Source organism: Acinonyx jubatus, chromosome B4, assembly GCF_027475565.1.
Source record: "Acinonyx jubatus isolate Ajub_Pintada_27869175 chromosome B4, VMU_Ajub_asm_v1.0, whole genome shotgun sequence".
NCBI lineage: Eukaryota > Metazoa > Chordata > Mammalia > Carnivora > Felidae > Acinonyx > Acinonyx jubatus.
Window position 1 is genome coordinate 115,149,818 of NC_069387.1, and position 108,168 is coordinate 115,257,985.

At 35.6% G+C, this 108,168-nt stretch overlaps 1 protein-coding gene across 5 annotated transcripts; it reads right to left on the reverse strand.

Moving 5' to 3' along the window:
• Positions 1–967: 967 nt before the first annotated feature.
• On the reverse strand, positions 968–107,949 carry CDK17 (cyclin dependent kinase 17). 5 transcript variants are annotated; one of them, XM_027071045.2, is made up of 17 exons: positions 107,818–107,949; positions 38,605–38,751; positions 33,795–33,959; positions 29,484–29,617; positions 26,654–26,779; positions 18,176–18,232; positions 17,022–17,136; positions 15,954–16,048; positions 15,646–15,708; positions 14,538–14,661; positions 9,765–9,885; positions 9,069–9,166; positions 8,303–8,408; positions 5,639–5,681; positions 4,563–4,653; positions 3,178–3,255; positions 968–2,651 (listed from the first exon to the last, which is right to left on the reverse strand). In XM_027071045.2, the coding sequence occupies exons 2-17, from the start codon at positions 38,720–38,722 to the stop codon at positions 2,614–2,616; spliced, it is 1,572 nt and encodes a 523-aa protein (XP_026926846.1). In that variant the 5' UTR covers positions 38,723–38,751; positions 107,818–107,949; the 3' UTR covers positions 968–2,613. The 5 variants fall into 5 exon arrangements, with proteins under 5 accessions (XP_026926846.1, XP_026926847.1, XP_014925977.2 ...); XM_027071046.2 differs by lacking the exon at positions 107,818–107,949 and adding an exon at positions 59,322–60,641; XM_015070491.3 differs by lacking the exon at positions 107,818–107,949 and adding an exon at positions 59,322–60,632 and having other exon boundaries at positions 968–3,005.
• Between the last annotated feature and the right edge of the window lie 219 nt (positions 107,950–108,168).

Below are 108,168 nucleotides of genomic sequence, written 5' to 3' on the forward strand. Positions count from 1 at the left end.
ACAGTATCTGCAAAGCACAATAAAGTGCAGTGCAGTAAAATGAGTTATGCCTACACATTAAAGGTTACGGGGGGCTGTGGGGAGGGGGAAATGGGGTGGTTGCTCTTAATGGGTATAGAATTTCTATTTGGAGAGATGAAAAATTATGGAAAAAGACAGTGTAAATGCTGTACAATATTCTAATCAATGCCACCAAATTGTATACTTACAATGGGTAAAAAAATGGCAAGATAAACCAGCCTCAACCTCACGAACTGTCCTGGGCCCAAATGACAAATTATTATAACATGTTAACAAGTAGTCTTTCAAATATAATAAAGCACCAGATAGAATGGAACGACTTCTACACACCTAGAGTGACATATTCAATGTGTGTTAATAGCATCATTTGGAAGGAAAACAAAAACGCATCCTCTCTTACCTTTAAAACCATGTCAGTTTAAGATGAATCATAAGTGTTCAAGGTTCAAAATCTCTACATTTCAATTCTCTTCATTGCAAAGTTTTCAGGATCTGAATGGTGGCGCTCAAGTATCAAAAAAAAAATACCAAATACCTTAATAAAATGAAGAAACATCCCTAGGACTTCCTAGGAAGAAGAATTTTATATAACTACTGGATATATTTTTTCATGTTTTATCTGCAAGAATATCAAACTTATGGATAAATATATAAAATTTGCAAAACATTTTTGTAACCTATAAAATGAAAAATGTGACAACTTTATAATTGAAGAGTGCTATCCTATAAAATTATGGTAGAGATTACTAAATGAACGGCCAACACAAATATAAATTAAATATCATTACTGACACAGTGAGACTTCATTCACTTAAAAATGAAACCTATAAAGGAAAACGATCCCGTTCTGCACAGCCTTCTTCCCCCAGAAAGAACGGTGACTCAACAAAACCACATTTTAACAACATGAAGATCTTGTTATTATAAATTTCAAAACAAAATGGAGGAATTTCCACATAATATTTATAACCTTCAAAGTACAATATTAATACATGTCTGTCAGTTAGAAATAACAGCAGTTTGTTAGGCTACAGGGTTTAACATAAAACCAATTTACAAATGTGAAAAGCAGTAGTGGTCCAATATTCACCATTACACATGAATCTGTTTCTTCCAGAAAATTTTTTTTAAAAATTAAAATTTCTGTCTCATGAAATATTAAAATAACACCCAAACATGCCACAATCACTATTCACAAATAAAGTTAAAATGAAATATACAAAAATTCACTTAATACTGTTAAATAACAATAAACTACAAGATTTCCTGAACAGAAATGGTAGGACCCCTGAATGTTTTACAGTGAATATCAGGAAAAAATTTAAGTTATGATTATTTTCATGATATATAAGCCAAAAATTTACATGACCATTTCAAAATATACCAATTAAGATTTGTAGTTTGTAAGATGCACTAAACAAATAGTCCTTAAAAGTTAACACAAATGCTTAAAACACTTACCAACACCAAGGCGTGTTTATGATGTTCAAAGAGATGCATAATTGAAACTGTAATATTTACTATCTCTGATAAACACATTAATACCTACAATGCTTTAAAACAATCCTCAGTTCTCCTTTCTGTCATTTGTATTTATCATGGCTCATTTCAAAGACATATTACAGCTTTTAGCTGATTCCAAGTGAATGGTATTGAAACACACGCATATAGACAGCCCCCAAATGAAATAAATGGCTCCCCCCAAAAGTATCATCCTTTCTAATAAAAGAACTATATTTAAAATGAAAACAAGACCTCACATATTTCACTGGACTTGTATGGTTTAGTTTTAACTAAATTAAAGCACAATGTAAAATAGGTAAGTGTATTAGTATACACATATCCAATAATATGCAGTAAATATTTCTAAAATGAGGCAAGGTAAAAATAAATAATTTTGGTGCTTTAAATTACTGGTATCTAATGTGAGATCCCCATGTCAGGTATTCACTTGCTTGAATCAACCTCTGCATCACATGCTTTCCTAAACATGATGTACTCATCAATTTTTTAGCTACTCTATTTGCTGATGTTCAATGAAAGATTATACAGCATGAACTTAGAGTGTTCAAGATGGCTCACTTATTTTACTGTTAAGCAAAGCTAAACTTACATTCCAGGAAACACTGCAGTTTAATTTTAAAAACAAACAAGAAATGCAGCAGTAAAACAATTCATGGGGAGAAACAGATGCATTCACATCTAATAAAGCCACTGCAACTTCTTCAGGCATTTAACTGTTGTGTTAAATAAACAGACAGTAGTTATTTAGCAGCAATGATTCCGCAATAAATAATGCACTGTGTTTCTCAGTCCTGCACAAAAATTGCAGCTACAGTTACATCAATAGCTGTAACCTACTGGCTCTAATGGCAGAGAAGACCTTAAAACCAACTGTACAAAAAAATTGTCACACTGTGACAACAAATATAAAAACAATCTGTAGGTCTGAAATAAAAAGACTCCACTGTGAAGAGGACAGTGTAGACAAACGGAGATTCCAAGTCCACCAAAAGAAATAATTGCCTTCAGATCTGAGTCCTTGATTGATAAGAAAGGCTGGGGGCTGGGCTTGAAACCATGTTATCAGACTTAAAAGAGCATGCTCTGTCTTCTGTTCTTCCCATGTCCTAAAATATAAAGTCATTTTATGAGGCAGTTCAAGGTTCAGTTTTATCCCACATACAGTATTTGGTGACTCTAGGAAGCTAATGTTCCCACCAGCAAAAACTAATCTTCCACGTAAGAGTGATCAGCACTGTCTGAAATGACCCTTTTGTTGATGGGGTCAGTCTACAGCTTCTATGCTTCGAAGTGATGAACCTGATGACTAGGGAAGCATAAGATGTGTCTTCTGCCTCAGGTACCAGGAATGGCGTGTGCAGTGATCAAGCCAGGCCACTTGTAAAAGGTCTTTGTGCCATCTGCAGCTTTCAGGATCCCTGACTTGACTGAGTCAGATTTCTCTCTGAAGAATTACTGAGCTGCCCACATCATACAGAAAAGTGAGTACGTGCAATGCTAAACATACAGTTGTGGAATGCACTGTACATTGGTTTTTACATCAATAATTTTACTGATCAATTTATAAACCAAAAACTTAGTTCCACGCAAAATTTCATGATCGACACGTGAAATGGTTTATGACAAACACACCTGTCTCTGGATAAGAAGAATTTCGAAAACCCGGGTCCTTTTGCAACTGAATCTCTTTCAAACTGAATATTGATACACCTAAAATGCACAGACAAAAACTATCAGGTAAAGGTCTGACATTATTAAAACAAATATAATCCAACTATCGACAGAATTGTTTAAAAATGTATACTGATTCAACATGAAACATTTATGCTACATTCACAAGGTTACAGCCTTGAACTATTTTTCCCCTTCGTCCCAATATTTTGAGTAGAAAACCAAACAAAATAATCTCCCCTCAGAACTTTTCCCCCACAATTCTGCTCTGAGTCACACTTCCACTATATGTTTCTCTTCGAGTATGTACATACAGAGAATATACACTGTCTATTTCTAGGACCTACTGGGGTTGGGGAGACCTAATCAAAAGGCATTACTTGGTTTTTATTCTCTCTGCCTTTACCTGTCTTCTTATGATGGCATGAAGGTATCAGGGCCTCAGACTATCTTCAGATTTTCAGAGAAAAATAAGAAATAGGTTTGTATAACCATAATTGCCTATCTCAAATTGCCAACCATAATTGCCTGATATTAACAATGAAATGTAAATATCATCTTAAAAACACTTGTAATTCTCTTTTCATTTCCAATCTTTCTTTTTCCAATCTCTTTCTCATTTCCAATCTCTGCCAGAGAGGTAGTCTTTCATTAAAAAATATCCAGTAAGCTCTAAGTTAAAAGTCTTAAGGATTCTTGATTCTGAACAGCAAATCTCAGTTCCTAAATATTCTAATTCTCCATTCACCTTACTCAGTTTTAAAGCAAAATGTTGAGGTAATTTTTAAAAAGGATCTTATAAGTAAGATGAAGCAGTCACCTCAGGCATGAGAAGTCAGCTCTTTTAGTGACTCACAATATGCACCACTGTCACAAGGATAGTAAAGTTAGAGTGACCACAGCAAAGAAAAATCATCTTTATATCCTGAAAACGAAATCTACTTTCACAAGGAAACAATCGTATGTTTTGGTTGTGCTCCATTACTCTTTGCCTGAAATCCATTTTTAGAAACTCTGAATCAAAGAAATCTAGATTGGGCCTAATGACAATGTCTATCATCAGATGGCATTTTCCAATTTAAGTCCAGTAAGATTAATAACCCATGTCTAAGTACTATTGATTTCTTACAAAGCAGTGGCAATGTGCTCAGTGTTAAAAGAAATAAATTAAAACATAGGCAAAGAGGACATACACCTCCCTTCAAGGAATTCTGATGTACTTACAAGAAGAGTTACAATTTTAGGCTTAAAAACCAACAATCTCTTCCCAAACCCCTAATTTACCACCCAGTCTCCTACCCTGGACAAATGAAAATGGGAGGAGGGGACTTCAGAATTTCTCTTACTTTCAGGTAAAGTATGTATTCTTGGTCCCAGACTTCGAAAGTACACATGCTTCATGGCCTCTTCTGCTGAAACCCGTTTCTTAGATTCGTACTGTGAAAAAGCGAAGAACTGCTTCATTAACTTTTTCTCTAAACATCATGAGGGGAGGCAGATTAGCATGTAGAGCTGATAAGATGATTTAATACAATGACTGTTTTTTAAGAACCTACTTGGATTACACCAGATATACTCTAATGTGAGTACTATTGCGATTATGTAGTAATGACTTTATCTAGTTCCAAATTTCCAAGATGAAGTTAAATCTTCACTTTTACAAAAACTTAGACTTCCCGTATTTTCTTAAGTGATGAAAAATTAAAATACCTGACCTTTGGTGTTACTTTTCCTCATGAACACGAAAGTATCACTGGAAATATACCCAATACTTTTATGAAAGATATTATTAAATTACCTACTGGATACCCATTTCCCTTTGTTCCTTGATGAGATAACCTAAATTTGTATAAGGTGTCCATGCTTCCAAGTCCAACAGACCAACATGAACCATGACTATTCTAAGTTTAGGCTAATTATGATAATCTTGCTCCCCAATTCCCACCCTGTCTTACAATTAATGTTCTGGCCAACGAGACTTATGAAGAAGCCTTGAAGGGGTTTCTGGAAAAGCCTTTGCTTTCCAGATACAAGAGGACTATTATGGCTGACACCCTTATCCTCTCTCTTCTTCCTGCTTTGAATAGAAGATATGAATGGTATTTGCAGGTGCAGCAGCCTGTAAGGCAGTAAGTATAAGGAAAAGAAAGAGAACAAAAATTACAGACAACATGCCCTTGACATAGTTTTGGTGCCAGAAGGTGACAACCTCAGACCATTCTAGGGCACAAGAGACCCAGACACATTAAGTGAAACCATTATTTATTATTATTATTTTATCTAAGCATATGATTTAAGCATGCCAGATACTACCATAAGTAATCTTATTTAATGGTCATGACAGATATTTAAGGGAGGTATTCCTGATCCCATTCTACAGATGAAGAAACTGAGGCTTAACAATTACAAAGATGTAACTTACCTGAAGAAATTTTGTTATCAACTCGATTCCTTCAGAGTCTAACCTAAAACAACAAAAAAGTGGCAATTTATTCTTTTATCTTAGCTGACAGTAACTTTTCAAATAAAACTATTTTCGAAGTGTTTTAATCTACAAACATTAAGTGCTCTACAATAACCACTCTTTTTGCTTTCAAAAGACTCAAAAGTGCTACACTTAAGACTTATCTTGCCACTTGTTCAAGAAGAAAACAGAAAAAACTAGGTTCCAATTCAAATTTTCCATAATGAAGAACAAATCAGATTACTAAAGATTTTTTTTAAAAAGCACTATTCTGTCTCAAAGTAATCTCTATTATCAGGATAGCTTAAGTAAAGTGTATCATTTTCATAGTGTTCTACGAAAGGCAAGCTACAAAAGCATCATTTTCTTATTATATAGGTTAAAAAAGAAACAAGTGACCCCAAAATGTGTCACTGTGGTTCACAATAAACACAGATGACTCATTCAACATATTTTTACACAACAGTCTACTAAGAACTAGGTACTAGAAGCTATGAAGTTCAATTTATTTTTTTGAGACAGGGAGAGTGCGAGGCAGAAAACACCTGTAAATCAGGGAGAGACAGAGAGAGAATCCCAAGCAGGCACCATTCTGTCAGGGTAGAGCCCAATGTGGGACTTGAACTCAAGAATCATGAGATGGTGACCTGAGCTGAAATCCAGAGTTGGGACGCTGAACCAACTAAGCCACCGAGGCACGCCTATAAAGTTCAACTGCCTCAATAACATCATAAAACTTAATTAAAAGTTAGAGCTACACATGTAGAATTTAAGAAACAAAACAGGTGAACATAGGTGAAGAGAAAAAAAACTAAGGGAGGCAAACCCTAAGAGACTCTTAACTATAGAGAACAAACTGAGGGTTGCTGGTGGGGAGGTAGTTGGGGAATGGACTAAATAGGTGATGGGCATTAAGGAGGGCACCTGTTGTCATGAGCACTGGGTGTTGTATGTACATGATGAATCACTAAATTCTATGCTTGAAACCAGTATTACCCTATATTTTTACTGGAATTTAAATAAAAACTTAAATAAATCAATACGTGAAAAATAAAAAAAAAATTAGAGCTACAAAACCAATGAAGTTGTCGATAAAGACAGATAATTATAGTGATGATATTCATATAATGAGCAGTAGAGGGTTTGGGGACTATCTTAATGGGATAATCTCTTGATCAGAAACCATAGGTTCTATTTTGCACTGCCTTTCACTGGCAATATATTTTCCCCAAGTGCTCTTAATGGGTTCCATGGATGCTATGGCCTAGACATTTTCCAGACTCTTCTAATCCTTTGTAGTTTGCCATTCTGACAGATATCCAGAGCTCCTTGGGCACAAACTAGGGGTTAAGGTCATGGAGAACCTGCTTTAAAGAAGAGCTTCAACTTTCTGCACTGGACATTACAATAGAAGCAACGTATAAATTACAAAAACAGGATTTATGCTACTCAGAAGGAAGAGACACACAAAAAAAGCCCCGCACATATTATTCTTCCTAAGAAAGTCTACTTAGAATGGTATTAGTTGCTATAGTAACAATAAGAACATCAATTCACATAAGTACTTTAAAAATATTTTTGGTATCTGAATTTGTTTTTCTACTCTCTCTAGCTTGAGAACAAATGGAATTAGAGCAAGTATGTTGTACTGTCAGCAATGAGAATGGCTTTGATTAAAATAGACATTGACCTTATTTGGTACCTGGGTGTACTCTTTGATTTTTCTAAGGAAAGATGAAAAAATATAGTCAAAGGGGTTATTCTCTCCTACATACTGAAAATTTAATAATTCCATAAATAAAAATTTCTGACTGACATTTTAATGGGGGTTTTAAATGGATCTGGGGATAGATCTGAGAAGAAATTTTAATGAAATGGCCAAAATTTAGGATATAAGGGTCAGAAAGAGTTTACATTCCTCAAATACAAGTTAGGTCATTAACACTGGCCAAATACTGACAGGTCATCTTGTGTCCGAGTCAAGATTTTACTTATAACACTTCCTTAGGTTTTTTTAAGTAAATATAGAATAATCCCATACAAAGCAAAACAGAAGTTTCATCATGGTCTTCATGGTATTGAAAAAGATATTAACCAATGTCTTCTTTCTAAGAAACGAAATAACCTACATAAACTATAGAATTCTAATACAGTTGCTTTTATATTCATTTTATTTATAGCTCAATTCTGTGATTTACATATCTTGATCTCTGAATTATAAAATTAATCTGACACAAGGGAGGAAGAAATTCAATTAAATTAGATTCTAAAATATTTAAGAACTGTATGTATTATATGTATTTTTTCCTAAACCCATCTGTGGCTAATGCTTTAAGAGAAGGGAAAGAATCAAGTGGGTTTTCCACCCTTTAACGTAAAGAAAAAGAGGGGCGCCTAGGTGGCTCAGTCGGTTACACGTCTGACTTCGGCTCAGGTCATGATCTCACTGCTCCTGAGTTCGAGCCCTGTGTGGGGCTCTGTGCTGACAGCTCAGAGCCTGGAGCCTGCTTCGGATTCTGTGTCTCCCTCTCTCTCTGCCCCTCCTCTACTCAACGCCTGGTCTCTCTCTCTCTCTCTAAAATAAACACTAAAAACAAAAGAAAAAAGAAAAAGAAAAAATACCTGGGTGCATGGTTAATGAGAGGCTGTGGTTTGTATTTTGGAAAGTTGTAGTTCTTGAACTCATCATTTGAAGAAACACCCGGCCAAGTTTCCTGAGATGGTGTTCCTGAATTAAAAAAAAAAAGTATTTATAAATATATAAAAATGTGTGTGTGTGTGTATATATATATATATATATGTGTATATATATGCAAATATATATAAATAAGGACAAATGAGAAAGTGTCTTAAAGAACACTTTATATTTAGTAGATGATTTGACTATTTCAACTGAAAGCAAAATGACAGAAACAGTAAACACATATGGACCTTTTTTTGGACTATGCAATGATGCCATAAAAATGATGCCACCTAAATGACATCTAACCTACAGATATTTCCTAATAATACGCCAAAGGTCAATTTTCAGTAATATTTTTCTCTGTTCTTCCACAAAATTTTTATTGCAAAGGCAGAACTCAGTAAATGAAAAGAAGTTACCTAGAAGGCTCTATCTTTATAATTACGCTAATTATAATTCTTTTTTTATTTTAATCAGTAGTGGTTTTCTTAAACTTTTAAGTAACCTCTACACTCATTGTGGGGCTCCAACTCCTTACCTGGATATCAAGGGTCACAAATCCTACACTGAGACAGCCAGGCACCCCAACTAATTATAATTTTTGTAACAGCTCTTTGTTAGTCTCAGTACCACATTTTAAAATATGTAGTCTTATCCAGCTAGTCAATTGCAGGTAACAAATTACTGGGAAAATATTTCTATTACCTAGCAGTCGGAAAATTAAGTGCAGTTCATCTTCCACAGTTGATCCTGGAAATAGAGGTCTTCCAGAAGCCATTTCAAAGAAAATGCAACCAACACCCCTTTAAAATATATCATAAAAAAATGAGCAATCAATCCATTTACATATTAAGAAGCACAATTATCTTTTCCTTAAGATTGCCTTTCTGGAGAATTTTGTATTAGCCTGATGGAAAACCTCCTGCACATATTTTTTTCAGCTCCAACTGATTTGTTAACATTTATCTTATTTGTCTCAACTTCCATCTTGCCGTATCCATTGCTCCATGACCCTTAAAATGTCCAACTCTCCTCTGCACGTCCCTTGAAGAATAACACTAACAATAGCTAATAGTGATTGAATGCTTATTATGTCTTAGGTAGCAGGTAGCAGAGATAGGGAGAAACAAATGATCAGAGATGGGTTTTTTGTTGTTGTTTTTTTATCTGAGAGACAGATAAAACCATGAGATCATGACCTGAGCCAAAATCAAGAGTCAGGTGCTTAACTGACTGAGCCACCCAGGCACCCCTCATGTGTTAGAACTCTTTAATTGTTGCTTATATTGTGGCTCTTTAAAATAATATCCTCTTATAAGTCAGATATCTATCAGTATGCCCTGTACCAATGGCTATATTCTTTCAAAATTATAAATGGCAATAACATGTGCATATATTTACCACATGTCAATCTGTGTTGAGTACTCTGAGGAACCAAGAAGCACATCAGGCGGCCGGTACCACAGTGTGACGACTTCATTTGAGTAGGTCTTTGTGGGAACTGACTTGGCTCTGGCTAGCCCTTCACGGGGAAAAGAAAACAATTAAGAAATGGCTGTAACAGATTCCCCAGCCCATAGCCTCACCATGACTCCAGTCACAAGGATGTCCAAGATAGCTGCTACTCTGTAGTTTCTCGAAATTTAACAAAATCAGTTTTAAGAATTTTTCTTGAGTGTGAATAGTCTTGGGTCAGCAAATCCTTATGTAATTAATAACAATTCCACAATCAGAGCCTATGCTTGCTTTTATGAATGTGAAGGCATCTGATAATCTGATGGGTTAATCTAAACTTAAGATACTTTTCTTCTATGAATCATGATGCCAAAATTATTTCCAAGCCGAACTTAAAATTAACACAAAACAGGTCAATGACACAGAGATAAACAGTTTTACCTTTTAGGCTTTTGTTACTTTTTTAAACCCAAGTCCAATTTTCATTTGCTATACCAACCTTCGTTTTCTTGGAATAAATTACACTGCTGCTGTGTACCTTAAGTTATATATAAGGACAGTTTTAAGTAAGATGGACCACGCTGCCTTTGGATATTATTAATTAATGTATTAGATTATTAACTAATGTAAATGTCATTCCTTTCCAATTTAAAGTGGAATTCACTGATTATTGAGAAACAAAGGCAAGAGTTCACAACTTTATCCCTTGAGCCACTGGCACGAGAGTTGTTTTTACTTCTCTAAGCCTCCAAATTCTAATAATTTTAAGAAGCAACTTTAAAAGATAGCTGAAGAAATATAAACTCATTCTAACATATAGTTTATTTCAAATAACTCATTTATGTATAACTTTATATATTCGATTAAAACATTAAATAAGAAAAATGGAATTCAAACAAAAGGAATTCAACACTTTAGTAAACTAGATAAAGTCACTCAAATAAAAGTAGAAATTTTAATAATTAGGCAGCACTCATACTATTTTTGTTTAGTACAACAGCTAAAGGGTGTAATTGGAACAATGTTGACACTATCTTATTTAATTACCAGTCTTATTCTACCAATCCAGCTTTGTAAAGTAAGTTCAACAAATAATTTTCCTACCAACTTTGTAATTAGCAAGATGGGGGCAACTTTCTAATTTCTCTTCCTGATATTCATAGTGGGTTATTTAGGGGCAAAGGACAGGGCTACAAGTTTGTTTATTCTATATCCTGTATGTATAGCATCAAAGCAACTGCAAGTTATAGTTTCCTCAATACCTTACTCTCCTGCTCCTGAGAGAATTCTGAACTGGGGTGCTTGTTCAAATAGTCTCCTGGTTCACAATTAGAATTTCAGTAATGGCATGAAATGAAATCATCTCTTCCAAACCAAGTTAACTGTGATATGATATAATTATACAAGCCATTTTCTACTACTAATGAAATGTTTGTCTGTATTAGTACATTCTACACCTGAATTTCATCCATCACAGGAAAAGGGATAGAATTTTCATAGAGATCACAAACAATTTACAAAAAAATACAAATACTCGGGGTGCCTGGGTGGCTCAGTCAGCTAAGCATCTGACTTTGGCTCAGGTCATGATATCGCCATTCCTGAGTTCAAGCCGTGTCAGGCTCTGTGCTGACAGCTCAGAGCCTGGAGCCTGTTTCAGATTCTGTGTCTCCTTTTCATTCTCTGCCCCTCCTCCACTCACACTCTGTCTCTCTCTCAAAAATAATAAACATTAAATAAATTAAAAAAAACAAAAACAAAACAATACTCAAAGTTGTATGACCCTCCTTCACTTGCAGTCCTGAAGGATATTTACTACTTGACCAACAAAAAATAAGTAACTAAAAGCAGAGACAAAATTGACTGTACTACCTCATGGAATAATCAGAATTTCTTACTGACCTGCGAAAAGATATAATTTACTTGGTCTGCTTTGTTAGAAGCAAGATTTAAAGCACTCTCCCCAAAAAGTAAGTTTTTGATGGCCTTTGCCATTTTTTTTTTTTTTTTTTTTTTTGCATTTATAATAGCCAAACAGGGTTTCTCTATCACTGCTATTCGTTTTGGGATGAAGGAACAAGGAGCAGTAAATGCACTTTGGCCAAAAAAAGAATGAAAGAGAGAGAAAATAACAATTATAAGGAAAGCAACAACAAAACTGTGCCCGAGACTATATAATCTATGTGAGCATATACGAATAATTTGTAATTTCTTATTTAAACACATGTGACCTACCCATTTCCTTTTTAAGGAAGTAAAAACAAATACCAATCTACTTTCAAACAAACAACAAAGTGTTAAATGAGTAAAAGCATAGGAATTTCCTGAACAAACTCACCACTTAGTGAATTTTTAATCTTTTGTTAACAAAGCAATACTTGAGAGACTTAAAATTGTCAAATTTAATGCAATACTCCAAAAGTAAAACTACTATAATCACTTACAAAAAATGATAAATGCTAATTATGAAAACTGCACTGGCTTTTTATTACTTTTTTTTTTAATTTTTTTAATGTTTATTTATTTTTGAGAGAGAGACAGAGCACAAGCAGGGGAGGGGCAGAGAGAGAGGGACAAGGAATCTGAAGCAGACTCCAGGCTCTGAGCTGTCAGCACAGAGCCTCACATGGGGCTCGAACTCACAAACTGTGAGATCATGACCTGAGCTGAAGTCAGATGCCTAACTGAGCCACCCCTGCACCCTTGCACAGGATTTTTAAAACCAAATTCTATTAGAGTACTGAAACTCTCAAAATGTAGAATATTAAAAAAAAAAAATCAAAAATCAAAACAAGAAAGCTATTATACAAAGTTTCTCTAATATAACAAAGTTTACTTCCTAGAAGCATAAAGCGTATGTAATTTCATTAAAACTGATTAGCTAAACAGAGAGAGATAAACAGCTATTATTTAAGCAATAATTAATTAGTTAATAAGCATATAAATAAGTACAAAGTCATGGTGACAGGCATATTAAAGAACCCTTTTTCAGAAGTGGCATTTAAACTCTTTAGTCTCAGGACTCTTTTTATTATACTTTAAAATTATTGAAGACCCAAAGAGCTTTTATTTATATAGATTATATTTATTGATATTTGCCATGTTAGAAAAACTGAGAAAATTTAAAACGTATTCATTTAAAAACACCATTCATTATATATTAAACATGAATTTTTATGAAAAAGATCTTTTTCTACAGGAAAATAAAAATTAGTACAAATGGCCTTGTTTTATATTTTTGTAGTCTATTTTAAATTTTTTAAATGTTTATTTTTGAGACAGAATGTGAGTAGGGAAGGGGCAGAGAGAGAGGGAGACACAGAATCTGAAGTAGGCTCCAGGCTCTGAGCTGTCAGCACAGAATCTGACGCTGGCCTCGAACCCATGAGCTGTGAGATCATGACCTGAGCCGAAGTTGGATGTTTAACCAACTGAGCCACCCAGGAGCCCCTGTAGTCTATTTTAAAAGAAGACTCTTAGATGCTCACATCTGCTTTTATATTCAATCTGTTGTGATATGTTGCTTTGTTTGAAGTATATGAAGAGAACCAGATCTCACACAGAAATGAAGTTGAAAAGAGGAAGAACATTTAAAAAGCCTTTCTGAAAACTGCATATTCTTCTTTGATACTGAATCAGATTTAGTTTCTTAAAGATTAGATGGTAACTGAAATCATATTAGTAAACTTCTCATACTCGTTACATTAAAATTCATTGGTCTGTCTTCCACTATAAGTGGATCTTTTTACCCATGCATGATTTTATAATATCATGTAAGTATTAGTCAGCTGGAATATATTGATTCCCTAAGTTATACAGATATTCCAAATATTTACATATTTCTTTAGCATATCAAAAAATATTTCTTAATGTCACCACTGATCTCTCATCAGCAATAAAGTCTTTAAGTATCAGAAAAATATCAAGCTCAATGTGGCAGGTCCAAATTTCCAACATCTAATTTTTGCTTTAAAACTCAAACCTTCCCATTGGCAAGAAATACGATAGGCTCACTTCATTTCAAAAGAAACACCTGCCAAATATGTAAGTCTGAGTGCCCATACTTTGTCAGTCATTTTTCTCAAGTAAAAATGGTGTTCCTTGAAAAAAAGGGTTAGTTCAGTTTGCATTCAAATAGTCACACAAGCACTATTCCTTGAGATACAGTATTTCCACATACAACAAACATGTTTTATGTATACTTATCATTTCATCACATAAAATACTACAAGACATGTAAAGTTGGAGATTTAATAAAGTTAATACATTTTACTGCTTCATCAAACACCTTTTTATATAGAATTGACACTTTTTTCCTACAAGCGTATACTGGTGAAGAACACAATGACTAGTAAGTACAATCAGGTGCCACTGCCTTGATTTAAACTAAGGCATTAGCAGCTCTACTCCTTACTGCTTTTAGATTATCACTGCAAATACTGACACAGTGGAAAAGGCAAGTAACAATATGATTTTGATGACAGATACTTTTGGAGATGCCCTGGAAGGGTGTCAAGATGGGTCCACACCTGAGAACCCAGGCCTTTTAGCATTCGTGAACATAACTCACCCACCTAAGTTTTGTCAAATATCTTACTCCGTGGGCTACAGAGAAAATTTCCAAACTCACATAAAAGCAATCACACAGTGTCAACAGTTGTTCTTATCAATTTAACCACCTGGATAGAACTATTTATAAATATCTCATATATTCCATACCAAAATCTGCTAGCTTTAATTCTCCTTTTTCATTAATGAGTAGGTTCTGTGGTTTCAAGTCTCGGTGCAATACCTTTCTTCTGTGGCAATATGCCAAACCACGTAGAATTTGGTACAAAAACAGCTACAGAAACAAATAAACAGAAATTAGTCTTACAAATAATAAGATATACTTTGGTAAGCATGCTGTGGTAAACAAAAAACAGGCTTAGGATAGTCAAAGAAAAAAAATGCATCCTTAAGTACAAAGCCTTTCCTTATGTAGTTTTCTGAATTTTATAATTTATTATTCTATTTGAAGCATCTATTTTCCAGTCTGACAATTTCTATGAAAATAAATATTACAAATAAAGTGAAATGAAGCTTTGTCCCCATAGTAATCATCCATTTGTTATAGAAAATGATTTAAAATAAAAAATATATATAAAATATATCCTCATTAGCTTACAGGCCTACTAAGCCTTATAGGTTGATTATGATATTCTGGCAAAACAACTAACCAACCTCTACCCATCCACCAAAAATACCTGATCTGGGACAGTGTCTTTAAAATAAGGCAATGGAATTGGTGGTTTTATAAAAATTCTGAGGTGTCAGAGAGAATGGTGCTGCATAGCCCTGGCAAATTACGTGCTATAAAAATAACCTAAACCAGCTTCTATCACCCACCCTCTGGGTACTTTACTTTCTGCACCTCCTACTCAGCCTTCAAAATCTGCTATGATTCAGAAAAGGGAATTAGCACAGTAGAGCTCTGAATGATTGTCTGAAAAAAGCAATTCCTAGATTTTGGTGGAAAAAAGGATGTGGAACACAGAAGGTCTTCAATTCTCTGGAGTTGACAAAGAAGAGTCTCAAGTTCAGAGGATCTAAGAATATACCCTTGGTTTACTTGTAGGTAGAAAACACAGCATTAGAACATCAAGAATAAGTCAGTGCAGGAGGGGAAAAACAGCCCAAAGAAATTCCAAGCAGCAGTCTCCACACACTACATATTTATGTTTTGAAAACTCTAAAATTATGATTTCTATATATTCCTGTTACTTTCTATGTTTGGAAAATCTAAGGGCTATTTAAACAAAACTTAAAATGACACACTAAAGCATACCTTTACATTGTGCATACTCATGATGTTTCCACAGTCATCCATGTACTGTTTTAGATCTTTATCCTAAAAAAATATAGTGCTTTACTATGTGACACATACTTCCCAGAAGGCATGAATGATTTACTTAATAGTATTTAATTTTTAAAAGTGTTTTTTTTTTTTTTGAGTAAAGATATTATTGAATGTACAACACATAATTTAATTAAATACTGATAATTAAACAATAATGCCCTGGAACTGTTAAAACACTCAATTTCCTATGTTTTATTACAGCAAAAGTAAATACTGAATTTTTGTTAAATGCTTACCAGATATTCAAATACCAGAGTCAAAGATTTATCTGTGTGAACAATGTCATGTAAGGTTACTATATTTGCATGTTTTAGATCCTTTAACAGTGAAACTGGAAAACAGAAAAGAAAGTCAATTATTCAGTCTGCAGTAGCCAGACTATAAAAACCTGAAGTATAACACATGAACTGATTGAGTTTAAGATTCTCTTAAGTGTAGAACAATAATTCACCAAGAGGACCTGTAGTACAAACTTTAATAGAATTCAGTTTTTTCTTTTCTTTTATGGTTTTGAGTGTGATATTTTTAATATTTAAAATTGTCCTCCATATTACAATAATATTCTCCATAACTGTTTTTTTCTCAAATACTAACTTACTGAGACTTCTAAGATCTAGATATAGTTGAAGGTACCAGTTGTTTTCCTTCCAAATTGCTAATCGGTTTCTTCAAGCCATTTTCTGGATTATCTTTTTAAAGATACAGAACTTTTTTTACTTTTTTTTCTTTTAATGTTTATTGATATAGAGAGAGAGAGAGCATGAGAGCAAGACCATGCACACGAGCAAGGGAGGGGCAGAGAGAATCCCAAGCAGGCTCCATGCTGTCAGTGCAGAGCCCAACGCAGGGTTCGACCTCACAAACCATGACATTGTGACCCGAGCTGAAACCAAGAGTTGGAAGCTTAACCGACCCACCCAGGCCCCCCTAGATAATTAACCTTTTTAAAAAAAATGGTATCATACTATTTACATTCGGTATATACTAATTTATAGTTGCTTTTTCCCATAGATAGTATATAACATTTCCCAATGTCAAATATTTACCTATGACCATAATTTTTAGTGACTTCATAGTATTTCACCATAAGCTATACAATAATATAATTATGTTAAATAATTTGCCTTTATTAAAGTATCAGCTTTTTTAAGGTCTAAATATATCTCCCAGTCATCTACTATTTCTATATCTGAGCTCTTTTTACTTATAAAAAATGAACTCTTAGTATGCAGCTTTGGTTTTAAACCTATATAAATTCTATGTAAACTCCCTTATACATTTTGTTCACAAAGATCAAATTTTACCTTCTCTTATAGCTGTGCAGGGTGCACCTTCTTCATGTTCCAACCGGATCTCTTTTAACGCCACCAAATTCTCTGTCAATTTACTTCTTCCTTTATATACTGTTGCATATGTACCCTATAAAATATATTTTGGAAAGACACATCAAAATATCATTAAGAGTCTATCTATAGAATCTATACAATAAAGAGACCTAATTAAATTCCTAATTTGTAAGCGTATGTTAAAGTCCATTTTGTAGGGAAAACTCTACAATGATTAGTATTGGTTGTTTTTTTTATAGCTAAGAGGACTTTCACTACTATCTGCAGAGCCTCCATATTCTTATAACCCTATGGAGTGCCTCAAAATATGAAAACATACGGAGAATATTTAATTTACTTTTTGTACTTTGTATAGATTAACAACTGGATCAGTAGCTTCAGAATCCAAGGCACTCTATGTGTAATGGTATGTGGACTGGAGGCAATTAACTGAGCATATTAACTGAAAATTGAAAATGTACTAACACATTGTTAAATTAGAAAAATTTTATTGGTTCTCAGACTTACCAGAATTTTTATACATTCACTCTCCCTTAAAGAACAAATATATTCTATGGATTTCTTCTATCATAGCCCTCAAACTCTCTTAAGGCTTCCTGATTAGCTAATTCCATTATTTCTGGCTTGCCCTTTCTCACCCTGGGAGGAAGACCACTTCAAACTTAGTCAACACTAGTACCAAGTTCAAGAAAATCAAAGTCTTATTAGCCCCAAATTTCCTTAACCTTCAATGACATGTGTCTTCATCTTTAGAGATAATATTTTGATTCTTTGCAGGTCTGAACTCATGCAATTTTCCCACATCACAGTTCAGACAGCAGACTGCTAACAAATAGATGCCTATTTTGTTACCAAGAGAGCACAACATCTTATGCTGCAATAAAAAATTACAAGCTATAAAAAATACTCATTTCCTCTCAAACTGATGGCATAATTTCAAGAATGGAAGGTTTTTTTTCCTTCTAACATTCTGTTGCCTTTTCAGTACAACATATAATCTTTTAGACATCGGTGCTGACATCTTTTTTTTCTAGGTTGGTAAAAACTGTGGACTAATTGTGGAGTTTAGATAATGAACATGTCTTATATTTTTGAGATAAGTATGTACTTACCTCTCCAAGTTTTTCCAATTTGATATAGGTTTCCATTTTTCCAAACCCAATTTCTGACTGAAAGCAAACAATTACAAATTTAGTATTCCTGAAATTTCAATTCATTTCTTCCTCAGTATTTTTTTAAATGTTATTCTTTTTTTTGAGGTGCACTTTATTTTTATTTCTATTTTTTAAGGTAAGCTCCACGCCCAACATGGGGCTTCAACTCATGACCCCAAGATCAAGAGTCACATGCTCTACCACTGAAACAACCAGGCGCCCCCTTCCTCAATTTCTGAAACTTTCCTGCTTTAAAGAGTGTCTTAAAATAGAAAAATCTGACTATAAGTAAATTGTTGAACATCTGTCAAGTTTTAAAATATACCTGATGTTGGAATATTCAAAGGTTCAAAAACATCAAAGTTCACAATTAAAACTGCCAAACCATCTTTTTATATAGATGGTTAACATTCTGCTGTAAAAAGTTTTGTTTTATTTTAAGACCCTGAGATTTTAAGATACCACAGGCATTTTAAGATACTAAGATTTTTATAAAAGACAACTACATGATTTTTTTTTAAACAAAATTGCAAAGTAAGTAATTTTCTGACACATTTTCATTCATCAAACTTCAAGTTCCCTAGGAAGGCCTGCAAACAACAAAATTCTATTTGTTTCAGGTTTTCTAACCAAATGTAATGAAAAAGGCAAACTGCAAGTCACACTCCGTTATAGATCAGGAAACTAATCCAGAAGCAGTAAGTCTAAATCTGACACCCTGCACTACATCAAAAGTCTTTAAAAGTGAGTTCTTTTAAACCATTGCTTTTAAACCCTGAACTTGTTTGCCTCACTTTTGTACGGAGTCAATAAATGAGGTAGATGGAATACACCCAAATATGTAAAGGAAACTAAATATTTAAAAACTAAAAACAAAACAAAATAAACGATTTAAGAAAAAAGGAAAAATATACAGAGATGAAAACTTAGGGATTGACAGAGCAAAAACAGAAAAAGTTAATAAGAGAGAATAAGAATTTTCTTAAAATTGCTTTCTAGTACCCTTTCTAGTTAGTGAAAAAGGCAATAATCTAAAGGTTTGCTTCTCACCTAGAATGGTGTTAATGCCCTTAAATGAGTAGCCAGTGAAAGGAAATATTTAGTCCAATTCTGGAGGTTCAAATATGCAATTTCTCCAGAGGTGCTGAATAAAGCAAAAATGATACTTGATGGTCTGACTTAACATCACTTACCATTCTGAACAGTAGGGGTAAACTGCCCAAAGCTGAAAGGCCAAAAATAGCAAGAGGTCCCTCAAAGAGATTTTTATCTTTTTAAAAAATTTTATTGTTTTTAAAACAATAAACATTAACACTGATTTTGTCCTTTTGTTATGATTTATATAAAGTTAAAAGACTAGAAAAACTTTATGTCCAAAGTACTTAATTCAATTTTGCTAAACTAATTAAAACTTTGGTCACAGGTGGTATTAATGGATGACTGCAAAACTTCTTTTTGCACTCTTTAAGACTTTTTATGTGGTATTTTCAAAATATTTTAGTTAAAAAATGAGATTCTGGAACCATCATACACCATCCATGCCTGTATTGTCTTCCATATGACTCAAAGATATTAAGTCCTTGCTTCCTATTATCAATAACTTGCAGAATAAAACAGTAAAACTGTAACACTTTCTGAATACAAATACAGTTTTTAGCTTTAATAGGGAGAATGTGGCAAAGAGCCCACTACCTGGTACATGTGAACCTGATCCTGAATACTCTTTTAGCATATGTTATGTTTTATTTATAGCCTATTTATGATCTTAACACCTCTGAAAAAATGCTAACTGCCAACGTCACATAAACTATGGTGGAATGTATTTATTTTCTTACACCTATCTCTAGAATTCATTAAACTCACAAATAGGAACTACTGCACTTTTGCCATGAATTTTAAGTCTTGTGTCATATCTTTAACGAAGGGGAAAAAACCATATTGATGATAAATGGAAAACAGCAAAAACAAAACAATCAATGTCTCTGAGAAAAATAAAAATACCATCTATAATAATGAGAACCACAAAGAAAAATATGACTGCAAGGCAGAAAGTTTTTCTTATTAGGAGTTGGGAAATTTTTTTATTCATTCTTTTATATTAAAATACTAGCATTCTCTAAAAACATCAGATATACAATGGTCCAGTGGCTATGACAAAAATGTGGACATTTGCTTTAAAAATTATGTAAGTGGACTACAAATTCAAGACTATAAAAATAAAAATGTTACTGAGATTACTATATCCTATAAAGTATATAAGAAATAAACTAAGAGATGATCAAATGTTAATAATAGCAAAGTCATTTGTCAGAGAATGACATTCAGTGAGATCATTAACATATGCTGAAAGTCTACTTTTTAAAAAGGAGGTAAATACTAGACTATAATTATGCTATGAAGTTTGAATTTAAATTTGAATAATCAATCTATAAGATAAAGAGCATTACTGAATTTCATCATGCAGGCTGGCAGAGAATTCAGACAAAAGGCACAGTTACACTAGTGAATTATATGCCGGAGTAAAGTGTTTTTACCTCATTGCCCATTTTAATAATTTCCAACCCAGGCTTTACTAATTACATTTAAATATTAGTTACTGAATCTTTAAATGGAATTTTTAGAAAATTTTGCTTGCATTTTTATCTGCTGAACATGACAAGATTAACAATAGATATAATGACTAGCTTGTTGACATGCTCTCCTACAGAAATTATTCAGAGGACAAAGGACAAAGCTCATTTATTCAACATTTACCAAGTACAATGCTAGGTACTGGGGATATAGTGAAGACGACAGAAATTATTCCTGCTTTCATGAGTTCACAATCTAGACTGAGTTCCATCATTAGATTATTTTCCAAGTTTTATAAAGAAAAAAAATAGCTAAAGAAATGGAACAGTAAGTTTCATATTTTAATAACATATAAAAACCTCCTTAATTCTACTTTCCAAACAAATATATTTTTTTCTGTTACTTCATTGTTTCAAGGGAATACCTGGCTTTTTGGCAGCCCCAAATTCCTGTTCAGATGACTCTTAGAGCATAAGCACATGAAAAAGTTTTTTAAATCCAAGATGAACTATAAGTTGCAAAAGCCTTCCTATAATTCACTGTAACCTGGAAGTGGTATTTGAGCATTATGGGAAATTTCTGGATTACTCTGGGTCTGCCAACATAATCACTGTATCACAGTTGTAAAGATGTCTTTTTTTCTTCAATTTCAATTTTTAATTTAAATTTAGTTAGTTAATTAATATTGATTTCAGGTGTAGAATTCAGTGACTCATCACTTACATATAACACCTAGTACTCATTACAAGTGCTGTCCTTAAGATGTCTTAACACGCTAGCAATATAGTCTGAACTTAAAAACAAGTGAAGTATATGCAAAAGTTTTATAGATGTCATCCTAAAAGTGAACATATATAAGAAACACTGGGGACAAAGGGAGGTTTTTTCAAACACCCATTTCCTTCCTTGTAACAATTATGGAGTTGATGTTACTGATAGAAATATGGGGGGCAGAAAAGGGATTGTGAACCTCTATTCTATTTGGTAGTTTTCTTACAAAAATTGCTGTTACCATCAGTATGGATAGTATCTTAATTGTGTATATAATATGCCAATGGTAAGTTAAATTTTGAGTGGATTTTGAGCCTAACTTTCACACTCCATAATATACTTATTATTTCTGAGAGACATCAGGACTTGATACCCTATTTCCTCACCTATTATTAGAAATAAAAAAGAAAGGACTACATAAGCTACATATTGCTAAAGCCATGAATGAGGAATCCAACTCATTGTTAGGCACAAGCAGATTCTGTAAATGTGTAAAACCTACTATTTCAATATAATGAGGCAAATTTTCATATACAGACTTTCAATCTACTAAAACTGCACATAACAGTCTCACAAATTTCCACTGGGCATGCCATCATTCTAAGTACATCAATGCTCTAATGCATCATGACTATTGGCATATGGGATTTCCACTAATCTAATGTTTAACAAAATATGTTGAGTTAGAACATCCATTTCTAATCATCCATAAATGAGTATTAAGTAACACTTCACCAATCCAATAACCAATACCCTTAATATGAGATATGACAACTAAATGTAATGTGGTGTCCTAGATAGGAAACGGGGACAAAGAAAGGACATTAGCTGAAAACTGGGGAAATATGAAAAAAGTGTGGAGTTAATAGTAATGTACCAAATGTTGGTTTCCTTGGTTGTGACAAATATACTACAGTAATGTAAAATGTTAATAATAGTGGTAACTAGGTATGTGGTATATGGGAACTCTTTAGATTACCTTTTAAATTTTTCTATAAGTCTAAAACCACTCTAAAATAAAAATAGAAAGAATTCAGTTAAGAGAGGGAGACTGAATATATGTGTATAGAGATGATAATTTTATTTTTTTGAGAAAGAGAGGACGAGCAGTGGGGAGGGCAGGGAGAGAGAGATAGGGAGAGAGGGAGGGAGACAAAGAGAGAGAGAGACAGAGAGACAGAGAGAGACAGAGAGAGAGAGATTGAGAAAAAATATCAAGCCGACTCCATGCTCCACACAGACCCCGACACAGGGCTCAATCTCACAACCCTTGGGATCATGACCTGAGCCAAAATCAGTAGTCATATATATGCTCAACCAAGTGAGCCACCCAGGGGCCTCAGCAATTACAAATATTTTAAAGCATCCCGAGCAGATGAGATAGGAAGGAAAACTCCTCTATATTAAAAGAAGGAAAGAATAGAATGAGTAGAGGTGCAGACAGATTTGCACACTTGTTATTCAAAAAATGAGGAGGTTTCTGATAAACAGCTTCTCTCTTCTTTGAAATCATCTGCGTAGAGTGATAGGGGAAGAGTGAACCAGAGAAAGGCAGTATAGAGCAGCCAAGCAATACTGAGGGTTCATTTGAGACTGATGATCATGAATTTAAAGAAGAACCAATTAGCCCTATTGTATGTCTTTCTTCAGAAATGAATTGTGATTTGCTCCTTAATTCCTACTCAAACAAGGATTTATGTTATGTTTACTACTCTATTTGTTATACATTGCTATTGAATATGAGAAAAAGTTTTATACTTTTAGAAAGATAAGGTTAAAATTTTATATTTTACCTTGAAAATATATTTTTTAACGAGTATATTATCCATGGAAACATGAGCTCTAACACATGTGAAGAATAGCTTCTTTTCCCATCTCCTTTCCATCCATTCCCTAACCCTTCCCTTTCATACATAAACCTAGGGTACTGAAGAATAATTTTCTAATATACTTCAAAATAAATCATGCTTTAGCAAAGTAGATGAATAATGAAAAGGCTGCATTAGTAGAAACCAAATAGAGCTGGCATGATTTACTGAAATCTATAAGCCATTTAAATCAAAAACCAAGGAAGATGAGTAGGAACACTCAACCATAATAAAAATTCCATCACTTAACATTCATTAGAGGGCACTGTTTTCTTTAATTTCACGTATACTGAAAAAGATAGCTCTTAAAGAACAGCTTTAAGAATTACGTTGTGATTAGATCATATCTTTAGTCTAAATGTGAATATTCAATAACTCCAAAATGTATCCTAAGTACTAATCTTTGATAAAAATTGATAGCCAAAGAACATTTTCAACTAGGCAACTAAATGGCAAAGGTATTTAAATAAAAACGTCTTAGGCAGTGATACAAAACTATGATCATAAACCTATACCAAAATCAAGTTGGCACTATACTTTTATTACGCATCGATGAATGAATGTCAAATAACAATACGTTCATATTATATATAGTCTAATTTTATTCTTTAGAATATGCAACCAAAAGAGAAATTTTTGGTATATAAAAAAAATTCCATGATATAAAATATAAAAAGGAGAACTATTAGTACCTAGGAATCTTCAACTGCCCCTTCTTCAAACACAAAGTTCAACTGAGTACCAGAGCTCCTATTTTATCTCTCTACGTGGTCCCTAGGATCTGGGTTCTATTTCCCATTTCCACAGGACTGCCACATCATCCCTAATTTTGAATAAATTCCTAATTCATCATCCTGCCTCTAGTCTTTCTCTTCTTCCACTTCGTTTACACTTTTCCTGAAGCCACTTTAAGAAACAAAAATGTGATCATGTCAGCCCTTATTTAAATCACTACCACTGAGGTCCATCACATGAGATGAATGAAGTTCAGACTCCTTATTTGGCCTGATAGCCAAAGCTTTTTACAGTCTGGATTTATCCTATCCTTTCAAGCCCTATTCTTTAATATTATTCCACATATACCCTTCATATTAGTTATAACTTCCCAACATACCTACATTCATATTTGTGGGTTTTAGTACATCAAGTTTCCTCTGCTTAAAACACCCTTCTACCGGGGTGCTTGGGTGGCCCAGTCTGTTAAGCGTCCGACTCTTGATTTTAGCTCAGTTCATGATCTCACACACACTACATGAAATCGAGCCCTGCATCAGGCTCTGCACTGATGATGCAGAGCCTGCTTGGGATTCTCTCTCTCTCTGACCCTCCCCCCGCCTCACTGTCTTTTTTTTCAAAATAAACAACCCCCCCCCCAAAAAAAAAACCAAAAATATCCTTCTACCAACCAAGTCAACCTGACAAATTCCTACCCATCCTTTTGAAGCCGCTCAAGTATGATCTCCTTTTAAGCTTATAAAATGCAAAGTCATTTTACTATCTCTTCTTTTTATCCCATAGCACTTTATACATACCTCTACTATAGGACTATAACTATTCAAAAGAGGTCCTTACATATACAATCACCTAAACTGTCAAAGGTGACACTGCAACAGGGAAAGCTGAACTGTCAATGAGCAGTGGCTATTGCAAGGGTCAACTGCTACATGCTGGAAGATATTTGCAAGACATATAACTCATAAAGGTTCTTGATAAAGAATGCCTAAAGAATTTATATAAATCAATTTTTAAAAAGGCAGAAAACCCAACAGAAAGGGATGACAGACTTCAGCAGTCAAATCACAAAGGAAGGCATATATCATATATAAATGGCCAATAAACATTAAAAAGGTGTTCAGCTTAGTCATCAGAGAAATGCAAAATAAAATCACAAGAGGGTAACACTACACAATGACCAGAAAAGTAAACATTTTTTTAAAAAGAGTATCAAAACTTGGCTAAAGTGAACAAACAAAACTATCAAATACTGATGGGAGTGTAAATTGGTACAAACACTTTGGGAAAGCCTTTTGACAGTATTTAGGAAAGCTGAAGGGGTGCCTGGGTGGCTCAGTCGGTTGAGCATCCGACTCTTGATTTCAGCTTGGGTTGTGACCTTATAAGGTTTGTGGGATCGAGCCCTGCGTCAGGCTCCACACTGTCCGTGCAGAGCCTGCTTGGGATTCTCCCTCTCCCCCCACCCCCTCTCTGCCCTCCCTTGCTTGTGTTCTCTCTCAAAAATAAGTAAACTTAAAAAAAAAAATAGCTAAACATATGCATACAATCAGTTCCAAAAGTTCCACTCCTAAGTATGTACCCAACAGAAATGACTACATGTATTAACCAAAATACAGGTACAAGAGTGATAACAGAACCACTATTTGGTAATAACCTAGAACTAAAAAACAACCCAAATGTTTAAATGTCTATCAACAGGAGACTAAAGTATAGTATACAGTGGAATGCCGTGAAACAAAAAGAACAAATGAACTATGCACACAAACTAGATAAATACACGAGAACATTGAGCATAAGAGCCCAATCAAAAAACAAATACATACTGTATACTTCCATGTGGATTGTAAAATACACGTAAACTTGCATACATTTTTATACATTTGTATAAAACGTAATTTAATATGAATAACCAGAACTAAAAGCATTTTAAAAGTAAGAATGTGTACATAAATGAGGATTTAAAAAAAGTCTTTTGAGATATTAAAACATACTATGAGCATAATATGGGGAAACATGGGTAAACCTAATCTTTGGCATTGGAAGGCAGGGATGTGGCTACAGTTGAGGAAGTAGGAGTAGAAAGTGAACAGAGAAGTGGCAGGATAGGGTTTCTGTGATTTTTGGAATTTTATTGATCTAGGTACTGGTTACATAGGTATGTTAACTTTGCAAAATACATTGAGCTATATAATTACGGTTTATGTACTTTTCTGTATATCTAGTATATATTAATATATATTTCTATAATACATATTCTGTACATCTAGCATATATCAAAAAAATTTATAAAAATAAAACAGAATATAGCTTAAATTGTATTCCAATATGCATCTTTAAGCCCTTAAAGAATTGGAAAAAGATAAAATCCAAAAGGCAATGTAATAAAATTTAGTTATTCAAAAAGCAATATAAAAATTAATATAAAGTGTTTACACCCAGAAAATCAAACAAGGAGACTGGATGGCATAGGTATAGGAGACTGAAAACTTACTAAAGAAGCTCTACGAGACCTTCGGCTCATTGGTTGATCAAATGGTGGACTGTTTATCTGCAACTTTTCAAGATACCCATCAGGTATTCTGATATCTGCAGGCAATGATAACCGTTTATTTAAATCCTTTAAAAAGAAAAAAAAGGGAAAAAAGGTATTTGTAATCACAAATAGAAGAGACAAGGGCATTTTACTTTTGAATTCATAGGCTCTACTGTACTGTTTATTAATAAGTAATTGTCAAGTTTTATTATAGTTTCAAAGTTACCCATGCTGATTATATATAATATCTGAATGCAAATATATTTACTGTAAGCAGAAGTATACAACAGAGTTCTACAGAAATGGTACTCTGCAACTCCGTTATTTCTGAGTCCTTTTGTTGGTATATTTCACATGGAATTTTCTTAGACATGATTTGTACTTTGTAGGAAGAGGAAAAAACTACCACAAAATGTGACTGGTTTAAATAACAACCAAGTAGATAAAGTTTTGTGCACAAGCACAGCGAGACAACTGAAATCTTTTATTAATGCTATGTCAATGGAAATAAATAAAAAGCAAGAAAAATCTCAAATAAACAACTTAACTTTATATACCTAAAGAAGCTAGAAAAAGAAAAACAATGTCCAAACCTAGTAGAAGGCAGGAAATAATAAAGATTAGAGTAGCAAAATATATATATATATATATATATATATATATATATATATATATATATATATGTAAAACTCACCACAGTTAGGTGGGATAAAGGGTGGGTTTTAAAAAAAGGCACTTCTATTCCTTTTTTGTTGTTGTTAATTTTTTGCTGTTTATTTTTTATTTCTGAGAGAGACAGAGCTTGAGTGGGTGAGGAGCAGAGAGAGAGGAGACACAGAATCTGAAGCAGGCTCCAGCTGTTAGCACAGAGCCTGACACAGGGCTTTAACCCATGAACCGTGAGATCGTGACCTGAGCCAAAGTTGGACACTTAACAGACTGAGCCACCCAGGCACCATCTATTCCATTTAATTACAAAATGTGAACTGAGAAATCAAAAGGGAATCTTTCCTACGTTATCATACCAAAAAACATAAATCCTATAAAAAATAAATCCCTGGGGTGCCTGGGTGGCTCAGCCAGTTAAGTGTCCAACTTCAGCTTAGGTCATGATCTCACAGCTCTTGAGTCCGAGCCCTGCATCGGCTCTCCACTCTCAGCACAGAGCCCACTGCTCTGTCTCCCTCTCTCTCTGCCCCTCCCCTGCTCTCTTTCAATAATAAACAAACATGTAAAAAAATCTCTACTATTCATGATAGTAACCAAACCAAAAAACAAAAGTGAGATGTATAAGAACTATGTAAATATTTACTGAGAGATATCAAGTATTGAAATATATACCATGTTACCAAACGGTAATACTAAATAATTAAAAGATAATGGTTTGTTAGTTTTACATAATCCCAAACAAATCACAATAACATTATTATTAGAACACGATATTTACGGGGGCCCTGGGTGGCTTAGTCACTAAGCATCTGACTCTTGATTTTGGCTCAGGTCATGCATGATCTCAAAGTCGTGGGATCAAGCCCCGCATCAGGCTCTGGGCTGACAGTTTGGAGCCTATTTGGGATTCTCTCTCCCTCTCTTTCTGCCCCTCACTCCTGCTCATGCACATGTGTGCATTCTCGCTTTCAAAATAAACATTAAAAAAATATATTTAAAATTTATATAGAAGAATACACAGAAAGTAACATCCAAAAACATCCTGAATAATAATATATAATGATGTGCAAGATGTGGAGGATGTTAAGAAAGAAGTCTTTCTTCAGCTATTAAAATATATGAAAGTAAGAATATCATCAAGAGTGGGTCACCTTTGGGGGGGAAATAAACACAGCTCAATAAAAGAGTTAGAAAGTCCAGACGATAGATCTTAATAGTAAATAAACTTTAAACATATGATAAAACCATATATATGATGAAGAAAATATTTTCATTATTATTGTGATATAATTTATACAGTGATATGAACAGATATCAAGGTGATCTCAAGAGTTAAAAATATTAATTTATCATTTAGAAAACTGATACTGTTTTACTTAACTGCTTTAGAAACAACCTTTTATCAATGAAAATGCAATCAACCAATGGGACAGAGACCCTAAGCATTGTAATGTCAACTCAAAAGCACCAAAAACCCCAATATTCTTAATTCAAAATATGTTCAATTTTTTTGGAGAAAATTATCTTAATCTATAGTATATACCAAAATAAGAACATTCACAATCAGCTTCCAATCTCAAGGTTATATATAAACTATTAATTCTTTTACATGGGGAAATAACTTATATGTTCTACAATAGTAGGTATAATAAGCCATAAAGGAAATGATAACCATATTTACAATATAAAGCAAAAACAAAAACAAAACAAAAAAAGCTGATGCTTATTTTATGTATACATTTTGAAATCTGAAATAAAATATAAAGTATTAAGTATCCAGATGAACCTCAAAAATATAATTAAAATCCTATTTTCTAAAAAGAAAACTTTGCTAAAGTATCATTCTGAATTTCCAGTATTTTTGAAAATTCACATTTCCACTACAACAGACCCTTACATATGTTTTGCAGAATGTTAAATATAATTAATGTATACTTGCCGTGGCATAGTAGATAATTGGAAAAAAGGAAATATTCACAAGACGATACTAAATTTTCTTACAATGTCATTTGCCTTCATGAAAATTTTCAAATGGGCATTTACTCTGTTTGATATATATGTGTATTTATATACACAAACACACATATGCAGGTACATTTTAATTTTTTTAAATGGTTACCTCCATTGAGATCCGTCTATGTATACGATTTCTAAGACAAACACCCGTAGGTGACTGTACTTCATCAGATGATGTCCCAGAAGCTTGGTCACTCTCACCATCTGATCCCATTTTTAGATTTTCATGAACAATATCTGTATCAGAAAATGAAACATCACTTATGTTGGGAGAGATGTATTATACCCTACTATGTATCACATAATTTATTATCACTACAACTAAGATACAGACAGCCAAGATGATAAAGACAGCTATGATAAAAATCATAGCATAAGAAGTCTTACATTCTGGGTGTTCTAGGTATATAGCTAACAGATCAAAATATAATTCAGATGTCTTGAAACAGTAGTGAGAAATGCTTTCACACTCTGAGATTATGAAAAACTATGGAAAAAATTAACATTCAAGTTATTATCAAGAGCTGAATAATAAAATTATAGGCTGGAAATAACACTTGAGGATTTCTTAGTTCTCTGATTTTCCAGATCTGGAAACTGAGACTTTGAAAGGTTAAATGATTTTCAAAGGTTACACAGCTTAGAGGCAGAGCTAAAATAGAAACCTAGTCTTTTGCCTTTTTAGTTTAGTACTTTTCCATTAGATAATGTGTCATTGGGTCTACAGACAAATAACTTCTTTGAATATTCTTAAAAAGAAAAAGTTTTCAAAGCCACTAATGCAGCTTTCCCTCTCTAGTGTTAAAAAATAAAAGAACAATTCAAAAATTATTCACTGAGTATCTATTTAACTGCAGAAATAAGTCTGTGACCACCAAAAATCTGTTTGAAGTAAAAAACATTTAAATTACCATACAAGTGGGTTATGGTTTTGTTTTTTTGTCTTTTTTTTTAAGGATAAAAGTTAAATGAGAGAGGAGGAAGATTAATTCTATCTGGGTATACTGAAAACAAATTTGTATACTTATATACTTGCTCTATATTTGCATTTGTCAATCATTCTGTAATTCATATAGCAAGAGTTGCCCACCAGAAACACATACTAGATCTCAAACAGATCTCTTACCACTGGTTCTCTTTACAGAATTAGTCATTGCCCCCACAAGTAGGTTGTTTCATGCTAGAGTGCTTTAACATACTCCCCACCCCACTGTTGTATCCATAAGAGATGGCTTTCCCCAATTTACCAATTTGGTGAGCTCATTCTTCAAAACTATGCTCATTTGTCATTACTCAGTGAAATCTCTTCTACTCTCAGACACAGATGACTACTGTACCCACACCTACTGCTCCCATTGCACTGAAAAGCATTTTTTTGTTTCATGGGATTTTACACCAACTTATGAGATCATTGGAGGCATGATTTAGCTTATTCACTTTAGTATTCCCCAACTTAAAAAAGTGTCTGATATTTAGAAAGTACTTAACAGGAGCACCTGGGTGGCACAGTTGGTTAAGCCTCCAACTCTTGGTTTCGGCTCAGGTCATGATCCCACGGTTTGTGAGATTGAGCCCCATGTCGAGCTAGTGCTACAGCCAGAGCCTGCTTGGGATTCTCTCTCTCCTCCTCTTTCTGCCCCTCCCCTGTTCATGTTCTCTCTCTCTCTCAAAATAAATATGTAAAAACATTAAAAAAAAAAGTAGTCAACAAATAATCTAAAATTGATTATTAACTAAAAATCAAGGAATGGACTAGATAACTGCACCTCTTCTTTCAAATGAAAGATTATATGAAATACCAACATGTAAAAAAAATAGTATTTAATAGCTATAAATTTTTATTTTTAATGAATATTTGCTTGTGAAAATGAGAACTATTTAACAAAAAACTGAAGTCAAGGATCTTATCAAATCAGTCTCAGAATTCCTGTATTTTTGTTTTTTGTCCTGATAACACATTATTGAGAAAATTCTTACACTGGTAAGTAGTTACAAATATAATGATTTTTAATAGATATGTAATTTAAGAACACACTTTTATTACACAAAGATTTCTGGAGAAATTTCATACTAAGATTTAAACAAAAAATTAACTTGGCAATAAAAGTCAGTGCACTGGGAACTGATTCCTAATCTGATGGTATCCGACACATCTGAGGCCAAGTATTCTTTTCTGTCACACTTTTAAAATGCTAAAGATGATTTAATCATGCCTTCAACTTACAGCAAAATCTGAACATCTACCTCCTTCAAGAAAATGTTGATTAAAATGCAATAATATTTTTAAATGTATAGCTGAGTTTACAAGAATATAGGCACAACACTGAGGAAGTGAAGACAGAGAAGTAAGAGCCAAAAGCTGTTATGCGTAATGGACTCTGTCACTCTCCTGAGGAAGGGTTGCTGATCTTGGTAAGAAGGTGCATGGGTTTAGCCACCACACTAGGATAAAAGATGAAGTGCTGGCTGTCCAAGGTGCAAGTGAGAGCCTCCCAAAGAAAGGCACAAGACTCTCAAAGTAGTACATCTTCAGTAAAGGACAGACTTAAATAAATCTGTTCTCCTGTACAAGGACCACAAAGGAGCATATTAATCTCAGACTATGAATAAATACTTGAGTACCATCTGACTCAACCAAGAAATTACTCATGTCATTAACGAACAAATGTAGTTCCAACATGATTATCATGTTCATTTTCATTTCCGTTAATAAGACAAAAGTGAAATAATTAAGGATTATGTCAAAGTTTCATTCATTTGTCACGTGTATGAGCACTTCTTTGCTGAATCAGGTAATGGTTTTCAAGTACTAAAAGAATAAATGGCTCAATTTTGTGCCACTTACAACTGTAACAGCTACAGATACAATACACTTTTAAGTTTAATCTGCATTACTAACATTTTCAATACCATTTTCTTAAATTCAGACCAAAGATCAGCAAATGTGACATGTTTTTATATGGCTCCTAAACTAAAAATACTTTCTGCGTCTTTAAAGAGTTATTTTAAAAGAAAAAGAATATGCAATGGAGACAACATGTGGCCCATAAAACCCAAAAAATTTACAATCTGGCCCTTTACAGAAAAGTTTGCCAATCCCTGGACTAGACAGCGAAACTATAAATCAAATCCTGATCTGAAGTGTTCTCCAATTTCTGTGGGGTAAACACTCCCTCCACGGCCAACTTCAAGTTACAATATGACCATCACTGAGCACGTAGTTGGGAAGAAATGTACATGCCATTACATAAAATTTTGATTATACAGCTATAACAGAAATAACCCCCAAAGCAGAGGTAATAGTAAAGTGTAGTAAAATAATTAGGAAATAATGAGTTTTAAGTATTCATTACCTTTGTTTTTAATTAGCTTACTTACAGATTTATATAACTTAAATTTTAATAATGGCTATATTTAACAACCAGCTTGCAAAATTCCTGAAAATTTAACAATCATCTCTCATGAACCCCAGTGTGAGCCTACTCCAGTACACCATTCTGTAGGGTTACACCTATGAGGATAAAACCTTCATACATTTCTCCCCTAGATAAAACCCCACAAGAGATAAGCTCATACTCCCCAAATGAACAAAACAAATGAAGAAATAATCTACCATGACAAAGGAAGGAGATAAAGCAAGCAGCAAAATAAAACCCTCAGAAACTTCAGTTAATATAATTATGCCATGAGACTATAAAATTATTTTACTTAAAAAAAATCAAAGCATGATAGTAAGATGCCATCAAAAGAGACCAGAGATGGGATGCCTGGGTGACTCAGTCGGTTAAGCTTCCGACTTTGGCTCAGGTCACGATCTCACAGTTTGTGAGTTTAAGCCCCACATCAGGCTCTGTGCTGATGGCTCAGAGCCTGGAGTCTGCTTCAGATTCTGAGTCTCCCTCTCTCTCTGCCCTCCCCTGCTCACGCTCACTCGCTCGCTCTCTCTCAAATGTTAAAAAAAAAAAAAAAAAATACCAGAGAGATAAAAAGAAACTTGTAGATATGTATTTTTCCTGAATACTTACAATGACACAGTGACCTAAGAATGAGAACTCAGGGGATAATCATGGATACTAATTACCACACCGGGCTATTGCATGGTGACAATCTGGAGTTACTGTGGTATGACCCTAAATTAAGCAAACTGCTGTTCACCTTGAAATCTTGCATCCATCTCTTAAGGGTTTTGTTTTCTTTCTGGTGGACAGGTTTTCAAATGTTACTGCTCTGTAGTGTCAGTGCTATCACCTCTCTAGAGCCTTCCATCTTCCTGCTACCTCTGTTATTTTCAACTTGATTTTTATCTTACAAGAAAAATCAGATAATAAAAGCTGATTTCCATACAACTATAATCTAGCTATGTACATGACCTCTAGGGGGAAAAAAAAAAAAAAAAAAAAGACCGTTAAATTACCTAGTCGGCTTCCATTTCTGGGCATTGCCATGAAGGATCCAAGGCTTCCTCCAATAACACTATGTGGTCTCCGCAACGGGGGCTTCTTGAAGGATCCTGTGTACTGGTGGAGGAAGGAATGCATACTGTGAGAGGTTGGAGGCCTGCCATTCTTCACAATAGGCTCTGTGGTTCACAGTATCCAAAATCATTCCATTACAAGCCCAAGATTCAGGATCACATGAGAAGGATTGAGAAAGCAAAACAGAAAACAAAAGGTTTATGAGATCAGTAACATTTAAGAATTCTTTGGCTATCTAAACAAAGTACCAGAATTAAAATAATTTCTATGAAAAATACTTATAGAAAATACTTTACTATTTGAAATTGGTTGAATAACTTCAGTATCCATTTCTTATGTAACCAAATTGGTTAGCAATCACAGAACTACTATTATAGCCCAGAGATTTTTTTTAACCATTTGCTTATTTTAATATATCCCAAGCTTGTTTCCAAACTGGTCCTACATTTACTAACTTCATATATGTCTTATGGTTACAAATGCTACATATATATGTATATATACATATATATATATATGTGCGCGCACACGCGCACACGTGTGTGTGTGTGTGTGTGTGTAAAAAATACATGGTCCTGGCCTGAGGGAATTTATATCTCTATTTGCTAGACATTCAAAAGGTTTGTTAGTTAATGAATAAAACAGAAGTACTTAAAACAAAGATCAAATCAGTGGCTCTGAAATTTACCCAAAATTTGGGATTTTTAATATAAAGAGTTTTTTTTAAGAAATCACACTTGTAAATAAGCAGAAACATTTAAAATATATAATACTTAAAAAGTTATTTAATTGTAAATGGGAGAAATCCTGTTTTGTAATGTTTACAAGGAATCTCATGATTCCTTTCCACCTCTAAAGAAGAGCTCTAAAACAGGTTAAGGACACGATGAAGTCTTCTGTGACACATAAGTAGTCTTTTGTATTAGAATTATGTTTTTACTGGTAGTAGTCAAGGAATTTTAAAAGGAAGGGGGCTTCTCTGAGTATCTTCTCTAAAATGGAGCCAGATCTTCTTTCGTAGCTGCTAATCAGGAGTAAGAATATCTCCCGATGTGAGTATTTCTCCTACCTGTAAAGGTTTATCAGACACCAAGAACAAAAGCCCACATGGCCTGCACTTCTACTGATAATGGTTGCATATAAGATGGGAGAGGGAGGATGGGGCCAAAGCATCCTCGGGACTCAGACAAAGCCCAAGTTATCTAATTTGGCTAGAATACCAGACTGGAAAAAGGAAAAGTACCTAACTAGTAATAGATAACATCTGTCCAAAGTGTCCCATGGCCTGTACATTCCTTGGCAGTAGCTGGCTGATCAAGGATTTGGGGGATCTTAACTTAAACCTAGTATAATAATGAATGATTTCATAATGAATAGGGAGGGGTATCTGATACAAATGCAAAAATTAAATAGTCAAACAGTGTAGGATACAAGCTAGAACACATAAGAAAACTTTTCTCTTCCAAGGTTGTCATGTTTCTTATCTAGAATCATAATAAAATACATTGATAATCTGCCTATAGAAAAGTTGCTGTGGGGAATAGAACTTTTTACAGTCTTGAGGAATAATACAACTTAAAAAAAAAGAGATCATAAAATATTCAATTATTCAGGGGACTTTTATTGTGTGCCTACCATTCCAGGTCCTGGGCATCAACAGGTGAACAAAATAAACAAGGTACTACTCTCTAAGATTATAAGATCTTATGGAGGGGAAACAAGAAACTAATGAATAAGAAAAATATTAGATGATAGGCAATATGCAAAAGATTAAAAAAGAACAGAAAATAAAGGCGTGGCTATTTTACACTAGACACTGAGTAAAGTTCTCTCTATAGAAGTCTTTTTGACACAGATATAAATGGAAAAATGAGCCAATCCTGAGAAGATAGGTGATGGTGAGTTAAAAGATATTCCAGACAAAGGGTAAAGCCACTGCAAAAGTCAACATGTGGCAGGAATCTGACTTGCTAGAACAGTGGTCCTCAAACTTTAGCATGTTTCAGAATCACCTTCAGAGACTTGTTAAAATAGAAGATTGCTAACTCCTAGCCCCTGACTTCCCGACTCAGTAGGTCTGATGTGGAATCCAAAAATTTTCATCTCTAACAAATTCTCAGGTGATGCTGATTGTTGCTGACCCAGAGATCAAACTTCAGAAACACTCTGTTAGAAGAACACAAAGAAGGCAAGTGTAGCTGTAGTACATAATTGTTATTTAGTGAGGGCAGAGAGATAAGCAGGTTTGTATGTAACTACAAAAGTTCAAATTTTATTCTGACATTGAAATCGGTTATGGTAGCTTTGAAGCAGGTAGTAATATGATCTCACTCACGTTTTAAAGATACCACTCTGAGAGATCAGAGATGGTGGGAGGTAAGGAAGTGGAATAACTGTAAAGTAGCATGAGAGGGATCTCCTTGTGGTACTGAAATACCTCTTTATCCTGATTGCAGCAGTGGTTACATGAATCTACATGTGATAAAATGACACAAAACTATACTCACACTTTATTCCCGTGTTAATTTCCTAGGTTTGATAAAGTTCAATAGTTAAGGAAGATGTAACCAAAGGAGGGAACTGAGAGAAGGGCACAAGAGACATAATACCAGTCTACCATTTCTTATTCAGTCCGCATATTCAGATGCGGACTGTGTGTGCCACCTATCTTAGGAGCTTTTTATATTCTAAGATAAATTCCATAAAGAATATATTGGAACCAGCTCACAGGCACTGATAAATAACCAAAAAGGTGCAGAATGTTTGTCAAAGCTATTGGTGAAATCCATGTGCCAATACACATAAGCATGTAAGCAACAGCAGATTGTAACTCACAAACAGCCTACGCTCCTAACAATCTCTGCATCCCCAGAGAAATCCATGTCTATTATAACATCTTGAAGTATTATTTCAAGTAACTGAAGAGAAAACTCAGTAAGAGATCCTATTTCCTCTTCTTTACTCCTTGTTAAAGTCACTATTATAATAAAATTTTAATAAAGTAAATAATATATACCACTTGAAAAAATTTTTTCACCATTTCACCACTCATTATAAATTAAGCATGTTTTAGGACAATACTAAAATATTCCAGAAAATATGCAAATAATCTAAAATATTAATTAGCTCTCCAAGAAGGATGTCCATTTCTTTGATCCAAATTCTTCTTCTTTTTTTTTTTTTTAAAGTTTATTGACTTTGAGAGAGAAAGCACAAGTGGGAGAAGGGCAAAGAAAGAGGGAGAGAGAGGATCCCAAGCAGACTCCACGCTGTCAGCGCAGAACCCGACACAGAGTTCAGTCTCACGCACTGTGGGATCATGACCTGAGCTGAAATCAAGAGTCAGATGCTCAACCAACTGAGCCACCCAGGTGCCTTCTTTTTTTTAAGGAGAGGTTTGTCTTATAGTCAAATACCCATTAAGAACCTGACCCAGAACCTATCAAGATGTACAGTGTGCTTGCAAGACTATTTAATCATAAGAACAAATACTCAGGGCTTAATTAAAACACCAAAAATTCAAAGAGGGTCTGAGGGAATTAAGGATTTTGCTTTTGGCAAGAAGAAAAAAAGTAAGACATTATAAAATTGTCTTTGAGTTTTGACCCAAATGCAAGATGTGTCCCCCTCCTACACAGAAGTTATATTTAAATTATGACTTAAAAATGTATTTTCTACTGAATTCATCTATGTCTTCTCTCTCATATTACAATCAGCCAGATAAACTTGAGTAAATAATGACCCTGATCAACTAAAGCCTGAGTAGGATCAATTAGTTACTCAGAGTCATATTAACTAGTAAGTAAGTGTTAGTGTATCCCAAATTCCAATCTATGACTTTTAACTTAAAGTCCGGAGCCCTTTCCCTTATACTTTTCCCTCTCTCACAACAAGGACACTTGCATTTAGGGGGCAGAGGTATTCATGCATTCACCCACTGCCACAAATCTCTAACAGAAGAATTTTAGGCACAGGAAAGAAAGGCTTGTCATAGAATGTGTGCATCATGATATACTGGCAGCCATTCCAGTAACCCCTTCCTGGATATTATTATGACATCCCTAGGGCTGTTTCACTTTGGAATATGTAACCTTGCTCTGTAAATTTCATCAGGATTTTACATTTTAATCTGCTCAATTTAACAAGCTCTTTTCATTTTATGTCACCATATGTGAACTACTGCTTTACATTGTAAAAAGAACTACCAAATATGAAATGTTACATGCCTATCAAGTGCTCTCAGTACTATGAACAGATTCTGCAGTAAATATAAGTATAATTCACTCACGTGATGAACCGTGTCATCTAGTCAATATGCATATATAATGTTCTAAAACTATGATGAAGCCCCAAACAGGAATTTCACAAACTTACTATATACTTTTAAGCTGTATTAACTTAGGTTAACTTAAAAATAGTTATTTAACAACTAGGACAATATTATATAAGGTATTCTTATTTAAGAGCCAATGAAAAATGGAAAGATAAATGGGACAGAAGAATCCACAAGGGCTAGAGACCAGGAGGAGGTTTCAAGTAGTACTAGTGGAGTAAGTAACACTGCTCCAGTAAGTAAGCAAGAAAAAGTTATGTTGTCTTCCGTTTCCTAAGAACCAGAGAACAAGACAAAGAAATAAACACAAGGAAGCTAACAGGAACTTATCAGAAAAGAAAGCTTACACTTTGCAAAGTAATTAAAAGGGGGAAGCATCTCTCCTTCCCTCTCCTCCCCAGCCCCCAAATATTTACCATTATCCTTGCTGCTATTTTCTTCAATAGTCATTTGTTCCGCCAATTCAGACAATGATTCATCAATAGTTTGGCTTCCTCGAAGAGTGAGGGATAGCCTTCTCTTGAATTTTTTCATCCTATCAACTGAATGTGACTTGAAAATTCCTGAAAGAACAGAAGAGAATGAACACAAAATTAAGGCTATAAAATATTTTAAAGCTCAAGGAAAATGTCATTCAGAATTTACTGGCAATCTTCAAACTAGGAATATAATAAGGAATTTTCATGTCCACCAAACATCACAAAGTCCAACCCCTTATTTTTTTATATATATAATTTATTGCCAAATTGGTTTCCATACAATACCCAGTGCTCATCCCAAAAGGTGCCTCAATGCCTATCACCCACTTTCCCCTCTCCCCCAACCCCCATCAACCCTCAGTTTGTTCTCAGTATTTAAGAGTCTCTTATGGTTTGCTTCCTTCCCTCTCTGTCACTTTTTTTCCCCCTTCCCCTCCCCCCTGGTCTTCTGTTAAGTTTCCCAGGATCCACATATGAGTAAAAACATATGGTATCTGTCTTTCTCTGCCTGACTTATTTCACTTAGCATAATACTCTCCAGTTCCATCCATGTTGTTACAAATGGCCAGATTTCATTCTTTCTCATTGCCATGTAGTATTCCATTGTATATACAAACCACATCTTCTTTATCCAACCCCTTCTTTAAAAGGATTCATTCACTCTGGGGCACCTGGGTGGCTCAGTCAATTAAGCGTCTGACTCTCGACTTCCGCTCAGGTCATATCACCATTTGTGAGTTGAAGCCCTGCATTGGGCTCTGTGTTGGCAGCATGGGGCCTGCTTGGGATTCTCTCTGCCCCTCACCTGCTCTTGCGCCCGCTCTCTCTCCAAATAAACGTTAAAAAAAAAATAAATAAATAAAAATAAAAAACAAAAAGATCCACTCATTCTGATTAACGCTATATTTATGCAGCACCATCAGAAGAGCAGGAATTCTACAAAACTAAATAAAGATAGAGGTTTTAAGCATAACAAATGAATTTAGGAGGATCAGAAATTTTCCTAAAATGTGCTTTTTAAAAACCAATATAATAAAATTATCAATTCAGAGTCTGTGTCTCCCTCTCTCCCCACCTGCCATGCTCTCGCTCTCTCTCAAAAATGAATAAATGTTAAAAAAAATTAAAAATAAATAAAAATATCAGAATGATTTTGATGCATAGGTACCATTATTATAAATATCAATCACCACATTGAAAACAGTCAGTGATATCTTTATATATAAATGGGGGATGCCAGGGGCGCCTGGGTGGCATAGTTGGTTAAGCATCTGACTTTTGACCTCAGCTCAGGTCTTGATCTCAGGGTCATGAGCGCAAGCCCCACACTGGACTCCATACTGGGTGTGGAGCCTACATACATACATACATATGTACGTATGTATGTACATAATAGGTGGGGTAGAGGGGGGTGGGGAGAGATAAAGAATGATATTGGAACCTCATTAAATGGCTCCAACAGGAATTTTTTTAAAGTTCTTATTTAACCAATATCTTACATTTTTGCTGTTTCCGCCCCCCCCCCCCTTGGTTAGCTGTCAGGAACCCCTTCCTGTTACCGTAACAATGCCAAGTTTTAGAAGGAAGTAATGAAAGCCAAATTAATAGTATAAAATGCATACCCCATACGTGACACTTTTATATCTCTTAATTCATTTAGTCTTCCTAACTCTAAAGACTAGACTACACTACTTATTTTCACTTATTTCAGGTTCAAAGAAGTTCTCTGACCAAAGCCAAACAAACAATAAATGACACAACTGAAATTTAAAACTAAGATTACCTTTTCCTTCACATTTTAACATCTCTGAAATTAGGATGCATCCTATAATTAAAGGATGTCAAAATATTGACATAATTGACAGCCTCTTTTTTCTTAGTGGTACATACAGCAAAGGTATGATTCATAGCAGAGTCTCAGATAAAATCAAACAAGGTATTTACTGCCAAAACAAATCCCTCAATAATTTACCTGTAACTTCTTTTCTAATTTACTATTTCTTACTTGGGATGAACAACTTCACAAGATTACCAAACATATTATAACCATTAGCCCAACTAAAAGTAAGAGCTCCCCTGTGCTAAAATACATATTTTACCACCCAGCTCTGGGTATCTATTTTGAATCTAAATATTTTTGCTTATTTTCTCATTCTAAGGTCTATTTACATAGCTGAGTACGCTGAACATGTGAATTCTCCATAAGATACTATATGAATAATTTTTGTTTGCTCAAAGGCTGAGGGGAGGCTTTCGAGTAGAAATTTGTGACAATATTATATTTTACCAACTACTTTTTACATACTTATTTTAAAAACCACACACATTAAAATAGCGAAAAATTGTACTTACACTTCAAAAGGGCTTTTTTTTATCCTTACGCTCTAAAACAATGGATAATTTTTGGTGAGATACTGAAAAACCCGTTCCTTAGCTTAGTTTGGTCATGACACCAAAAGGACAAATCCATGGTCCTGAATATTTTCTACTACGTTTTCTTCCAGTTGACTAATCCTCTTTCAGCTGTGTCCAACTGGCAGTTAAAACCATCTATTGTGTTCTTAATTTTAGTTACTAAATATATATATATATATAGTATATATAGTTACTATATATATATATATATCTTAAAGACAGAGAATGTGACCAGGGGAGAGGCAGAGAAAGAAAGGAAGAGAGTGTGGAGCCCGACTCAGGGCTCGATCTCATGACTTGGAGATCATGACCGGAGCTGAACTCGAGTCGGATGCTTCATGAACTGAGCCACTCAGTGCCCTAGTTACTATATTTTTCAGTTCTAGAATTTCTACTTAGTTCTTTTCTACAGATTCCAGTTCTCTAGTCAAATTCTCCACCTTGCCATCTATTTTCATGAACAGGTTATAGTATTTTAAAGCTCCTGTATGTAACTTCAGAGTCTGCATAGCCTATGCATAACCTATTTCTATTGTTGATTTATCTCTGACGGTCTTGTGTGTGCCTAGTAATTCTTTATTTAATGTTACACATTGTATGTGAATGGTTGCATGAAAATATGTATGGATAAATATAGAGGTTCTATATGATGTTACCTTCTTCCAGAGATGATTTAATTTTTTTCTAGAGAGCAGTCAGAGTAGGAGCAGATCACCTAAATCCAATCAAGGACTGAGCTGGCATGAGACAGGGTTTCAAACACTGTGAAGACTGGCCTACCTCTGATTTGTTCCCACTCTTATGGTGTGCCCCCTTTCAAAGGATTCCAGCTGCAAACCTAAGGCTAGAACAACCAGAAAAAACTATTGAAAACTCCACTCAACTTCCTTGCTTTTTGCTCATCTCTTCTACAATGTTCAGCTTCTATCCTCTTATCCAAAGTAGCCTGAGAGTTTGAAAATGCCTCAAAAGGGAAAGTAGCATGGAATATGTCTATCTCCCTTTTCTCCTGGACCTTGACTCAAGTTATGACTGACTTCAAGGCTCTACAATGCCTTGAAAGTGGTTTGTTCCCTACATGTCAAGTAGTTCTCAGAGGGAGAGTTAGTGTACACACACACACACACACACACACACACACACACACGGAATATTACACAGCCATAAAAAAGGATGAAATTTTTCCACTTTCAACAACAATGGATAGACCTAGAGGGTATTATGCTAAGTGAAACAAGTCAGAAAAGGAAAAGACAAATACTGTATAGCTTCACTTATATGTAGAATCTAAAAAAACAAATGAATAAACAAAAAGCAGAATCAGACCTATAAATACAGAGAACAAACTGATGGTTACCAGAGGGGATGGGGTAGGGAGGAAGGGAAGTGAAAAATGGGTGAAGGAAAGTAGGAGATACAGGTTTTCTATCATGGAATCAATGAGTCACAGGAATAAAAGGTACAGCATAGGGAATACATATTGTAATAGTATTGTATGGTAACAGAAGGTAGCTACACTTGTGATGAGCACAGTATAACATATGGAGATGCTGAATCACTATGTTGTAGATGTGAAATGAATTTAACACTGTGTCTATTCAAATAAAAATTTTAATAAAAAATAAGTAAAATAGATAATATATGTATTTCACCAAGCAAGGTGAATTTATAGGAGGCAATCAGTAAACTGTAAGTGTTGATTCCAACCAAGAAACCTGTTACTGTAGGGTCCTAAATGCTAGATTCCTTACATCTCAGTGAGCCCTAACATATTTCTGCCTTGACAGTTAGTAATCCATGCCATTTGTCTTAAAACATTAGATATTTAAGGCAAATTTAGCTATGGCCTATCTCACCTACCCTTTTGTTGTTGTAAGAATTTATACTAGAGACACTCTCCTTTGTCAAAATCCAAATCACCTTGTGCAGTAAAACGGAAAATCTAACAAGCTTGGGGGCTCAAACCTTGCACATTCCAAAGAAAGGACCTGCCTGTGAAGACTCCTGGGAAATAACTTCTGAGACCTTGGAATATTCTGCCTGGTAAGTCTCTTTGTATACCTGAGGTCTTGGGCCAGGTAACTTATGTCAATGATGTAAATTATGGTAAATTCTGTTTTTGTATGCCTGAGGTCTGGGCCACAGTAGGACCTCAGAGGAGAGGAGGGATAAGGGAAGCTGCAGACTGAGTAGTTAAGATAGTCATATGGGTACTTTCCTGCCTATGTAAATGATCCCTGATGAAAACCCTGGATATCAAGACTCAGGTAAGCTTTCCTGGTTGACAACACTTTGCATATGTTGTCATACAAAGTGGCTGGTAGAAGGAAGCATTATCCATGCAATTCCACCGGGAAAGGACAACTAAAATCTTACACCTGGCCTCCATCCTACACACACTTTTCCCTTTGCTGATTTTAATTTGTATCTTTTCACTGTAACAAATCATAATCACGAGTTTTTTCTCTCTGCTTTCCTCTGATTTGTTTCCTTTGAGCAAAACACCAAGCCTGAGGACAGTCTTAGGAACCTCCCCCCCACCCCTGCCACCACACTCCTTCAAACAACCTATATGCCCAAACAAAAGCTCTTAAGGGCTGGTAGCTCACAACTACCAAGTTTTCAACTCCAATATTATCAAACATAGTGGCGTGGTCACCAATGTCTATCAAACTATATAGATATCACCACTTTCGAATATTGCATATCATATTTGAAAGTCTGCTGACCACGGTACTTGCCTCCTATTTCAGATGACAAATAAGGATGAAACAAACTCCTGATGTTATTACAGAATTAATTCACATAATATGGTAACATCCCATTCTGACCACTTGAGAAGTGGTTAGTTCAAACTGCCTTGTACTGTAAATGTAAAATACAAACTAGGTTTAAAAGCATGTATAACTAACTCATTATTATATGGATAACATAAAAGAATTCTAGACATATTTGGTTATGTAAACTGTATTACTAAAATTAATTGTACTTTTAAAAAATATACATGCAAAATATTTTTAAATTAAGTATGGGATCCACATATTTCTATTGGCAAAGGCTGATATAAAACATCTAATTGTTCTTGGTGGTTTTAAGTGAGTACAACTTAAAAAAGGAATTGAGGCACCTGGGTGGCTCAGTTGGTTGAGCATCCAACTCTTGATTTCAGCCCAGGTCATGATCTCACTGCTGTGAAGTCAAGCCCCACACAGGGCTCCATGCTAGGTGTGGAACTTCGTTGGGATTCTCTCTACCCCTCTCCCTCTCCTCCACTCATGCTCCCATGTACTTTCTCTCAATAAATAAATAAGTAATAAAAAAAGGAAATCACATAAGCCTTAAACTTTTCTTCACAGAATGCATTTGACAATGTACCAAAAGACATTCTATGTATTTATAACTTTGAATAGTATGCATTGCCCTTATTTCCCATCAAGAAAATTCTCATCTATAAAACAACTTTAGGTATTTTCTATTCCATCAGGAATAAGACACACATTTCTCGTTCATATTAGCAAGAGAAAATACTTCACTTTACAAAGCTAAATCTTACTATAAAATTTTCAAAACCACATCTTCAAAAAGATCCTTTTTTTATCCTCCATAGTATAACCCTTTAATTACATCAACATGAGCAGTAAACATAGAAGTTAAAGAATTCCATTGTCACAGCCTAGATCAGTATTAAAGAAAAAGTACTCCCAAATTAGATATATTCCTTGACATTTCTAATTACCATTAGGTAGAATTATACATATCAACATTTTCCCTCATTAGGTGATAACAAAAACACATATAATGCTACAATAAAAACAATTTTGAGAAGTAAAAATTATTTACATTAAGTTTCAGGTTGATTATTTTCTACAGCATTGTAATAAAGCAGTGCTAAATTTCTGATTTCTTCAAATCAAAACCCTCAAGAACTTGTCTACAATATTTTACCTGGTAAAACTTTTACTTGGGGTTGTTGGCACCTTTACACTATCATTTTCATGAATATTTATGGTAAAATGCCTAAATTTTTAGCTTTATATTTAATTCATGCCACTAAATAAGTTATTTTCATCTTAAAAGTAAATGCACTATAGGAGCACCTGGGTGGCTCAGTCGGTTAAGTATCTGACTTTAGCTCAAGTCATGAGCTCACAGTTTGTGGGTTCGAGTCCTGCGTTAGGCTCTGTGTTGACAGCTCAGAGCCTGAAGCTTGCTTGGGATTCTGTGTCTCCCTCTCTCTCTGCCCCTTCCCCGCTGGCACGCTGTCTCTCTCTCTCAAAAATAAATAAAACACTAAAAAAAAAAAAAGTAAAAAAAAAAGCACTATAATTTAAAATAAACCCTAAACAAAAACTCTACAATTGTTTTAATATTTTAAAGACTTAACTACATAATAAACTATTGTAAATGCTCAAATTTCAGCATACATGCTAATCTTCAGAGGGCTCTTTCCTGACCCTCTCTATTCCTTTATTCTTAGTTTTTTTTTCACTCACTGCACTTATCATGTATACACACACACACACACACACACACACACACACACACACACACTCCATATATATGCACATATATCCCCATTCAAATATGTACATACATTTGTGTATGTATGCAAAATGTTTATGCTTTTGTAGCTCTCAAAAATATCTCAAGCTTTTTGTCATAGCTAGATAAAATTAAAAAGGTAAAAGGGCAATAAATGATATTCAGAATGACAGCATATAACTCTATACACACACACACTCTATACACACACACACACACACACACACACACACACAAACTGAAAAAGTTCAAAATCAGTGTCCAACTACAAGTGCTTAAAAAAAACACCCTGAATTGTTTTGTGTTATCTTACTTTATCATCTGGGGCTAACCCTGATCTGGGACTGTCCACTGTTAAATTAAGAAAACTTTTCTTTTTTTTTTTTTAATTGTGGAAATGTAACCATTTTATTTACTTACAAGAATACAGAAAACCACTCTGGAATGCCAACTGAGTTTTGTCCTAAGAATGGGTGATACATATGTACACTTTTTTTTTTTTTTTTTTTAAAGACAACAGCTGTAAAGCTGTGAACACTCTCAAACTAGATCCTCTACTATGGGTATTTACCTGCAAAAATGGTGTCATATTGTGGCCCCTTTGGCACTTCTGGTAAAAACAAACAAACAAACAAAAACAACAACAACAACAAAAAAAACCTCTTTGGACTGATTCAAACTTCTTTAATAGTGAAGAATTTATTAGAGTGGCAATTTTTGGCTTATGTCTTTGAGAGATCAAAACAATTTCTTGTTAATAACTACAGAAGGTTGAGGGGAAAGCTGCAGATTGCTTTTAAAATGCCTAAATGACTTTTCTTTAGGTAAAGAAGCAAAATTTACATGCAGAACAAATTGAGCATTTTAAAGTTTGGATTAAAATCCAATTTTACAAAGGCAGACCAACATTCTAAAATACGATGTAGAGTAATATGATTGCACAATAAAGACAGCTTCATGTATTTCTTTATATCATTTTCTGTAGTGACTGGCTTTAAATTAAACTTATTATAAATAAGGTAAACTCATTAGGTGGTTTGTAAGCAAATTTTCTACTGTTTATCCATCAATAATTAAATCATAATAAACATCCAATGCCAAACATGTAAGCTAACCATACTTAATGAGGAATAACTAACATTTAAAAACATTAAATTTTTTCACTAGAAACAAATTTCTTATTTACATAAAATATGAAGTTACTATACAAAATACTGACAGAGCACTGAAATAAAAGTTCATACTTTATATTTTCCCCCAAAACACTTAAATATCTTAATCCTTTATGTGTTAATATCTGAAGACAATTCTTTTCCTTTGACAGTACAGTCAAGCACACAAACCAGAAAAAAGAAACCTAAGAACTTTCCTCTATCCATATAAACACATTAGAAAGACAATAAATACGATACCGTGACCCACGAGATGAAAAATGTCATAGTAGGAAGCTATTGGGGCTCGTCCCTCCACCCAAAACAACCAGTCAGTGGGAAGAACAAAAAACCAAAACAGAACCAACTATTTCAGGACTCTAGCACCTGACTGGACACTTAAAACAACCCTGAGTGTTTGCTAAAAGGGAGAGGCTGCTAGGAGAACCACACCTGCAAACCCATCAACACTGCCCATTTCTCAGCCCTGTCCATCACTCCTAGAGCAGCTGGTTGGTGCCAGGGCAGACAACTGGGAATCCTGACATCAAAAAATTGGGGGCTGAGCTTTTCGGTCAGTCAGGCAGATCAGAGACTGGCACAGTGCAGACACATGCCTTCCTTTAAGCCCTTTCAGGCTGCAGGGGCTCCTCACAACAGCATCTGTTGGAAGATTTAAAGAGACAGCAATATTTTTTTGTTGTTTGAGCCAGATATTAAAGAAAATCTTCATCAGGCCAATAGCTAACTGCGAAGATAACAGAAAAGAAACTTCAGTGATCACACACAACCAAGAATATATATTTGCAAAAATAGTTTGGGAAAGTCACAAATGGATGGGAATAGCCCGAACAATGAAAAGCAAAGAAACACCTGTGGAGAGGGAGAATCTGGTTTCCAGAGTTACTACATTATAAATGTCCTGGTCTCAACAAAAAATTACAAAGCATACAAACGAACAAGAAAACATGGCCCATTCACAATTAAAAAAAATTAACAGAAACCATTCCTGAAGAAGTCCAGAATTTGGAACTTGTAGTCCAAGATATTAAATCAACTGTCCTAGATACGCTCAAAGGGCTAAAGGACACCCAATAATAAAAAAAAAAAAAAAAAAAAAGAAAGAAAGAAAAAAGGAAATAAGGAAAACAATATATGAGAAAAAGGAGAATATCAACAAAGAGACAAGTTATAAAAAAAAAAAAAAAAGAAATTCCAGAACTGAAAAAAAAGTACAATAACTGAAATGAAATATTCACTAGTAGGGTTCAACAGATTTAAATAGGCAGGAAATAAAAGGACCAGGAAACTTTAAGATAAGAAAGTCAAAATTATCCAGTCTGAGGAACAAAAAGAAAAAGAATGAAGAAAAACAAACAGAGCCTGAGGTACCTATGTACCCCCATAGGCATCACAGGAGTCATAGACAAAAATAATGATAACCGAAAAAATAATAGTTGAAAACTTCAAAAATCTGAGGAAAACATGAATATACATATCCAAGAATCTCAACAAACTCCAAGAAGGATAAACTCAAAGAGATCCATGCCAAGATATTTTGTATTCAAAGTGTAAAACCCCAAAGACAAAGAAAGAATCTTGCAAGCAGCAAGGGAAAAAAGTAACTGGACCCACAGAAGTGATTCTCAATACGTTAACAACTAACGTCTCATCAGCAGCCACGAAGATCAGGCCGCTCTGGAAATGATGTATTTAAAGTCTGAAAGAAAGAAAAATCTTATCTGGCAACAGTATCCTTCAAGAATGAAGGAGAAATTAAGACATTTCCAGATAAACAAAAGCTAAGGAGGTGCATTAGTAATAGACCTGCCATACAAAAAATGCTAAAGGAACAGTTTCAGCCTAAAATGAAAGGACACTAGACAGTAACTCAAAGTCATAAGAAGAAATAAAGAACATCAGTAAAAGTAAGTTCATATGTACTTACAAAAGACAGTATAATTGTACTTTTGATTTGTAACTTCTCTTTTTTCTCCCTTTTCCTATGATTTAAAGGGCAAAGTACACACATAGAAAAATGATAAATCTATGTTAATGGGCACATAATGTATAAAGAGGCAATCTGTCACAAGAGCAATATAAAGGAGGAAAGAAAGGGATAAACAGATCAGTGTTTATATACTATTGAACTAACTACTACACAAACTAGTTTCATGTATGTTTAAGATGTTAATTGTAGTTCCCAAGTAATGATTAAGAAGTTAATTAAAAAATATTACAGAAAAGGAAAAAAGAAGGAGATCAGAAAAGTACACTACAAAAAATCAACTGTGCAAAAACAGGGCACTAATGGAGGAATTGAAGAACAAAAAACAAGACACAGAAAATAACTAAATCAAAACTGTAAATCCTTATTAGTAATTACTTTAAATGTAAATGGATTAAACTCTTGAACTGAAAGGCAGAGATTGACAGAATGGATTTTTTTTTTAAATATGGTCCATCTGTATATTGCCTACAAGAGATTTATTTTAGATACAAAGACACAAAGAGATTGAAAGTAAAAGGACAGAGTAAGGTATTTCATGCAAACAGTAACTAAGAGAGCTGGAATTACTATATTTTTGTCAAGCAAAATAGACTAAAATAATTAAAATAGGTTACAGGAGATAAGGAAGGGCACTATATATTAATAAAAGATTAATATATAACAACTGTAAACATATACATACCTAACAACAAAGCTTGAAAACATATTAAGTAAAAACTAACACAAATGAAAAAAAAAAGATAGTTCTACAATCATAATAATTGGGAGATTTCAATATCCCATTTTCAACACTGGACAGAAGGACCAGATATAAGATCAATAAAAGAAATAAAGGACCTGAACAACACTAGATACCTAGTGTATTAGATCTAACTGACATGTATAGAATGCTCCACCTAACAACAGGAGAGTACACATTCTTCTTAAGTGCCAATGGAACATTCTCCATGATACTTATTAGTAAGACCACAAAGGATGTCTTAATAAATTTAAAAAGATGCAAATCATGCAGAGTATGTTTTCCAATCACAATAAAATGAAACTGGAAATCAGTAACAGGGGAAAAAAATGAAAATTTTACATATATGTTAAAATTAAACAGCATAACTCTTAAACAACCAATGGGTCAAAGAAGAAATCACAAGAGATATTAGAAAATACCTTGAAACAAATGAAAACAAAAACACAGCATATCAAAACTTATGGGATATAGGAAAAAGCAATGCTAGGAAGAAATTTACAGCTGTAAAACCTATAATAAAAGAAGATCTTAAATCAACAAACTACCTATGCTTGACACCACTAGAACAGCAAATGAAACCCAAAGCTAGCAAAAAGAAATAATAAAGATTATACTGTAAATAGAGATCAGAAAAAACAATGGGAAGTCAACAAAACCAAAAGTTGGTTCTTTGAGGGGAAAAAAAAAACCCTTCAACAAAATCAACTTTTAGCTAGATTGACTAAGAAAAAAAGAACTTAAATTACAAAAATCAGAAATGAAAGTGATGACAACCCATCAACTACACAGAAATAAGAAGGATTATAAGAAATTACTATGAACAGCTGAACACCACACTGGATAACTTAATGAAATGGACAAATTCCTGGAAACGACCAAACTACCAAAACTGGCTCAAGAAGAAATAGACAATCTGAACAAACACATAAGCAGTTTGAATCAGTAATCAACACTTGTAACAAAGAAAAGCCCAGGAACAGATGGCTTGACTAACAAATTCTACCAAATATTTAAAGAAGAATTAATAAGAATCCTTCTTAAAATATTCCAAAAAGCTAAAGAGAAGTGATTACTTCCAAGTTCATTCTATGAGGCCAGTATTACCCTGATAGCAAGGCCAGACAAAGACACCACAAGAAAACTACAGGCTACTACTAATAAAATACTAAAACTAAAATACTAAAGTAGTAATACTAAAAGTACTAACATTCTCCAATTCATTTGCAGAGTAAAAGTCCCTAACAAAATACTAAGAAACCAAATTCAGCAAAGTACTGAAAGGATCACACTTATGACCCAAATGAGATTTATCCCCAGAAGGCAAGGAGGTTCAATATGAGAAAATAATCAGTGTAATAACACATTAACAGAATGAAAGACAACAACCACATGAACATCAATTAATGCAGAAAAAAAAAAAACACATTAAACAAAATCCAATACCCTTTAATGATAAAATACTCAATGAAGTAGGGATAGAAGGGAACTTCCTCAACATGATTAAAGTCATATATGAAAAAACCACAACTAACATTATATGCAAAGGTGAAAAACTGGAAACTGTTCCCCTAAGATCAGGAACAAGACAAAAATGCCCACTTTTACTACTCCTATTCAACATAATACTGGAAGTTCTGGCATGAGCAATTGGGCAAGAAATAGAAATAAATGGCATCATACTTGAAAAGGGAGACATAAAACTATTTCTATTTACAGATGATAAGACCTTATATGTAGAAAACCCTAAAGAATCACATATAAAAACCTGTTGGAGCTACTAAATGAATTCAGCAAAGGTGAAGGATACAAAATAAACAAACATCAGTTGCCATTTCTGTATATCTGCAACAAATACATGAAAAGGACATTTACATAGCATAAAAAACAATGAAATACTTAGGAAAAACTTTAAATGAGGAAGCACAAGACTTGTACACTGAAAACTACAAAATGTTGCTTTAAGAAGACCTAAACAGAAGACTTAAATAAATGCAAAGGTATTCTGTATTCATGTATTAGAAAACTTAATATTAAGATGACAGTATTACCCAAAATGATCTATAGACTCAATGCAATCCCTACCAAACTCCCAATGGTATTTTTACAGAAAGAGAAAAACCCATCCTAAAATTTATATGGAATTCCAAGGAACCTTGAATAGCCAAAACAATCTTGAAGTAAAAGAACAAAGTTGAAGGACTCACATTTCTTGATTTCAAAACTTACTACAAAATCACAATAATCAAAACATGGTATAGGCGTAAGGACAGACATAAAGACCAATGAAACAGAACTGAGCCCAGAAATAAACTTTCATATCTATGATCAACTGATTTTCAGCAAGGTTGCCAAGATCATTCAGTAGGGAAAGCATAGTGCTTTTTAACAAATGATGCTGGGAAAACTGGATCTATTCACATGAAAAAGAATGAAGTTGGACTCTTATGCCAAAGAATTACCTCACTATGGATCAAAGGCTTAAATCTAAGAGCTAAAACTATAAAATTCTTAGAAGAAAGCATGGAGGTAATATTCATGACGTTAGATTTGGCAATCATTTCTTAAATATGAAACCAAAAACACAGGGAACAAAAAAGAAAAGTAGACAAATTAGAAAGACTTCATCAGAATTTAAAAACTTTTGAGCATCTAGGGAGAGTATCAAGAGACTTAAATTACAACTTGCACAAAGGTAGAAAATGGGTGCAAATCATCTATCTGATAAGGGCTTAATAGCCAAAATAAAGAACTCCTATAACTCAAGAACAAAATACAAATATGATTAAAATATGGGCAAAGGACTATAAAGACACTGCACCAGAGAAGATACACAAATGGTCAATAAGTGCTCAACATTATTCATAGAGAAATGCAAATAAAAATCACCATGAAATATCACTGCACATCTACTAGGATGGCTACTACAAAACAAATAAAAAGCAGAAAATAACAAATGTTGATCAAAAAGAAAAGAACAAATGTTTGTGAGGATGTGGACAAATAAAACCACTGGTGCACTGCTGGTGGGAACTTAAAATATGCAGCCACTGTGGAAAACTGTCTGGGGATTCCTCAAAAAGTTAAACAAAGAACAACCATATCACCCAGCAATTCCACTCCTGGGGATATACCAAAAAGAACTGAAAACAGCAATTTTCAATTCCTAGTATATTGCTACTTTCAATACTAGTGTCAAGAGCAGCATTAATCCTAACAGACAAAAGGTACAAACAACATAAGTGGAATAAACAAAATGTGAAACATATGCACACAGAATACTATTCTGCAAAAAAAGGAAAGTTCTGATACATGTTACAACATGAATGAACCTTGAAAACATTATGCTAAACTAAATAAGTCAGACACAAAAGGACAAATATGGTATGATTCTACTCATATGAAATATCTAGATTAGGTAAATTCTGCACAGATACAGAATAGAGGTTAATAGGGGTAAGAAGGTGGGAGCAATAAGGAGTTATCACCTAAGGGGTACAGAATTTTTGTTTGGGATGAAAATGCTCTGAAAATAGACAATAGTGATGATTACACAACATTCTGAACGTATTTAATGTCACTTAATGGTACAATTTTATGTTCTATGTATTTTACCACAATAAAAGTTTTTTTTCCTGTGTCAGCACGTTTACATCGGTTTTTCATCAAGCTTAAATATGGCCAATACCTTATTTTAGTAGAATTTTGTTAAAAGAACTGGCTAAATAATTTCATTGTGAACAGTCAACCTATATCAATTATTTTGAACACAAGAGAGTAAATATTTGGATTACTGCTTATGGTTAGGATATAGAAACTTGCAAAAGACTTTCATTGCTCCCACCTCAACAACAAGAACAAGACAGAGAGTATAAAATCATCTCAGAGAGAGCTGAGATGCAAAGAAACATAAGTAAACTAAATTCCTACAGGAACAAGCCCTTTCCAGTAATGAAAGGAAGCTGGGGTCATGATGAAATGAAGAGTGAACCTGCTATGGAAGGAAAAAATTAGTCCAACATTTAACAAACTTTTAAGGGGAGCACAGTGGCTGGCACAACAGATTAAAATCATTAGCAGCCTCATTCCCAAAGCAAATCTGCACTTTCTCAAAAGGATGTTTTCCAAATACTGGAGCTGCGGAGTAGGGAGGCAGGGGTGCAAAATGCTGGCAACAGGGCAACAGAGCTAAGAGAAAAGCATCCCCAAAGGACAAGGGCCTTCACCAAGTGCAAAGCCACACCCACTACAGGATGGCATCAGGGTATCAGGCAAATGCTTTCTCCAGAAGAGAAGAAAGCCAGGGATGGAGCAAAGGAGAAAAGAAAATGTCTCAGCTGCTCAAAATCCCAGCAGTTTGGCTGTGAAACGGCAAGACATCTTACAGTTTTATGAACTGTTGGCTGGGCTGTAAAGCATGAAGATTTCTTGAGTCTCACAAGTGCTCAGACCCTAAGACATAATGAAGGGCAAGTCTTTGATTCTGCACTCAAAACATCTGATACCACTGGTGAACTAAATAAAACTAAAGCTGTAACAGAGTCCAGACTCACATTAGGCTGTTTTCCTATTACTATTGTATTTCAGCTTTTCTCCTTCAACTATGTCACAGAGGTCTATTTATGTAAATGAATGCTATGCATCATCCTTTTAAATGTACCATGAGGCAGAAATGTTTTACACTACCTTTTTCATTACAGACTATTAAGACATGTATCTAAGGATAAGATTTAAGAAAATTAATACATTTTACTGCTTCATCAAAAACCTTGTTAAGTGAAATTGTTTCCTTCCTTGCAAACGCACATAGGGAAAGAATGCCACTGCTACAATTTGAAATAAGGAGCTAGTAGTTTTATAGACCACTGCATATGTAGCATCAGAGCAAATGTCAACAGTTTTAAAAAGTCAAATAATGTTTTAGTATTATAAAAATTAAGTTTTGAGTTTGCAGGCTCCCTGAAAGTGTTTCAGGATCATCGATCACACTGAGATCTGCTAGGCAACTTCCCAAACTTCATTCCAATGAACTTATCTTAGCAAACTGAGTATTAGTAATTCAATAAGGCTAATGGTCAGCTATTAACAATAGAAATCACATAATCAAAATTACCAATTGCTGAGCTCAGGAAGAAGAGCAAATTTGGAGGGGGGGGCAATGAATTCAAGACTGAACTTACTGGAGCAAACTTAAATGAGTCCACAACTCAGAAAAAAAGTCACTTTATAGATCTGAGAGTGACATTTATTTTTTTTAATGTTTGTTTATTTTTATTTTTTTTGAGAGAGAGAGTGTGTGTGTGTGTAATTGGGGGAGGGGCAGAGAGGGAGACACCGAATCCGAAGCAGGCTCCAGACTCTGAGCTGTCAGCACAGAGCCCAACGCAGGGCTCAAACTCATGGCTGTGAGATCATGACCTGAGCCACCCAGGTGCCCCCTAAGAGTGACATTTATAAAACTGATTAAAGCCAGGAAGAATTGTGTGATAAGAGGGAAGGTCAGAAATGTGATGAATGCCTACAACTATTAAGTGGATAAAGGGAAGTCATCAAAACACCTCCAAAAAGAATGAATCAGACACAAATTGTGATAAATGAAAGAATGTCAGTGACCATAGGAGCCAATCCATTTTATGGCTAGGGAAACAGAGCTTGAAGAGGCTCAAAAAAATGATTTAGCCAAGCGTCTGAAAGTGAGAGCATCAGGTCTTAAAATGCCACTTTAGGGATCCCAACTGAGTTTTCTTTCCAGAGTACCAAGTTTCCAGAGAGTTAGGAAGCAATTCTTTCCTATTCTAGCTACAGAATTAAAGCCTAGCATGAGGGACAGATATGAAGGAGTAAATAACACATGTATGTTCCACTCCCTCTAAACCCTGCTCCTCTTACTAGTCTATCATGTGTTCTGGTTTTCTTCATATCCCACAAATCAATGCATCACCCAACCCGTAGGCCCTTCCTTCAAAATAGATCCAGAGTCTGACCATGCCTTACCACCTAAACTGCTAAAATCTTAACTCAACCTCAATCATTTCTTTGCCTAGAATATTCAGAGCATCCTGAATGGTCTTCCGGCTCCCACCCCACCACCTTCCTGCCCCATTGACCACCAGTAGCAACCAGAGCATACATACTAAATCATACATACTAACATCATCTCTCTTCTTAAAAATCCTCCAACAAATGGCACTTTACTCAACAGTTAACGCCAAAATCCTTAAATGGCTTACCAGGTCCTAAATGACCTGTCTGCCATTCCCCATTTTATCCTTCTCTGCTCCCACCTACTCCATTCTAGCAGCACAGCATAGTCTCTTTGCTGATCCTGCCTTTGTACTTGCTCCTCCTTGGCCTGGAATGCACTTCTCCCAGATATTCTCACTTCTTTCTGGGTTCTACTCAGACATCGCTTCCCTGGTCACCCTATATAAAAGTGACAACTCTATACCCAGGTTACACTCTATCCCCCTTCGTTGTTTTAATTTCCACCATAGTCTTCCTGTTTGACATTCTAAATACTGGTTTACTGCGGATTCCCTCCACTAGAATTTAATCCCCTTGAGAGCAGGGACTTAATGTTTTTTTCACTGGTTGTATTTAGTACAAAACCCTGCATTTAGTACAAAACCTAGCACTCAATAGGCGCCAAACCTGCCTAATGAATGAATGAAGTAAATAACAGAGATTAGTAATCTTTTATAACCTGAAGTATTTCTATTTAAAGTCAATTTATTAACTGGCAAAGTTTTAGATCACTGTCCCATTCTGATGGCTCTGCTTAGGCTTTTCCTTTTATGTTAAGAAGTTTCATTCGTTCATTCAATAAACACTCACACAGAGGCCCTATCATGTCCTAGGCAATATGTAGCATGAAGGCAGAAAGATAAATAAAACATGAACTCTGCCCGCAAGAAACTTAGTCTTGGGGAGGTAGTACATCATTTCCAGAACAATAAAGTTACAGTACTCCAGTGACAGTAATGCAGGTTAATACACTAAATGTTGTTAAAACTATTACAAAAGTCAAATAATTCATTCAACAAAGAAAATACTCAAACTGTACTTTTCATGAAAACTGCTTCACCAATTTGACAACTTATGTAAAACAATCTGATTGGCTGAAAAGATCAAGACCTTTAGTTCACTATATTGGAACATGAAGTGAAATCCCTACTCATCTTGATTCATTATCTCTTGGATTCAGTAACATCTTAGACAAAACCAAAACCAGTCACCAAGAAATCTCTAACAGGCTTATTAATGTTGCATCTCAATACATTCATTGGTATAAATAATCCCCAAATCCTCTGGCTTTCCACCAGAAGTATTTTATTTTCTTTAACATGTATTTCTGCTTATATTGTTGGAAAATACATTAAAATTTAAAATATGATTAAAATCTGATTTTTAAAAATCACTCAAAATGTAAATACTTTCATCACAAATAACAATAAATTGATTTGCAGATGATAAATCCCCACAGAAAGGGCATTTGTTTGAAACAGCTGTTTGGTTTCAGTGAATTCAGAAAGTCATCTATTAGAAATGTCATATGATGCTTTTGATAATAATGGGCTTACTCACAGCAGAACCAAGAGAGCAATTGTAATCATTTGAGGTAGTGTGTGATTTTGATACACAAATGGTTATACACAAAAAGGAAAAGGCCCACTAAAAAAGCAGAAAAGATTTGAAAACAAAAAGGTATCTGAAAAATGTAAGACTTCATTAATTTTTATCTATTCCTTTGTAAATGGGTCAAATTATTATTCACTCTAGCTAAATTAATTTTACCAAATTTTCTATGATTTAAAAACGCTTTAAATTATATTGTAAAACTAGGAGTTCACTGAAAAATATAAATTTTAATTTTAATTTTTTAAATTTTAAGTAGGCTCCATGCCCAGTGTGGGGCTTGAACTCACTACCCAGAGATCAAGAGTCATAGGCTCTATTGACTGAGCCAGCCAGGCACCCCTACAAACTGTTTTTAAAACACTTGCTCTGCCAATTATCTCCTACCCTTGAAAATCATCTTTGATGGCTAGTGAAATATTACTACTCTAAAAAAATCGAAACTCTTCCACTAGAATTCAAAAACAAAGAAGGCAATTCAAATTGCTATTGTCTATCTCAATTAAGTGATAAGAGCTCCTAATCATGGGTTTGCATGTAAGTATTTCTCAAAGTAGATCCACAGATAGGTTGAAGTAGACTATTGATTATTCTGGGCTTCAAATTACATTACTTAATCCCTTGAAAACTAACACTTTTAAGCAATAAAGGAAGCACTGGGAGTTTACAGCTTTGTGTAGTACCTGACCTATCCTCTCTAGAGTAATCCAGCTTATTTTATTTGGTGAAGAGTCAACTAGTGATAATATTAGAACAATAGTTTCAAAGTTCTTCTTGAGGAAGGTAAAGTAGTTTAAATAAAATGTTTCCCCAAGCATTAGAGAAAAAACAATACCCCTAAAAGCTTTATTTTTAAAATCAGAAAATAATGGCACATACACTAATGGAAACGAAACTGATCTAGGCACTTTGCAATTGCAAGATCAGACAAAGTAACTACATTTATACTCTTGATTCATATTTGGCCACAAACTCAAAGGTCATTCTTTACAATTTCCATTCCCTCAAATGCATATCCAATTGGATCAAGTCAGACTGTGCTATTTTCATACCCCTCACAGTTCTCCATCCCACCACCCTCTACCTCCACTGCTAAGCCTTAGTTTAAACCATGACAATTGATGATCTAAATCATTACAACAAGCCTCATAAATAGTTTCCCTGGTTCTTTCAAAAGATTAATAAAATTGGTAAACCTCTGGCAATCCTGGTCAAGAAAAAAAAATGAACAGTATTATAATGGTGGAAATTAATATATAATTTATATTAACAAAAAATTATGATTAATATAATATATAATATACGATATATTATAATTAATAGTGGAAATTAATTAGGTACCATTTTGTAAAGTTAAATATTACATACCCTATGATCCTATAATTCTTATTCTGGGCACATATCCAAGAGAAACTTTAATACACGTTTACCCAGAAATATGAACAGAAATGCTCACAGCAACATGTCTGTAACAGCGTAACACTGGGAACAACCCAAATGTCTGTAATAAGGAAAATGGATAAATCCTGATAAATTTGCAGAATGTAAGACTATATACAGTGGTAAAAATGAATGAACGACAATTACATGCGACAAGAATATTAATAACACTGTATCAAATCAAAAAAACAAATTCAGAAGACTACCTTTTAGCATACTCGTTTTATAAACAAAAACCAAAAAAAAAAAAATACATTGTTTAGGTAAATGTATTTATAATAAAATCTTTATGAAACATAAAAGACTGAAATACAAATTTCAGAATGATAGCCAGCATTTAGGGAGAGGCAAGAACACACAGAAGATGTAAACAATTGGTAATGTTTGAGAAGTTGGATTCACAGATATTACTTTACTGATGTATAAATACACTCTAGATAAAATCATGCACAGACCAGTGAGAATAACGTGTCATGAGCCGCAAATTGTGATTAACACAATTCTGTGCAAATTGGTGGGAAAATGTAAATTAAGTTTAGGGGAAAAAACTAAGAATGAAAGGAAAGGCATAATTAAAGACTGAGTGGTTTAAAAATCTTACAAGAGAATAAATGAAAATGTTTTAATAATAAAAAGGACACAGGGTTAGAGTCAAAAGGGCTGATTTTTCTTCCCCAGTCCTGCCAGTAAGTAGCTGTGTAATCTCAGGCTACTCACTTACTTAATAGATGAGCTTCCAAAATGGACTATGCTCAGAAAGGATTTCTTTTCTTTCTTTTCTTTTCTTTTCTCTTCTTTTCTTTCTTTCTTTTCTGAAACAAATGGCCTATATTTAATGTTATCAGGTATGAAATCTGGTCACTTCTGGAATAGGTACCATTCCATTCTGAGCTTCCCTTCTTTTCCGAACCTACCAACATTGTCTAATACCTGTCACTACACTATTGTGCCCACGAATAAAATTAAGACACATAATTGATCATTCCAACAGATACTCTTCATAACTTTACTGATTATTACAATCACTTAAGCTGAAATTCAAAAGATATATATACTCTGGGAGAACAGTTTTTATCTGACGTATGTTTGATCAATAAATGTTCCTACAAAAAATCATATTAAGACCAATCATTGAAGTTTAACCAAGTTATGCTACAATAACAGACACCAACAAATCTTGATGTCTCAAAATAACTAAGATTTTATTCCTTTATGTTAAATGCTCATTGAGAGGTGACTTAAAGGACCTAGGCTAAAGTAGCAGCTACCATAGGAAGGAGACAGTGTGGCAAAGAATATACTATTTTTTTTTTAAGTTTATTTATGTATTTCAAGAGAGACAGAAACAGTGTAAGCAGGGGGCAGGCAGAGAGAGAGAATCCTAAGGAGGCCTGCACGGAGAGCGCAAAGCCCAATGCTGGGCTCAAACTCAAAACCATGAGGTCATGACCTGAGCCAAAACCAAGAGTGGATGCTCAACTGACTGAACCACCCAGGCCCTGCAAGTACATACTCAATATTTAAAGTTTCATCTAGGAGTATCACACACTTGTTCTACTCACACTTCATGGCTAAATCAAGTCACATGGCCATGCCCACCTTTAATTTGGCAGGAATACCTACCATATACCCAAGAGGAGAGTAAGAATACTTATGAACAAGTTTCACAATTTCACAAATTGGAAACATCAAATGAAATGTTAACATACTATGATGTACTAAAAAATCAAGATTACAAAGAAATAATCAATATACTTGGTTTTGAAGATTTACCCACACATATATGTCATCAAATTGGGGTTCCTGGGTGGCTCAGTCATTAAACATCTGACTTTGGCGCAGGTCATGACCTCACAGCTCATGAGTTTGAGTCCCACATCGGGTGAGCTTGAGCCCCGCTTTGGGTGAGCTCAAGCCTCACTTTGGGTAAAACACAAGCTCCAGGTGAGGCTGCTATTCTCATTCTTTCTCTCTCTCTCTCTCTCTGCCCCTTGCTCACTTGTGCCCTCTCTCCAAAAAAAAAAAAAAAGGACAACCTAGAGAAAATGGATAAATTCCTAAAAACATATAAATGGCCAAAACTGAAACAAAACTGAAACGGCCAAAACGGAAGAAACACAAAATCTGAACACACCAATTCCCAGCAAAGAAATTGAATCCGTAATCAAAAAACTCCCAACAAACAAAAGTCCAGGACCAGATGGCTTCACAGTAAAATCCTACCAAACATTTAAAGAAGAGTTAATGCCTATTCTTCTCAAACTGTTCCAAAAACAGAAAAGGAAGGAAAAGTTCTAAATTAATTCCATGAGACCAGCATTACCTTCATACCAAAACCAGATAAAGACAACACTACAAAAGAAAACTACAGGCCAATATCCCTGATGAACACAGATGCAAAACTCCTCAACAAAATATTAGCAAACCAGATCCAACAATACATTATAAAAGTCATTCACCATGATCAAGTGGGATTTATTCCTGGGTTGTAGAGGTGGTTCAATCTTCACAAATCAATCAACGTGATACATCACATCAGTAAGAGAAAGGAGGGGTGCCTGGCTGACTCGGGTGGTGGAGCGTGCTACTTTTGATCTCAGAGTTGTAAGTTCAAGCCCCATGCTGGGTGTACAGATTACTAAAAATCAAATCTCCAAAAAATATATAAATAAAAGAAAGGCTAACAACCATATGATCATTTCAAAAGATGCAGAAAAGGCATCTGACAAAGTGCAACATCCATTCATGATAAAAACCATCAACAAAGTGGTTTTACAGGGAACATACCTCAACATTATAAAGGCCATACATGAAAAACACACAGCTAATATCATCCATCCTACATGAAGAAAAAAAAAAAACAATAAAAAAAACAACAACAGAGCTTTTCCTCTACAGTCAGAAATAAGACAGGGATGCCCACTCTCACCACTTTCATTCAACCCAGTACTGGAAGTCCTAGCCATAGCAATCAGACAACAAAAAGAAATAAAAGGCATCCCAATTGGTAAAGAAGTAAAACTTTCACTCTTTGCAGATGACATGATACCATATACAGAAAACCCTAAGGACTCCACCGAAAAATGGGAGAACTGATGAACAAATTCAGTAAAGCTGCCGGATACAAAACCAATATACAGACACCAGTTGCATTTCTATACATTAATAATGAAGCAGCAGAAAGAGAAATTAAGAAAACAGTCCCATTTACTATTTATGAAAAATACTAAGATACGTAGGAATAAACCTAACCAAAAAGGTGTAAGACCTGTACTCTCAGAAGCATAAAACATTGATGAAAGAAGCTGAAGATGACACAAAAAAATGACAAGATAGTCCATGACTAGAAGAACAAATACTGTTAAAATGTCTACACTCCTCAAAGCACTCTACAGAGTTAATGCAATCCCTATCAAAATACCAACAGCATTTTTCACACAACTAGAACAAACAATCCTAAAATTTGTATGGACCCACAAAAGACCCTGAATAGCCAAAGCAAAGCAAAGCAAAACCGAAGGCATCACAATTCTAGACTTCAAGTCATATTACAAAGCTACAGGAATCAAAACAATATGGTACTGAAACAAAAAACAGATCAATAAAACATAATAGAAAACTCAGAAATGAACCTAGAATTATATGCTCAAGTAATCTTCGGCAAAGCAGGAAAGAATATGCAAAGAGGAAAAGTCTCTTCAAGTGGTGCTGAGAAAACTGGGCAGCTATATGCAAAAGAGTCAAACTGGACCACTTGTTTGCACCATACACAAAAGTAAATTCAAATTGGAGTAAAGACCAAATATGAGACTTGAAACATAAAAATCCTACAAGAGAGCTCAGGCAATAATTTTTCTGACGTTGGTCATAGCAATGTCCTTCTAGATATGTCTCCTAACAAAATATAAAAGACAACCTACTGAATGGGAGAAGATACCTACAAATAACATATCCGACAAAGGGTTAGTATCCAAAATATATAAAGAACTGATACGGCTCATCTAAAACACCAATAATCCAATTAAAAATAGCAGAAGACATGAATAGATATTTCTTCAGGAAGACATACAGATGGCCAAAAGACATATGAAAAGATGCTCAGCATCACTCATCATTAGGGCAATGAACACCAAACCATAATGAGATATCACCTCAAACCTATCAGAATGGCTAAGATAAAAAACACAAGAAACAAGTGTTGGTGAGGATGTGGAGAAAAATGAACCCTTGTGCACTGTTGGTGGGAATGTAAAGTGGTGCAGCCACTGTGGAAGATAGTGTGAAGTTTCCTCAAAAAATTAAAAATGGAACCGCCCTATGATACAGTAATTGTGCTACTGGGTGTCTGCCCAAAGAATATAAAAACAGTAATTCGAAGGGATATATGCATCCCCATGTTTATTGGAGCATTATTTACAATAGCCAACCTATGGAAGCAGCCCAAGTGTCCATGGTATACATATACAATACGCAATGAAATATTATTCAGTCATAAAAAAAAGAATGATATGCAACAACAGAGATGGAGCTAGAGAGGATAATGCTAAGCGAAATAATCCAATCAGGGAAAGTCAGATACCATGTGATTTCACTCATATGTGGAATTTAAGAAACAAAGGGGGAAAAACAGACAGACAAACCAAAAAGGGACACTTAACTACAGAGAACAAACAGATGGTTGCCAGAAGTGAGGCAGATGAAGGGATTGGTGAAATAGGTGAAGGGGATTAGGAGGGCACTTGTCTTGATGAGCACCGAGTAACGTATGAAACTGTTGGATAACTACTGTACACCTTAAATGAATATTGCACTGTATGTTAACTACACTGGAATAAAAAAAAAAAAGATTTAACAACATAAAAACTCAAAAAGCAAATAAAGAAAAGGCCAAAAGACCAAATCTCCAGCACAATTCTGAAAGAAGAAGCAAAACAATCTATAGCTCAACAACACAAGTATAAAGAAATTTCAGGGAAATATTTACTTTTTTCCCTAAAATCTCAATATTGTAGACTAAGACATTCAAATTATCCAGTTAGTTGTTCAATGGATCCTCTACTACAAATAAGAAACAAGAATAGAAAGATTTCCCCAAATCTCTCATTTTGGAAAACAGATGTAAATTATTTGAATTAAACGGAGGGGGAGGTAGCCTGCAATAAAGGGTATAACAATAGGAATGACCTGCATACCCATAAGGTATACCATGATGGAGTTAAGGGTCTGGAACTGGGATAGTTGTAGGCCAGGGTTACACCACTAACTACTGGAGAGAAGATATCAAAATAACGAGAAGACTCGGAAACCCTCTGGGTGTCCCTGTATCAAGCATTAATAATACACTAATAATTAAAGTACACTGAAGTACAGGGTTCACTCCATGAGTACAATGACGGTAGAAAGGGAAGCTTAAAGGCTTAATTAAATGTGAGATATGACAGGTAGAGGCCTGATAACCTGAGAAGTGTGATGAATGGATCTGATTCTTCCCTGGAACAGAGTTGTATAAGAGTTGGTGAAAATGTAAGGAGATAAGGCATATTCAATCTCAAAAACAACTGAACTAGAACAATTGAACCAGAAAGCCCAAGTGAAACCTCACGTATGTAACTTTTAGAAGAGTATTAAATAATCTTTGATGCCATATTAACATCAGCTTAAATACTGCAATATCTGAGTAGCTTCAGATGCCAAAAATAATCAAAATAAGATCCTTCCCTTCATAAGATAATTGTCATGACTTCTGCCCTTCACAACCACATCTTCAAGCATGTTCATTAATTAAAATATTTATTGAACATCTAGTATAGAGAAATCCTGTGTTAGGCACTAACAACAAAGAAACAAAAGACCCTATCACTGGCCTAGAGGTGAGAATCTAGAAAAGTAGTGACAATGAAGTGTAATAATGATGTAATCTCAAGCACCTCTGGGAGCACAAATAAGGGAAGACCTCTGATAGAGGATACAGAGAAAAAAGAAAGGCCCAGCACACTGCAGAGGTTCAGTAACTACTAAATGAAGACTGGCCTTATCTCCAGGACTTTAGTCTCCACAACTAATATTTTGACCAGTGTTATTAGTCAGGTATTAGTCAAAAGACAGAAATCACACCAGTAATTTTAACAAAGAATTTAGTGTAAATTGTTAACCAGGAATTGGAGAGCTGAAAAGGCAAAAAAGAGAACTCAGATAATCACAAAGATAGTAATTACAGGAAGCAGCTATGACCCCCAGGCTGAGGGAGAAAAAAAGAAGTGATTGAAATTACTAAAACTCAATGGTTTGGAGAAACCCCAAACCATTTGGGGTCCAGATCTCTGGAAACAAAGCACTCTTTGAAGAACGCTAAGAACAAAGAATTTGTAGGAGGGTCCCTGAAAAGGTAAGATGGGAGATCTTTGAGCTGGAACAAAAGGCTAGCTGATGGCATCTAGGAGAAGATTTGATGAGGGTTCTATGAGTGGGAAAAATGCAAAATGGAGCCACTTGCCGCTCTTATTACTGCCAGGGTGAAGTCCTGTTGCTATGAAGATATTGATAGGGAGAAGTAAACACAAAGAGCAAATCCCTTGTACCTCCTCTTGCTTTCCTATTTCCCATTCTATTGGCAGAATTTAATAAAGAACCAGGTGGCAAAAAGAAATATAGTTTGTAGGGTCTCAGCTTCCACGCTACAAAATAAAGTTTCAAAGGATGTGTATGAGGCTGACTGAAAATACCCTAAAAGCCAGCACTACCTATCCCAATTTCTCCTCTCTAGGTACTTAAGGTAATATTCTGCAAATATTCAGAATCAGAAAACTCTAGTTAAATTATGCTATTTGATTTTTCTCATGAGCTGTGAGGAAATTATATAAAAAAATGAACCCTAAAATAAGGGCATCTATTTTAACACTCCAAACTTTAAACTCTCACGTATTCAAAAATCATCACAAGATGTGATGTGGATTAATGTGGATTAGTGAAAGGTCTGAACTGCTAAAATCTTAGATGAATGCTATTTTATTACTCCAAAACATAAGTACCTTTTTCTATTAGACCAAATCTTTCCCTAGTGATTAACTCTAATATTTTTATTGCCTGAGGGGCACCTGAGTGACTCAGTCAGTTAAACGTCCGACTCTTGGTTTCGGCTCAGGTCATGATCTCACGGTTCGTGAGTTCAAACCTCGCATCAGGCTCTGTGCTTACACTGCAGACCCTGATTGGGATTCTCTCTCTCCCTCTCTCTTTGCCCCTACCTCGCTTGTGCCGTGTTTCTCTCAAAATAAATAAACTTTTTAAAAAAATTTATTATTTTTATTGCCTGAAAAGTTCTGAATCTTCCTCTGAAATAGGTGACTTAAGAAAACATCATTTCAAACATACCACACTTCCCCAAATCTAAGATGTCATTAGAACACAGCACTATTCCATAAACCACTAAGGTGAAAAAAATGCTAGAAGTTAAATTATGACTTCATGGGTTCTTTCAAGGACTTGTAAGAATTATTGAGAGAACTCTATCACATTAATTATCTAATGTACTACTAAAGGGTATTATCTCAGGATATACTTTAATTTTTTTTATTATCAACTTCTATTGTATCAGTTCTTTGGTATTTTGGTTTCTTTCAGCTTCTATTTTTATTTCTGTTGTAGTTTTATCTTAATATTTACTCAACAAATAGCATAAATACTAACCTTAGTTCATTTCTGTTCATTTTACACTGATGGGCTAAATAATTTCATTCAACATTTACAGGCCTAAGGCAGGAGATGGGAGAGGATGGGAAAGAATGGGTACAAGGATTTTTTGGGTGGTCATGAAAATGTTCTAAGATTATGGTGATGACTGTGCAAATGTAAATATATTAAAAACCACTGAACTATATAAAACACAGAAATTATATTCAACAATGCTGTTAAAATTATGGTAAATTCTGCTTTCTTACATCAAAACAGTTAAAATACAGCATACTTTTGAAATAACTGTAAATAAATATTAGACGATTCTCTTGTTCAGGTGTCAGCAAATTTTATCTGTAAATTACTTAATAGTAAATATTTTAAGCTTTATAAGCCACATACAGTGTCTATCAAGTGTTTTTAAAACCACCTTTAAAAATGTAAAAGCCATTCTTAGCTCTAGGGCTATAGCTTGTTTGACCCCTGCTCTAATCACATGCTATTTTTTTTTTCTTTCAGAAAAAACCATAAATAACGGAACAAATTTGTTTTCCAGAATGCAAGCAGTCAAGGGGCACCTGGGTGGCTGTCAGCTGAACGTCGGACTCTTGACTTTGGTTCAGGTCATGATCCCAGGATCATAGGATCAAGCCCTGTGTTGGGCTCCATGCTTAAGTATAGGGCCTCCTTAAGATACACTCTCTCTCTCTCTCTCTCTGTCCCTCCCATCATTTGCATGTGCTCTCTCTCTCTAAAAATAAAAATATAAAAATAAATAAATTTTTAAGTGTAAAAAAAAAGAAACAAAGAAACCAAATGTAGCTCATAGTGATGATAATATTAATGTGGAGACAGTAAACACAAAAGCAGTTTTAGTCTTTGAGAAATTCATTTCACCATTCATATACCACTCCTATAGGGGACAAGAGAGAGGTGAATACTAACAAAAATTATTTCCACACCATAAGTCAAATGTTCTAGATGTATCTTCTCAGCATCCAAAGTACATAAGTGGAAAAAGACAAACTTCAGACATTTATCATTAGTAATGCACACTATTTATTTCTAAAAGATCTGAGAGGACAAGGACTCACTGCTGTATACCCTATACATCTAATCAAAATTCACTTATTGCCAGTTTTGCAAGGAAGTAAATACATCATCAATTAGTTTTACTAACTAGAACTTCCAGTACAGATTTTGTCAACTGGAATTCTACAGAATCCTAGAGATCGTAACTTAAAAAAATAATAAATTGGCTTTTGAACTTTCTGCACTAAAAGAGAGGTCACAGTGCTACAAGGTGATCAAGCAGGTCCACTGGCAGCTTTGTGTCAGTTCCGTAAGGTAATGCAATTTTCAGAAATTCCATGTAAACTGAGTCACATCAGAGTATTTACTCTTAATGTGTGTCTTCTCTACTCGGCGTAAAGACTCTGAGATTAATCCATGCTGTTGTGTGCATCCAGTTTCTTTTGTTGCTGAAAAGTATTCCACTGTATGGATATACCACAGGTTCTTCATTAGCCTGCTAATGAACACTTGAGTTATTTCCAGTTTCTGAATACTGTGATTAAAGTTCCTGTGGAGATTCTTGTAAACATCTTTTTTGCTGGGTCATTACGGTAGAGGTCTAATTTTCTAAGGAATGGTCAGTTTTCCAAACTGGGTACATCAGTTATACATTCCTACCACCAATGTAAATGTTCCCGTTTACTCCACATCATCATAACCACTGGTATTATCTATCTTTTTTAATTCTAGCCATTCTGATGACATCTGTCATTTTAAGTTGTATTTTCCTAGTGACTAACAATGTTGACCACCTTTTCATGTGCTTATGATCCATTCACTTATCTTCTTCAATTTTTTGCCCATTTTATATAGAGTTAAGGCTTTTTTATGTGGGAGCCCTTTGCATGACATATATACTACAAATATAATTTTCTGTTCTGTGGTTTGCCTTTGGTTCTCTTTTGTTCCTTTTATTTTATTGTTGGTTCTCTATGTCCTGAAATTTTTAGTACCAGTAAATCACAAATATTTTTTTCTGTATTTTTCTTGTATAAGTTTTATATTTTTAGCCTTACAATTTAATACCATTAACCATTTTCAATTACTTTTTGTATTTGGTGTGAGGTAAGGGTAACTGTTCATTTTTTAATGTATTTTTTTGTCTACTTATTGTATCAGAAAGGTCTATGAAAGAGGTGTATTAAATCCACAACTATAAAATGTATTTTATAGATGTATTAAATCCACAACATGTTTTGAAGCCATGAATTAGGTGTATACAAACAAGAACTGTTATATCTTCCTAATGAACTGAACCTTTTAACATTATCCCTTTTTATCTCCAGTAATGTTCCTTGGCTAAAGCCACTATATCTCCTATTAGTAATAGTCAGAAGAGCCATTTCTTACTTAATATTTGCATGACACATTGTTTCCCTTATTTTTACCCTGAACTTCAGTTTATGCTTTGTAAGCAGCATACAGTTGGATTTTGTTTTTATTTATATTTGTCTTATCATGGGAGCATTTAGTCAATTTGCATTTAATTACTGATGTAGTTGAGTTTAAGTCCACCATCTTTCTACTTATTTTTCATTTGTTCCCTTGTTTTCTGTCCTTTGATTCTTCCTTTCCTTTCTTTTCTATTAATTAAATATTTACTATTCTATGTATTCTACAGGCTTATCTTTTAGCATCATTCTTTCAGTGGTTACTGTAAAAGACAAAAATGCATCTTTATTTTCTGTCTTAAAGATGTCTTAAATGCACCTTTATTTTCCGTCTTTATTTCTGTTCCATGCAGTGAGAGATTCTTATAATTTAACTCTATTTACTTACTTTAATTTTTTTTAATGTTTATCCATTTTTGAGAGAGACAGTGCGAGTGGGAGAGGGGCAGAGAGAGAGGGTGACACAGAATCCGAAGCAGGCTCCAGGCTCTGAGCTGTCAGTACAGAGCCAAATGTGGGGCTCGAGCCCACGAACTGCAAGATCATGACCTGAGCTGAAGGTGGATGCTTAACTGACTAAGCCACCCAGGTGGCCCTATTTACTTCTTTTGCTATTCCTGTCATATAATTACTTCCACATGTTATATTATTTACCAATATAATATTTCCAATGGAATACTGGACATTGTTAAAACTATTGGTTTAAGCAGTTAATAGCCTTGCCCAACATACTTACTCCACTACTCTTCATTTCATCATGCTTCTGAGAATTTTTTAAATAATTTTTCATTAAGTTTATTTATTCATTGAGAGAGAGAGAGAGAGAGAAAAAGAGAGAGAGAGAGAGAGAGAAGGAGGGAGGAAGGAGCAGAGAGAGAGGGAGACAGAGAATCCCAAGCAGGCTCTCCACTGTCAGAGCAGAGCCCGACATGGGCCTCGAAGTCACAAAACACGAAATCGTGACCCAAGCTAAAACCAAGAGTCAGGCACTTAACCAACTGACCCACCCAAGAGTCCCTGAGAATTTTTTCTTTAGCTTGGTGAACTTCCTTAATATTTCCTGAAGTATGGATATGCCACACTTCTATCAGCTTTTGTTTATCTAAGAATGTATTTATTTCATTTTTATTTTTGAAGGATATTTTCACTGAGTATAGAATTGTCAGGTTTTTTTCTTTGTCTTAAAGGTGTCATTCTACTATTGTCTGACTTACATAATCGATTGAAAAGTCAATCTTGAAAATTCTTATTTCTCTGTAAGTAACTTGTCTTTTGCCTCTTCTGTGTTTTAAGATTTTTGTTTATATGTGGGTTTCAGCACTGTGATCTGGAACTATGTGCTGAGGAAAATAACACCAACAGTGGACAGACACAGTACTAATTCCTACTATTAAGTTGTTGACTACTTAATAAATAGAATTATTAGTTATTTCTTTTGGCTTACTGGTGCTATGAAAAAGTTTCCGAAGCACTAAGGCAAAGTGTTTGTTATTCATCCTGTTTTGGATTCACTGGGCTTCCTGTATCAGTGGTATGAGGTCTTAACAGTTTTGAAAAATTTACCATTATTTCTTCAACTACTGCTTCTGCCTCCTTCCCCTATCCATTTCATCAATGGCTTAATCTGTTCAGGCTGTTATAACAAAATACTATAGACTGGACAGCTTATAAATAACAGAAACTTACTTCTCGCAGTCTAGAAGCTAGAAGTCTGAGATCAAGATGCCACATGATCATGTGAGGGCTCTCTTAAGTGCTGTAGACTTCTTATTGTATTCTCACATGGTGAAAGGGGCTAGGGAGCTTTCTGGGGATCTCTTTTATATAAGCATTAATCCCATGCATGAAAGATCCACCCTCATGACCTCAATACGTCCTCAAACTTCACCTCCTAATACCATCACAATGAACATTAGGATTTCAACATGAAATCTAGGGGAACAAATATTCAGACCATAACACTTAGGAACTCCAATTATACATATCTTAAGTCACCTGGCCATGTTACACTTGTTTTTTATAATGTTCTGTTTATTTCCATCTTGTTTCCTTACTACTTTAAAAATATCCTCGCAACAACCCTCTTGGTGGGTACTACCAAGAAACACAGCAAACATGAACTTCAAAACCTACTTTGAAAAGAAAAAGTTAAAATCAGCAAATTACATTTCCCTTTTAGGGAAAATGCTGTCAATTCAGTCCTACCTTCAGTCTCATCCATGAAAGCTATTAAATATGTTTAACATCAACATATTAAATATGTTTAGGTCATCACAAACAGGAGATAGAACGAGGTATGTAAGGAAGGTGCTTAATTTGCAAAAAGTATCACTTGGCTATGATAAAACCCTTTTCAGACACCAAACTTTTGTCTTTTTGACGCAAATATTTTGTCAGTTTAATTATCCTCTGATGTCAATATGCTATATTCATACTTATTATGTATTTATCCATAAACATTTTAATTATTTTTAATGTTTTTAATTTATTTTTGAGAGAGAGACAGAGTGCAAGCAGGGGAGGGACAGAGAGAGAGGGAAACACAGAATCCGAAGCAGGCTCCAAGCTCTGAGCTGTCAGCATAGAGCCTGACGCGGGGCTTGAATTCATGAACATTGAGATTATGAGCTGAGCTGAAGTCAGACCTTTAACTGACTGAGCCACCCAGGCTTCCTTTTATCTGTAAACATTTTAAAGCTTTAAAATCCTTAAATCTATCATCCAATGTTAAATTAAAATTGCTTTTCTCCCCCAAAGTTGAGATATGTATTAATAGCCACATATACATAATTCATTTACCAATTTACAGTTAAAATAATATGAATGGCACCACTGTATACACAGCCCTATGGAGTTTATAAGCAGTCTTCACATCTTACTTGATTCTTAAAAGGATTCTGTGAGGTAAAAAAGTATAACTATTTACCATTCCTGTTATACAAATGAGAAAACAAAAGCTCAAAACTTAAGTGACTCATCCAAGAGTCATTAAGCTACTAAGTAAATCCTGATAAAACAGAAATTCAAAATCTATGTGCTCTTTCTATTAATCTGCTTACAAATAAATTGCCTCATGTGCAGATTACAAGTGAAACACAAAAACCGCCTTTTTAATTGTTGTAAACTTAGGTAATATTCTTGAGTAAAATAAGTGAAAGCATGTGTGATCATCTTTTTCAAAAGAAAAACCACACCTTGGGGCACCTGGACGCTCAGTCAGTTAAGTGTCCAGCTTCAGCTCAGGTCATAATCTCACAGTTCCTGAGTTTGAGCCCCACATCGGGCTCTGTGTTGACAGCTCAGAGCTAGAGCCTACTGCAGATTCTGTCTCTCTCTCTCTCTCTGCCCCTCCACTGCTCATACTCTCTCACTCAACGATTAACATTTAAAATAAAAAGAGAGAAAGAAAAAAGAAAACCACACCTTAAAGCAATTTTAGCAATATCAAATTATCTATAAGGCAACAAATTTCATTTACTTTTATACCAAAATGTGTTTAACAAATTCTTTCCAGGACACCTGGATTGTTCAGTCGGTTAAGCGTGCAAATCTTGATTTTGACTCAGGTCATGATCTCCTGGTTCATGGGCTCCAGCCCCCACAGGGCTCTGCACTGACAGAGAGAGGCCTGCTTGGGAATGTCTCTCTCTCCCTTTCTTTCTGTCCCTTCCCCATTCACACACACTCTCTCTCAAAATAACTAAACTTAAAAAAAAATTATTTCCTAATGAAGATATCTTAATTGACAATTTTCTAAGTATTTTTTATTCAAAGTAGGTAATACTACAAATAGTACTTCTGCAGGAGCCCTGTAAACTTTCCTCCTTCCTCCTTCCTCCTTCAGTAGGCCTGTGAACGTTTCTCCTTGGGGAGAATCCTACAGACAAATTCCAGACTCAATACCACAAATGGTTAGGAAAAATTTTCAAATATTCCTGGTGATATTTCAACATTTCTGAGAAGAGAATTCTGGAAAAATGAGAACAAAAACCCTCTACCAAACCTTCTGCTTCTCCTTCTAGAGTAGCCAGTGTTTTGGGTTTTTGTTTTGTTTTGTTTTGTTTTTAAGAATTTTAATACATTCCAAATCAGTGTGCCAGGTTCATTTCAGCTCCTCACTGCCAAACCTGAGGGCAGAAACTGTTTCAGTTTCTCTTTCTCATGTGTTGACCAATGTATAAAGGTTTAAACTTCACATTATCCTTATTTTTCCTGATCTTAACAGAGTTGGCATCCTTTTGCCTGGCCATGGGCAGAAAGTCCTTGATTTCTTCAATTTTGTGAGGCATGGCTACGAGGGGTACAGAGGAGCTTGCAGCTGGCACCCCCCCAAAAGATCTAGCCACTATATTTTTAAATACAGTTATTTACAATTATCAATAAACTCTTTCTGAGAATGTCAAGTGCTACACATTCCATCACAGAAAGAGGCCACACTCATTTACTGTGAACACAAATGTTACCTTCCTACATAGCAAGCCATTTCTGTCATTACTTTTATGGGCAATATAACCCAGCCCTTCAAATAAAGGAAAGAAAAATAAATAACCATATGAAAAGCTCCAGAGGTTTTTTTCTTTTTTTAAGTTTATTTATTTTTGAGAGAGAGAGCATGCAAGCAGGGGAGGGAGAGAGAGAGAGAGAGAAGGAAACAATCCCAAGCAGCCTCTGTGATGTCAGCAGGGAGCTTGACACCAGGCTCGAACTCACAAATGACTGAGATCATGACCTGAGCCAAAATCAAGAGTCAGACACTTAACCAACTGAGCCACCTAGGCACCCCTCCCATAGTTTTAAGTATAATAAACTACAGCCCCTGGCATATTATAGTAACATTATATATTATATAATATCTGATGTTATATCTAGTATATTGCAGCATATAGGACTAACAGACATGAAGAAAGTAAAAATCACCTCTGAAAAATGAAAAGGGGAATTATAAGCTCCTTTTTAAATTCTATTATCCAAAAAAAGTCAGTTAGTAGTAATTCATGCTTGTTTAACTAGCTAAGGTTAAGATCCATAATTTGATCCTATATAAATCAATTATCTTTGTGCTACCAGGAATATAATATACCAGTAACTCTGGACACTCAGAAATAGTAAATACGTATTGGTGGTCTTATGAGGATTTAGCCAAGATTATAGATGGCTCAATGCCATCAATCACCAGGAAGGTACACAATTCCAAAGGATGTGACACTGTGTAGATATCTGGGTCCTGTTGTTTTTTTCTGAGTAGAAAACTACTAATACATAAATCAACAAAATTATAATACTTATAAAACACCTCAATTTTTTTACCTCTGTATTTTGTTTTTTCCTCTCATTTCATGATATTTTTAATGACTGCTGCTCTCCCTCCTTACTTTGTTCCAAATCAATATGTCTTCCAAGAGTCAAGCACAGAGACTTCTATCACAGTGGTAGTTTCTTTGGTATCAGGAAGACTTACAAAATAAAACAACCGTTCTCACTTCTGTAGTTAATTCTTACAATAAATATTTTGTGCTCACATTGTAAGCACTTCAATTTCTTACTAAGAGTTGAAGTAAGAAATATGTGAATTATACTTAATGAATTATTGTAGATTCAGGGTTATTCCTATAATGCCATTCCCAAAAATGAATGGGATACAAAAATATCTTTATAGACACTGTAGAATTGCTCACAATTCCCAGTCCCTCTTATCTACACAGTAACTGACAGTTTTCCATATGTGAAATTATCTATTCTGTCATGTGCATTATACCAGAAACATAATTAAAATCTCTAGCAAATAAAGCTCAACAAAACCTTATAGTATTATTTGGAGAATAATGGGCGGCCTAGATTTATCAAGAGCAATGATCTGAAAATGTGTATATTAAGAAACAATGATCTGCTGTCTAACAGAGAAGAGAGTTGTCATACTCTAGCATGTTTTTTTGGAGAAAGATGAGTCTACAAACACAATCCCAGGTCTATTTCATCTGTACTGCATCTATAGGAATGATCTAGAAAGACTTCAACAGGAAAAAAAAAATAAGTAGAGGAGGGGAAGGATTGTTTCTCTTTTCAACAAAGAACAGTAGGTTAAAACTATTGCTACTTTTATAATTCTGAATCCATCTGTATAAAGTATAAAGAAAGTCAAAAGGTCATTATCTCTATATGTGGCTATAGGTTCCCATGAAATTTTATGGTTAGAAGTTAGGAAGTGACTGGAATTGTTGCCTGTTTCAAAGGTAGGAAATGAGAGGTTATTCTGAGGTCAGTATCTTCTAATGTGGTTCTTGATCTAAATTGTGTTAACTCGCTCTGCTCCAGGATGAAAGCAATTATGACCAGATCAATGTGCTCTGCATCTGGTTAGTCAGCTGCTCCAGAGTAGGCAGCCAGCAAAAGAGCTTTGGGGCCCTCTCTGGGCACTGTGCCTCCTAAGATTTGAGCATAGGCCAATCCTATTGCCACTAATTCTTAAAAGGTATTTTCAGATCCCCAAGAAGTAAAATAAACATAAATACAAAATGCCTTCCTTTTAATTTTCCAAGGAAGCTGTAAATGAAGTGTTCCACATTTTAGTCTAACATTCATTAGAAAATGAAATATTTTAACAACTCTATATATGAAACCACTAAACTGGATTTCAAGTGTCAGCCTTAGAAGAATCAACTAATTCCTTGGTAGAGGAAATTTAAAAGGAAGCCACTGGTCTGTTTTGTTTGTTTGTTTTTTAAAGAGGGACAAACAATGCTAGAAACAAGAGTCCCAAAACCCAGGTAATTACAAAGTCTTCTTAAAGGAAATGGCTTGAATACACAATTTTATGATTGTTGCCATACCTACAAGTGGTCCTAACTACAAAATCCCAGCATTAATCCAATTTTATTACAAATTCCATGTTAAAGTTTGAAAACATGCTTCAGTCCCATAACTTTCTTTCAAGTTAGAGTTCAAGAAAAATGTCTGAGATAAAAGGTATGTTCACTAAAAGTAAGAAATGGTAAATCAACCAGTCAGCTAATCAAGTTGGTAATACAGGAAATCACAAGAGGGAAAAAGTATACCTATGTACTGTAAGTATTTTAACTTGAAACACTCAAATGTGCTTACCAATCTTTTGCTGTGAGACAAAGGCCATAATACGCATTCCTTACATAAACCACGTGCCAGCACTGACTCTACAATTTCTAGTTCATTTCTTTAAGCATAAAGGGAAAAAGTTGAAAACACCTGTAAAGTGGGGCACCTGGGTGGCTCAGTTGGTTAAGCATACGACTTCAGTTGTGGGATCAAGCCCCATGCTGGCCTCTGTGCTGAGCATGGAGCCTGAGATATTCCCCCTTCCCACTATGCTCCTTTGTCCCACTTGTGGGCTCTCTTTCTAAAGAGATAAGATACGATATGATGAGATACGATACGATACGATAAATATTTGTTATAAAATTTGATCTAATGCTTGAAAATCAATTTCTGTTTTTATCATGCCTTGGAACAAGGTTTATGGTGAACTCATAGGCACCTAAATACACAGTCATTTATATGACTGCTTTCATAATAGCAGAAATAGCTGAAAATCTGATCAAAATCCAAGGCATCAGGTATGCAAACAATCAAGAGGAAAGAAAACCTAATAATGGTACTCACCAAGGCTCTCCAGAACTCATGAGTAGTTAAGAGGCAGTAAAATGGGTATGAATTCATTATTACTGAACTCCAGAATGTATTTTACAATAATTAACTTCAAATACAGAGGGGTAAGGGGAGAGGAATCATCATTAAATTATAGTGAGAATGTTCTATTTAATAGATTTAAAAAGTGCCTAGAGCATTAAAATTCTTCTTAATGAGTTCAAAATAGACCCTCCTTTGTGGTTCCAACTGCTTCCAAATATGTGGATTCTTTTACCAAGAGAAAACAAAAAGGTCATTTTTGACACCCAGATTTTATTTTTATCTTGAAATTTTAAAATGGTGGCATAAGTCTCTTGTTTTAAGCATATCACTCCAATTTAGGTCTTCCATGGAGCCCTAATGTGTATTTGCCTTCTATGTACACATTTCGTTAGCATTACTATCTATCTCTCTGACATCCTCATTAACACAAAAGGGCAAAGAAAGGTTTTTTATTCTTTTTTCTATTCTTTCTGTTTGCAAAAAAAGATTAAATTTAAAGATTATTTTCACTGATGGTTCCAAAGACATAGCTTTCAATAATCAGTGCCCTAGAATGCAATAATATTTATAGCTTACTATAAAACCTGAAACTGGTTTTGATGCAAAATTTATTAAAGACAATTGAGACTAATTTATTTGAGCGAATCTTTCAACATTAAAATATGAGCAAGCTTCTGTTTGTAAGTTAACCAGGCAATTTACAAGTTTATGTCCCTATGCACTAGCAACCATATCCTTCAAATATGATTACAAAATGAAGGCCACCCGGGTGACTCAATTGGTTAAGTGTCAGCTCAGGTCATGATCTCAAGGTTTGTGAGATTGACCCTGTGACAGGCTCTTTGTTGACAGCATGTGGAGCCTACCTGGTATTCTCTCTCCCTCTCTTTCTATCCCTCCCCACTTGTGTGCATGCACACTTGCATGTGCATTCTCTCTCTCAAAATAAATAAACATTAAAGAAAAAGATTACAAATGTAGGGGTGCCTGCGTGGCTCAGCTGGTTAGGCGTGCAACTTCAGCTCAGGTCATGATCTCATGGTCCTTGAGTTTGAGCCCTGCATTGGGCTCTGTGCTGTCAGCTCAGAGCCTGGAGCCTGCTTCAGATTCTGTGTCTCCCTCTCTCTCTGGCCTTCCCCTGCTCATGCTGTCTCTCCCTCTGTCACTCAAAAATAAATAAACATTAAAAAAATTTTTTAAAGATTATAAATGTATATAAAATAACTAGTACCTGGTGATATCAACAATTTTTTTCTCAAATGAGGTTTAAGTTTACACCTTTCCCTATCCATTAGTTTCTCTAGCAACATCATCTAAGAAGGCGTCTATAATGAATTCAAGAGGAAAACAGTACTTTGAAAAAAATTATTAATGTAGGGGCACCTGGGTGGCTCAGTGGGTTAAGCACTGGACTCTTGATCTTGGCTCAGGTCATGATCTCACGATTTCTTGTGTTCAAGCACCACACTGGGCTGAATGCTGACAACGTAGAGCCTGCCGGGGATTCTCTCTCCTCTCTCTCTGCCCCTCCCCTACTCGTGTGGGTCTCTCTCTTTCAAAATAAATAAACATTTAAAAAAAATCATTAATGTGAGTTTAGGTAAAATGCATTTTGCCTGCTAAAAGATCTGTCCTTTTATCAATTTTCTCCTCCTAATACAAGTCAAAGTAGTAAAATGTGCTTTAAATAACAATAACAAGGTAATAAAAAAAGATAAAATTAGCCTTCCACATTATATAATTTTCAGCAATCATTTTAAACCTTAAGATCTCAATATAACTACTAGAAGTTAGTATAATCACGGAAATAATATCTTTCCCCTTTTTTATGTAATAAAGTAGTTAATAAGTACTATGTGCCAATTTTTTCTTTTTAATCTTTTTTAATGTTTATTTATTTTAGAAAGGAAGAGATACACAGCATGAGCAGGGGAGAGGCAGAGAAAGGAGGCAGGGGAGAGGCAGGCTCCAGGTTCTGAGCTGTCAGCATACAATCCAACGTGGGGCTCAAACTCACAAGCCATGAGCTTATGACCTGAGCCAAAGTCGGACGCTTAACCAACTGGGCCACCCAGGCACTCCTGTGCCAATCTGTTCTAGTACTCTATTTATATTAACTCTTTCAACCATTACAGTAACCCTATAAAATTATTTAAATTATTCTCATTTTACATATCTAAAGAAACTTAGTCACTGCTGGGTTAAAAATTCACTCAATGTTACAGCTAGTAAGGAGAAGAGCCAGAGGGAACCCAGTATAAGACCCTACCCAAGTCCATGTTTTAACCATTACATAATATCACCCATAATAGGGTTTAGCACATAGACTCACTCAATAAACACATCCCTTGGGCACTTAATTTTTCTTCTAGGAGTTGTTAAAATCAGTGAGTGAGGAATAAGGTACAAATGAGTCCTTTTCCTTTCCTTTGTCTACTTCTCTGCCTACAGAACTGGGTATTCCCCACACTATGCTCTCACAATATTTATACATATCTTTTACATAGCATCTTCCTATTTGTTTCTAGTAAGTTTAAGCACAAGATTATAAACACTTTCAGAGAAGGAAGGACATTTTGACATTTGTGTTTTGAAATCCCATTCATTTCCTTATGAAAGACCTAGTTTTAAGAAGGCCCAAATACTGGACAGAAGAAAATAGGGGGTAGTGAAAAACAAGTCATTCTCTAGAGTGATTTATAAAAAAGGGAGACCCACATCTTATTGAGCTTAAAATATTTTGCACATTTAGGGGTAACGTGGGTGGCTCAGCTGGTTAAACGTCTGACTCCTGGTTTCAGCTCAGGTTGTGATCTCACAATTCATGGGATCGAGCCCCACATAGGGCTCTCTGCTGACACAGCAGTGCCTGCTTGGAATTCTCTCTCTCCCCGTCTCTGCCCGTCCCCTGCTCTCTCTCTCAAAATAAATAAACTTTAAAAGTATATATTTTGCATACTTAATCAAAGCTGTCCAAAATTTATGCAACAAAATTGGAATATATTCCAACAAAATTGGAAAAACATACTGTTTTTCATGAACATCCAGTAATATTAGCAACTGAATAAACTTCTATCTTATTGGATTCCCACAAAGGCCTTATGAGTTGGTATTGCTCTGCCCGTTTTACAAATTAAGGAAACAGACTCAAAAATGTTAACAAATTTGCCTAAGATCACATAGCTTGCAAGCCTTGCCATTTCCAGTTGGTAATGTCTAAATGACTTTAAAAAAGGAAGGAAGTGTACAAAAGAACCAAAACCTACAGCTCCAAAGCTATTCATAGCAGAAGACACCCAGGAGTAGATTCCTGAATTGGAATTTGGTGAGTTACTGGAGCTTAACAGAAATGGCCCCTAAGAATATCCAACTGAGAGAGGAAGATCAAGGGCAGGATTAGGATCCAATTTCATTTTGATCTAAAGCAGAAGTTCTCCAAGTATAGTCTGTGAAATCTTTACAGGGGGGTTGGATCCCAAGATTAAAGTTATTTTTATGGTGATACTAAGAAGTTATTTGCCTTTTTCACTTTTCTCTCAAGTATACAGGAGTTTTCCAAAAACTACACTGCACAGAATATTGCAATAGACTGAAATGCAAAAGTAGATGTGAGAATCCAGCTGTTTTCTATTAAACTAGGCATTAAATAGATTTACAAATATGTAAAACAATGCTAATATTCTTGCCATGTTTTTGAAGTTATTTTTCATTTAAAATATGTTCTGTGATATATTAATTTGTAATGTTTTTTAACTTTAAGTAAATTAATGTTAAAGAATATAAAGAAGTACAGAGACCAAAAAGGTTGAAAAGCTGTTGCTCTAGATCAAGGCTGGAAGATAGCAGCACAGTAGGAAGACCTTAGGCTCACCCTGCCCCACGAATACAACTATGTAACTATCAAATCATCCTAAATACCCCACAATTGACTTCAAGACTGGCAGAACAAATTCCACAACTAAACGTAGAGGGGAGGCCAAAATGAAGAAGGTAGAAAGTGTGGAGACACTGTTTGGGAAAGAAACAGACCTTGGCCACTGAAGTGGGGAAGGAGCCACAGTTGCAGAGAAGGGTGAAAGACAGACTAGCACACAGGGGAGCACACAGGGAAAATTAATCCCCATAGCAATTGGCTTGAAAAGCGAGAAGGGCCAAATTTCATGAGTCTTTGCAACTAATAGGGTTAAAGCCTGGAATTTTAATGGTCAGAGGCTTTGCTGGGATAGAGCCCCAAGGACATTGTGCTGCTCTTGGAGAGAATGCATGCAAACAACCTGCAGGCATACAGCATGGAAAATACAATCTGAAGAACTCCTGGGCACACAGTGGGGAATTTATTTGCTCCCCTCTGAGGGTGTCCCAGAGAGGCAGCCTTCACAGAGACCCCTCCTGGAACAAAGGAACTGACCGGCTGGATTTCCCTCCCCTGCACCTCAGCATAAATACAGGGCCACCTGAGGGTACCAGTGCAGGGCCACCACTGGCTACCTAACTTGCTTACACCAAGCGCCACCCTCTGGTGCTCAGGTGGAACTGTCCTTCGGAGTCTCACTTGCCTCAGTCCCAGCAAGGTGGGCCCCCTCCCTGACAAGACCAGTCCCAACTCCTGCCCCTACCATGTCTCTCAACCCAGGACTTTGGTGGGGCCTCAGTTCTAGCAGCAGTGGCATCAGGTCTCGATTCACAAGGAGACCATAGCATGCCTAGTTAAAACTCACCACGTTGAGGACAGGAACAAAAACATTGCCCATAGCAGGCAAGTAAAGTTTCTGCAAACAAGTGGCCTGAAGAATAGAGCAGCCAGAACACAACAGCAGGGTGCACACAACACACACTGGAGGCACTCCCAGATGTTCCAGGCCCTGGAGAACGGGGAACACTACATGGCAGGGCATTACAAAACTTCTTTTTCTTAAGGCCACTAACCTTAAGAATAGGATACCGAAGCTGACTTTCCTAACAAACAGAAACAGGGCACAAAGATTTAAACAAAATGAGAAGACAGAGAAACTGATCCCAAATGGATGAACAGGAAAAAGCCATGGCCAGAGATCCAGGCAAAACAAATATAAGTAACATAGCTGATACAGAATTTAAAGCAATGATCATAAGGATACTCGCTGGACTTGAGAAAAGAGTGCAAGACATGAGTGAGACCCTTAACAGAGAGAGAGATAAGTAATAACACAGAGATAAAGGGCTCAATAAACAAAATGAGAAACATGCTTGATGGGATGAACAGCAGGCTGGAAGAAGCAAGAGGAATTAATGACCTAAAAGACAAAATAATGGAAAATAATCAAGCTGAACAAAAGAGAGAAAAAAAGAATTATACAAAATGAGGGTAGACTTATGGAAAATAGTGACTTCATCAAACATAGTAACATCCATACTATAGTATGCGAGGAGAAAAGAGAAAAGCGGGGGAGGGGGACAGAAAATTTATTTGGAGAAATAATAACTGAAAACTTCCCTAATCTGGGGAAGGAAACAGATAATTCAGATACAGGAAGCACAGAGAATTTCCATGAAAATCAAGAAAACTAGATCCACACCAAGACATATTGTAGTTAAACTGGCAAAATATAGTGATAAAGAAAATTTTTTTAGCAGAAAGACAAAAGAAGTTAGTTAACTTAGAAGGGAAAACCCACAATGTTCGCAGGGGATTTTTCAGTAGAAATTTTCCAAACCAGAAGGGAGTATCCTGATATATTCAAAGTGCTGAATGGTAAAAATCTGTAGGCAAGAATACTCTATCCAGCAAGGCTACCATTCAGAACAGGAGAGGTAAAGAGCTTTCCAGACAAACAAAAACTAAAGGAGTTCATGACCACTAAACCAGTTTAGCAAGAAATAATAAAAGGGACTCTGGGTGGAAAAGAGAGATCAAAAATGATAGTATAAAAGTGAGAAACACAAAGGCAGTAAAAATTAATATTTCTGTAGAAAAATTAGTCAAGGGCTCACAAAATAAAATGATGTAAAATATAACAACATATACCTTAAACATTGAGAGAAGAGGAGTAAAAAATGGGTTCAGACCTAAGTAACATCAACTTAATACAGACGGCCATATGCAGAAGAGGTTATACACAAACCTGATAGAAACCATATATCAAAAACCACTAATAAATACCCGTAAAGAGAAACAAATCCATATATATCACTAAAGAAAATCAGCAAACAATGAAAGAGAAAAACAAGAATCACAGAAAATCTTCAGAAAAAAACACAAAACAATAAAATGACAATACCTATCTATCAAAAATTACTTTTAAATGGACTAAATGTTCCAATCAAAAAGCACAGAGTGACAGAATGAATAAAAAAATAAAACTCATCTAAGGGCGCCTGGGTGGCTCAGTCGGTTAAGCCTCCGACTTCAGCTCAAGTCGCGATATCATGGTTCTCGGGTTCAAACCCCACATCGGGCTCTGTGCTGACAGCTTAAAGCCTGGAGCCTGCTTTGGATTCTGTGTTTCCTTCTCTCCCCTCCCCTATTTGAGTGCGCACACGCTCTCTCTCTCTCTCTCTCAAAAATAATCATCTCAAAAATAAACATTAAAAAGTAAAAATAAAAAAACAAGATATCTATACGAGACTCATTTTAGACCTAAAGACGCCAGCAGATCGTGAGGGGATGAAGAAACATCTATCAAGCAAATGGATGTCAAAAGAAAGCTGGAGCAGCAATACTTCTATCTGACAAATCAGACTTTAAAACAAAGACTGTAACAAGAAACAAAGAAGGACATTATATGATAATAAAGGATACAATCCAACAAGAAGGTATAACAATTGTAAATACTTATGCACCCAACATAGAGGCACCCAAATACATAAAACAGTTAATAACAAACATAAAGTAACTAATTCACAATGATAAAGTAATAGTAAGGGGCTTTAACAGCTCACTTAAATCAATAGACAGATTCTCTAAACAGAAAATCAATAAGGAAACAATGGCTTTGAATGACACACTAGACCAAGTGGATTTAACAGATATATTCAGAAAATTTCATCCTAAAACAGAATACACATTCATTTCAAGTGCACATAAAACGTAATCTAGAATCAATCAAACATTAACCAGCAAAACAAGTCTCAACAAATTCAAGAAGATGGAAGTTATACCATGCATCTTTCCTGACCACACTATGAAACTAGAATCAACAATAAGAAAAAATCTGGAGGGGCGCCTGGGTGGCTCAGTCGGTTAAGCGTCTGACTTCAGCTCAGGTCATGATCTTGTGGTCTGTGAGTTTGAGCCCTGCGTCGGGCTCTGTGCTGACCGCTCAGAGCCTGGAGCCTGTTTCAGATTCTGTGTCTCCCTCTCTCTCTGACCCTCCCCCGTTCATGGTCTGTCTCTGTCTCAAAAATAAAGAAACGTTAAAAAAAAAAAATTAAAAAAAGAAAAAATCTGGAAAAAACACAAAACTGTAGAGATTAAAAAGCATGCTACTAAGCAATAAATGGGTCAACCAGAAAATAAAACAAGAAATTAAAAAGTACAAGGAAACAATGAATGAAAACACAGTGGTCCAGAACCTTTATGATACAGCAAAAACAGTTCTAAGAGAGAAACAGCAATACAGCTCTACCTCTAGAATCAAGAAATATCTCAAACAACCTAACTTACACCTAAAGGAACTAGAAAAAGAACAAAACCTAAAACCAGCAGAAGGAAATAAGAGAGATTAAAGTAGAAATAAATAACAGATGGCACAAAGACACTCAGATCAATGGAAAAGAATAGAGAACCCAGAAATAGACCCACAAACGTATGGCCAACTCATCTTTGACAAAGCAGGAAAGAATATCCAATGGAATAAAGACAGTCTCTTCAGCAAGTGGTGCTGGGAAAACTGGACAGCAACATGCAGAAAAACTGGACCACTTTCTTACCCCATACACAAAAGTAAACCCAAAATGGATGAAAGACCTACATGTAAGACAGGAAGCCATCAAAATCCTCGAGAAGAAAGGAGGCAAAACCCTCTTTGATCTTGGTCGCGGCAACTTCTTATTCAACACGTCTCCAGAGGCAAGGAAAACAAAAGCAAAACTGAACTACTGGGACCTCACCAAAATAAAAAGCTTCTGCACAGCAAAGGAAACAATCAGCAAAACTAAAAGGCAACCAACTGAATGGGAGAAGATATTTGCAAACGACATATCAGATAAAGGGTGAGTATCCAAAATCTATAAAGAACTTATCAAACTCAACACGCAAAAAACAAATAATCCAGTGAAGAAATGGACAAAAGACATAAATAGACAGACACTTCTCCAAAGAAGACATCCAGATAGCCAACTGACACAGAAAAAAATGCTCAACATCACTCATCATCAGGGAAATACAAATCAAAACCACAATGAGATACCACCTTACACCTGTCAGAATGGCTAACATCAACAACTCAGGCAACAACAGATGTTGGTGAGGATGTGGAGAAAAAGGATCTCTTTTGTGTTGCTGGTGAGAATGCAAACTGGTGCAGCCACTCTGGAAAACAGTATGGAGCTTCCTCAAAAAAATAAAAATAGAACTACTCTATGCCCCAGCAACTGCACTACGAGGTATTTATCCAAGGGATACAGGTATGCTGTTTCGAAGGGGCACATGCATCCCAATGTTTATAGCAGCACTATCAACAACAGCCAAAGTATGGAAACAGCCCAAATGTCCATCAGCTAATGAATGGATAAAGAAGATGTGGTATATATATATACAATGCAGTATTACTCAGCAATCAAAAAGAATGAAATCTTGCCATTTACAACAACATGGATGGAACTAGAGGGTATTATGCTAAGTGAAATTAGTCAGAGAAAGACAAATATATGACTTCACTCATGAGGACTTTAAGACACGGAACAGATGAACACAATGAAAGGGAAGCAAAAATAATATAAAAATGGGGAGGGGGACAAAACATAAGAGAACTTATGTTCTCTTAAATATGGAGAACAGAGGGTTACTGGAGGGGTTGTGAGAGGGGGGGATGGGCTAAATGGGTAAGGGACATTAAGGAATCTACTCCTGAAATCATGTTGCACTATATGCTAACTAACTTGGATGTAAATTAAAAAAATAAAAGAAAAAGAATTAAAAAAAAAAAAGAAAAGAAAGAAAGAAATAACAGAAACTAAAACAAAAACAAAAACAAACAGATTGATGAAACCAGGAGCTGGTTCTTTGACAAATATCAATATAATTGATAAGCCTCTAGCCAGACTTATGAAGGAAAGAAGAGAAAAATCTCAAATATATAAATCAAAACTAAGAGAGAAGAAATAACAACCAACACCACAGAAATACAAACAATTATCAGGGAATATTATTTAAAAAATATAAAAAAATTTTAAAAAACCCCACAACTTCATGCCAGGACACCTGGGTGGCTCAGTTGGTTAAGCATCTGGCTTTTGATTTCAACTCAGGTCATGATCTCACAGTCCTGAGAAGAAGGTCCCCCCCACCCCCCTGCTCTGCACAGGTGTGACCCTAATATTCTCTCCCTTTCCCTCTGTCCCTTCTATACTCCCTCATTCTCAAAAACAATTTAAGTAATAAAAATAAATTTAAAAAATTAAAAAAATTTTTTACAGGTGCCAAAAACTTGGACCACCTAGAGGACATGGATGAATTCCTAGAAACATCTAAACAACCAAAACTGAAACAGGAAGAAATACAAAATTTGAACAGACCAATTCCCAGCAAAGAAATTGAATCCATAGTCAAAAAACTCCCAACAAACAAAAGTCCAGGACCAAATGGCTTCACAGGCAAAACCTACCCAACATTTTTTTAATGTTTTATTATTTATTTTTGAGAGAGAGAGAGACAGAGAGAGAGAGACAAAGTACTAGTGTGGGAGGGGCAGAGAGAGAGGGAGACACAAAATGGGAAGCAGGCTCAAGGCTCTGAGCTGTCAGCACAGAGCCTGGTGCGAGGCTCGAAGCCAAGAACTGCAAGATCATGACCTGAGCCAAAGTCAGACACTGCACCAACTGAGCCTCCCAGGCACCCAATCCTACTAAACATTTAAAGAAGAGTTAATGCCTATTCTTCTCAAACTGTTCCAAAAACAGAAAAGGAAGGAAAAGTTCTAAATTAATTCCATGAGACCAGCATTACCTTCATACCAAAACCAGATAAAGACAACACTACAAAAGAAAACTACAGGCCAATATCCCTGATGAACACAGATGCAAAACTCCTCAACAAAATATTAGCAAACCAGATCCAACAATACATTATAAAAGTCATTCACCATGATCAAGTGGGATTTATTCCTGGGTTGTAGAGGTGGTTCAATCTTCACAAATCAATCAACGTGATACATCACATCAGTAAGAGAAAGGAGGGGTGCCTGGCTGACTCGGGTGGTGGAGCGTGCTACTTTTGATCTCAGAGTTGTAAGTTCAAGCCCCATGCTGGGTGTACAGATTACTAAAAATCAAATCTCCAAAAAATATATAAATAAAAGAAAGGCTAACAACCATATGATCATTTCAAAAGATGCAGAAAAGGCATCTGACAAAGTGCAACATCCATTCATGATAAAAACCATCAACAAAGTGGTTTTACAGGGAACATACCTCAACATTATAAAGGCCATACATGAAAAACACACAGCTAATATCATCCATCCTACATGAAGAAAAAAAAAAAACAATAAAAAAAACAACAACAGAGCTTTTCCTCTACAGTCAGAAATAAGACAGGGATGCCCACTCTCACCACTTTCATTCAACCCAGTACTGGAAGTCCTAGCCATAGCAATCAGACAACAAAAAGAAATAAAAGGCATCCCAATTGGTAAAGAAGTAAAACTTTCACTCTTTGCAGATGACATGATACCATATACAGAAAACCCTAAGGACTCCACCGAAAAATGGGAGAACTGATGAACAAATTCAGTAAAGCTGCCGGATACAAAACCAATATACAGACACCAGTTGCATTTCTATACATTAATAATGAAGCAGCAGAAAGAGAAATTAAGAAAACAGTCCCATTTACTATTTATGAAAAATACTAAGATACGTAGGAATAAACCTAACCAAAAGGTGTAAGACCTGTACTCTCAGAAGCATAAAACATTGATGAAAGAAGCTGAAGATGACACAAAAAAATGACAAGATAGTCCATGACTAGAAGAACAAATATTGTTAAAATGTCTACACTCCTCAAAGCACTCTACAGAGTTAATGCAATCCCTATCAAAATACCAACAGCATTTTTCACACAACTAGAACAAACAATCCTAAAATTTGTATGGACCCACAAAAGACCCTGAATAGGCAAAGCCATCTTTACAAAGAAAAGCAAAGCTGTAGATGTAACAAATTCCAGACTTCAAGTCATGTTACAAATCTACAGGAATCAAAACAATATGGTACTGGCACAAAAAAAGACACATAGATCAATAAAATAGAATAGAAAACTCAAGAAATGAACCCATCATTATACGGTCATTTAATCTTCGACAAAACAGAAAAGAACATCCAATGGGGAAAAAGACAGTCTCTTCAAGTGGTGTTGGGAAAACTGGATAGCAACATGCAAAAGAATGAAATTGGACCACTTCGTTGTACCATACACAAAAATAAATTCAAAATGGATTAAAGACCTAGATATGAGACCTGAAACCATTAAAATCCTACAAGAGAATATAGGCAGTAACTTCTCTGACATAGGCCAAAACAGTATTTTTCTAGACATGTCTTCTGAGACAAGGGAAATAAAAGCAAAGATAAACTATTGGGATTATATCAAAATAAAAAGCTTCTGCAGAGCAAAGGAAACAATCAGCAAAACTGAAACGCAACCTATGGAATGGGAGAAGATATCTGCAAATGACATATCTCATAACAAGTTATATGAAGAACTGAGAAAACTGAACACCCAAAATCTAAATGATCCAATTAATGGAGTGAAGAAATGAACAAACATTCCAAAGAAGATATACAGATGGCCAACAAACACATAAAAAGATGTTCATCATCACCTATCATCAAGGCAATACAAATCAAAACTACAATGAGATATCACCTCACAGCTACCAGTATGGCTAAAATCAACAACACAAGGAGTAACTAGTGTTGGTGAGGATATGGAGAAAAAGGAACCCTCTTGCCTTGTTGATAGGAATGTAAATTGGTACAGCTATTGTGGTAAAGAGTATGGAGGTTCCTCAAAAAGTCAGAATACAAAAATACTCATTCAAAGGGATACATGTACCCCTAAGTTTGCAGCATTACTTACAATAGCCAAATTATGGAAGCAGCTCAAGCATCCATCAATAAATAGATGAATGGATAAAGTGGAGTGAGTGAGTGAGTGAGTGTGTGTGTGTGTGTGTGTGTGTATAATGCAATATTATTCAGCCATTAAGAATGAAATCTTGCTATTTGCCACAACATGGATGGAGCTAGAGTATAAGCTAAATGAAGTAAATTCAGTCAGAGAAAGAAAATAACATGATTTCACTCATGTGTGGAATTTAAGAAACAAAACAAATGAGGGCGCCTGGGTGGCTCAGTGGATTAAGCCTCCAACTTCAGCTCATGATCTCACGGCTCATGGGTTCGAGCCCCTTCAGATTCTGTGTCTCTCCCTCTCTCTGACACTCTGTCTCACTCTCTCAAAAACAAATATTAAAAAAAAAATTTTTTTTAAAAACAAATGAGCAAAGGCGAAAAAAGAAGGAGATAAATCAAGAAACAAACTCTAAATTATAGAGAACAGGGAGGCTTGGGTAGTTCAGTCGGTTGAGGGTCGGTCTGACTCTTGATTTCGCTCAGGTCAAGATTCCAGGGTCATGGGGTCAATTCCCGCATTCTGCTCCATACTGAACATGGGAGTCTGCTTGTGATTCTGTCCTCCCTCTTCCTCTGCCCCTTTCCCCGGCTCACGTGCTCTAAAACTACAATACAATACAACACAACACAATACAATACATACATAAATAAATTATAGAGAACAAACTAAACTGATGGTTATCAGAGGTGGGGGTGGGAATGGGCTAAAATAAGTGATGGGGAATAAGGAGTGCACTTGTGCTGAGGAGCACCAGGTGATAGGTGGAATTGCTGAATCAGTATATTGCACACTTGACACTAACATAACAGTGCCTGTTAACCAACCGGAATTAAAATAAAACCTTAAAAAGCCAACAACATAAAAAATAAAAAACACTTGGATCAAAAGAGAAAAAAGATAAAGCTGCTGCTCTAAGGTTGTTCTCAACCTATGCCCAAATATAAAATCTGGTCTTCTAAATGGATTTATTCACCAAAATTAACTGGGCTATGTAAATGTAAAGTTCCTGGGTTTCACCATATTATAAACTGCTTAAGGACAGAAATATTTTTTCAAACCTTTGTGTCCCTTCCTACCCCAATCATATCACTCATATCCCTCCAAAATTTGTTATGTCAAGCCAGATTACTCCTCACTTGATCTTTCTAAATTAACACTATACTTCATCTCTCAGTAACATAAAGGATTCTACAGTACCATATCACCTCAAAATGAACTAACTGCACAAGAAACTGGAAAGATCAGACTTTTTACTTGGTGACACATGATGACACCACTCAAGATATCCTGTGATGCTCAGCTCATCATTCACTCTTTTAAATACCTCCTAGCTCTAACAGTAAGAAATTTAAAAAGCATTTTAGGGACCTCATTTTAATAGAAAGAAGTAAAAATATTTAGATATTTAAAAGGTCATATTCTTAAAGAATGAAACTTTAATTCCCTTCAAAAATAACAATTTAATTCTAATCATATGACACATTTTCAATTACCACCAAATAAAGAATTATGTGTTTCAAAGCACAAATCTCAAGGGGCATCTGGGTGGCTCAGTCAGTTAAGCATTGTACTTTAGCTCAGGTCATAGTCTCATGGCCCATGGGTTCGAGCCCCACGTCGGGTTCTGTGCTGACAGCTCAGAGCCTGGAGTCTGCTTCAGATTCTGTGTCTCCCTCTCTGTCTGCCCCTTCCCCACTCACACTCTCTCTCTGTCTCAAAAATGAATACATGTTAAAAAAAAATTTAAAAACAAAGCACAAATCTCACAAAATCTCGCATTTTCTAAATATTCTTGTAGGTTTCATTGAGAATGTTCTTAGCCATGCCTGGCACAGGTAAATACAAATTTGCTCTCTATGTTTAAAAGAAAAAACACGTAGGCAACTTTCTAACTTTTCTCACCAAAACGTATCTGAACTGAATGTGTTATCATTCTATCACTGATGACACAATAACAGTTTATCACATTTTTTTAAAAACTAGCACTTCATTAAAGCTTTCTCGATAGTGACCAACTTTCCTCGGAAACAGTGGAAGACATGGCAAGATATTAAAAATGCCAGCACTCTTCAACTTTCTGATAGTTTTTGTTTCTATGAAGTGCTATATTAGATTAAGACAACATGAAGAAAAAAAGCAGGCAAAATGTGCATACCCATTAATCATAACAGACTTTTAAAAAAAATTCCAAAGAAAGACTTCCTGTGAGGACAGAGAAAAATATTCTAAAACACTAAAGTCTGAATTAACCAGAATTCTGTCAAATAGGGCATTATTCTTCAACCTGAATAGCTTCCTTAAGAGGGATTAAATGGATTATAGCTATTCAAAGATTCCAGTTAATCAAAGATTAAGTGCATGGGCCTAGATTCTCTCTTCTTTGCCTCACTACTGCTTGATATGTGCTCAAGTCTTGTTCCTCAAAAACTGAAAGCTACCATATTCCTACATTTAATTAAAATCTGATGAAATGTTAATTACCTACAACTGTGGTACTGGTTGATCAAGGGTTTATAGCATATAGGAAGTCCATGGGGTTCAACAAAAATTGAGAATAAGCCTAACACAGGTTCAAATCGTGATGTCTTCATATAGATATTGGGGAGTGTGAAAAATACGACACGGAGAAATCCAACCTCAGTTTTTCCTCTTTGGAGAAGGAAATAAAAAACTACCTCAGAAAGATGTGAGATATAGATTAGAATGTATGGATTGTGCCTAGCACACTGTAGGTATTCAACAAATGGTACTTCTTCCCCTGTACACTCCCAAAGTATGAACACTAAATAGATGTACTGTATATAAAATTGCAGGCTACACACGACTGACCTGTCCTCAATTACAGTCAAAATGAGAGATTAAATAACTTTTACAGGGTAATGTGGGAGCAAGTCAGTAAAATTATTTTTTTTAATGTTTATTTATATTTGAGAGAGAGGGAGAGAGAGAAAGCACACCCAGGGGAAGGGCAGAAAGAGAGGAAGAGAGAGAATCCCAAGCAGGCTGCATGCTATAGGCACAGAGCCCGACACGAGGCTCAAACTCAGAAGGCTGTGAGATCATGACATGAGCTGAAATCAAGAGTCAGATGCTTAACCAACTGAGCCACCCAGGTGCTCCCCCAGTACAATTATTTCTAAGAAAATATTCTTAATTTCACATAACTACCCTGCAAACAGAATTCCCCATTAGGCAATTCTTAGGTGAAGAATGTCATGATAGACTGAACAGCTCTGGGAAGAGCACAGAACTGTTCAGTGAAAATTCATCACTGAGGTCAACAGGTCTTTCTCTACCTAAACCTGTAAGGCCTTCGTGTTCTGACCCCACCACTTTTCAGCCACATCTCCAGAGATCACATTACAATATCCTGTTTTTTTTTTCCAACCTCTCTGGCCACTCTTTTGCAAGTTTAGACTCTCTCTCTCTCTCTCTCTCTCTCTCTCTCTCTCTCTCCCTCTCTCCCACATATAGCTATTAAGCATTAGAAGTTCTGAGGCCCAAGTATTTTTCTTCTCACTCTATGCTTCCTCAGGCAAACTCATCTAGGCATTTGGATTTAATCTAAACAATAACTCCCAAATTTCTATTACTGATCCTTTTAGATCTCTTTTCTCAGCTACAGACTCCTATATCCAACTGCCTATTCGGGTGTCTCAGACACCTTAATTATCAAAGTAAGGCCTCATTCTTCAGGGGAAATCATTCAATGTCAAACACCTCACCAAAAGAATGTATTGTCTTAGTAGCTGGTCCTAAGAATTACACTTTTTATAATTGTATTTTCAAGTTTATTGTGGTTCTGAATGGGTAGTGAGAACTAAAACCATCTACACCCAGAGTTTAGTCTACATTAACATCACTGTTCAGCTGTCTTTGACAACATGACTCTACTATTCCAGGAAACTCTTGTCCAGGCAGATAAGAGTTGCAAATAACTTCATTGTTCATTTCAGGAACTTCCCAAAAACCCCATATAAACCAAGAGCAGACTATTCAACTTTTTAATAAATAGCAGCAAATGACTGTTCACTTTCCAGGACACTTTAAAAATCTCACCTCAAAACCCTTGCTTTGCTGTGTCTATCAATCCTAAGCTATTATATCGTGAGCCTTACTAATTCTAATCAAGTTCCTAAATATGTCTTAAAGATACCAACAAATCCTCAAAAAACATACCAACTTTGCTCTCTCTTCCTACTTCACTATTCTTTTCATATGCCCTCCCCTTCCCCTAGCAGATCCTAACAACTCTGTAAAGGTGGTTCTCTCCTTCATGCAATAAAGTCATTAGGTAGTTTTTTGGTAGTATTTTCTAAGAGCCAACATTCCACAGCATCACCAGATAGTTTCCCAAATATCTATTAAAATTCAGTTCAGCAATACTAGTTTCATCACAAGTAAAATGAGGTAAATATGAATACCTTTATAAAAAGGTATAAGAGGGGCGCCTGGGTGGCTCAGTTGGTTGGGCAGCCGACTTCAGCTCAGGTCACGATCTCGCAGTCCGTGAGTTCGAGCCCCGCGTCGGGCTCTGTGCTGACAGCTCAGAGCCTGGAGCCTGTTTCAGATTCTGTGTCTCCCTCTCTCTGACCCTCCCCTGTTCATGCTCTGTCTCTCTCTGTCTCAAAAATAAATAAATGTTAAAAAAAAATTTTTTTTAATAAATAAATAAATAAAAAGGTATAAGGTATAAGAAATCATCCTACACTAGGCAACATCAGTTGACACCATTGGTTCCATTTTCTTAACGAGTTAAAACAGATATTTGGCCTACAAATAAAACTTTACATAATACCAAATAGATTACCAGTATCATTGCAGCCATAAAACCAGTGAGGAGTTCTGAAGACAATGGGAGGTAAATAAATCACAGACAGGTTTGAAAACTGAAGCAGGAATCTTAGGAGAAACAGGATGGGGAAAAAACTAAATTAGAATAATCCACAACACTAAGAATTAGTTCAAGGAAAGAAATACTGCTAAATTTACTATAATTTAACAGTGAAAAGTAACTTTAAGGGAATTTTCATTACTGTAAAATTATTTTTAAACCATGATTTGGAATTAAGACACAATGAAATGCTTAATATATTTTCCAGAAAGTTGAGGCTTTTTATCCACCAAGAATAAATGTGTAAGCATTTATTTTACTATAAATCATTTAAAGCACTTATAAAGCCACAAGGATGCTTACACAGGAGTAATTTGAAAGAAAAGGTTAAGCATTTAAAATGCCTCGATGCTGAGGAGGAAATGAAGTATTCAAATTTTAAGATCTAAATGTAAAAATGGAAACCACAAGTACTGGAAAAAAAGATGGATGAATTCCTTCATAAACCTGGGAGTGGTGAAGACTTTTCGAACTATGTTTCAAAGTTCAGAAACAAAAGAAAAAATAGTAGCACCATATAAAAAAGGAAAATTTTTGCATAAGAAACATCATAAAGAATGAAAAAATATATTTTTTCCAACCTGTATTACAAATAAAGGGCTAAACTCCCTACAGAGAATTCCTGAAACCAAGAAGTAAAAGACAAAAACCTAACAGAAAAATTAACAATGCTAGAGTTCACAGAAGGGAGAAAAAAGTAAAACGTCCATTATAAATACAAAAGAAAAAAAAATTCAGTTCATTCATAATGAGAGAAATACAACAGTCTGAGTTACACCAGTTTTCATCTATTGAAAGAGCAAAATTCCAAAAACGTGATACACATTCAGTTGGTGAGGCTATGGGAAAATAAGCCTCTCAAACATTTCGGTACATAATGGCCAATAGGACTGCAACAGAATTACAGCAGTTTCTTTTTAAAAAATATTTTATGATAGTTTTAGATTCATAGGAAAATTGCAAAGATAGTACACATAGTTGCCCTATACCAGACACCTAGACTCTGCTATGAAGATCTTATATTACTATGGTATATCTGTCACAAATAGAACCAAAACTGATGCATTACAGACTAAAGTCCACTCTATTTAGATTTCACTAGTTCTTACCGAATGTCCTTTTTCTGTTACAGGATCCCAAGCACTATACCACATTATTATACTGTCATGTCTTCTTACACTCTTCTTGGCTGGGACAGTTTCTGACTTCCCCTGTTTCAGATGACCTTGACAGCTTTAAGGAATATCGCTATAATAAAATACCTTAGACTAGGTAGCTTAGACACAACAGAAATTTATTTCTCACAGTTCTGGGGGCTGGGAAGTCCAAGATCAAGGCCCCTGCAGATTTGGTGTCTGGTAAGAGCCCACTTCATAGTTCATAGATTGCCATCTATTCACTAAGTCCTCACATGGCACAAGAGGGGAAGTAGCTCTCTGGTGTTTCTTAAAAAGGTATTAATTCCATGCCCTACTGATATAAGCACCTCTCAAAGGCCCCACCTCCAAATACCATCAGGTTTCAACATATAAATTACAGGGGGCAGGGGAGATACACTTGGTTTATAGTATTAATACAATATATTTATAGTATTAAACCTTGGTCACACAGCTGAGGTAGCATTTGTCAGGTTTTTCCCCTGCTAAGTTACCCTTTTCTCTATTTTTCCACTCATTTAGAGGAGAGTTTTATTATACCTCTTTGAAGGCTGAGTATCTACATAAATTATTTGGAATTCCTCTGCACAGAAGTTTTGTCTATTCTCTCCCATTTATTTATTTCATTATGGATTCATGGATATTTTATAATTAAATTATAATCCAATTTTTAAAATTCTATTTTATTTTCTCAAATTGTTCTATTATTAATCATTGGGAGCTCCCTGAGTCAGCTCCTATGCCCCTTTTACATACCTCATTCATTGTTTTTGTTGGGAGTACTTCTTAACTTTTCAGTATTATTGTATTTATTTCCTGTCCCAGTCCTGGAATCAGCCATTTCTCCAGAGCTCTGGTTCCTTTCATGGGAGAATAGTATTAGAAACCAAGATCTGGGCACTAACTGCTCACTGCTACTGGGGTGTCATTTTTTTCTAGGCCTTCTCAACTGACAGAGCAAAGAAACCTGTGTACAGAGGTATTTACCACTTGACTGACCCTTGTTCTTAGACTCTAAATCATGCATTTGCTTATACAAGTACAAAATGTTGTATGTATGCTATTCATTTGGTATTGTAATAGCAAAAGATAAGAAACAACCCAAGTGTCCACAAAGGACTCGGTGACTTAGCTGAATTTTACTTCTGTGGGTTTATGACAGTTATTAAAAATAAAGGAAGATCTTTAACTAGACATGGAAAAATCTTCAAAATAAAATATATATGTATTTGTTTGTATTTGCAAAAAATACACTGGAAAGATAAACACAAAAGGAAATGTCTACCTATAAAAGGTGTGGGAAGAAAAACTAGCAGGAGAAAGCAAAGGGTGAAACAAGACTTCTCTATATATCTCTCTACATAGTTTTAAGTTCTTAATTATATCACCTATTCAAAAAAATTAAGTTTATTTTTTTTTGTTAATGTTAAATGCCTACAAAAGTGGAAGGATTTGAAGAGTTCAAAGTAAGAAAGGAATGGGGCAGGGAGATAATCATTTGTGAAGAGTAAATACTTTAAGAAAAGTTACCTCCTCCTTAGGAACAAGATCAAAAATGTATCAAAAATTCTTTGTAACTATTAGAAGTACAGTCGACCCTTGAACAGCACAGGGGTTAGGGGCACTGACCCCTGTGTAGTCCAAAACCTGCATTTAACTTCTGATTCCCCAAAAACTTAACTATTAATAGGCTGCTGTTGACTGGAAGCCTTACCAATAACATAAAGAGTCAATTAACACATATTTTCTATGTCATATATGTATTATATGCTATATTCTCACAAAGGAGAATAAAAAGTGTTACTGAGAAAATCCTAAGAGAAAATACTTTTCTAGTACTGTACTTTTTGTTCCCAAAATAAATCCATGTATAAGTGGACCAGTGCAGTCAAACCTGTGTTGCTCAAGGATTAACTGTAAAGTCAAACTTAGTTGACTTTAAAGTGCTGAAACCCAGTAGCTGCTAAAATCAGCCTATTCTCAGTACCTGCATATAACTTAACTGAGTTACTATTAAGTGGATAGTGTTACATGGTTACCTGTATTATATTAACAGAGGTAAAGTCTAAGAACTAAATAATCATTTGTAGAGGTATAATTAGTATTTGTATCCTTCATTGGCATGCTGATATTCACAGTTAAATAAAAGAATTTTTTCAATGTCATAAACTTACTATTTTTATCTATTTCCCCAATAAAATGATGAAACCAAATTTTACCATGTGGGATCACTTCCTCATTGGAAGATAAAAATGGAAGGTTTACAAATACACATTTCTAAATGCTCCTAAGAGATAATAAAATAATTTCATGTCTCTGAGGTGAACCAGACCAGAAAAAAGAAGGCACAAGTAGCTCTTTTTAGCATTCCTAAAGTAAGGAAGCAATCCTTTGAGGCTGCTTCTGAAAAAGTAGCTCATTTGTAGCAGTTCACAGAACTTTCCCAAAGACTTCAATGTAGAAAAGAGGACATTCTGCCTAAAAAATATTCAATAAGTCAATTCCATAGATGAATAAAATCCAAACTTCTTACTGGTATAGCTCCCTCTTTGATCTCACCTACCACATCTTCCACATGCAACCTCTATTTCTCTATTTCTACTACATGGAAATACTTAATAGGCTGGTGGAGAATAACAATTTTTTTTTTAATGTAAACCCTTCTTTCATAATTCCTTTTTACATACTGCCCTTTTATCCTAGTAAGTGCTAAAGCTAATCATCTCTAGCATTACTTCCTCCAAGAAATCTACCAAGTACCCTTGGCTGAATGTCATTCCCTCCTCTTCAGGACAAGTCCACCTTTGGTGACAGCATGAATAAATGAACAAAATCATAAATTACCTAATTTTTACAGAGATGCTCTTTACAAGATACAACCTGGACAATGAGGAAATGGAAGTCTACCCTGATTCCTGATCCAACTCTTAGAGATGTGCTGACATATCTAGGACTGAAGTTTTAAGCTAGAGAGACGAGGTTGAAAAGAAAAAAAAATGGAGACACCTCTTTTACTTCTCTTTTGCCTACCATTTATAAAAGTAAAGAAAAATACATACATAGTATCAAAATTATTTGAAGTAAAAACTGTCTTGCCATACCAGACATTAAGATACATTACAAAGCAGTGATAACTAAAATAAGCTGGAGCTAGAATAAGAACAGATGGATCACCAAAACAAATTATTTCAGATTAAGAGAAAAAAAATGTTACATATAGCAATATGATTTAAAAAAAAGAAAGTATCACAGGGGCACCTGGGTAGTTCACTAAGTTAAGCATCCAAATTTCAGTTTCTGCTCAGGGCATGATCTCGTGGCTCAAGCCCTGCATCGGGCTCTGAACTGACAGTGTGGAGACTGCTTGGGATTCTCTCTCTCCCTCTCTCTCTCTGCCCCTCCTCCTCTTGTGCTATGTCTGTCTCTCCCTCTCAGAATAAATTAAAAAAAAAAAAAGTATCACAAAATAATGAAAAATGAAGCTGTCAGGATTCAGGGAATGGTAAACATTTCCTCCTGAGCAATCTGACGGGAAAATAAGGAAAAAAACCCAGCAATCAAAGAAATCCAAACCCAAGCAATGACATCTTTCTATAAATTATCTAAAGCAAGTATTATTATTACTTTTTTTTTAGAGAGAGAGAGAGAATGAGCAGGGGACAGGGCAGAGGGAAAGAGAAAGCAACTCGCAAGCAGGCTCCGAGCCTAGCACAAAGCCTGACATGGGTGCTCAATCCCATGACCCTGGGATCATGACCTGAGCTGAAGTCAAGAGTCAGACACATAACCAACTGAGCCACCCAGGCGCCCCTGAAGCAAGAATTTTAAAGAGTAGTGTCAGTAAAAGTAGATGTGGCACATTACTAGTGGCGCTGCCACAACAAGCATTAATTGAAAAGGTTCACAGGGTTTGATCTGGGAATTCCATGTCTCTGTATCTAGCTACCCTAAGGAAATGTAAATGGCGGGGAAAGGATGGTGTGGTCACGTACTACAGCCTGTCCCAGCACAATTTAAAATGATGCAAAATGAAAAGTAGTAATTTATTAATTATTAACCGCTATGAAACAGTTAACTGTTGCTGTAACAATGAAAATGATTGCCATAAAAATTATTTGGTAACTTAAAAAACTTACATTATAAAAAGGATCTTAAACAAAAATATTAAACTGTATATGAAAAAACACAGAGAATATTTGAAGATGATAACCACTGCTAGGGAATTTAGATTATGGTCTATTTTCTACATTGGTATGTTCTTACATTTAAAAAATAATTTTTAAAAACATAAAAATTGAGCCTGTACAGATGCAAAACAGTAACACACTCAAACTGTTAAAGTAATTAAGCAAGAAGGTGATTAGACTAAGGTGGCTCTAATGCCTTGGTACCCTAGGTAAGCAAACCAAAACCTAAGCCACAGTCACTATACAAGAATCTGAGAAAATGAAACTTAAGAACAACCAATCACAAACAGTCAACTAGGCTTTCCAAAGAAGGCAACTGCTTAAACTATCACCAATCAAATAATTCCCTTTGCTTCTAGGTCTTCCCTGTAAAAACTTCCCACTCTCCCAGCTCTAGTTGGTAGACAGGTAAAAACCTCTGGTTTGGTGTTCCCTAATTCAATCAATGTATGCTCATTAAACTTTGAAAAAAAAAAAAAATTAACATGCCTCAGTTTACCTTTTAGAAAACAAACTAAAAAACCAAAACAAAAAGATATTCACTAAAGGGATAAAAAATAAATACAATAATTGGAACATAAGACTTTTATAAAGTTAAGAAAATCCCCCAAAACATGATAAAACTAGGAAATCCAAAAAACAATAAAAAGAGAGAAAAAATAAGATGCAATGATGGAAAGTTTCAATCACTTTGCCCTTACTTTAATTTCTATATGAGTGATTGCTCCTCTTAACACTGTACTAAACCCTAGAACTGTGTTTCTAAAACCCAAGGATTGCCTGGAACATTTTAAAAACGAAGCTCAGAGATCTGAATTCAGTTGTTCTGGGACAGAGCTTAAGATTTTACATCACACACACACACACACACACACACACATCACAGAGACATCTAGTTGGGTTTTGTTTGTTTTTTTTTAATCAACAAGAGTGCTTCCGAAGTTCATGTGAAGGCCACTGACCTAGAAGAACATAAGATAATAAAAACCTAAGATAATAGGGGTACTGGGTGGCTCAGATGGTTAAGCATCCAACTCTTGATTTTGGCTCAGGTCATGATCTCTAGGCTCAGTTTGTGAGTTCGAACCCTGTGTGTCAGGCTCTGCGCAGACAGCCCCCAAGCCTGCTTGGGATTCTTTCTCTCCTCTCTCTCTGCACCTCCCCAACTCGCACAGGTACTCTCTTTCTCTCTCTCAAAACAAACTTAAAAAAAAAAAAAAGATAATAAATAAGAGTTTATGACAAAGAATAAAACGCAAAAACAATTTTCTTTTTTTGATGGATAAGTTATGACCTGTTATTCTATTTTGACTTTCAGAATATCTGAATCACACATAAAAGTCATTAACATGGACAGCAAATACTGTTAAGAGGTCAAACAAGCGGTACAGGATAGGTCTGAAGAAGGGAAACAGACAAAGGGCAAATGGTTACAAGAAAAATCTGGTTGGTCCTAAAGAAAAGATTAATCAATGTGCTTCTTTACCAGGAAGATTATAACACTTTTATTCATAATGCGCATTAGATAAGAAACAATAATGAATATCCTACATTATTTGGTCCAATAGTCTATAGTATCCTCCTCCCCACAATATACCTAAAGGACGCAACATACGCGGATCAGTAACGCTAACTCACTAACAATGTTTCTCAAATTGGGTGGGAGTAGGGAAGCATATGCAAAAATCCTGGAGGTTATGTACAGTTTTAAAAGCCAGAGAGATTATTTTAATTCAATTGTCCTTGTGAATCACTTACTTAACCTGAAGGAATAAACCTGAAGGAATAGATCAGCAAAACAATTCTGGTACATTACCAACAATTCTTCCTATTAAAGAGGAATACAAAAAAAAAAAAAAAATTGCCAGTTCTGAGTGCTAAATACAAGGTACTTTGAAAAGTGCTGTACACATACCATTTCATTTAATTCCCAAACCCCATGAAATAGGTTCTGGCACTTCCCAATTTCATAGAAGAAACTGACCCTTAAGTGTTTAAGTAACTGGTTCAAGATCACATGATTATCAGTTACGACTGAAATAGTTTCTTTATGGAAAACAAATGGACACATATAACCAATTCCAACTTTATAAGAGTTCAGATTTTTTCCCAAAAAATTGTACTTAAAATTAAAAATGTGTCAGGGCACCTGGGTGGCTCAGTTGGTTAAACAACCAACTCTTGATTTCAGCTCAAGTTATGATGTCATGTTTGGGATTTTCTCCCTTTCTCTCTGGTCTCCCCAGCCCGTTCACTTTCTCTCTTTCTCTCTCTCTCTCAAAATAAATAAACTTTTTAAAAAATGTGTCAACCATTTTATAGCTTCTAAGGAAGAAACAGGATCAGAGGAGAATAGAAATAGAAATAACATTTGATGGGGGGGGGCAAATGCTCACAAATTTATGCGGAGGGGCGCCTGGCTGGCCCAGTCGGTAGAGCATACAACTCTTGATCTCAGGGTCGTGAGTTCAAGCCCCATATTAGAAATTAGGAGCTTAATTTTTAAACAAAAATTTTTTTTAAATTATGGGCAAAAAAATCTACTGTAAAATACAGTGCTGACTCCACTGTTCCTGAAATGATAAAAAGGTCAGTAAATAAATCATGATCTTGAAAATTTAACTGATACAAAAATTTTTAATGTTTTAAGACCATATAATAAGTTGAGAAATATGAAAAGGCACTGAATCTCACAAATTATGAAAATTCATTTTTAAATGTTACATTTCAAGATGTCATCAAGCCATAATCTCTGATTTCTAAAATGTATCTAATTCTTACAATATACCTACTATAACAGAGGTATAATTTAAACCTCAATTTAAAAATATATCAATAAAATGTCTTTAATTTTAAAATCAGACTCTAAAGCAGTTTTTATTTAATTACAATAATCCCAATAAAAACAAAATTCTTGGTCAACTGCATACATAAACTATCAGGGCAACAGGGATGACAATAAATGCACTGTTCTCTCCCTTTGAGTGCAATTCTATACTTCAGTAAATGCATTTAGCTCTAGTACTACATAGGTAAAGAGCTCAATTTCATTAAGCATGAAATTTTATCAGCTAAACCAAATTTCACTCTTGATATCGACCAAAGTTTTTAGATCTTTAGAAACAGATGCTTTATGTACATATAAATAATGTAATTTTATATTTCCAATTTGTCTAAGACAACAAGTTAGTACAGTTTACATGTAAGTAAAAAGACCCAATAATGCCGTTATTGCCCCTCCAGGTTGGCCTACAAACTGCTTCCATATTGCTCACACACAAATACCACCTACATGTAACAACAATACTCAAAACTTTTGATGGCTTTTAATTTTTCTCCCGTATCAGAATTGACTCTTGACTCTTTCTAGGCCATGATTAATCTGACCGTAATTTACCAATTCAGATCCTAATCCTATCACTTCATTCATTCAATTAGACAATACATAATTTGGAGGGAATACCAAAAAAGCATGGTCTATCTGGAGCACAAGGCCAACCAGAATGGAGATTTATAAATAATTAATTACAAAACAATGTCTTAAGTACTATGGTAGACATAAATGTTATAGTACAATTACCACAACTCCACCAGAGTAGATGAAAGACGACAAAGTGACATTTGCCCTCAAAAATGAGAATTTCTCTCCAAGCATCACAGCACTGTAATACCAACACATCAGCTTCCTCATCTTTATTTCTTAGGATGGACCAGGAATGCTAGTATAGAACAGACATAGATACATGGATGGATGGGCAGAAGGAAGGACAGACATATACGTAAATGTAAAGAAGAATGAATACCTGTTAGATTTAAATGGCCAAAATTGGATGTAATAATACAGATGAGGTATTCCAAAACCCTTACATATTAAAGGAACAACAGGAAAAAAATCTGAAATATATTTAGGAAATAAAATTGATAAAGTTTGGTGTGAGAGACTGGACTAGGGAGAGGAGAGCTAACAGAAAAGCATAATCTGCCAAAGCTTTTGGCTCAAGCGACAAGGCTGATGGTGGTGCATTACTGTGGTTGGGAATGGAGGCAGAGACTAAAAAAATGTTCAGCTCTGGTAAAGGAACACTAAGAGGCAACATCTGGGAGGTAACTAGAAGGAATTCAGGAAAAAAGGTCTGGATTAGAAGTAAAGGTGTGGAGATCATCAACATAGAGGTAATTAAGAACAAAGCACTGAATACAGAGGAGACTGCCCAGAGAACATGTAAAACATGAGATTAGGACCAAGAGCAGAACATTCCGGTCAACAGTGTTGCTGTTATTTCACATATTATAATAGTTCCTCATTAAATTATATTTTTATACCATATACAATGACTAACACAATGCCTAGGGCACAACAAATGCTTTAAAAGTACTTACTTATTATACCCCTGAATTGAAAAACAAAATGTATTGGGGCACCTGGGTGGCCTGGTCAATTAGGTGTCCAACTCATGATTTTGGTTCAGGTCATGCTCTCTCAGGTCTAGAGATAGAGCCCGCCTCAGGCTCTGCCCTGGGCTCCTGGTCGGGAAGCCTGCCTAAGATTCTCTTTCCCTTGCTTTGTCCCTTCCCTGCTTGAATGCACATGGGCACCTCTCCCTCTAGCTCCTTGCTCTCAAAAAAAAAAAAGAAAAAAAAAAAAAAGGAAATTAAAAGAGAAAGAAAATGTATTAAGTATAATAAAGCCATAAAGGATTTCTTAAAAATATTTCAATAAGACAAGCTCAAAGTGCTAAAGTCTCCTTAAGGAATCTAAAATTTATTTCAAAAATCAATAAAAAGCTTTCCACCAGAAATAGCAGTACAAACCAGTAATTAAAACATTAAAATCTGGAATTATGGGAAAGGTTTAAAGATAATGCTTAAAAATATATATTAGCTAGTTTATTTTACATATTAGCTGATTTAAAGGATAATGCCTCTAAATTTGGAGTAAGAAGAGCTTCAATGTTGTTACCTAATGATTTTTCACAAATATTAATACCAATTTTTACCAAACTTTGTTTATATTATTTAATATTAACACACACTAGGGGCGCCTGGGTGGTTCAGTCGGTTGAGCGGCCGACTTCGGCTCAGGTCATGATATCGCGGTCCGTGAGTTCGAGCCCCGCGTCGGGCTCTGTGCTGACAGCTCAGAGCCTGGAGCCCGTTTCAGATTCTGTGTCTCCCTCTCTCTCTGACCCTCCCCTGTTCATGCTCTGTCTCTCTCTGTCTCAAAAATAAATAAACGTTAAAAAAAAATTTAAAAAAAAATTAACACACACTATTAACAAATGTTAACCATCAATTATAAGAATAGATGGACTAAATATATGACTGAGAAGACCAAAGTGAGTTAGTCACTAACCTAGAATATAGTTAAATTATTCTTGGGTCCTTTTCCCACTGTTTACAAATATGTATTTAAAATTTAGAGTATTCTTTAAAGTATTTACACTAATAAATGCATAAAAAGAAATAAAAATGCGCTTTTACAAGGTTGACAAGGGGAATGTACGGCTTAGTTGGTAGAGCATGCAACTTTTGATCTCAAGGTCATAAGTTCAAGTGCCATGATGAGTGTAGAGCTTACATTAAAAAAAAAAAAAAGGATGGGGCGCCTGGATGGCGCAGTCGGTTAAGCGTCCGACTTCAGCCAGGTCACGATCTCGCGGTCCGTGAGTTCAAGCCCCGCGTCGGGCTCTGGGCTGATGGCTCAGAGCCTGGAGCCTGTTTCCGATTCTGTGTCTCCCTCTCTCTCTGCCCCTCCCCCGTTCATGCTCTGTCTCTCTCTGTCCCAAAAATAAATAAAAACGTTGAAAAAAAAATTAGAAAAAAAAAAAAAAGAATGCCATGACATGATGCTGCAATTTTTATAAAGATTAGAGAACAGTAATAAAGACTCAAAATGTAATGCCTTATAAATATGCAACACGATTAGACAATAACAAAGAAAATACCAGGGGGAAAATTTTGTGTTCACAGATAATGTTTTATAGTATTACGGGACATCATCTTCACTTCTTCAGTTGCTACTATAGTTTCTACCATTCACAGTAAAATGCCTCCAGTTGTTTGGTTAGTACTATTTCACCAATAAAGGAAAAGGAGGGAAGTACTGCTGAAAATAAGGGGAGAAACAAAAGCCTCAACAAAGTAAATTATTTTATGCCATCTCTTTCCACCCTAATCATAGGACAGAAGCAATATCTAAAAACGAAACATATCAACAAATATATACATTAAAATCTGTTTAGTCAACACGACTACAGAGAAAATAAAATTTAAATTTTCTATTTTTTGTAAAACCAATGACTTATTAGGACAAGATTACTGGTGTACAAAGCTACCACTGTATATTGGATCACTACCATACACTGAAATAACTCTTGCAATTTCATCTTTCCTTACTATGTATGTCTCTTTCTCCCTTCAGGTAATCAGAGCACATCTGGCAGGCTACACTATTTCAAATACCTAACACCTGAAAGTGACTTTATTGGGTCAGAGTTCAAGGATGAGCATAAACTCTTTTACGGGAGCTTCTTTCAGTAACAGGAAAATTAGGTTACTAACAAGGCTTTATACTTCATACACTTTTTTTCTGATTTTAAAAGGAATGTAAAAATTTGGAAAATACAGAGCTGTATTTTTTTTTCATCCATAAATCACACCACCCAGAAATCTTCGTTAACTTTTTGGTAGATTTCCTTCAGAGAATTAAACTTCATAATCTAATTAAACACTAACCAACATGTAGAAAATAGCCAATGTATCTTCGATTTGGCCTTTTGATAAATATGCTACACAAAACACCAATCATTAATGATACGATCTTTAATTTCACAGAGATATTTGAAATGTGTTAAGTGGTGACAGTGGGGTAGGGAGTACACAATTCAGAGGCGGGTCCCTAAAACGAAATCCTTTTCACAATTTTTATAGCGTCAACATTGTAATGGCAGCAAGATATGGCTGTTCCCAGAATAATATCAACAGTAACGTCCCTATACCAAAGTCTTTACTTTTAATTTTTTTCCATCATGCTTCAATGTCTATTTTTGCTGTAAAATATACATGTATACATGTACATATATGTGTGTGTATATATATACGCCAAAGGCTCAGCTATTTTCTTTGAAGTCCAGCATTCAAACTGTTAGCGTTCCTGGCCTATGAGACAGTCCACCAGATAAAAGGATGACACTTCTATATTCCAATATTCTCCCTAATAAAAAAAAGACTTTTCCTTAAATATTGCCAATTTTTTTCCATTGTTACAACCGTTGTTTTTGGAAGTATGCAGATATTAGAATTACAAAGATTGACATGACCTCATTAACAAACAAAACCAATAACACCACGGGCAGCAAATTTTTTTCTTAAAATTTGATTGAACCTTGCCTCTAGCTTCAACGGAGGCTTTCCTGGACTCCAGGCATTAAAGATCTTAAAATCCCATTCATTTTCTTCTGCCCAATGGTTAACAGAAGTCTAAGATACAGTAACTCAAATTTGTTACTTTGACCTTCTAACACTAGCGCCCTTTAAAAGAAATCCCTCAACAAGAATCAGCAAAGTTTGAAGAAAGAATTGTCTTTAAGTCAAGCATTTCCTGATAAGTGACAGAAGGTCTGGCTGCCAGGAATACACTTTGCTGACCCTAGTAAGAGCCGAGACTCAAAATAAAATTTACCACTTTTGTTACCTAGAAAATTTATTTGGCTAACAAGTGATAAACCATAACCAAGGCCGTGTCTTTAGTGGACGAATTAATATAAAAGAGGAGCGCCACGGGTTTCAGCTAAATGTTTTTGCCATTTTTGAAGAAAAGCTAATTGTTAGTGGCCATGTGACATTGTAAGATCCCAGAAAGGAAAGGGTGGGAGGAAGAGAGAGGAGTTCAAGGCAGTTCAGGGTCAGAACAAGCTCAAGCATCCTGTCATTAGCAAACGTTCCCCCAAGCTGAAGGCAAAATACTGCTTACCCGAAAAGGAGTGGGTGAAAAGTAGGGGGAGAATGAGGGGGAAACCACAAGGGAGTCAATGTGGCAGTGAGGTGGTGACGGGAAGCAGGGAATCTGGAGCTATCCAGCTGAGTTGGGGAGCAAAAGATTCGGGCACGAAAATGCTGAGAAAAGCAACTGCACCGGAGACGACAATACTTGGCAACTGCGCATATTCCCCTCCCCATCGGTTCTTTGGGTTTCCCACACTCCCTCCACCTCAGCTCTTGACCAACACTCAGGGGTGTGACCCGCCAGCGGGAGGCTGCGGTGATCTTTGTCTCGGCCGGCTCCCCACGCGAAGGCTCCTCCTCCTCCTCCCCCCCCTCCTCCCCCGCGCTCGCCACCCGCTCACACCCCCCGGCGTCTCCAAGGAGCTGGAAGCGCCGCGGCCACCGCCGCCTCCTCGCCCACCTCCCGCGGACTCGCGCCCTTCCTTTCCCCTCCGCCGCCCGCGCCTGCAGCTCCACCCCCGCCGAGGGGGATCTTTGTGTCTCCGGGGACTTTCAGCCTCTTTCCTCCTGGGCCTCCCCCGGAGACCAAACGGGCAGCAAGCACCAGAGGAGGCTGCTGCTGGAGGCGCCTCCCGCGAAGAAGCCCATCACATACCCACATCCCACCCCACCCCGGAAATGCCTGGGCGACCCGGGGTTCGCGCTGGACCAGAGGGGCGACAGGCACTCGCGAGCTCCCTACGCCGCTCCTCCCTCTCTCAACTTCCCGGCCGGGCCTGAGCCTCCAGCGCCCCCAAAGCCTCCCGCCCGGGCCTTCGGTCCCAAGCACCCTCCCGCCCCCCTCAGCTCGGGGTCCGCCCGGCAGGAGGAAAAGCCCCGCGAGGTCGCCCGCCACCAACTCACCAGCAAGTGCGGGGGCCGCGTCGCGAAGCGAGGCGCGGAGCGTGAGCAGCTCTGCCGACGCCCGCGGCGACCGGATGCAGGTCCGGGTCCCAGCGGCTGGCGGACCCGAGGCGCCTCCGAGGCGCAGGCCTCCGCCGCTGCCTTCCGGCTCTCGCCGAGGGTCCGGAGCCTCCGGGAGGGGCCGCGGGTCCCTCACGCGTTGCCAAGCCCCCCGGACAACATGGCTCCCGGGCCGCGCGGGCAGCCCACTAATCCCCTCGGAGGAGCCTGGGCGGGAGCGAGGCGGGCAGGGAGGTGACGCCCGGCTGAGGCGGCCCGCCCGGACGAGGGTTCCTTCTTCTCTGCGGCCGG

What these genes read in the sequence shown, in the direction of transcription:
- CDK17 (XM_027071045.2), bottom strand. Translation starts at nt 38,722, where the DNA reads ATGAAAAAATTCAAGAGAAGGCTATCCCTCACTCTTCGAGGAAGCCAA. An exon ending in CAGAAATGGAAGCCGACTAG is followed by an intron (nt 29,618 to 33,794) that starts GTAATTTAACGG and finishes TTTCTGATACAG; the next exon opens with ATATTGTTCATGAAAATCTA. An exon ending in AATACATACTTTACCTGAAA is followed by an intron (nt 3,256 to 4,562) that starts GTAAGAGAAATT and finishes TGTGCATTTTAG; the next exon opens with GTGTATCAATATTCAGTTTG.